This window comes from Podarcis muralis, chromosome 13, assembly GCF_964188315.1.
Source record: "Podarcis muralis chromosome 13, rPodMur119.hap1.1, whole genome shotgun sequence".
NCBI classification, from domain to species: Eukaryota; Metazoa; Chordata; class Lepidosauria; order Squamata; family Lacertidae; genus Podarcis; species Podarcis muralis.
In genome coordinates this window covers 23,890,505-24,033,525 of record NC_135667.1, presented here as the reverse complement: position 1 = coordinate 24,033,525, position 143,021 = coordinate 23,890,505, and the positions used below count along the sequence as shown (strand labels likewise).

Sequence of the window (143,021 nt, the reverse complement as noted above, 5' to 3'; positions counted from 1 at the left end):
GTATATATCAAGTTATTCAATTTATTAACTTTTTTTTTTAAATTTATTTATTTATTTATTTATTATGTATTATCTATATATCTGTTTGTAGTTTTCTATTTATTATTTATTAATTTCTTATTTGTCCTCTCTTACTATACAGTCTCTTTAATATTTCCCAGTATGGATGTGCTAAATAACCAAATCAAAAACCAGCCAATAAATTCTCAATTTATCCCAGCCTTGTGATTATTATTGCTAATAAAATAAATTTATTCTATGAATTTTGCCTGTGCTACCAGCTGGCAGTGGCTCAATGGGCTGGTAACCACCGTATTGTCACAAGGCAGTAATTCAGGTATATAACTCCCCTTTTTGTGTTAGCCAGATGAGGGCAGCAGCTAGGAGAAAAGCTGCTCCCACTAAACTCCAATTAATAAAGCCAAAACTGCTGCCAAGGTTCACTTCCAAAGACAACAAGAACAATAGAACAAAAGAACAAAAGAGCAATAGCTTAGCAATCTACTGCCTGCCAGGCACTATAGCCTTGTTATTATTATTGTTAATAGAATAAATATCTTTACTAATTTGTCTGTGCTACCAGTACCCAGTGGCACAGTGAAATGGTAAACACTGTAAAGTCACCAGGCAGTCAATCAAAATATAACCTTCTTTGTGTGTTAGCCAGGTGAGGGCAGCAGCTAGGAGATGAGCCGCTCCCAGTAAATTTAAAGTAATATAAGCCAAGGTACAATAGATGGCTCCCTGCTGCTGCTACGCTTCACCTCCTCATACAAAAGAACAATAGCCCAGCAATCCTTAGCCTGCCTCAGGTAAGATAAGCTGACAAAAGCTCCCTGACAATGTGCCTCTGGGGAACAATAGGCTTAATTATCGCTCATCAACATTTAAATTGTCCTGCTGGCCGGCCACAACAATGGCGTTACTATGGCAGCGTTTCTATAGCAAACCCTAAGCAGACCCCAGGCAGACCAGGCAAGAAGCAAACATCTTTAAACAACGAAGGAGGGAGGGGGGGGGACCCCAGGCAGACCAGGAAAGAAGCAAACACCTTTAAACAACCAAGGAGGGATGGGGGAAAAGGGCTCAGAGCGCACCGAAGGGTTGAAATTTAACGAAGTTGGAGACCCAGTAACACAGAAACTTTTCCCTTTTAAACCGAGCAAAAAGAATCACCCCAAGAGAAAAGAAGGGGAAGTAATAATACTCTCAAAGTTGGCTAGCACGTGTAAAGCACCCTCCCTTCTGCTTCAGCTGCTTTGGGCAAAATAGGAAATAACCCTCACCCACCACGTTGCTGGACTACAAGGGAGGGTAACAGGCAACAACAACCGACGGCCAGCCTAGAGGAGGGGGGGGCTGAAGCGGAGCTCCCAACATCCAGAAGAACCGATACTAGTGGGTTTGAGCAAAAGCAGCGAATAATTCTGACCCCCTTATTAGGATTCAAAGCCAAACGTAATTTAGGCAGCAAACTGAAGGGTTTTAAGAGCGGAGGCAGGCAGAACAAAACAAGACAACGTGCGCCCTGCGGCTGATGGGCGGCACACACACAACGCCGACAAACGCACACTCCCAGACCACTTGAGCTCTGTTCCAGAAACGCGCTACAGCCAAGAATGGGGCATAACCAAGAAGACACACGCACGCACACACGGCCGAGGCAGCAGGTAGCACACGGCCTTGCAAAAGGAAATCGAACGAAGGGGGAGGAAGCTGCCAGGCACACACACGCTGCTCTGAATGGCCGTATGCCCGGCGATGCTACGTTCTAGTAACCCCCACAAAGCGGCCGCGGAACACGTGGAGCTACCGCACACCGGCGGTAACCTCCACAAAGCAAAACACCCAGGGTACCCTTCAATCGATTGTGCCCGAAAGATTCTCCTCCCAAAAGCTCCACAAGCCGCTAGGAGAACCAGCGCTCAGCCGCGAGGTTTGGGAGTAAGCGAAACAAATGGAGCGCGCGCTCCAGCTGATGGGCGGCCGTGAACTGCCCGGCCAAGGGGGGGAGCGGTCACGTGGGGTTTCGCCTGAGCAGCCCGGCACTCGAGGACCCAGCACACACACCTAAACCTATCTAACACCGACCCGCGAATCAAAGATAAACTAAAGACGACCCCCAGCCCCCAATAGCAAGCAAACACGAACCGGCTGGGCAGTAGCAAGCGGAAAAATCAGGATGCGCCCGTCAGCTGTTAGGCGGCTGAGAGCGGCGGCCAAGAAGTAGAGGACACGTGGGCTGTAGCCCAAAGCAGTGCAAAAGGAATAGGGAAGTACAGGGTTGTACAAAGCGATAATTAAGGACAGGTAGGAAGTAAAGGGAGCTAAGACGACAGGACAGTAGCGCAAAACTTCCCTCAGTGAACGTCCGCTTCGGAACTGGCTCCACGTGGTCGCTCTTCACCGGGAGAGAGAACAGCCTATCCTGCTGACTCGCGAGGGGCGAAGGAAGGAAGAATGAGGCCGGGGGAAGGCTGGCGCTGCAGCAAAATGCTGCTGAACATGCCCCCACCGTGGCCCCCGGCTGGATGGCCACCGAGGGGGCGTGAGCGCCAGCCAGGTGAGTGGGCAGCAGGGGGCCACGCCCCCTGCTAGCCAGAGCTCGAGCCCCGACCACAACCCCTCCCCTCCCCTTCGGGGAGGAGAGTCTTTATAAGGCGACAATGAACCTGCTTTCCACACAACATGGGTTTATCCCCAACTTCAAGTGTGACAAAAAGAACAATTTGATAGCACTCGTTGGAGGGTGTATCTCTGAAATCTCTGCCAGTGTGGCCATCCTTTCAGCAATCTACAAGACTCCACAAGTAAGCTGTGTGAATGAGATTTCACAACCGTGGTACAGGCAAGAACCAATAAACGTGTGACCAGTCAACACACATCCAACTGATGTGCAACTGTGTGCATAGCCACACCAGAAAATGGGGTGGAATGGGTGCAGGGGCATAATGGGGAGTAGTGGGGCAGAGTGGGCTTATGGGTCAGAAACACAACCCCTGCACAAAATGGTTGCTGCCTGTACACTATCTGGGTTTCAACAAACTATTTGATTTAAGTTTCCATGTTGTTTTGATTATCAAATAGGTTACATGTAAATTAACCAATTAACAATCTGGTGGATTCTGACCACATCAAAAAACTGTACACAAAGAGTGTGCATTGATAGTTCCAACGTTGCAATTTTAGACTGCATTCACAGAACCATAGATTGTATGTTATAAAATGCAATAATACCACTTTGCTCTGCACTAGTCAGCATCATGTGGAGTACTTTGCGCAGTTCTCTGTGGTGTAGCAAAAGAAGGCTACAGACATATTTGAGGAGATTGAGAGAAGGGCAACAGCGATGATCAAAAGAACACAAAATAAATTATAGAAGAAATATTTGAAGAAGCAGTGCATGTTTAGAACAGGAGGCTAACAAGAAACATTGTTACTCCAGATGTGCAATAATGGTGGTGCTCATTTGTACAGGTGGGGCATCTAAGAGCAAGCCGAATCAGGGGCAGGCAGAGCCAATGGGTCAAAGTAAGTCAAAGTAAGCAAAGCTATTGGTAGACAGAATTGTCACCAAACTCACAATTAGATTTTATATACTGTGATTCATTAAGGGCTGTAATGCTTGTTTGTTTTTCAATTAGATAGATAGAATGAACAGAGGGCTCTATCAACATAGCTGTTATTAAATCTCTGTGTGGCTGGTGCCTAGTTGGTGCTCACCAGCCTAGTCAGCTGTCCACATGGCACACCTAACATGGATGCTACAAGCTGCATTAACTCAGGAAGTCGCACCTTGTGGCAGGTGTTTCTCCTGACAGTGCAATTGGGGCTGAGGCAGAGCAGTGGCAGGAGAGCAGACATACACTGGTGGCAGCTCAGTGTGTTATCAAAACGAACCTCTCAATCTGGCATCTGAGCCAGATTGCAATACATAATGGAATAAATTACTAAGGGGTGTGTGTTCTCAGTGAAGTTCTTCAACCAGAGGGTGGGCAGTGACTTGGGCAGATCATTGAACTCTGGATTTCCATGGGCTGTTGGAAGAGATTGCCTACAAGATTTCCTGCAACTCTAGGATTTAAAATTAACGTAAACATTTCCTCCCCCAGCTCACTTATGGATCATTTTTGCCATTACAAGGTGTTAATATGCTGTTACCATTTTTGTACCAGATGGTCCCAAATGAAGCTCACCAGCACATGGGAGTTGTGAGGTTACTTCAACATTTTGGATGGACATGGGTTGGGCTCTCAGCTGTGGACGATGACAGAGGGGACAGGTTTTTACAGACAATTGTGCCAATCCTTTCCCAGAATGGCATCTGCCATGCCTTCACCATAAGAATACCAAAATGGAATTATGTGGATGAGATGATAGACTATGTTTTCCAGAACTGGAAAAATTATATAGTTGTCTTTGAGAGAAACCCCAGTGTATTTTTTATTTATGGAGAACATCCATGCTTTCAGATATTAATAACATTGTTTTTTGTAGCACCCTTAAGTGACTTTCCACCTCTGGGTAAAGTGTGGATTGTCACATCCCACTGGGATTTTGCGGCACACGCACTACAGAAGAACTGGGATATGCAAACTTTCCATGGTTCCATATCCTTCACAGTTCACTCAAACCAGCCATTAGGATTCCAAAAGTTTGTTCAGATATTAAGACCTTCATGGGCCAAAGGAGATGGTTTCATCCAAGACTTCTGGGAACCGGCATTCAGCTGTTCATTAAACATTTCTCAAGGGAGGGAGGAGGAAGTTGAAATGAAAACCTGCACTGGAGATGAGAAGCTGGAGACCCTTCCTGGAATTCTCTTTGAAATGCACATGACTGGCCATAGTTACAATGTCTACAATGCTGTCTATGCAGTGGCACATGCTTTGCAGGCCATATACAAATCGAACTCCATAAGGAGAAGAATAGCAGAAGGGGAGAGGCTGGTATTTCAAAATGTGCAACCATGGCAGGTAATTACAACCCAGTACTTTAAAAACACAAGAATAATAAAACCCAGATAACTTTAGATTACGGGGAGAAAGGAGCTGTATACTTAAATAATTCATTACCACACAAAAATGTTTGCAGCTGTATTTTTATTTTATTTTGGATTATAGGCATTCATTCGAAAGCACCTTCGGGTGCAAGTAGATAAATAGGGACCGCTTATCAGCAGGAAGATAAACGGCGTTCCGTGTGCTGCACTGGCTCGCCAGATGCAGCTTGTCACGCTGGCCACGTGACCCAGAAGTGTCTGCGGACAGCGCTGGCTCCCGGCCTATAGAGTGAGATGAGCGCACAACCCTAGAGTCTGGCAAGACTGGCCCGTACGGGCAGGGGTACCTTTACCTTTACCTTATAGGCATTCATATAATAAAATAGTGGGTTTAAAAACAAACAAACAAACAAAAAACGGATTAGAATTGCAGGTATATAAAGTCATACGTTTATTTAAAAGTGTGAGATAAGCCTTTGTGACACTCGTTGAAATGATTTCAAGACTTTGTTGTCCCTTTGCTCATATGTTTTTCCAAACTAGATCCATCACTTTCTGAGTAACCTATTATTCAACAACAGTGCAGGGGACACTGTGCATTTTGATGGCAATGGAGAATTAGTTGCTGGTTTTGATGTTACAAACTGGGTGATGTTCTCTAATGGCTCAGTGGTAAGAGTAAAAATTGGAAGACTTGAACCCCAGGCTCCTCCTGGCAAAGAGTTAACCATTAATGAAGACGAAATTACATGGCACCCAACCTTCAATCAAGTGAGACATTTGGTTAAATGCATAGCTCGTTTCTTTCTTTGTAACTATGCAATAAAAAGATCAAAGTTCTTATTGTTTGCTACCAATGACCCTTGCAATAGAAATCTTAAAAAATAACAAGACACTCAAAGAGTAGGTTAAAATATATCAAGTGTTCAGACCTGCATATTATCCAACCTTAAGATTGTTTAAAACTGAACTCTGTTTGTTGTGATCAAGGAATAGGGCATTTGGAGAGGTTCTCTCTCTCAACTTGTTCCCCCAAATTTAGTCCCCCCAAATAATTCAGATTAAAAATCCCGTTGGCAGTTGACACTATTTTAGCTCAAAAAGTATTCTATAACTTTCCTGCTGCTTCTGCATATAAAGCTATCCTATAGGTAAAGAACATCTCTACATTATATACTTTCCCCATTCCTGATTCTGTGAGCGAGAATGGGATAGATCACCCCTGGCTGTTATGATGTGTTATGAGACGTCTTTTTCATGTCTATATAAATATTGTTTTTGATAGTTTGTAGAGTTTGTCTCATCTTTGAGGCAGGCTATGACTAGCCCCTCAAGTTCCCTTCCAAATTTATCTCACCTCCCCTTTTAAAATCACGGTTGGACTCTAATGCCATCAATTTCAATAGCTCACTATTTTCAGAACAGTAGTTTTCAAGATACTTGGATCCTTTTCGGTTTTTTAATCCCATGAATGGAATCATTTGATGGGTGTAGTGGAAATAAGTCTATTGGCTGCAATCATCCATTGTGCTCTCAATGGCTTTCTATGACATATTTTGGTGGCTTGGTGCAGCAGGGAGCCTTCTCTATTCATGTGTGCTTCTAAATCCATTGACATGGCTGATATAACTAGAAATACATTAGTGAAAACTCCTAGCTGTATACATTAAGCCCCCCAACAAGATGGAGGTGGTGGAAATGGCTTGCAAGAGTGGGGCGGAGGGAGCTGGACCTACTCACATATTTGAAGTAGGTGGAAAGTGAAGAGCACTTAAACTCTTATTGTTTATCCCATAAAGGTGCTGCCTGTTTCTGTGTGCAATGACCACTGCTATCCTGGCTACAATAGGAAAAAGAGGGAAGGAGAGAAATTTTGCTGCTATGATTGTGCTCCATGTCCAGAAGGGATGATCTCTAGCCAGAAAGGTAGGATGCATGATACCAATAAATTTCCATAGCATACATATGTATTATGTTTGTTTGGAGAATGTACTGGATATCCCCTGAGTATTTATGAGGTCAGTTCACAAAACAGAATTTTCCAGATCCTTGGGAGAAAGGGAGCCTATCAATGAAATAGTAAAGTAAGTAAGTAAATAAATAAATAGGACTAAGGGATCGTGACATCTGGAATTCAACAGCTGAAGTGGTGCCTGTCTATATAAGAAGTGGCAAGGTGACCTCCTTTGCCAGAGAGTGCCATAAACACTGAGAAGGCCCTATCTGAAGCCATAGAACCTCTTCAACATATATCCTGCATAGCTAGGTTAGGGGCTACCTTTCCTCTTTCCAACCAGACCAACCTGTCTTTCAAATGCTATCCAGACAAAGTCCTCTTCCATTTATCTGCTACCTGACGTATAGGATACAATGTAAGACAGTCAACGACCACATTTACAGTCTTTTAAACTATTGTAGCTTACACCAAAGTATTCTGGGACTGAAATTTAAGGGTGCCGAGATTTATTAGGAGACACCTATTCCCCTTCCAGAGCTACAATTCCCAGAGGGGTTTAACAATCAATCACTCGTTACGGCGTTGTCTTATTTGCAATATATCAATAGAACACCAGTGAATAAGTTTTAGTTGATGAAAAAAGAAACATAATCTACAAATAATATAAATGGCAAGTCAAAAGCACATAATACATAGTCTCATTATACATGAGAAAATAATGTGAAATAAGCTGTATTGAAACAGTGGCTGTTACATGCAAGGATTATCTGTGCGCTCTGGTTTCCTTCACGGTGTTCCGTTGCTTCAGAAGCAGTTTAGTCATGCTGGCCACATGACCCAGAAAGCTGTCTGTGGACAAACGCCGGCTCCCTTGGCCTGAAATCCGTCCAGGGGTCCTTTACCTTTTTACTTTTTATAATATGCAAGATTAAAAACAACTATAAAATTAACACACACACACACCTTTTATTTGTCTATGGTTAGAGGTCAGTAAGATGAGGTAAATCCAAACCGTGGATTCTGTGCATAGCGTCAGACCCCAGACCTCTCACCCCCACAAAACATAGCCTTGTTGACTAGACTACTATCCTATTTCCCACCCTTGCTTGAAAGATTCAGGCTCTTTGCTTGGGAAATGCCAATGTTTTGATTAAAGAAGTCAGCATTCAAAGGTGCATTGCCAGAAGCTATATGGCTAAGTGAAGCATAGAAATGCCCAGCTGACTACTTTTAAACGGGGGTGGGGGCAGGGTCCATCACTTGGGCTGGGCTGTGATATTGTGTAGTGTTTTTGTTTTGTTGTGGGGGTTGTTGCTGTTGTTACTGTTATTTTTCTTTATCTTTATTTTGGGAAATTAGTCAATTTGCTTGTGTACTTTTTTGTACTTTTCAGATATGGACGCCTGTGTCAAATGCCCAGAAGATAAGTATCCCAACAATTACCAAACTCAATGTATTCCCAAGGTTTTAAGTTACCTCTCTTACAAAGAAAATTTAGGGATCATATTAGTTGTCTTGGCCATTTTTTTCTCTTTGATCACAGTTATAGTACTTGGAACATTCATGAAGCACAATAACACTCCCATAGTCAAAGCCAACAATCAGACTCTGACCTACATCCTCCTCATCTCCCTCCTCCTTTGTTTCCTTTGCTCTTTTCTCTTCATTGGACAGCCTGGAAAGATTATTTGCCTCCTCCGACAAATGACTTTTGGCATCATCTTCTCTGTAGCTTTGTCCTCTGTCTTGGCAAAGACCATCACCGTGGTTCTGGCATTCATGGCAACCAAACCAGGATCTAGCATGAGAAAATGGGTTGGGAAAGGCCTGGCAAATTCTATTGTCTTTTCCTGCTCCTTTATCCAAGCTGCAATTTGTATTTTTTGGTTAAGTACTTCCCCACCATTCCCAGATAGGAACATGGACTCACTGAATGTGGAAATCATACTGGAATGTAAGGAGGGATCAGCTGCCATGTTTTATTGTGTCTTAGCCTATATGGGTTCCCTGGCCATTCTCAGTTTCATAGTGGCTTTTCTAGCCAGGAAGCTACCTGACAGTTTCAATGAAGCCAAGTTCATCACTTTCAGCATGTTGGTGTTTTGCAGTGTTTGGTTGTCCTTTGTTCCAACCTACTTGAGCACCAAAGGAAAATACATGGTGGCTGTGGAGATTTTCTCCATCTTGGCTTCCAGTGCTGGGTTACTGGGTTGCATCTTTCCCCCCAAATGTTATATTATTGTTTTGAGGCCTGAGCTGAACAACAGGGAGCAACTGATAATTAGAAATAGAGAAAGTAAGTAAGATCATATTGTTATTCATCTATTGTGCAAATTTATTTGCAAATGTTGATGGTAGAGATATGATAAGCAAACAACCACCCTTAGATTTCTGTGACTAGAGTTGGGCTGGATGAATCTCACCCCAATTTTGCCATTAACGCCTATTATGTTCTTTTTCCACTGACTGAACATGCAGCCATTCTAAAGGAAGTTGTGTCTTTACCTTTCAGAGATCATGGGGCTTGTTGTGCAACTCTTGCATTATCCCCTACACAAAATACACATCCAGATTTGCTATATTTCTTTATTTCATAAGATTTATACACCATTTGATTGTAAAAACAACCTCAAAGCAGTTAAAACAATAAAATTATCAATACCAAGAATTGATAACAATAATTAAAAACCTTTGGAAAGTTAAAATAACAATAAAATTCACATCAATCCTCTAAATATCTGTGTAGACTTGTGTGATGGCGCAATGGCACTCCCCCCCCCCCCCCGGTGCTGTTGGGCCTGCCTTCACTTAAATATAGTGTACCCACTTAACAGAACACCAATTCCACGAATTCCTACAAACTACCCCAGTGGGGGACTTGTGTGAGGGAAAACTTAATAATTTGGAGTCTCGGGCAGGATTTGATTAAATAAACAATAAAGATTTTATTAAACAAATGAAGTTTATGACACAAAGTGGGTAAAACATAGGATACTTCAGATTCTAATGCTATTTCACTTCAGTTCTTTCTCAGTTGTTGCACAGCTGTCGCTGCTTAATACTTTGGTTCTTCAACAAGGTGGTACTTCCTCTCAGTTACACACCCCTTTGACAACCCTGCTCCTGAGGTACTCCAAGTAACAGACCCTAGGGATCACCACACCCATCTTAGGTGGTTTGGGGAGTCTTTTCTTTTCATAGCAGGATCTCCCCCCTCCTGACTGGAATGAGACCAAAGTAGACTGTATCTTCCCAGTGTCTACTTCGGCTACCACTGCCTCAGCCTCAGTCTCCCAGTTAACTCCTGGCCTAATACTCTCACAGGACATCACACACTGTCCTTCAGAATAATCTCAGAGTCTCCTTTCTCTAGCTTTTGATATATTCCTCAGAGTGGATGTTTCTACTCAGAACCAACTCTCTCTCTCTTCTAACTCCCTATCTCCCAACCTAAAAAAACCTGCCTCTCAAAATCCTCTCCTTTTCAACCCTCCCTCCTGGAACCCTAACCAATCAGAAGCTGCCGTCAGTTAACCATTTGCTGGCAGGGAAAAAAGAAAAAGAAAACACTCGGTGAACCAACCTGCCCAGCAAAAACAAACTTTCCCGTCACAACTTGTCTAAACAAAAATATTCAGACACCAAAAGGAATACAATGAAGATGCCTGCCACAGGGAATTCCAAAGTCTTGCCACACTCAGAGACACATGCAGAATAGGTATTATGAGGTACCTATAACAGTAACAGTTTGACCAATCAAAGTGCTTGAATGGGCATATATATCTCATCGGTAAACTGGTCTCAAATTGTTAAGGCTTTATATACTAATCATAACATCTTGAACTTGGTGTGGTAGCAAATTGGCAAGTGGTGCAGATCTCTGAGCAAAGAAATTGTATGCTGAGAAGACCTAACTGCAGTCAGCAATCGTGCTACAGCATTCTGCAGTTACTTCAACCTCTTGATCAAGTGGAAAGGAAGCTCCACAGAGTTCATTGAGTAATCTAGTCTTGAAATAACCAAAGCATGAACTATTGTGGCCAGGCTTTCCAGGTCCAGGAATGACTGTAGTTGTCAAATCAATTGCAGTTGGTAAAAAGCACTTCTAGTCACTGAGGCTACCTGAGCTTAAAATTACAGAGCTGGATCCAGAACCTGACTCTCAGGTAAGTGGGGTTAGGAATTCTGCCTAAGCAGTCTGACAACTGTATGCAGATGATCCTAAAATGAGTAGAGTTGTGCCTATAAAAACATTTAAAGACACTCCCCCGGAATATTCATTAGTTGAGGGGATCAGTGCAGTCAAGGCTGCTTGTCAGCACTCATTTTTCAGCTCCTGTAAAGGTCTTTTTTCAGCAGAGGTGGAGCTAGCTGCTCCGGCTCCTGGAGCGGCATGCATGCTGTGCACCCGGAGACGGGGCTTGCCACCTGTGGGGCGGGCCTAGGCACCCATGGGGGATGGGGTGAGCATCCCAGGGGGTGCCGCCTGCGGTGAGCATCTCAGGGGAGGTGGTGGCGGCAATGTCACCTCACCTCAAGGATGACACCCAGGGCGGCTGGCACCTACTGCACCCCCTTTCTCCACCAGTGGTTTTCAGCAGACCCTATCAAGTTGCCACATGGCATTGCTATGATGTCAGGAAAGTAGCAGAAATTCAGCTACCCTTAGGAACACAGAAAAAGTTATGCTTGTTTTCGCCAACATGTTTTCCTTCTCCAGCAAGTATGTTAGACAGAATGTCACCAAGAGCCTAGTTCCTTGGGGGAGGCTAATTACAGTTTTTGCCATTCTCAATTGCATACATTCTGATTGTAATTAAGGTCTCTGAGATGTGCCATATTTTTCTCCCTTTGACCAAGCCACCTCCTGGTTTCCAGAATCTGAATCCTAACAAAGCACCAACAAAGGCCAAGCTATGTTTTTAAAAACATTGCTTGTTGTTCAGAACTGGAGCTAAGGACCCAGGATCCAGCATACTCCAGTTCCATATAGTTTTCTGGTATATGTATGTAGATAGAGGATACAGGCTCCAAATATTTCATCAGCAGAGGCTACTGCTTTTCAAGACAGACTGCTATACATACCTGTTGTTATGAAAGAAGGCAGAAAATCTGGCATCTGCACTGAGAGGGGAATGACCATAATTGGGACAGTGTTATTGGAGATGTTTCTAATGCTGTTGCAGATACCTCACAGTGAGTTCCAGGAGCATGCTGCAAGATGCATAGTTCATGACCCCATCTATACGCCTCATAAATATTATAAGTCAGGCGATCTCATAATTGGTGGGGCTGCCTCTCTGATGCTACTGTTTTTGGATTCATTTTCCTTCACTGAATACCCTACTCCTGATACTAGCTTTCCCATGTAAGGATCTTTTGTTTTTCTGTATTATGACAAAGGTTGTCAACTGCAGCCTTAGTGGAATCAGTAGCACACATGTGAATGTTTATCAATAAACACTGGAGGGGCTTATACTCATAGGGTATTCAGAAGCTGCTATTAATCGTTTTTTAAAAATCCATGCAACTATACATGATTCTTTCAATCTCACATATAGTTTGATCATTCTACAATGACTTTTAAATCATTTTAAATCCTCTAATCCCACAATGCCAGATACATTGCCTCAGAATCATGGTGTAATAATATATACATACTATCACTTTCCACATGCTGCAGCTTTGTGTGGTTCTGCAAGTTTGCTATGCTCTCAGCAGTCTATCAACTAATTTACATGCTATTGATGAAGCAGGACAGCTACTAAACAACTTTATTTTTGTTACATTTCCTGGTGACTTATTATCTAACTTTTTTCAGTGTTGTGACAAAGAATTACCAGCATGTCCTGGCCTTGATATTTGCTGTAAATGAGATTAATGGAAATCCCAAGATTTTACCGAATGCTTCCTTTGGATTCCACATCCCTGAGAGCTACTTCAGCCAGAAGTGGAGCTACCACATTGCAATGGAGTTTTTCTCCACACGGTACAGATTTGTCCCTAATTATAACTGTGATGTCAAGAACAACCTCATAGGAGTCATAGGAGGACTGGGTTCTGAAACCTCTTACTATTTGGCTGCCATCTTGGACATCTATAAGTTTCCACAGGTATAACACACTCTTGAAACACTGAGTTGTCAAAACTATTTGTCTTTCTTGAGGAGGCAGGGTCTAACTCCTCTTGGAAGGAGACATTAATCACCTTTCTGGCCCAGCCAGCTCCAGCTGTTCTCTCCTTGCTAGTTTTTATCAGTTAAGAGGTTTTTGCTTTTAAACATTCTTGCTGTGTATTTTATTCTTCCTTCTGTAAATTATTTTATATTTCTTTTGAGCAGTATAAAATACTGTAAGTGTTAATTAAATATTCATGTCTCTCTATCTGCTACTTAAGGTGCAGAGGAGAATTTTATATTGGGTGAAGTTTCTGAGTGCTCTTCACAAGCAACACACACCATTTTAAACAAAATGTTCAATATCTATAAATACACACATGCACGCACACCACCAACCCAGCCCTACAGATTTCCAAATCAATTTCTAAAACAACTTCCTGAATCCCCCCCCCCTTTAGTTCACCTACGGTGATTTTGTCCCCATGCTGAAGGATCAATCTCATTCACTGTCCTTGTATCGGATGGTTCCAAATGAAATCCACCAGTACAAGGGAATTGCCCAGCTACTTCTGCATTTCCAATGGATTTGGGTGGGTCTAATGACCATGAATGAGGAAACTGGAGAAACATTTTTGAGCAACCTACTACCAGTACTTTCTCAGAACAGAATCTGTGCTGCCTTCACTGAGAAAATTCCCACAAAAGCCTTTTTCGGCGACTTCTTAAATTTTCAAGAAAAGTGGAACAAAATATTTGCAGGTGTTACAAAAAGTAAAGCCAACACTATTGTTGTCTATGGAGAAACTTTGACCATGATAACATTGAGAGGTCTGCTGCATGAAGGAGAATCTGAGTATGGGAAATCATTTGATAAAGTGTGGATTATGGTAGCCCAGATGGACATTGTAGCCGTGTCCATGCACAAGGACTGGGATATAGAAGCCTTCCATGGTGCCTTAGCCTTCACAGCCCACTCACAGGAGGTTCCAGGATTCCAAAATTTTCTTCAAAAGCTAAACCCTCATTTGATGAAGGGAGATGGCTTCATCCGACCATTCTGGGAGCAAGCATTTGGCTGTTCATTTCCAAATTCCCATGTTAATGGAGATGATGTGGACACTTGTACTGGAGAAGAGAGGCTGCAGAATCTTCCTGGGCCTTTCTTTGAAATGAGCATGACTGGCCACAGCTACAGTATCTACAATGCTGTACAGGCTCTGGCAAATTCGGTACATGCCATGTACTCATCCATATTCAAATCTAAAGTCACGGTGGAAAGAAGGAAGCTACAACTTAAAACTATGCAGCCATGGAAGGTAGTAGTTTTCACAGCAATCTACCTTCACCATGAGAGCACAAGATCTTAATGCAGCCTTCACCCATCTGATGTCTTCCAGACGTGTATACCATGACTCCCATCACTTTGAGTCTGGAAGGCTGATGGTGAGAAATTATGGGAATTGTATTCTAAAACAATTGGAGGTCATCAGTTGGTGAAGCCTGTATGTGTCAAGATTATGTGCTCTGAAGGTCTTTCACACAACACCTCAAAGATATTGAATTTAATTGTATAATTTGACATTTGGACATGTATGACCCTTTCCTGAATATTGCAATACAACATTTTTCGGTTTTACGTTTTTTCTGTGGAAATGAAAGAGATATCTATAACATATCCATAAAATGTTTACTCTAAAATTTACAAGGTAGCTCTTGGTCACAGAAATATTGGTCCGCCCAGAACACCTGATTGCAAAAATAACTAAAAGTACCATCCTGTATTAATTGGCCTTTATAAGTATAGATATAATAATATTTATATATAATGAGTGGCAGCTGTTAGTACCTGGACCTGGTATGGCCAAGGAGGTCATGAAGATGGAGTAAATAAGGTCAAATGAGTGGGAACAAATAGGTCACATGGGCAAGGCCAAGTTGTTCTGTTTTTGTCACATCCTCCACTGCAAAGTTGTGGACATCAAAGCTTTGCTGTTATATAAGTACTTAGTGCCAACTAAACTGCAAAGTGTCTAATTTTGTTTTAGAAGGGATCCCTACTGTCACATTTTTTAGTGTGGATTGATGTCACAATAAGCATAAATTACCCAGAAGTAAGCATCACTAAATTTCATGGAGATGTCAACCCGATAGGACTGGCTCCTGAGAACTGTTTAGTGTCAAGGGTGTCATACAAAACTGTTAACAAGTTCCCTCCAAAACTTTCAGCCCTATGGGAAAAGATGATCTCCCCCCCCCCAACTTATTCACTTCTACAGCTTCTTTCCAGAATGTAGAGGGATATGAAATGGACTAGGGTATAGGAGTCTAAAACCGCCACTTATCCAAACCTCTCTGATCTTTGACTATTCACAGACACCGTATGTCTCAGGGTTGTGAAAATCAAATGTGGACGAGGAGAATCATGGATGTCATTAAAGGAAACCAGACTCAGTTGTATTACTTGACTCAACACAGGATAGCTGGCCATGGGAAGGTAGCAACATAAACAAGCCAGTTCTTTTGGGTCTGGTGGCTACCCTAGGCTGAATTTCTAATCACGCCTACTCTGAAATAGGTCCTATTAAATTCAATGCGGCTTACAGATGGATAAGTCAGTTAATTTATTAACCGCAGTAAAATAACCTCCTGAAGCAGGCATTCTCTGGCCGTCTCCCAAACCAAAATGAAACAGTTAAAACTATAATTTAAAAGCAGAACACAATTAATATGCAATTAAAAACATAATTAAAGGTTAACTTCAAGTTAATACTTTCCCCAAGAATATACACTTTAACATACCGACACTGCAAGTATATATACATATATATATATGCAAGTATATTCAAACACTTTGAATGCAGTTTAACAAGGGACAACATGGAAATAGCTTCAGCTATTATTTTTGCATAAGGGCAGGAAGTGAAGATGCTGTAGAGTGGAAAATCCAAAGAAAGGAGAAGGGTTGGGCAAGGCATGTGTGGTTCACAGCATGCTTTAACATGGGGTGCATTTGACCCTATCGACAAATATTCATCCACAAATCTAAGTGAATGGGATGGGATGCAAGTTTAGAGGAAATTTATTGGCTACTAATACAATTCTAACACTGATTTATTTTTCCATTCCACCTAGCTGCATCATATTCTGAGGAGCATCACATTTAACAACAGTGCAGGAGAAATCGTGCACTTGAATGAGAATGGAGAATTGACAATGGGGTTTGATATTACAAATCTGATTACTTTCCCCAATAAGTCATTTGTTAGAATGAAAGTTGGAAGAATGAATCCTTGGGCTCATCATGGCAAACACTTGAGCATTTATGAAGACGCCATTGTGTAGCCTAGAAGTTTTAACCAGGTGGGACAACAGTATAGCCAGTAGCTGTCATAAAGTAAAAGGAGGGAGGAAGAGGAGAAACAATTGTTTGTAGCATCCTTAATAGGCTGTTTCTATAGTCTTTATCCCAGTTTTCTTTTATTATTATTATACAGTGGTACCTCGGGTTAAGAACTTAATTCGTTCTGGAGGTCCGTTCTTAACCTGAGGTACCACTTTAGCTAATGGGGCCTTCTGCTGCCGCTGTGCTGCCGCTGTGCAATTTCTGTTTTCATCCTGAAGCAAAGTTCTTAACCCAAGGTACTATTTCTGGGTTAGCGGAGTCTGGAAGCTGAAGCGTCTGTAACCTGAAGCATCTGTAACCCGAGGTACCACTGTATGTTAATGAAACTGAGAATGCTACCAGCACAGAAGGTACAGAGACCGACTGACCATCCCAACTGACACTGCTCAACACCTCATGAGCACCTGCACTAATATGACAGAATCCAAGGATTAATCTATGAGGATAGTGATGTTATCATGCTATTTGATAAATATATATTCTCATTGTGAATTATTCACATTTCCTGAATAGGTGATGCCCCTTTCACTCTGTAATGACAACTGCCAACCTGGTTACCAGAAGAAGAAAAAGGAGGGGGAGCCATTTTGCTGCTATGATTGTATTCAATGTCCAAAAGGGAAGATTTCTCATGAAAAAGGTAGAATATGCAGCACCTAATCTAGCATTCTGCACCACTGTGTCAAGAGTATGGCAATGATGGCACAAGGGGCTTCTTAGTTAAAGCACCTTGTAGTTGGTGATAGTAGTCATTGCTGCCTCCGCTTCCTCCTGGCACCACCACTGGCCCCCCTTCCACTCCACAGCAGGAGGAAGTGGAGAAGGGGCTGGCCATTGGAGCCATGCCATGCTTGGTTCCGTATTTCACCTCCACACTTATTGGACTTTGGGGGGAGCCCAGCCTGGGGCCAAGGGCACAGTCCCCAGGAGCTGATACCCCTTCCATCTACAGTGGGGAAATCTCAAGTAAAGCACCCATGACAGACGGCCATCCAGCCTCTGCCTAAAAACTTCCAAGGAAGGAGAGTCCATCATCTTCTGAGGGAGTCTGTTCCACTATCAAACAGCTCTTACCACCAGAAAGTTCTTCCTGATGTTGAGTCAGAAAATCCTTTCTTGTAACTTGAAACTCTGTGGTTTGTGTCCCACCCTACAGAGCAGGAGAAAACAAGCTTGCCACATCTTCCATGTGACAGCCCTTTAGATATTTGAAGATGGCTGTCGTATCTGCTCTCAGTCTCCCCTTCTCCAGGCTAAACAAACCCAACTTCCTCAACCATTCCTCATAAGGCTTGGTTTGCAGCCCATTGATCACCTTTGTTGCCCTCATCTGCACACATCCCAGCTTGTCAATATGTTTCTTAAATTGTGGTGCCCAGAACTGGACACAGCACTCCACATCTGACCAAGGCAAGATAGAGAGGTACTATTACTTCCATTCAATCATGTGGCAGAGATATCTCATCCTGGAAGCTAGTGCAAATGTTTCAATCTCTCTCTGTTACCTGTTAAATTCAGCCTAGCTGGAACATTAGTAAGCAGTAAGGGAAAGCTTGCCTTAGAATACAATTGGTGCCAAGTGATATGTTAGTAGTTTTATTCACTTATATTGAAAGTTGTACATCAACATACACACACTTCTTCTTAAAGGGAAGACTACAGCATGATTTAATTTTTTTAAGGGGGGTGCTATTCCTAAACCTGATTGTTTGTAGAAATAGAAGGAATAGCTTCAACTGCAAAAAGCAACTTCTGAAAAAGTTTTTCATCTTTTTTTTCAGATGCAGATTCTTGTACAATGTGCCCAAAAGATCATTATCCAAACAAAGAAAAAAATCAGTGCATTCCAAAGCTGATAACCTTCTTGTCATATAAGGACCCTTTGGGGATGGGTTTAGCTATTTTTGCACTTTTCTTTTCCTTGATCACTGCTCTAGTGCTCGGAGCCTTTATAATGCACCACGACACTCCTATTGTCAAAGCCAACAACCGGAGCCTCACCTATGCTCTCCTAATGTCCCTCCTGCTCTGCTTCCCTTGTGCTTTGCTGTTTATTGGCCGTCCTGTGAAGGTGATGTGTCTCTTCCGTCAAGTTGCATTTGCCATGGTCTTCTCAGTGGCTGTCTCTTCTGTGTTAGCAAAAACCATTACAGTGGTTCTGGCTTTCATGGCCACCAAGCCAGGAAGTAGCATGAGGAAATGGGTAGGGAAAAAGGTGGCCAACTCCATTGTTCTTCTCTGCTCTCTTGTTCAAGGAATTATTTGTACCGTATGGCTGGCAATTAATCCTCCATTTCCAGATATTGACATGAATTCAGTGACTGAAGAAATTGTACTTGAATGTAATGAGGGGTCTGCGACTATGTTCTACTGTGTCCTGGGTTACATGGGCTTCCTGGCTATTGTGAGCTTCTCTGTAGCTTTCCAGGCTAGAAAATTACCTGACAGTTTCAACGAAGCCAAACTAATCACTTTTAGCATGCTTGTGTTTTGCAGTGTTTGGTTATCCTTTTTTCCCACCTATCTGAGCACCAAAGGGAAATACATGGTAGCTGTGGAGATCTTCTCCATCTTAGCCTCCAGTGCTGGGCTGCTGGGTTGCATCTTCTTCCCTAAATGTTACATTATTTTGCTGAGGCCAGAACTGAACAAAAGAGATCACTTAATAAAGAGAAATGTTCGCTGATGCTTGTGGACATTCTGCAACCTTTAGAGTGGACCAAAGTTGCAGAGTAGCCTTCCAACACAACTTCCACTCTCAGGCTTTTATATATTTGCAGTAGGAGATGACGAATGCACCTTCTTTACAAATTAGCTGGCATAGATTATTCTAGTTCCAAAGGGTTCCAGAACTGTTTCTGGAACAATTTGACAACCTCTGTTTTCCTCCTTCTTCTGCTCTTGAATGCAAGGCTTGCAAATATGTGCACACTGGAGAGAGCAGGCTACAGAGGATTCACAGAGACCATTGTGCTAGCACAGCCCTCCCCACCTGAGCCATTCATCAAGCAACACGGCCAGTGGGAAAGGCTGGGCTGGCGTGGCAGGCTCCGTGAACCCTCTGTACCCTGCCTGCACAGGGGAGGACGGGGATCGCTGCATGGGGGCTCCTGGTTTGCAGCCCTTCAAAATTGTGTGTCTGCACTCTGATTCCCTGTCTCCCCTCCACAATGCCCCTGCCCAGGTGTTCTTATTATATTTTTTCCTTTTTTAAACGGAGTTCCTACTTCATTCTAGCAGCTCAAATTGTAATCCTTCTTTGCAATATCGTTTGCCTTTGTAATTAAAGTGTAAACAAGCATTCAGAAAAAGATTGTTGCATCCAGCTAAGAGGACAATCCTATGACAAGATCTTCCAGGATGCACAGCTAAATCCTGACTCAGCCCACAATCAGCCCCCCCCCCCCAACATGGGCTCAGATGGTGTAACTTGATCATCCTGGCTCAGCTGAGGCTGGGAACATATTGGAGGCTTCACTGCATAAAATACTATGGGAAAAGAGCACACTGAGAACAAATCAAATCAAAATGAATCTTTAAGAACAATCTTTGCATTATTCTTTCTTAGAACATTTGAAGAAATAAATAAAATGGAATGGAATCACAACTATGAAAAATCAACAAACTCATACCAATACATAGTTCTGGAAATTAGATGTAGGAATATCCCTGTTTTAATTGGTCTGTTTGGGTTCAAATCAAGGATATTTGTTTATCACAAATGTTTAGCACAGTTAGTTAGGGATAATACTTTGTAAAAGATAAAACCCTTATTTAGTATATTTCTTTATTATCAATATTTCTATAAGTGAGGGTATCAGGGTGGCTCAACATTAAAATACACAATGGAATAGATTGTAGGCATCCTCAAATCATTTTGGGGTACATTTGCAAACTCGAGAAATGTTGTGGGCATCCCAGACAAATTGCAACCAAGCACACTCTGTATTCTATTGCCCGCAAATAAAATAGTTTTCCCCAAGCCTAATTTCAATGGGGAGCAGAGGAACAGAGAAGCAAACTCTGCATATTCCAGGGAAGGACTCTGCAGGCATATATGTGCCCATAGGCACCACACTGGCAACCCCTGGGATAGAGACAAATATCTAAGTAGTCTAAAAGGTGTTAATATCTAAAGAGCAGAAAAACCAACCTGGTTAAATTAAAGACATGTCCTTAATTGATTCTACGACAGCCAAGGGTTGTTTTGTCTTGTTTTTCATTTCCCCACCAGTATCTCCTTTTGTTTCAAATACAGTGGTACCTCAGAAGTCGAATGGAATCCATTACGGAAGTCCGTTAGACTTCCAAAACATTTGGAAACCAAGGTGCGGGTTCTGACTGGCTGCAGGAAGCTCCTGCACAGAAGCCACATTGGACGTTCAAATTCCAAAGAATGTTTGCAAACCAGAACACTCACTTCTGGTTTGCGGCATTTAGGAGCCAAAACGTTCAACTCGCAAGGTTTTTGGGGATCCAAGGTACAACTGTACTGCAATTTTCATCGGCTGTTCATCTTGCTTTGTAGTTATAGAGCCTGTAGAGGAGGGAGAAAGCTTCCCATCACCAAGTCTTTTGTAAACATGCAATTTCCTTTTACTGGAAACATCATAAAAGGACAAGAATTGATCATGCATACCTAGGAATATTCCTAATTTTGTAAGCTTTCCTTTCACTTTCAGGCGGGTCCATGGCTCTGTTTGAGCCCAGTGATTTTCCCCATCATCGCATCCTATGACCCAGTAGCCATTCTCAGGAAACAGGGTGACCCTCCCTTTTCTCAAAATGTTTGCAGAGGCAACTCCCAAGTTTTCTTCTGACCAATCTCTACCTCCCAGTAATGTTTCCCTTATGAAAATCCATGTTTTGCCAGAATGAATGTATGGAAGTCAAACCTCTTCTCCCAGTCAGCAACATTAGAAAAAAAATCCTGTGTTCTGAACACTTCCCCCATCTTTAGTTACTTTCAGTTTGGGGTAAGCTATCTTGGGAACCAAGATCACATCTGCTGCAAAGCAACAAAAAGGGCTTAATTCAAAATGCACACACTTGAGGGTAGCTTTGTGTTACTTTTTAGGACAGCATTGCCCCCTTGTGGGTCACCCACACATTTGTAGTTACATGCTAGTGTAGTGTATGATGAACCGTACAAACTTCTATCTAAAGGGATTAAACTAAGCTTGTTTCAAAAACGGCTGCAAATATTTTTGGAAACCCATTAGAGGGTTTTTAAAAATACAGTCAAGAGGTATATACTTTTTGTTAAATACCTATATTTTTAAAAGAGTAATTCATCCAATTCCTGTGCCATTGGGATTCTGCTACAATCCTCAGCAAAATTTTCTTGATACATACCTCTCATTCTCTGCATAGTAAACATACTACAAACTATCATTTCTTAGTGATTTTATTTAGGAACTTATTATTCAGCAGAAAACCAATCTTTTTGTCCTTTGCAACATAACTTCTGTTTAATACTGGAACAGGGTTTTGTTTTGTTTTTTTTGTAAGACAGAGTTTTTTGTAAGACCGAGAGCAGATAATGGAAATTATAAATTACCCTCAGTGTATCCCTGGTTTGCCTGTAATTTTGTTTTTTTTAATGTATATTGCCTCAGATGGGCTTAAAAATATATTTTTAGAGAAAACAGTTATCTAAATTACAAACACATTCTTCAGGTTGCAAAAGTGTTACATTGGTCACATCTTTTAAAACAAAACAAAAAGCATTAAAACTAGCTTTTGCATACTCATTTATTCTTTTTGTAGGGAAGTTCAAGCCAGTTAATACACAAATAGTTGAATGCTAAATTCAATTATGTTCAATTCATATTTGCTACAACACAAACGATTATGTAAAGAGGTTGACAGATGTTTACATTGGTCACAAGAAAAGTACACAACAGTATAAACAACAAGCAGGAACAATACAGAAAATCCATTCTGTTTTTGTAATTACATAATGAATTGTCTGACCAAAAAATTCTAAATTTTATGTTTAAAAAGTTGCATCCTTTAAGTTAGAATTTTTTCCCTGTAGTTGTGATAATACAAACCTTTAAACAAGAATGCTTTTAGTCTAGGTTTTTAAAAACCACTTCTACTTCTCTCCTGCTGTTTTCATTAAACGAAAGATTTACACTAATCCTGAGCCATCTCTGAGATGTTTGCTTTCTTCCCGTCTTCCTCAACAATGTCATCTTCTTTAAGCCACGGGGAAATCTTCAGTGGCTGGCTGTCTAGCTCTGCAGCTACAGAGCCTGTAGAGAAGAAGGGATACAGCTTCCCAGAACAACAAATAGAAAATGTGTATAACTTCCTATTATTGTGGACATCATAAAAACATAGGCTTCCAGCTGGCATGTTTAGGAATATCCCTATTTTCGTTGGCTTCCCACTCACTTTCAGATAGGTCCATTGTTCTGTCCGAGCCCAATAATTTTTCCTACCTTCGAGTCCTATAACCCAGTAACCATTCTGAGGAGACAGCGTGATCTCCCCTTTTCTGTGAGCAAATTCAGAGGCAACCCCTAAATCCCACTTTCTTTTCTCGCCAACTTCCACTTCCCAGTAATGTCTTCCTTTGGAAAAACATTCTTTTGCCAGAACAAATGTATGGGAGTCGAACCGCTCCTCACAGTTAGGAACCTTAGATATGTTTCCTGTGTCCCAAAAACATTTTCCATCTGAAACGTTCAGTCTTGGGTGAGCTGTCTTGGGGTCCAAGACCACATTAGCTGCAAAGAAGAAAAAAGGACTTAACACAAAGGCACAGACTTGAGCTATGTGTTACTCTTTAAGGACAGTGACACCCCCTTGTAGATCACACTCAGGCCTGAAAATAGATAACTACAAATGGCATCTATCATCTATCTATCTATCTATCTATCTATCTATCTATCTATCTATCTATAATGGGCACTCTGAATTTCTAAGTAAAAGAAGTAAATAAAGTGTGCTTCAAAGAGTATCAAACCCATGCCCACCCCCATGCAATTCTATTTCAGTCCATAGTACAGTGGAACCTCAATTGTCAATTGCAATCCATTCCAGAAAACCGTTTGACTTCCGAAATGTTCAACAACCGAGGTGCAATTCCCAGTAGGAAAAATCCATTGAAAAAACTGAGAAACATGCCTCAGTTTGACTTCCGAGGTGCGTTCAAAAATGGAAGCATTCACTTCTGGGTTGTCAGTGTTTGAAAGCCGAAACATCAGGGCAGAATCAGTATGCTCAGAATCCCGTGACATGGAAGAGAGCGTTCGGTTAGGAATGGAGGAGGCAGAAGAGGAGAGGGTAGGAGAGCCCAGCGGGGAAACGTCAACTCCTGTAGACACAGGGAACCAGGAAGAGGTGGAAAGGGAGCAGGCAGCCTCACAGGCACCACAAGGGTTAAGCTCTGAATCGGAAGGAGGAGGTAGATTTATAACAGCTCGAGCCAGACACAAGGACAAAAGACAGGGTCAAAGGAGATGCTGGAAATGGAGGAAGAGGTCACTGGTGCTTTCTGATTCCACAGAGTCAGACTAATGGTGATTAGCTCATGATGACTTCTGTAAATACTTGTAAATAAAGACCATAAAAAGGTCAATGGTGTGAAGTGGCAATTACTGTGAAGAGAGAAACATAACTCCCTGACAAACGTTCAACTTCTGAAGTGTTCGACAACTGAAGTTCCAGCATGTTCAATGGGTTGTCATTTATTGTGCATTATTTACAGCACAGGTGGACCTCTTTCTTTCAGGATGATTGGCACATTCTTTGCACTTGGGGCAGCAGGCTTTGTGTTGATTTTTAAATAAATTATGCTAATCTGTAAACAAGTAATAGTGCACCCCTCTTAAACATGAATGTGAAAAGCTGAGAAAAGGTCAGGAGGGATAGAAGGACAGACAAATATGAACACTCTAAAGGTGAAGGGTTCCTTACCTTTCATTGCTATCTAGTTTGAGGGGATTTGGCAAGGGGGATTTGACCAAGGGGGATTTGACCAAAGGCAGCTTTGTTTCATTCAAGGCAAAGTTTGGAAGAAGCATCTCTTTGGACACTTCCATTTATCCCTGACCACTGACTGTGCTAGCTGGGCCAGGGACATCCCTGAGTGATGCAAGGTCAGATGCAAATCACACATAGCATTTTTATACAGCTAAAAGCTGCATCTGGAGCTGAATCAGAAAGTAGAGGAACTGACAATCCCATATCTTGGCAAAAATAAATAAATCTAGAAGGGTCTGAAAATCCTTTTGATGAATGATAGGGATTGAACTTGAAACGTTCTATATACAAAACACACATTTTGACACTGTCAGTGCCACTTTAATTCACCCAGACCAGCACAAAACCCTTTATGACATTGGGGTTCCATTGTATCAGTTGTTTCTGGGAAACAGAGTATCAAGCACAGTCTGCTTGCTATGCAGAGCCTTTTTTTACTGTAGTGTATGTTGAAAAGTTTCAATAAAATCTAGGATGGATGAGAGAGAGAGAGAGAGAGAGAGAGAGAGAGAGAGAGAGAGAGAGATATGTGGGGTGTGGTTTGCAGGATGCTCTACATAAGCCCTATGAAACAACTGGGGTTTTAATTATATTGAAGTGGTTGCTCCACTCTCACTGCAAACCCCAGGATTGATTTATCATTTTGCTTATTATTTTGCTAATTAGTATTTCCAAGCATTTGTTATTCTCACCTCTGTAGAGATGGACATCTGCAAATTCTGTGAACAAAGGAATGGACAAAGAAGTTTCATGGGCAATAATGATACAGGCAGTACTAGTCACACAACCACCAGTAATGCTGGCACAAGAAGTCCACACAAATATTCAAGCCGTGTCAGGCAAATTTTATTAAACGGTCACAGACCAGATTAACTCGTACAGCTAGTCAGTGAAGCATAACGCCAGAAAAAACAAAGGACAATTTCAATACAGATTAGGCCATAATAGCAATTTAAAATTAGACAGCATAAATAAAATTAAGTATTTGCCTTCGCCTGCATATTGACATTGGAAAGCTCTTGTTTCCTGTGCCTAATAGTGGCTACACAGAATTTGGCAACATTGATCGTAATTTCAGGAACCTTATCTTCTACCAAGGCTCTCATACGTTGGAGTTCTGGTTCATTTTTAAGCTTTTGTAGAACTGGGGCAATAAAGGTCAGGCGTAGATCCTCGTAGTAACTACAGTGCAGCAATACATGCAGACTTGTTTCCACTTCCGATGAGCCACATGGGCAAACACGTGACTCATATGGTTTGCCCTCATATCTGCCTAGCAGCAGGGCAGAGGGCAAAACGTTAAATCTGGCCAGGGTAAAGGAGTGTCTGTACTTAGGTATTTGTAAATCAGCCAGATAATTTGCGGGTGAGAACCCTCTTCCAAAGTCTCTAATTGTGGCATGTTTATCCATTTTGCCCATATGACATTGCAGCTCTATGTCCCTAATGAGTTGGAGCACTTGACTTCTGTTCAAGCCGTGTCAGTTCTGTGCACATGGGCAATGCAGAGCAAGTTAGGAGTTCTCTAATGAGATGCTGCTTCCGCAATTGTGGAAACATGAATGGATCCATTCTCATTCTGGCACCAGTATTGTAAGGGAACAAAGAAAGGTAATATTCGATAGAAGGGGCCCTCACATTCAATCCCTGCCACCGAAGTCACATGTATCCAGAATTCTTCATGTGAAAGGATCCCTATACCCTGCTCCCAAACTGGTTCTCTCCCCTTTACCTGCAATCAGACCCAAAGGCTTGAATAACATTACATCCAATTCAGACCTGTGTTCCAGGCATGATTTTGTTTTCAACAAGGAATGTGTTGGATTTCCTGGCAGTAAGGGAAAATAGCTAATTGCCAAGATACGATCATAATTTGAATATCAACACCTAGGGGCAACTGCCAGAAGGAAAGATAGCAACAGACAGGGATCGGCTAATCTGTCTACTTTGGTTTCTTATTTTCCCAGTCTTAAGGCTCAGTTCTCCACATCCCCAAATGAAAAGTCCTCATGAAAATTCATTAGCATTGTTAGTGCATTTCTCTTGACACACACATCAATGCAATTTTTCCTGATGTACACATTTCCACACGCAATCTTATATGTTATTTCCACACAAATATGCATATTCTATGCACACTTTACTATAGTATATCACATTTTGCTCATGTTACTTGACAGCCAGCTGGGTCCTGGCTGAGTTGGGATGGAGGGGGGGAATGCCAGCATATATCCAGCTGAGCCAAGAATGGGGAGTTATGCCAGTATAGCCCAGTTGTGCCAGGAACCTATCAGGTCAGCCAGAGATCCACTGGATCCTAACCCTACTCATCCTAGTAGATCTTGATAAAGAATCATTCCTTCACCTAAGGAAGTTTGTGCTCTGCTATAACTACCTCTCTATCCTCTTCTCTTCCATATTCTGTTTGATAACCTGTCATATACTATTTTTTCAAGAACATGCATTTCCCCCCTGTTAGTGTGAAATGTTACATATGAATTACCTATTTTTGCCTTCAGTTGTTCTGAAAAAGAAAAGATATAATATAAAGATGACACTTTAAAATGAAGTATTATTCACCTCCCCTTCCAAAATCAGAAATTTGGTGGTGGAACACTGAAAAACTTCCTTGTGTAAAGAAAGTGCTTTCTGTTAGCACAAAAACCTACTGGACACAATGGACTCAGAGGATAAGAAGTGTTGCAATATAGAATCAACTGATAGTTTAAGCTGGGTGGTGTTAGAATACTGACCTATTTCTCTCTTTAATTCATCTGCAAAGGAAAAAAGATATGGATTTTACATGTAGTAAACATTTCAAAATAAAACTAGAATCAGTGTGTGGCTCAAATTCCTACTCTGACATTATTTAAAATCACCACTGCCCTCTCACTGTTTCACCCTGTTTGCTCTACTCAGACCTATGCTGTTGTTAAGAATAACCATTTTTCTGTCAGTGTTCCTCCATCCCTGCTTCCTCTACTCAAAGTTCTGCCATCCACTGTTCTTCCATTCTTGCTGTACTCAAACACCTCCCTCTCCCTTTTCTTAGCTGCCTTCTGTGAGAGACATGAAGGATGCAGAGCCCTCAAATATAATATAGTAATGCCACTCAATGTATTCAACAGGAAGTTCTAGATTCAGCGTTGTAATTTTAAGCAGGTATTTTATTAGCAAATACCTATATATGTGCAACATACATCAGCTGAACTTAGTATTCTCAACTGGGGTATCATCAACCTTTACAGACCCAGGACCCGCTTTTAACCCCAACATGCATACGGGAACAGATGCAGGTCAGCATGAAGAAGGAGGGCCAATTGTCAGTGAAGCTAACTTTTTATTCAAGGAAACGAACATACGCTCAACAACACTTCCCAGTGTAAATGTAATAATATAATAAATATAACCACAAGAAAACTAAAAGTTTGTGATATATTTTCTAACAGAAAGTTGGGATCAAGTAGCTGTTTAAGTGGTGAAGTATTTTACAACTTAGAATAAGTGAATTAATATTTTTTATTGGATGTATTGTTTTAAATCTTTCAGCTTTCTAAAAATTAGATTTTATTCAAGATTTTCTTGCGTAACAAAGAAACAAAGAAAAGTACATACAGTGCCTCTGCTTTTAATTCAGAGTCTTTTCCAACACTTACCATTTTCTGACTTTAAATCAGGAAACAATGAAAAATAGATTATACCTGCAAATGAAAAGTTTCAGATTAAAACAGTAAACAGCATGAAAATGAAGCCAAGGATGATTCCTATTGTGAATCTCACCAGGCCCCGATTACAAGTCACACAAATCACTCTGCTCACAAGTAGTCTGCTGACGGGGGTCTATTTGTGTGCAATATAGCATCAGAGAAGATCGCTGCAGCTTCTTCTGAAATACAGCTTGAGGGAAACCAGCAATCCTATTTTATGGAATAAATATGGTGTACTAACTTGCCCTGCTATTTCACTACTCACTTCAGTAGGCCCTTTAATGTGAGGCATTCCATCCCAATATCATCATTTTTTCAAAGAGAAGGCAGAGTTCCCATACGTTCAGGAAAACCCAGACATCTCCTCTTTTTTGGGGGGGGGGTCAACATGCCCGTCTGGCCAGATTTTTATATTTTAAAGGAAATGTCTGGGGTATTTGGGCTTGGGTGGCTTGGGCTGTCCTCTTATCTGTTCTTCAAGATATGGCAACACTAAGAATGGGTGGTATGCATATATTTCCGGTTTTTCTACCTAACAGATCAGGTTTGGGGAACCTTTTCGAACCCAAGAGCTGCAATCCTTGGCAACTGAATCCTTGGCCAGTGGTAGCCAGGGCCAGAGGTGATAATAGGCACAGCAAGAGATTTTAATCTTACATTTGTGCACCAAGCTACATCCCATCTACACAAAAATCAATAAAATATTTGAGGGGGTCAAATCTCCCATCCCAGTTGATGGGCACTGCCATTCAAATGGTGTGTGTGTGGCATGCCATGTGATTGATTATGTGGGTCGAGGATTACCTGTGCCCCCCATATGTTATTCAAGTTGACACCCCAAGTATGCCCAACACCCCTATCTCTTTGCCCAGGAAAGCAAGAGCCTTTACTGCACTTCAAGCAAACATTGCAGCCAGACAAAAACACTCAAGGAGAGTTAGATGAAAATGCTACACAATCATATATTTAAAGTACCCACAAGTCTTTTCACTGTCCATCTCACAGAGTCACGAATGCATGCAAAAATGCCTGAAAAACAGAAAGGGGGGGTGATGAGAAAGGCCTGAGCTAAACTTCCACAGCCCCCCCCCCCCGCCACCATTTTTATAAACAAGAAAAGGTTGAAAGCTCTCCTCTAATCTATGGTAGTGCTTCCACCATCTCAGAGCAGGAGTGACTGCAAAATTCATTTGGGGAATAAATTCATTTGGGAAAATAATGCCAGTAGTGAAGATCATTTGGGAGGATATAATGTAAGAAAACAGTAGCAAATGTTTTATCAATGATACATAAGCACTGTTTATCTTTGTTTTATGAAGAAGACAAGTTTTGACTGTTTTTAAAAGGAAGGTGATGGGACTCTAAGGCTAATTTTTTTAAAAACAAATGTCAAAAACATTACAGCAGAGCTATTAGAAGGTGCATGTGTAGTTGAAGCATTCACTTTCTGTACCAGCAGAAGAACAATGGCAAGAAAAGTTGATGAACTATGCAGAGTTAGCAAAGTTAATGGACAAACTGCATGAAAAGGACAATAGTGACTTTGAAAAAGAATGGGAACCTTTTACAACATATTTGCAGAAACAACAAAAAGAAATGGACTCGCTGGCAGGATTTAAATAAACATTTACAACTTTATTTACAGAGAAGAAGTACAGCAATTGGATAGCATAGTATTACATACAAACAGCAGAATGTATCATTTGATGTAACAAACCAGAAATGGAAGTTGAGGAAGTCAACAGGGAGGGGGGGAATTGGAAAATGAATGTTTAGTAATGATATTGGATATTTGTTATGAGAAAAGAAAGTAATAAAAATTATTTTTTTTAAAAAAAGAAAAAGTTTTCTGAGATAGTTTGACTTGGTTTTAATCTAAGTTACCTTTAGATTTTAAAGACTGCATCACACTTCCAAGGGGTAGCCATTTTCCCACTATCAGCTCCACAATATCAGCAATCCAGGAAAAAACGTATAAGAAATTCATGCCTGAAAGGCAGAAATTAAAAAGAATGAGATAAGTCTGAGCTAAATCTCCATGGGTTTTTTGTTGTTGTTGTTCTGCAACACAACTTGCTTTTAAATGGGTCTACCAACTTGTCACAAATTGTTTTCACGTTTAAAAATTTAAAAGCCCTGAAAGGTTGTTAACCAATTTGAATGTAGGTAATTCATACTTCAAGGTGTTATTTCAAGCATTTTAGCTACAAATAATTTCAAAGGGAGGACTTTAAGCATTTACTCAACACTTCCATTGTAAACAATGTAGTTAATTTTGGCTGAGGTCTGCCTTTACATGGTTCAAAAATGCACACTAAGAAAAATATTGAGTGGATTTTGTGAAGCAGAATCCTCGGCAGGCCACTCTACTACACTTTATATAAGCAGCTACTCTATGTATATCATGCTAATGGCATGCCCCAGGGTTTTATAGAAACTACAGAGAGATGTGCAATTTGACCAATAATATGAAAAAAATCACCAGTAATAGTGAATTTTACCTCAATGCATTTATTTATTTACACAATTTTTATTACATTTTAGGCAAAGCCCACAAAAGGTGTCTCACAACCAAAACCAGAAAAATCAACAAGTTAAAATAATAACAAAGGTCAAATCACCAAAATAAAAGTGAAAGGTCTACAGTTTGTATTAAAGATTGTCTACTGAACTGGCAATATGATTCAGAATTATGAAATGTTTACCCCACCTTTATGGCAGAAAAATACTCTTTATACATACCTTTTCCTGAAGCAACCACAATGGTGTTGAAAATAATCCCTGACTGAAGGGAAAAGAATGATTTCAAGTGAGATTTGCGGTTTTGCAAGAAACAACAAATCACACAAGAGTATGAACTTTGACTGGAGGCGGGTGGGGAATGCCACATACTAACCACCCAGGGAAAGTCATCTGTCGGCTTATTTGTAGTGAGAGGACAAATTCCATATCAATGATAAGAGAAAATGGACTCAAAATGAAACTTGACAGGATTTTTCAGCCAGGTATTGTGTTAAAAATAATAATCTGATTTTTAAAAACATCAACCCACAGGTGAATGGCAACCACAATAGGAAAGAATTCAAGGAATGTAAGATCACAGGTGATAGGAGAACCCTTCTAGTGGGGTGACCACCTACTTGTAAAATAACCCCCAAAACCTAGGGAACATGCAGCGTCAGAGGGTATCTAGAAATCATGCTGAGTGGCCAGAATGTCCTACCAATGAGATATGCCATTATCAAGGAATTTAAGCCATATGAGCAGATCAGCTTTTACTGCATTACCCAAGCGAACCCTGTGATGTGGAGACTGAAAGTTCTCTGTTAGCTGTACCAGGTGTGCACAGAAAGCTCTGCATGCAAAGTTCAGGTGGCCGAGGAGTGACTGAATTTGGTGTAGCGTTACCTTTTTGAGTGAGTTGCTTAATCTAGAAGATATTTTATCTCACCCTGTGGGAAGTGGTATGACCGAGGTTTGGCTTGGGCATGGGGCAATCAAAATACTTCCGGCCCACCCACCAGAAGTGACACGTAGATTAATCAAGATTGGGGTTCCTAAGACTTACATCAAATAAGGTGACCCACCAAAGGGACCGCCATCGGTCCTGGCTCCTCCTGGGCACGCAGAAATTATCACTCCCCCCAGATCCCTTTAATGGGATACCCCAGTGTTTAGAGCGGCAGGCGGAGACTACCACCTCCCCTCCACCCAAGACAAAGGATTGTTCCAATGCCCCAACTGCCAATCAAGCAAAACACTCACCGCCAAACTACTCACATCTGCATCCAAAACCTGATACCTCCTACAATGTCTGCCAACCAAATATCATTTCCTGGAAAGGTGCATGACATCAGACCTGAACAGAGTCTCTTCCAAGAATGTAATGTTGGAGTGCTGAATCACACAGCCACCCTATTGCAATATGTGGCGCCTAACTGCACAGGTAGCCTTTTTCCAAGCGCAGTTGATTCCCACTTGTGCCACTGTTGTCTCTCAAGCATATCTGACCATACAAGGCATATAGTGGGGTACATGTTGTGCAGCATCTGCAAGTCCTTAATTATAGCCCATATTAGATCTCCTGAGAGTAGAGTTTCATCGATTTCTTGCATTCACATTCGGGGGTCAAACCAGACTAGCAGTTGCTTGGGCTCGACTGCGGCTGTTATTCCTATTGTTGGCACCACCTGCATACTCATTGCCTGCAGTAGGCCCCTGTCAGCTGGTCCCTGCTGCCTGCCCATGTGCTGCTGCTGCTGTTAGTGGCTTGCGGGATATGCCCTTCCTTGTACGCAGTGGGGATACAGGCTCAGGCTGATTAGCACGTGGCATATTTGCTGAGCAGAGATAAGATACCTAGTCCTCAAAGAAAGCTCCCACACTCTACCAATGCCTTCTATAGAAGGACTTTGAAACGGTGAGGTAAGAAACAAATTCAGAATGGATTAACTATGCCTACTGAACACCCAGGTAAAGGGAATTGGCCAAGGGAGCCGGCGTACAGCTTCCGGGTCATGTGGCCAGCATGACTAAGCCGCTTCTGGAGAACCAGAACCCCGTCACAGGGATTCGAACCGCCGACCTTCTGATCAGCAAATCCTATGCTCTGTGGTTTAACACCCAGGTAGACCTAGACAATCAAGCAAAAATATCAATGTACAGAAAAATTAACTTGAATCAATGAACCACAATCACCAGGATGAAATATAACATTAGCCAAATACAATGTTTAGACCCAATGAATTGATTACACCCCTGCCACCTATCTGGACAGGGCACTTATGTCATGATTCCCGCATTGAGGCCTTAGTGGAGCCTCTGCTGTCCTGCAATGCTGCCATGCCAAAAGGGTGAGCAGACTTGCTCTACCCAGTTTCACAGTGGAAACTGCTAGAATGGGGATCGAGGCCCTGTGCCATACACCTAGCCCATGAGGTCTCTCAATGCAGTCTTGATAGGCCATGGGGGTGGCCATGCTACATGGGGGTTGTTTGTGTGCATGGGAGTGTACATGCTTTAGCTCCATCTTGGGCATTAGCTGCTGGGGTGCAGCCTCACTCATTTTATCCTGAAAAATGTTTCCTATTTATATCCTAAGAAGGAATTTTCCACTACAATTAATCTCTGAATCTTCTCTCTTTCACGTGAACTAAGCTACTAATTTTCAGAGTGGTTTCTGAATGAGGGTTAAATGGGATAACGGATGAAAAGCTGCCTTTCTGACTATCAAATATTGTCTTTAAATAAAAGTGCCTGAGGGTCAGAGATACATTGAATAGTTCATCAGAAGGAATGGTGCAATAATTATACATCCTTGACTTGTAGCTGCAGCCACATCTGAGGGTGAGCCCTGAGGGAGGGGACAGAAACATGCATGCTGCAAAAGTCCTGATCATTTCCATCTCGTCTGTGAGAGAAGTAGAAGGACCTGAGAGTCAGAAGAGTGGCAACGTCAGATTGACAAGCCAACTCCTCCACCCTGATGAATCTCTTCTGGATTCTCTGTAAGTTTGGGAAACTGGGAAGCGAATTCACGAATATGGTTATTAGAAACTACCAGGGATTGCTAGAAAACGCTTAAGCAAGTCCAAAAAAGCTGAAGTAAAAATAGTAGGTTAGGAGAATTCTTAAATCATTGCTTTGCCCTTGTTTTTTCCTGTTAAAACATAGTGTTAATATATTGCATGAATGTCATTGCAGGTGCTATGTTTGCAAATCACTGGTGTTTGGGTGATTACCAAGATTCAGAGCTTTGCACTTCAACAGGTGAGTTTGAGCCTGTGCACACCAGTAAGTATGTAAAGGACTTCAGGACTATGTGTGTGTGTACTGCCACATTCCTAAAATCAATGTATAACTAATAAACATGTTAAGATGTGATATAAAAGAGCACAAAAAGGAGTGCTAGGAAAGAAAATAATGCCGATAAATCAATCTACGCACTTTCACAGAACTGCTCGAATATTCGTCCTCCATTGCAATTAAGTTATCGCTTGCTCTTTGCATTCACTTATGCCTTTCTTTCTTTCTTTCTTTCTTTCTTTCTTTCTTTCTTTCTTTCTTTCTTAATTTTCTAGGTGAACCTCCTGTTCCTCTTTTCTTATTGAATGCTACTTTGGTTCCTGAAGTGAAAATTATCTTCGCACTATATGTTTGTCCATAAGAGGTTGTGCTGACCAAATTTTTTTTCTGTAAAGATGGGGCTCTTATATCATCCCAGAAAGCAAATCCCAAAATGCTGATACATAGTCTATGCATTGTCAAAGAATTCTGGCCAATATTAAGAGTTGCTGCATCCTGAAATACTCATCCTATTGGAAGCTTGACATAAGATTGCCTCGTAAGATATTTTTGCTCACCTATTAATCTTCTATGTATTTCATACGATCATTGCAAGGGATCGTTGCCTTAGGAGAGCAAGAAAAATTCTCAGGGATGACACACCCTGGCTATCACCTCTTTAATCTTCTACCCTCGGGCAGGAGATATAGAAGTATAATCAGCCATACCAACAGGCTAAAAAATAGCTTCTATTTGTGGGCTGTTAGGCTGTTGAACGGAAAATAACATAGCGAAATTGACTTGCGAGGTGGTGTGTTGTTTGATAAGAGATTGAGTGTTGGGGGGGGGGAGGCTCGTTTAAATTCATTGTACACAGTTTGTACAATGACAATAAAGGTATTATTATTATTTACATTTTCAAAATTAAATTAAGAGTTTACAACCTCAAATTTCTAAATAAAAATTGAGGTGGCATTAAAATGCTTTAAATAAATAAAACAGAGTAGGACACTTGCATGCCACTTTCCCCAAAAAGAAATAATTAAAGGCAATATACAACAAATAATTACTGGGGGGGGGGGACAGTGCTAAAAAGCAATACAGTAAGACAAAAATAATGGTGATAAAGCAATCTAATTCCACATAATTACTCAAATGTTCACCCTCTATTGCAACTACATTTTCACTTACTCTCTGTATTCATTTATGCTCTTTCTTTATTTCTTCCATTTGTTCATTCTCTAGGTGAACTTCCTGCTCCTGATTTATTCTTGAATTCAACTTTGGTTTCTGAAGGGGAAATTATCGCACTACTCTGTACGGCTCCATTAGAGGTTGTGGTGACCAGATTCTTTCTCTGTAAAGATGGGGCTCCTGTTTCATTCAAGAAAGCAAGATCTCAATATGCTCGATACATAGTCTATGCATCATCGAAGAACGCTGGCCAATATTCCTGTGGTTACCAGCAGAAGGATGCAAAGAACCAAGAGAAGACATCTGCCCTCAGTGTTGCTCAGAATCTGATTGTCCAGTCAGGTAAGGTTGTAGAAACGCTCAGACTAGGAAGGGACCTGCAAGAGAATGTTGCATGGTGGGATAGTCCTGTTCAGAGTTCCAACTACCCAGTCATGCTATATTCCAACACAGTCCATTTAATTCCCCACCCATTTGGTTTCTATTCCCCTACCACAACAGTTAATCATAGTCATGGAGCATGTTCAGACTTCCCTGGAGCACATTCATATATTTATCTAAACAAAAATAGGTGGTGTTTTACACCTATGCAACAAATGTTGGAGGACCTGGCCAATAGCATACAGATGGTGGCACTTCTCCAGGAACACTGGTCAATGGCCTATTAAAATAGATATTGCGTGGACAGGCAGAGTCCCCCCAATCCCATGCAACCCCCGAGTGGAATAATGACTCAAGACAACGTGCTATGGGATTAAAATTGGCCCCAACTTTATTAAGTTTCAGATGTAGGGAGACTTTGGCTCATGCACTGGGCGTTTATCCTTCTCAGTCCCCAGCCAGGGATCTGGGAGACTTCAAGGTTATCCAGAATGTGTGGGGATTGGGCTGGCTCTGGGGAACATATGTTCAAGCAGAGAGCCTGCTCCCCATTTCACTGCCGTTGAAGGGGAGAACAATGACAATGCCTCCCTCAAGACCCCTTTAACAGGGAACCCTGGTATCACCGCGACAAAGGGGGTGTGGATCACCGCTTCACACACACCCATTTAGGAAGATAGTCTAAAGGATTCCACCCAAGGCCTGAAACCACCAAAGTTGTGCCGTTTTTCTACGGGAAAGGCAAAACTCGCCAATGCAGGAAAATTCCTTTCCGGCCCTTCAACAGTAACCCTGATGTAGCAGCGCCTGTGTACCTGTGGAGAAGAGGTTAACCTGCAAAAGAAGACTTAACTGAGGGAGGGCAGGGTGGGAGCCAACTGCCGCTTTGCAGGTAAGATTCACCCTGGCAACACCTCCCTAGGCGGGATTGGCACAGAACCTCCAGGTATCCAGCCTGGGGAGGATGAAGCCAGCCTGAACTACCAGGAGTTGCATTGGGATCCGGGGAGCTGCACACAACCATGCGAAAGGCGCCCCCCATTTGATGTGGGGAGCGGTCATTGCTGTTAGGCAGCTTATCAAAGAGTGATGTTTTTGCAACCTGTTTAAAATATTCATGATTTATGTGTCTAGCCTCTAGCAATAGGGCTTAAATCATCTCAAGTCCATTTTGTTTCAATTCTTTTGGCACTTCATGTTTTTCTGAAGAATGCATGAAAGATTACATGTGTTTTTCCATCCAGCTAAATTATACTTTGAGTACGTCATAACCATGGATTATGTCATAACCATTGATTTTTACTTCAAATCAAACCCATTGTTATGATGCACATTAACATTTATAATCAGAGTGGAAAACTGTTATAATACACTTGCACATTCTTCCAAAAAGCATCAAACCATAGGGAACTTGTTAATGTCTATCTGCTGATTTATCTATCTGTCTCTGGTCATATCTGAATAGACACCCAAACCTTTCTGATCTTTTGCTAGTCGATCCAGGTCAGACAATACCTCCCTATATTTGGATTCTCCGCTCCTCATTGGTGCTTCTTCTCCTGGTCTCAGCTCCAATCATCACCTATTTCATGGAGAAGTGTAATTGCTCCTTGTTCGGACCTAGAAACTAGGAAATCCCATTGGAAGAAAGAAAAATGCCTCCAGACTGTTCTTTGTCTAACCTCCTTCTTTCATCCATCTATTCACTTACAATAATGTTTCCAGTATTCTACTAAGCCCAGGTCAAGAACTAGTTTTGACCTTTAAGGTTCCAATAAATGGCTTGGGTTCATGACATCTGCTAGGCTTCCCAGAAGTTTTTATAGCAATACAGCAAAGGTGTTTGCATAGTATTAATGGACATCTTCAATGGATAGCATTTTGTCTACTGAGATTTAAATCATGTGCTGCTTATTTTAACATGCCTATGTTTTAAAATGTTATTTGTATTTCTGCCAAATAAATTGTTGAGCTATTGTGTTGCTCTGTATTGTGCCGTATTTCTATAATATGTTAGCCACCCGGTGTGTGCTATGTTTACAAAGACTACGGTCTATGTAAATGAGTAGAGAAATAGATATACAGCTAGAAATACAATTATATGGGGACCCTCAGCTGGAAGACCATGGTGGGGAACCTTTTGGGGTCCAATCCCATTAGCCAACTTTGATAGATGGACCGGGCAACCCACCTGTCCATCACATGACATAATTCTGTTAAAATTCCTTCATACGTTTTCCAAACATGGGAATTACAAAGCAAGGGGTGGTGGTGGTAGCCCTATGTTTTGCAAGCCACTTCATGACATACCTTTCAACCTCCAAAACTAAGGACTCAAAGGAACAGCACAACATGGCTTCAAAGAGCTACACTGGGAAGGAGAAACTTCTCCCCTCTCCTTGAGCAAGGCATGCTTTGCTCCAGCAAAGGGACAACTGGGGGCCCATGTGAAGCTCCCAATTGTTCCATTGAAGGCCTGGCTTTATTTATTTAGAAAAATATTCATATGCTGATATTCATACGAAAATATCAATGGTATAAAACTATGGTACATAAAACCATATAAGAAAAACCATATTAAAAGGTTAAAATCAGAAACAAGCTGAGGATGTCGGGTGTAATAATAATAATAATAATAATAATAATAATAATAATAATTTATTATTTTTACCCCGCCCATCTGGCTGGGTTTCCCCAGCCACTCTGGGCGGCTTCCAACAAAGATAAAAAATACACTAAAATGTCACATATTAAAAACTTCCCTGAACAGGGCTGCCTTCAGATGTCTTCTGAATGTCAGGTAGTTGTTTATCGCTTTGACATCTGATGGGAGGGCGTTCCATAGGACGGGCGCCACTACTGAGAAGGATGGGTGGAGAAGGCTCCCATAATTTGGTCAGCCAAAGGAGCAGACATGATGGGCCTTGGTGTGCCTATGGACTGGAGTTTCCCAACACCAGTTTAAAAGCAATCCAACTAGCAACTTCCCTCCTGGCTCCTAAATATTTTTCATCCACAAACGAATTCCTATTACACACCTCATTGTGGGGGAATGATTAGGGAGGCAGGGGAGGATATATTATTTAATACACACTGATCAGAACATGGAGGCCATGTGCTCCTCCATGCTAGTACAACAGACCACACCCTCTTCAAGTCACATGTCTACTGTAGGAATGTTGTACTTGACTGCAGTTTTACATCCCACACTCATTCCTCCCAAGACACAAATGCAGGAATGAGCAGGTGAAGATTTTAAAACTGGTGAAACACTGAAAGCAGTTTTATGCTGCATGCAATTTTGTGACCACGGATTACAGGCAGGAGGGAGAGCAAATTGTCCAAACAAGATGTCCGAGGTGTAACTACCAAATCAGAAGCATTTTCAGTAGTAGTTGGTATTGTGCTGGTATCTATCCAGCCATTTGAGGTTGTGCTGCTCAGAGGACCAGCGCCCTTCACTGTCAGAGTCAATGTTCATTAAAGTCCCTTAAAGGGAATTGGTCCCTCTCATAGAAGGCCAAACTAGCTACAGGGGAGTTCCCATGTAATGCTCATGACTGCTGAAACAACGGCTCTGCTTTAATAGAGTCCCCAAGATGAATCCTGCAAGGAACCCTGTCCATAGTACTTTCTCTGTGATACCTTGCTTTGCACCCCCTCATCTCTGTCCTGCTGAAGTAGTCAGTCCAAATGGAGAGCAATTTCGTAGGTTCTCCTCCCCAAAGGAACACCTTACAGATCATCTCCCCAGCCTTCCCTTTCACTTGGGAGACTTGAAATCCTTCCTCCTGTCATGTACATTGCATGAGTACTGCTTATTTCCCAGGGAAAATGTGCAGGCTGGGAAGTGTCCCAGGATTGTGGATTGACCCCAGATTCTGTATCAAGCTGTGGTCATCCAGTTGCTGCTGGACTACAACTCCCATTTTCCTTTACCATAAGCCATGCTGGCTGAGGCAGATGGGAGATGGAGTCCACCAGCATCTCAAGGGCCACAGCTTTCCCACGCTCACTCTATGCGGTATGTTTGCACATGGACAGGGCCACTTCAGATGCTTGCTAAACAGGGTGATGGGCCCTCTAGTTTGCATATCAGTGACAGGGAGGTGGGACTTTGATACGATAATGTTTATTAAATGTTTTGATCACTTTCAGAATATTCTGTTGTTCTAGTGATGTTTGGTGACATGGACTCTCATAAGCAATGGTGTTGTTACAACTGTGAAAGGTGAACTTGAGTAATAAGCTAAAATATTAAAAGGGCATTAAAAGGAGAGAATGGAATAGGTAATGAAGCCCCAAAATAGCACTTAGATTTACTATAGACTTTACCACGCTGGTTCAGCTTAACATCTATTTTAATGAATACACTTCCTTCCTTTGAGGTCTTTATGAATGCTTTTTTAAAAGTTTGGCTTAATGGTTATGTTTAATTTTTGCAGTTCTGTTTTTCAAAGTATGCCATTGCTTATTAGGAAGCAACCCTTTGCACAAAAAGCTACAGTAAAGCCAACCAAAGTTAAACCGGAATGAAGTTTAACCAGATCCAAGCCTCATTTTAGAAGCAGAGCTGCTGCTCTACTTAAGCCTGCCAAATGGAAAACAACTCTTGAAAGGTGTGTTTATGCCAGATTGCCAGGTCACATGATCTAGATGAATGGGTTTAGAATCCAGCGTAAACTCTCCCTTCTTGGTCTTGCCCATGTCATGCCACAGGGATTTCTTTGGGGAAATTACATCAGCCTTGTCTCAGCTAGCTTTGGTTCAGCAGGCAGAGCCCTGGTTGAACTGGGTTGAGCAAGTTACACCTTTGACTGAGCCAGGGTTGGGGACTTAATGCTGGCTGAACCCAGATGAGTCAGGAATCAGCTGGCTTAACCAAAGAGCCATTGCATCCCAAACTCCCGATCTCAGCAGATCTTGCCATAGTGCTTTGACCAAAAGGAAGAATCCACCCACTAGCTATTCAAGTTACCTGGGGACCCTGTCATATAAAGACCCAAGTACCCCCACAAAAAGTTCTTTTCTTTTCCTTATACTGAATTTCCATAAAGAAGAGCAACTGCAATGAACAGACAAGTTTGAAAAAGAAATGAAACACAGCACTGGAATAATAATTCAATATAAGTTAGTTTTGATGAGTTTCTCTCAGATTAATTCAGAAATTGTCACAGTTCTTCGGGGCACAGAAATAATCTTCCTAGGACAGTCTAAAGGCTCACAGAAATTACCAGTTCCACATCTCCAAGGAAGCTGGAGCCCCTTTCCATGGGGATACTAATAGAATGGCTGAATCCTTCACACCAGAGATAGAATGTAATAAGATGAAACTGGTAGCCAGACAGCAGGAAGGACCAAGTCACTTGCCTTACAAAACTGTTGCTCTTTCCACTTTAATATCAGAAATTGCTAGAGCATGGGTCAAGGTCCTGTGGCATTAAGCTGGCCCACAAGGTCTCACCATGCAACCCAGGCACCCTCCCTTCTTTATAGGCCAGTGGTGTCCAAACTTTTTTCAAAGTGGGCCAGATTTGATGAAGTGATCATGTGTGAGGGCCGGCCAAAGTTGTTCAGCTCCCCCCCCCCCGAAATTGTTGGGTTTAACTTACATTTACACTTAGGTGTTGAAGAGACAGAAGAGAACAGTGACTGTGGTCAAACTTCAAAGAAAGAATCTCCCCATTAGTACTAGCATCTCCTTACCTGGGCTCCTTCAACTTCTGAGACTCTACAGCAGCCTTTGTCATGGAGACTACAACATGCAGCAGCAACAACAACAACAGAGCTGAGGCCTGATTTGATGAAGTGAACATGCGCGAGGCCCGACCATTTTGCCTGACATTCTTAGAATCATTAAAATTAAATCACTCTGCCTTTCATATCTGAAGGCCAGATGAAAAATAAATCCCGAAAGCTGAAATATATGTAAGGAACATAGTAAAGTACATTACACAGTAATAAAGGTTGTCTGTCAACTTTTAAGTTCACAACATATTAACAGGAACATAACACCAGGTATACTTGTGTCCAAACATATTTATACCTGATTTAGACCAACTGATATTAACTGAGATTTTACAGTGTATTCATCTCAATTGAAAAAAACAACAAAAACATGCCTGAACTAATGCGAAGTGTGAAACTGAGATCTTCTGGACTGCAGCTGAGGGATCCCCGCCCCCTTCTGCTTGCAAGCAAGTAGGAATGGGATTGGGGCTGCTCCAATGGAAAGGGAGGCACTGTGCTGCCCAAGCCTCACCGCTGCCGCTCTCGGCCCTCCTCCGCCTTCCATGCCTGACCCACCGCGCACCCCTTCACCACCACCACCGAAGAACCAACAACTCAGGGGCTGCCCAGGCTCATGGAGAAAGGAGACAGAAGCCTCTGAGGAAGGGGAAATGTGGTGGTTGAGGGCAGGTCATCGGCCTGGGCAGGCCGGGTCTTCCTGTTAGATACCTGCTGGGACCGACAAGGCATATGACCCTCACCTGAATCTCATTTAACTCTTGGGGGGGGGGGGAATTGGCATCAGACGTCATGTGCATGGAAGTTGCCAAATCAATTAGCCAACTAGGGTTTGTACGATTCTTTGCAAATGACGGAAAACAACTTTTCTCCTTGTATATGTTGATAATATGATTTTGGTTACTGAGAACAAACAAGAGTGTACAGAAACAAGATTGGGTGCAGGCCTGGCCAGGACATAGGCGTGGCACACCTGTGACAAAGGTGACCTGTGTGCTTGCTTACTTGATTAACAGCTGTTGGGAACTTGAAGGTCCCTTAGAAGGTCCCTGCTCTCCCTTCTAATGGTCTTTATATTGGACCAGGAGACTCCAACAGAGAGCATTCCATGTCAAGAAGGAGGGCAAGTGGGCACCCTATCAAATGACAGGGCAGGAGCTACTCGGAGCAGGGCCTTTTCACTGGTGGTGCCCATTGTATGCCTCGCTATTCCCAGACCTGCTCTCTTTTGGCCTGTATTTTGGAGCTTTATAATTTAGGAAGACTTTGGAATAACAGGTTGACAAGTCTTATCATTTGCTGACGTATGAGCAGATTTTATTTGCTGTTATTCTGGGTTCCTGGTGCACCAGGGTTTACACCAGCGTAATAGAGTTGGCCAGTATGAAAGAAGAGATACAATTTATGAGATTTCTCCATTGTCTGCACAGCAGGGGGTGTTCAGTCAACAGTGCAAAGGCTGAGCTGAAGCGTTTCCTGCTGGTTACCTGCTTTCAGCAATAGGGGTCACTGTTTGGTAGTACCCAGTTGGTTAGCTGTCAGATTCTAGAGCTCCCTATTGGTGGCTCTTGGGTAAATACAGAGTCCGTTAATAAAACACAGTGTTCATTCATAAAACAGTAACATAAATCTCCATTGCTACATATTGGGTGTGTGTTTCAGCGGTTGAACATACAGCTTTATGGCCATGCTGTAGTGTAGTGCTTATGCGCCTGTAAATAAAAGGTGGCTGGGCTCATCGTCCCGGGATTTGTGGGGGGGGGGGGAGGTGACAAAACTGATTTCCAATAAGTGCCCCCCTTTATTTCCATTACAAGTCCTTGAGTCTGTACTCTGAATAGTGACACCAGGGACCTAGAAGGTGCAGGACTTGTCAGTCCAACCCCTGCACAGTCTCATCAGTGCTGACCTTAAGGCAATTGGGGCAAGTTGGCCAAATTGGGCCCCATGTGCCGCTCCTAAGGGGGGCCCTGCATCAGGGCAATCTAGATGGATTTCATTTATATCTATAAGATTTTGCAGACTTTGGCTGTGAACTAGGGCCCTACCAAAAAAAATTCAAGTTGTGCCTCACTGCTTCAAATTGGGCCCCACTGACTAGCCCTGCGTCTCATAGTTGCTGGGCCTGAGTTGCCCTGCCCTCGCATGAAGTCTTGGGTTTGCAATTTTGGGAGAAGGGAGACTGCCTGCTGTGGAGCGGGTGGGCTGACGAGCCCCTCTAGATTTAGAGGCCCTAGGCTTCAGCCTACTTAGTCTATACATAAATCCAGCACTGGGTCAAGGCAGCAGCCGCCCCTCTGCCACCGCCATTGCTGCAGCATCAATGTCCCAAAAGTGTACTGTAGTATTTATTTATTTAGCCATGCCCGCCTCAGCCAACCAGATTGGTTGACCCGAGGAGTGATGCAACCGGGGACTCCCTAATTAAACAGGGGCTAGCAATGCCCCCCCCCCCCCCGCGCAGAGGGGAGAACACGTGACGAGCCCTCAAAAAGGAAATGGCTTTAGTGGACAGGTGCTCAGGGGCCGCAAAAGATTCCTTTTTCAAAATTGCGGGGGGGGGGTGTGTGTTTGAAATCAGTCCGGGGACCACAAGTGGCCCTCGGGCTGGACTTTGGACATGCCTATTATAGGGGTTGGTTTGTGCGCATGGGTGTGTACATGCGTTAGCTCCATTTTGGGCATGGGCTGCTGGTGTGCAGCCCCATCCACTTTATCCTAAGGGAACACTGTCCTGGGCGGAGGGGGGAGAGATTGTCTATTTCTTTCCCTAGAATGAATTTTTCACAGCATTTAATGTCTAAATCTTCTCTCTATCATGTGACATAATCTACTCATTCTCAGAGGGGTTTCTGGTGGGGAGTTAATAGGATAATGGATGAAAAGCTGCCTTTCTGACCATCAAATAATATATTTAAGTGAATGTGCCTGAGGGTCACAGATATGTTGAATAGTTCACCAGAAGGAAAGGTGTAAAATTATACATCCTTGAGTCGTAGCTGCAGCCACATGTGGGGCTGTTCCCCAGGGGAGGGGATAGAAGCATGCATGCTGCAAAAGTCTTGATGATTTCCGTCTTGTCTGTGAGAGAAGTAGAAGGAGCTGTGCGTCAGAAGTGGGGAAGAACGGACAAACATCAGATTGGCAAGCCAACTCCTGCTCTGCCCTGATGAATATCTTCTGGGTTCTCTGTAAGTTAGGGAAACTGGGATGGGAAACCCCATAATTCCCATCAGAGTTTTCCTAGGAGTGTGTGTGTGGTTGTCAAAATTAATGGACTTAGCTGAGATGACAAAATTGACATGTTTTATCAAAGAAAAGTCATTATTAACATTTACTAAAGATTGGAAACCTCCCACAGACTTTTTGTGAGGAAAAGAAAATGAAATAACGACATTTGGATTTGAGGATTGAAGAAAATGGTTTATAGAAGGTGGAATTATTAGGTGTTACACTGGAGTGGATGTAGTGAGTGATGTTTATACGTAGCGGTCAGATGAAGAATCAGAAGTTCTTTAGCTTCCCAACTTTTCTCTCTTTCTCTCTTTTAATTCATTTATCATTTCCTTTTCTTTATCTCTTTCTCGTTGTTCCTTTATTTTTCCCCTCTGGATTAATGTTTTTGTTTGTATTTTAGAAATAGATACAGTGGTACCTCAGGTTAAGTACTTAATTCATTCCGGAGGTCCGTTCTTAACCTGAAACTGTTCTTAACCTGAAGCACCACTTTAGATAATGGGACCTCCTGCTGCTGTCACGGCGCCAGAGCACGATTTCTGTTCTCATCCTGAAGCAAAGTTTTCAACCTGGAACACTATTTCTGGGTTAGTGGAGTCTGTAACCTGAAGCGTATGTAACCTGAGGTACCACTGTATTGGACAATAATCTTTGTTATTCTCTTTATAAACTCTAAGAAAATTTCTTTTTTAAAAATAGTTAATAGACAAATAGCAGGATTCTAGAAAAGGCCCATAAGTAATGAGAGTTATGTACAAATGGCCTCTTATACTTCTCCATACTACTAGTGGACAGAGAAACTAGTGAGAAAATTCCATGTAATTACTTAAAGTGGAGGAGAAATTCCCCAACATTCCAGAAGTAGCACAGCTTTTCATTTTCCATCTCCTTTTCTCTGTTTCTGTGTATTAACGGCATTGGGAAATGAGTTGGCAGGAAGGCTCCCATTCTGCATCCTCTCACATTACCTGAAATGTCTGACTAAGGCTATCTGGGGGGTGGGAACAGAAACAGCATAGAAAATTGTTGAAAATACTAGAAGCAAATGCTTCAAGATGGCCTTTTACTATAACAGTGAGAAAAGGAAAACTCATAGAAAAAATATTTTTTGAAATGTTCTCAGAAAAATACCTTGTAGGAATTTTTTGCTTGACTCTAAAAATAAAAATGGGGAGAGGCAACTCTAATAGAGACAGCAGGATGTACTCATACTTAGGGTTGCCATACGTCCTGGAAATTCCAGAGCGTGTGCCTCAACAACTTTGTCTGGGTTTTTAGTTTTGGGAATGTGGCAAGCTGTATGACGATAGGTTTTGTGAAGTTTCCATTATAGATCATAAGTACTACGCAGAAGAAGATGGCATAAAGCATACTGTGACAAGTTAAGCTGGGTTGAAGCCAGATCCAACCCATTTTCAACAGAAGGGCTGCTGCTCTAAGTGAGGCAGGGGAAAAACAAGTCTAAAAATATTGTTCTATGTGAGGTTGCCAGGACTTGAGACTGATTTGAATGAGCTCAGGTTCCAGTCTAAGTCACCTGCTCCTTGCCACATCCCTGCAACAGCCTTTTGGAGGACTTATAGTGCCCTCAGTTTAACTAGCTGAGCTATGATGAGCATATCTTTGTCTGAGCTGCATGGTGAGCCCAACTGAGGGAGAGAGCTGTTGCATCCTGAGGACTGCAGAAAACCCAAGCTGTTTTCAACAGACATTTTTAAAAATAAACCAAAATTAGGCCTTCCTCTTTAACTTGTGGAGGACATTTCATGAAAACATCTAACTTCTTTTTCTTCTTCTTCTTCTTCATCTTCTAGTACTATTTGCAAGAGAATAAAGGATTTCAGTTGAAGAATGACTGGGTTATTCAACATAATGTAAATGTAGAAATTAAAGAAGTGTTGGTAGAAGGAACAGTGTGAAACACATGGGAAAGGGCAATTTTATTGGTTTCTCCTCAGCTCTGCATTCTGACATGCTTGTTTAATCTCTTTCAACCCCATGCACCCTTTTGCACTCAGAAAAAAACCTGCAGTAGAATAGGAGGTGCTCAGACATAGAGGAAACTTGGCAATTATATGCCATTACATTGGCTCTCATTTATATGTGCATTATTTTCATAATTGGAAACTACCAGGGTTTGCTAGAATACACTAAAGCCACTCCAAAGAGGCTGCAGTCAAAATAGCAGGTCCGGAGAATTATTAAAATACTGCTCTGTCCTTGTGTTTACTTGTTAAAATATATTATAAACATATTGCATGGATGTTATTGCAGGTGTTCTGCTTGCAAATCACTGGTGTTTGGGTGATGACAAAGATTCAGAGCTTTGCACTTCTACAGGTGAGTTTGAGACTGTGCAAGACTGTGTGCGCTAGTGTGTGCCGGATTGCAGAGAATGGTGTGTGTTTCTTCCGCTACTCGAACCACATGTCTAATGCTAAATGTTCATTATCAAAGAAGGTCAGGGCTGTTTCATTTCATCATCAAGCTTATCGAAAATATGAGATGTAGAGGCTGCCACCCACACTTTCTCAGCTCACCAATCCCTTCAGCCCTCCATCCCCTCCACCTGGCTAACCTCTCCTCCATTTACACCTCACTCACCTCCTTTCCTATCCCCTCATATCTTGCCCAAACCTCCTCTTTAAGCTTGGCTGAACCCTCCTTCCCTCACATTCTGACCACTTACTAAAGCTACTGTGACCTTCTTTTACATCCTGCACTGACTGCTTGTAAATGAGGCCAGGAGGGGCTTTAGAGAGCAAAACCACTCTCTGAAGGTCCTCCCATCCTCATTTAAGCAGCTCATGTGGGCTGGAGCTAGAGAGTTGCTGTATCCTAAAATACTCATCAGTGTTTCCGTCTGCTGCTCTGGTTCGCCAGAAGTGGCTTAGTCATGCTGGCCACATGACCCAGAAGCTGTACGCCGGCTCCCTCGGCCAATAAAGCGAGATGAGCACCGCAACCGCGGAGTCAGCCACGACTGGACCTAATGGTCAGGGGTCCCTCTACCTTTACCTTTAAAATACTCAGCCTTTTGGAAATGTGACATAGGATTGCCTCATTAGATCTTTTTGCTTACCCATAGCTGTCAACCTTCCCTTTTTTTTGCGGGAAATTCCCTTATTCCAGTGCCATCTCCTGCTGCTTCCTGCTGCTATCCCAGATTGTTAGATATCCCGTAGACTATCCCCAGGACAGGTGAGGCTGCTGATCCCTTATTTTCGAGGCTGCTGATTCCTTATTTTCAAATCTGAAAGTTGACAGCTATGTGCTTACCTAACTATTAATCTTCTATACCTTTTAGAAGATTGAGAGTTTACAATCCCAAATTTCTAAATAAAAATTAAGGTGGTATTAAAATGCTTTAAATAAATAAAACAGAGTAGAACACTTGCATGCCACTTACTCCAAAAAGAAAAAAATAAAAGCAGTATACAACAAATAATTATGAAAAAGCTGTGCTAAAACGCTATGTTGTTGTTTAGTCGTTTAGTCGTGTCCAACTCTTCATGACCCCATGGACCAGAGCACGCCAGGCACTCCTGTCTTCCACTGACTCCTGCAGTTTGGTCAAACTCATGCTGGTAGCTTCGAGAACACTGTCCAACCATCTCGTCCTCTGTCGTCCCCTTCTCCTTGGGCCCTCAATCTTTCCCAACATCAGGGTCTTTTCCAGGGAGTCTTCTCTTCTCATGAGGTGGCCAAAGTATTGGAGCCTCAGCTTCAGGATCTTGTCCTTCCAGTGAGCACTCAGGGCTGATTTCCTTCAGAATGAATAGGTTTGATCTTCTTGCAGTCCATGGGACTCTCAAGAGTCTCCTCCAGCACCATAATTCAAAAGCATCAATTCTTCAGCGATCAGCCTTCTTTATGGTCCAGCTCTCACTTCCATACATCACTACTGGGAAAACCATAGCTTTTACTATACGGACCTTTGTTGGCAAGGTGATGTTTCTGCTTTTTAAGACAAAAATAATGGCGATAAAGCAATCTAATTCCACATGATTGCTGAAATGTTCACCCTTCATTGCAACTGCATTTTCACTAATTCTCTGAATTCATTTATGTTCTTTCTTTATTTCTTCCCTTCGTTTGTTCATTCTCTAGGTGAACTTCCTGCTCCTGATTTATTCTTGAACAAAACTTTGGTTCCTGAAGGGGAAACTATCACAGCACTATGTGCGGCTCCAGCAGAGGTTTTTCTGACTGGATTTTTTTTCTGTAAAGATGGGGCTCCTGTTTCATCCAAGAAAGCAGCATCTCAATATGTTCAATACATAGTCTATGCATCGCCGAAGAATGCTGGCCAATATTCCTGTGGTTACCAGCAGAAGGATGCAAAGAACCAAGTGAAGATATCTGCCCTCAGTGTTGCTCAGAATCTGATTGTCCAGCCACGTAAGATTGCATGGGATAGTCCCATTTAGAGTTCCAATGAGCCAGTCATGCCATATTTCAGCACTGTCCATTTAATTCCCCACCCATTTGGTTTCTATTCCCTTATGACAAGAGTTAATCACAGCCACAGAGCATTTTCAGACTTCCCTGGAGCACATGCATATATTTATTTAAATGAAAATAGGTCCTGTTTTGCACCTAATGCAACAGATGTTGGAGGATCTGGCCAATAGCATGGAGATGACAACACTTCTCCAGGAACACTGTTTAATAGCGTATTAAAAATAGGTATTGCTTTTAGGCAGCTTATCAAAAAAATTCATTATTTATGTGTCTAGCCTCTAGGAATGGGGCTTAGGTCAACCTAAGTCCATCCTGTTTCATTTCTTATGGCACATCATGTTTTTCTAAAGGTTACATGTGTTCTTCCATCCAGATCATTTATACTTTGAGTAGGGCCAATGAAATGAATGGTTCTTTGTCATAACCATTGATTTTTAGTTCAAATTAAGCTGATTGTAATAATGCACACACACACACACATATATATATACATTAATGTACATATTTTGTATGCATTCCTCAAAATATGCATTTTAGCATTGCTTTTCAATGCATTCCCAAATAAAATACACAGGTTATATTAAAATACATATTTCTGTAGGCGCCTTTTGTGGCAAAACCACATTACAAAATCCAGAGAAGTGTGTGATCTAATCAGGAGTTGTGTTCTGATGCACAGTTCAGTTAGGCACCACTGCCTTGATAGAGCACAATTATGAGAGCCTTGTTGTTCTTGATTGGATGATGAGCCATGCTTTTCTGATATTGTCCATGTTTTTCCCCACCCAGGTTCTTATGATTCCAATGGTAAGTAAGCAGCATTAGTGAGTACAAATATTGATTTATCTTACTGTTTTAGTGTGCCATTTTAAATCTTGACACAAGAAGAAACAATGCAATTCATACTCAAACACAATCACAAAAAGAAAACATTTTTTCCTCATTTCCCATCAGAGATCATTAATACCCTAATGCCACATTTATAGAATCTTTTTGCCACTGTGGAAAGTTTGATAGCACTCTTGATGTCAGTGTCTGAATTTCTCTCCTTTTTTGACAAATACAAATGATTGCCATCAATCAAGAGCCAGTTGGCTATACAGAGAGTCAGGGAAATGCATCACTCCTTACTGCTTTTCTTGCTATTTGTTCAAGCTTTTCACCATATCACTTTATGCCCCATTCCATGCCCAATAAGCATGAGACGCCTTTGCTCAGCGGTAATGTGGCCCATAGATTGCAGCAAATTACTGGGCAAGGTTTCGGTCAGTATCTTTTCTCTGTGTGATGGGCTGTCCCATGAAACCCTTGCTGAGGACGGGAGGCAAAAGCCTATATAAGTCTGTTTTCCCTAGAGCTCACAGCCATTTTGCTTTGAGAGCTTCCTGCCTGCCTATCCTCGGGTGAGAGTCTTCACTGAGCTATTTTGGGTTGTTGGTTGAGAGGACCGGAAAGGAATTTTTTCCTCTCAGCCTGATTGGCATTTGTTTGGGGTTGGGGGTTTTTCCGCCTTTACCTCAGTGAAATTATGACTTTCCTTTGTTAGGCGGAAGAACATTGTTTGTATGAGGGTGGAAATGGCATTGGTCAGGATCAACATAGTAAAGGGGGGACCATAAGGGGCTTGAGGGAAGGATTGACCATGGCAAACTCAAGCGTAAGTTTGGTATCTGCCTGGTTGAAAACTGCAGCCTGATGCCCCAGTGAGACCTTGCTAGCTTGGCTTGCACCATGGCAAAGTTTAACTCTGTCTGACTCCTGTTGTACAGGTCTGGAGTGATCCAAACCCAGCAGATACATTCCTTCAACATGGGGCTTATGGAATGATGATCTGATCCTGGGACCCAATGCCATGCCAACCCTTGCCCTGCTTGCTGCTGTCAACAAAGATTTGGCCTAATTTTATCCCATCACCGTTGAGCAATCTGGTTATTTTGCTGCTCACATGGGTAACATAGTGCACTTGCCTGGGCAAAAAATGATTAAAAGAAACCAGCCACAAATAGATCATTCACACCCACTGTAAAATTAACTTTCATCAATAATGAGAGTTTTAAACCTCAAATAATACATATATTATATAGAAGGTATTCAATAGTTCTATTATGACTGGAGATTATGTAAATGATGGTCTGCCTCTTCAACTTGCTGTAGACATTTCGAGCAAACACCAAATTCTTCAACATTTTCCTCTCTTGTTCTCCCCTTCTCTAAAACACCCTCGAAGGGTGGATAGGATGGAAAGAACTATACAGGAAAGAACTAGAGTTGAAAACTGAGAGGATTGTTCTTCTTTTACTATTTTATTATATGTTGCAAACTGCTACAGGAATTTCTTTTTCTTCTCTGTCGTCCATTGTAAAGGCCTTTGGCGATATACAATAAAAACTGATTGATTGATACTATTTGAGAGAATCAATAGGAGTATATAATCAGAGTAGGAAAGGTGTTATGATAAACTTGTACATTCGTCCCACAAGTATCAAACCATAGAGAACTTGTTAATGTCTATCTGCTGATTTGTCAGCTGTCTCTGGTCATATCTGAATAGAAACCCAAACTTTCTGATCTTTTTCTAGTCGATCCAGGTCAGACAATACCTACCTATATTTGGATTCTCCGCTCCTCATTGGTGCTTCTTCTCCTGGTCTCAGCTCCAATCATCACCTATTTCATGGAGAAGTGTAATTGTTCCTTGGCTGGACCTAGAAACTAGGAAATCCCATTGGAAGAAAGAAAAATGCCTCCAGACTATTCTTTTGCTATCCTCCACACCTCATCCATCTATAAACTTACAATAAATTTTCCAGTATTTTACTAAGCTGGTTTTGAGCTTTAGGGTTCCAATAAATGGCTTGGGTTCATGACATCTGCTAGGCTTCCCAGAAGTTTTTATAGCAATATAGCAAAGGTGTCTGCATAGTATTAATGGACATCTTCAATAGATAGCATTTTGTCTTCTGAGATTTAAATCATGTGCTGCTTATTTTAACATACCTATGTTTTAAAATATTATTTGTATTTCTGCCAAATAAATTGTTGAGCTAATGTGTTGCTTTGTATTGTGCTGTATTTTTATAGTATGTTAGCCACCTGGTGTGTGCTATGTTTACAAAGACCAGATTCTATGTAAATGAGTAGAAAAATAGATATACAGATAGTAAAACAATTATATGGAGACCCTCAGCAGGTAGACCATGATGGGGAACCTTTGGAGTCCAACCCCATTAGCCAACTTTGATAGATGGACAGGGCAACCCACCTGTCCATCACATGACATAAATCAGTCAAAATCCCTTCATACATTTCCCAAACATGGGAACCACAAAGAAGGGGGGGGGGGTTGTCCACCCTATGTTTTGCATGCCACTTCATGACATGCCTTTCAATCTTCAAAACTAAAGACTTAAAGGAACAGCACAACATGGCTTCAAAGAGCTACACTGGGAAGGAGGAACTTCTCCCCTCTCCTTGAGCAAGGCATGCTTTGCTCCAGCAAAGGGACAACTGGGGGCTCACATGAAGCTCCCAATTGTTCCATTGAAGGCCTGGCTTTATTTATTTAGAAAAAAAATTATATACTGATATTCATACGTATATATCAGAGTGGTTTACAACAATTGTACATAAAACCATATAATAAAAACCATATTAAAAGGTTAAAACCAGAAACAAGCTGAGGATGTCAGGTGTAGGATGGGTGGACTGGGCTTCCATAATTTGGTCAGTCAAAGGAGGAGACGTGATGGGCCTTGGTGTGCCCATGCAATGGAGGCTCCCAATAGCAGTGTAAAACCAATCCAGCCTCTGGCAACTTTCCTCCTGGCTTATAAATCGTTCTCATCCACAAAGGAATTCTTATTATGCATCTCATTCCTCCCAAGACACAAAAAAGTGGGAATAAGCAGGTGAAGATTTTAAAATGGATGAAACAATGTGAAAGCACATTTATGCTGTATACAATCTTGTGACCAGGGATTCCAGGTGGGAGAGCAAATTGTCCAAACAAACTGTCCCAAATGTACATACCAAATCAGAAACACTTGCAGAAGTAGATTGCATAGTGCTGGTATCTATCCAACCGGTTGAGGTAGTGCTGTTCTCCTATGGCGCTGAGGACTCCAGCTCAGAGGACCAGCCTCCTTCACTGTCAGAGTCAATGTCCACTAAAACCCCTTTAAGGGATCTTGTCCCTCTCATAGAAGGCCAAACTAGCTACAGGGGCGTTCCTGTTTAAGGCTCAGTTTGAGCATGACTGCTGAAAAAACAGCTCTGCTTTGATAGAGTCCCCAGGCTGACCCTTGCAAGGAACCTTGTCCATAGTACTTTCTCTGTGATGCCTTGTTTTGCATCCCTTCATCTCTGAGCTGCTGAGGTAGTCAGTCAAAAAGGAGAGCAATTTCGTACGTCTCCTCTCCAAAGGAACACCTTACAGACCATCTCCCCGGCCTCCCTTTCACCTTGAAGACTTGAAGTCGATGTACATTGCAGGAGTACTGCCTATTTCCTAGGAAAGATGTGCAGGCTGGGATTGCCTAGGATTGCAGATTGACCCCTGATTCTGTATCAAGCTGTGGTCATCCAGATCCTGATGGACTACAACTCCCATTTTCCTTTTCCATAAGCCATGCTGACTGAGGCAGATGGGAGATAGAGTCCATCAGCATCTCAAGGGCCACAGCTTTCCCTGGCTAACTCTATGCATTTTGTTGGCATATATACAGGGCACTTCAGATACTTGCTAAAAAGGCAGATGGGGGCAGCTAGTTTGCATATCAGTGACAGGTGGGACCAAAACAATGTTTATTAAATGTTTTGATCACTTTCAGAATTTTTTATTCCATTGCTCTAGTTATGTTTGCTAACATGGACTCTCTCATGAGCAAGGCTATTGGTGTTACAGTTCTGAAAGGTGAATTTGAGGAATAAGCTAAAATATGAAAAAGGCATTAAAAGGAGAGAATGGAATAGGTACTGAAGCCCCCAAAATAGCACTTACATTTTCTGAAGACTAATATACCACACTGGTTCAGCCTAGCATCTATTTTGATGAATATACTTCCTTCCTTTGAGGTTTTTATGAATGCATTTCTAATAGATTGGCGTAATGGCTAAGTTTAATTTTTGCAGTTCTGTTTTGCCATACACATCATTGCCTCTCATGAGGTTCCTGTATCTGTAGAGGTGGGTATCATAGAAAAAGTATTAGGGAGCAACCCTTTGCACAAAAAGTTATAGTAAAGCAAAGCAAAGTTAAAGCGGCATAAAGTTTTACCAGATCTGAGCCTCATTTGAGAAGCAGAGCTGCTGCTCTACTTAAGCCTGCCAGATGGATAAAAATCCTTTAAATGCGGGTTTATGCCAGATTCACATGATCTAGCTGAATGGGTTTAGGATCCAGCGTAAACTCTCCCTTCTTGGTCTTGCCCATGTCATGCCACCGGGATGCTCATTTTGGGTTAGTTACACCAGTCTTGTCTCAGGTAGCTTTGGCTCAGCAGGCTGAGCCCTGGTTGAAAGGGTTGAGCAAGTTCCACCTTTGACTGAGCCAGAGTTGGGGACTTAATGCTGGCTGAACCCAGATGAGCCAGGAATCAGCTGGCTGAGCCAAAGATCCATTGCATCCCAAACTGCTTGTCCCAACAGATCCTGCCACGGTGCTTTGACCAAAAGAAGCAATCCACCCACTAACTATTTGAGTAACCTAGGGACGCTGTTATATAAAGAGTCAAGTCCCCCGCCCCCCAAAAATGTTTTATTCTTTTCCTGTCATGAGATTCCTTATACTGAATTTCCATAAAGAAGAGCAGCTGCAGGGAACAGGTAAAGGTAAAGGCACCCCTGACCGATTCTGGGGTTGCGGCGCTCATCTCACTTTATTGGCCGAGGGAGCCAGCGTACAGCTTCCGGGTCATGTTGCCAGCATGACTGAGCAGCTTCTGGGGAACCAGAGCAGCACACGGAAACGCCGTTTACCTTCCTGCCAGAGTGGTACCTATTTATCTATTTGCACTTTGAAGTGCTTCCAAACTGCTAGGTTGGCAGGAGCAGGAACCGAGCAATGGGAGCTTACCCCATCACAGGGATTCGAACTGCCGACCTTCTGATGGGCAAGTCCTAGGCTCTGTAGTTTAACCCACAGCTGAAAAAGAAATGAACAATGGAACAATAATTTGCTATAAGTAAGCTTTGATGAGTTTATCTCAGATTAATTTGGAAATTGTTGCTTTTCTTTGGGGAAGAGAAATAATCTTCCTAAGCCAGTCTAAAGGCTCACAGAAATTACCACTTCCACATCTCAAAGGAAGCTGGAGCCTCTTTCCATGGGGATACTAATAGAATGGCTGAATCCTTCACACCAGAGATAGAATGTAATAAAATGAAACTGATAGGCAGACAGCAGGAAGGACCAGGATCACTTGCCTTACAAAATGGTTGCTCTTTCCACTATAACATCAGAAACTGCTGGACTAGGGATCAAAGCCCTGTGACATAAACTTGGCCCACGAGGTCTCACAATGCAGCCCAGGCACTCTCCCCTCTTTATAGACCATGTTATCTAGGGGGTGGTTTGTGTGCATGGGTGTGTACATGCTTTAGCTCCATTTTGGGCATGGGCTGTTTCTATGCAGTCCCATCTACTTTGTCGTAAGGGAATACTGTCTGGTGTGGGGGGGATTTCCTATTTATTTCCCTAGAATGAATTTTTCACAGCAAATGTCTGAATCTTCTCTCTATCATGTGAACTAATTTACTCATTTTCTGAGGGGTTTCTGGTGAGGAGTAAATAGGATAACGGATGAAAACCTACCTTTATGACCATCAAATATTATCTCTAAGTGAATGTGCCTGAGGATCATAGATACGTTGAGTAGTCCACCTGAAGGAAAGGTATAAAATTAAACATTCTTGAGTGGTAGCTGCAGCCACATGTGGGGGTGTTGTCCAGGGGAGGGGATAGAAGCATGCATGCTGCAAAAGTCGTGATGATTTCCGTCTCGTCTGTGAGAGAAGTAGAAGGAGCTGAGAGTCAGAGGTTGGGAAGAATAGACAAACATCGGATTGGGAAGCCAACTCCTGATCTACCCTGATGAATCTCTTCTGGGTTCTCTGTAAGTTTGGGAAACTGGGAAGGGAATTCATGGATATGGTCAACTTCTTGAAAGATCTGGGGAAAGTAAACTCCATAATTCCCATCAGAGCTTTCCTAGGATAGTGTGTGTGTGTAAGATGGAAAGACTGATCATTACCAAGAATGGAGGAGTGGTTTTTAAAATTAATCGACTTAGCTGAGATCGTGAAATTGACATGTTTTATATGGAAAATTCTGGAGCATTTGAGGGAGCACATGCCTGTGTGAGAGGGGGATCAGTGCAATTAGCGGTGGTGGATGGCACGGTGGGGAGTGGGTGATCGTAAAACTTTGACACACACCACCACCACCACCCCCAAAAAAAAACTCAACAGATCTGTAGTTTTGGGAATTTGGCAAGCTGTATGACGATAGGTTCTGTGAAGTTTCCATTATAGATCATAAGTCCTACGCAGAAGAAGATGGCATAAAGCATACTGGGACAAGTTAAGCTGGGTTGAAGCCAGTTCCAACCCATTTTCAACAGAAGGGCTGCTGCTCTAAGTGAGGCAGGGGAAAAACAAGTCTAAAAAATATTGTTCTACGTGAGGTTGCCAGGACTCGAGACTGATTTGAATGAGCTTTGGTTCCAGTTCAAGTCACCTGCTCCTTGCCACATCCCTGCAACAGCCTTCTGGAGGACTTACAGTGCCCTCAGTTTAAATAGCTAAGCTATGAAGAGCATATCTTTGTCTGAGCTGCATGGTGAGCCCAGCTGAGGGAGAGATCTGTTGCATCCTAAGATGCACATGTCTTTAGATCTTGTGATAGGATTGCACCTGAGGACTGCAGAAAAGCCAAGCTGTTTCCAACAGACATTTTAAAAAATAAACCAAAATTAGGTATTCCTCTTTAACTTGTGGAGGACGTTTCATGAAAACATCTAACTTCTTCTTCTTCTTCTTCTTCTTCTTCTTCTTCTTCTTCTTCTTCTTCTTCTTCTTCATTGTCTTCTAGTACTAACTGCAAGAGAATAAAGGATTTCAGTTTAAGAATGGCTGGGTTATACAACATAATGTAAATGTAAATGTACACATTAAAGAAGTGTTGGGTGAAGGAACAGTGTGAAACACATGGGGAAAAGGGCAATTTTATTGGTTTCTCCTAAGCTCTGCGAATGCACATGCTTGTTTAATCTCTTTCACACACCATGCACTCCTTTTGCACCCAGAAAGAAAAATGCACCAGAATAGGGGGTGCTCTGGTATATAGGAATCTTGGCAATTATTTGCCTTTACATTAACTCTCATCTATATACGTATTGCTTGCATAATTGGAAACTACCAGCAGGGGCGTTCCAAGGGGGGGGGCTCACTCCGGGTGCCATTCCAAAGGGGGTGTGTGACAAAAAGCAGACCCCCAATTGGCGGCAACCCCCAGGGCACATGCCGTTTGCCGTGCCCCTCCCACGGGCGGTGCATCGTGCCCTGTGGGTGGTGCACCACACCCCCGGGATGCACGCCACACCCCCTGAGACGAGCACCGCTCTGGGTACCAGAGCGGGTTGCTTCACATCTGACTACCAGGGATTGCTAGAAAACACTTAAGACAATCCAAAAGGCTGCAGCAAAAATAACAGATTGAGAGAATTATTAAATCATTGCTCTGCCCTTGTGTTTACTTGTTAAAACGTATTATAAACATAATGCATGGATGTTATTGCAGGTGCTCTGCTTGCAAATCACTGGTGTTTGGGTGATGTCAAAGATTCAGAGCTTTGCACTTCTACAGGTGAGTTTGAGACTGTGCAAGTCTGTGTGTTTGTGTGTGAGCACAATTGAAGAGAATGGGGGGTGGTGTTCCTCTATTCATTCCAAATGTTTAATGCTGAATGTTCATTATAAAAGAAGGTCAGGGATGTTTTGTTTCATCATCAAGCTTATAGAAAATATGAGGTGTACTAGAAGCTGCCACCCACACTTTCTCAGCTCATCAATCCCACCAGCCCTCCATCCCCTACACCTGGCTAACCCCTCCTTCATTTACCCCTCACTCACCCGCTTGCCTATCCCTTCATATCTTGCCCAAACCTCCCCTTTAAGCTTGGCTGAACCCTCCTTCCTTCTTCTATACATTTTTAAGAATTAAATTGAGAATTTGCAACCCCAAATTTCTAAATAAAAATTGAGGTGGTATTAAAATGTTTTAAATAAATAAAACAGAGTAGAACACTGGCATGCCACTTTCCCCAAAAAGAAATAATTAAAAACAGTATACAATAAACAATTATGGTGGGAAACAGTGCTAAAAAGCAATACAGTAAGACAAAAACAAAGGTGATAAAACAATCTAATTCCACATGATTCCTCAAATGCTCACCCTCCATTGCAACTACATTTTCACTTACTCTCCGCATTCACTTATGCTCTTTATTTATTTCTTCCGTTTGTTCTCTAGGTGAACTTCCTGCTCCTGATTTATTCTTGAATTCAACTTTGGTTCCTGAAGGGGAAATTATCACAATACTCTGTATGGCTCCATCAGAGGTTGTGGTGACCAGATTCTTTCTCTGTAAAGATGGGGCTCCTATTTCATTCAAGAAAGCAACATCTCAAACTGCTCAATACATAGTCTATGCATCACTGAAGAATACTGGCCAATATTCCTGTGGTTATCAGCAAAATAATGCAAAGAACCAAGTGAAGACATCTGCCCTCAGTGTTGCTCGGAATCTGGTTTTCCACTCAGGTAAGGTTGTAGAAATGATCAGTCTAGGAAGAGACCTGCAAGAGAATGTTGCATGGTGGGATAGTCCTGTTTAGAGTTCCAGCTAGCCAGCCATGGCATATTCCAGCACAGTTTTAAGCGGGGAGCGGTCATTATCTAAATGAAAATAAGTGCTGTTTTGCACCTATGCAACCAATGTTGGAGAATCTGGCCAATAGCATGGAGATGACAACACTTCTCCAGGAACACTGTTTAATGGCATTTTAAAATAGATATTGCTGTTAGGCAGCTTATCAAAGAGTGATGCTGTCAGGGGCTCAGGAGCAGAGGCACAGGAAAGGGAGGAGATAGAGACCGAGGGGGAGGAATCCGAGGGAGAGGTTAGCGATGACAGCCGTCCGAGGTCTCTGAGTCTCTCCAGCGAATTGGAGGATTCACAGGAAGGGGCTCCCGTGGTCAGAGCAAGGGGGTTGCCAAGGGGAACACCCCAGGAAGGAGGGGCCAGAGGGGACTCAGAGAGCAGCAGTTGGAAATCGGGACCAGCTTCCCCACCAAAGAGCAGTAGGGGGGAGGAGTCCCAGGTATCGGCATCAGGCAGCTCTCCGTCAGCAGAAGGACATGAGTCAGGATTGGCCACGCCTGCATCAGAGAGCGAAGAAACGGTCAAGAGGAAGGTCAAAGACAGGGCGCGCGCGCCAAGTTCAAACCTACAAGAGAGTGGCGCAGTGAGCAGCCCGAATAGGGAGCCAGGTCCTAAAGCCCGCCGAAGGGAGGGGGAAGAGTCAGAGGGGTCCGCGTCCGAAGCGTCCAGGAAGGAAGGGATCCCGGGGGGTAGTAGGACCCAGAGGCGGAAGGAGAGACGGAAGAGGTGGAGTAAGGCTAGAGTCTTAAGCTGGTGTACAGGGGGCGGAGATTCAGACGGAGCTTCGCCGGTCTACTGTCTAGACGTAGAGACGCACGCTAGGGTTTGAAAATGGATAATGTACTTAAATAAAGACTTTTGTATATTACCGCTGGCTAGCGTTGGTCCTCTGTGAGCTGGGACCTGGAGGCAGTCTCTGACAGATGCTTTTGCAACCTGTTAAAAATATTCATGATTTATGTGTCTAGCACCTAGGAATGGGACTTAGATCAGCCTAAGTCCACCCTGTTTCATTTCTTTTGGCACATCATGTTTTTCTAAAGAGTGCATGAAAGGTTACATATGTTCTTCCATCCAGCTCAGTTATACATTGAGTAGGTGTCATGAAATGAATGATTCTTAGTCATAACAATGGATTTTTAGTTCAAATCAAACCCATTGTTATGATGCACCTTAATATATACATTAATGTGTACATTTTGTATGCATTCCTCAAAATATGCATCTTATCAGTGCTTTTCAATGAATTTCCAAATAAAATACACATGTTATATTAAAATACATATAAAGTGGGTCCCTTTTGTGGTAAAACCACATTAAAAAATCCAGAGAAGTTTGTGATCCAATCAGGAGCTGTGTTCTGATCCACAGTTCGGTTTGGCACCACTGACTTGATAAGGGCACATTTATGAGAGCTTTGTGTTTCTTGATGTGTTGATGACCCATGCTTTTCTGATATTGTCCATGTTTTTTCCTGCCCAGGTAATTGTCCTTCCAATGGTAAGTAAGCAGCATCAATGAGTAATAATATTTATTTATCTTATTGATTGTTTTAGTATGCCATTTTAAATCTTAACAGAAAGACAAAATAATGCAATCTATACTCAAACACAATCACGAAAAGAATTTCCCCCCCCCTCATTTCCCAAAGAGATCATTAATACCCTAATGCCACATTTATAGAATCTTTTTGCCACTGTGGAAAGTTTGATAGCACTCTTGATGTCAATGTCTGAATTTCTCTCCTTTTTTGACAAATACAAATGATTGCCATCAATCAAGAGCCAGTTGGCTATACAGAGAGTCAGGGAAATGCATCACTCTTTACTGGTTTTCCTGCTATTTGTGCAAGCTTTTCACCATACCTCTATATGCCCCATTCCGTGCCCAATAAGCATGGGACGCCTTTGCCCAGCGGGACTGTGGACCATAGATTGCAGCAAAATACTGGGCAAGGTTTTGGTCAGTATCTTTTCTCTGTGTGATGGGCTCATGGGAAAAAGCTGCCCCATGAACCCTTGCTGAAGAGGGGGGGGGGAGGAAGCTTACATAAGTCTCCTTCCCCTGGAGCTCACAGTCATTTTTCTTTGAGAGTATAGAGGTGGGCCCCATAAGAGGACAGGACTGACCATGGCAACCGCAAGTGTCGGTTCAGTATCTGCCTGGTTGGAATCTGCACCCTGGTCCCCCAGTGAGACCTTGCATGCTTGGCTTGCACCACTGCAAGATTCAACACTGGCCGACTCCTGTTGTATAGGTCAGGAGAGATCCAAACCCAGCGGATCCATTCCATCTACATGGGGATTGTGGAATGGTGAACTGATCCTGCGACCCAATGCCATGCAAACCCTTGCCCTGCCTGCTGCTGTCAATAAAGATTTGGCCTGATTTTATCCCATCATCAATGTGCAGTCTGATTATTTTGCTGCTCTCATGGGTCACATAATGTGCCTGCCTGCGCAAAGAATGATTAAAAGAAACAAGATAGATCATAGAAATTGATTGATTGATATTATTTGAGAGAATCAATAGGAGTATATAATCGCTAGAATAGGGATCGAGAACCTGTGGCCTACACCTGGCCCATGAGGTCTCTCAATGCAGTCTTTATAGGCCTTGGGGGTGGTCAGGCTACATGGGGGGTGGTTTGTGTGCATGGGAGTGTACATGCTTTAGCTCCCTCTTAGGCATTAGCTGCTTGTTTGCAGCCCCACTCATTTTATGCTGGAAAAATGTTTCCTACTTATATCAGAAGGCATTTCCAACCATGATTAATGTCTGAATCTTCTCTCTATCATGTGAACTAAGCTACTAATTTTCAGAGGGGTTTCTGATGGGTGTTAAATGGGATAACGGATGAAAAGCTGCCTTTCTGACAATCAAATATTCTCTAAGTGAATGTGCCTGAGAGTCAGAGATACATTGAATACATCAGAAGAAATGATGTAAAAATTATACATTCTTGAGTCGTAGCTGCAGCCAAATTTGAGGGTGTGCCCTAGAGGAAGGGGATAGAAACATGCATTCTGCAAAAGTCCTTGATGTAGGATTGCCTCGTAGGATTTTTTGCTCACCTAACTATTAATCTTCTATAACTTTTTAAGAATTAAATTGAGAGTCTGTAAGCCCAAATTTCTAAATAAAAATTGAGATGGCATTAAAATGCTTTAAATGAATAAAATAGAGTAGAACACTTGCTTAACACTTTCCCCAAAAAGAAATAATTAAAGGTAGTATACAACAAACAATTATGGGGAAAACCAGTGCTAATGTTCACCCTCCATTGCAACTGCATTTTCACCTAGTCCCTGCATTCATTTATGCTTTTTCTTTGTTTCTTCTGTTTGTTCATTCTCTAGGTGAACTTCCTGCTCCTGATTTACTCTTCAATGCAACTTTGGTTCCTGAAGGGGAAACTATCACAGCACTATGTTTCGCTCCATCAGAGGTTGTGGTGACTGGATTTTTCTTCTGTAAAGATGGGGCTCTTGTTTCAGTCGAGAAAGCAATATGTCAAATTACTCAATACATAGTCTATGCATCTCCGAAGAATGCTGGGCATTATTCTTGTGGTTACCAGCAGAAGGATTCAAAGAACCAAGTGAAGACATCTGCCCTCAGTCTTGCTCAGAATCTGATTGTCCAGTCTGGTAAGATTGTCAGGGACCTGCAAGAGAATGTTGCATGGTGGGATAGTCCTGTTTAGGGTTCCAGCTAGCCAGCCATGCCATATTCTAGCATAGTCCATTTCATTCTCCATCCATTTGGTTTCTATCCCCCCACCACAATAATTTATCAGTATTTCATAGCCACAGAACATTTTCAGACCTCCCTGGTCTGCTTTTGAGATTACAGTGCTCAAACCTTACAGTGTTATTAGAAATGTTTTTCATCTGTTTACATACAACTAGCACATGCCTTGAGTGTGTAAGGTGCCATTTTGGTTGCATAAGGTTTGACACTCAACTCTGAACAAATAGATCGTGGAAAATGTATGGATGATTGTTTCTGTAGATCAAGGGGAGTGAGTGCCTACTGAGTGCCTTGATGGCATCTGATGGCACAGAATTTATAAATGATCAGCATAGATGTAACCAGTTTTCCCTATTCCAGGGAGGTAGGTAAATGATAGGTACATCGTTATTCCATGAGCTGGGGTACTTTATTCACTCCTCTCAATTTTCGACTGTAGGCATGAAAATATTTTGAGCTGTGTGAATAGTTGCATTAATCCTTATGCCCTTTTAGTACTGCATAGCAAAACAGCTATGCCAACATTTTCCTTACCATGTCATCTCAACCCAGGTTTTTGCTAACAATAGGACCATCCTTGACTACAAATTAAGATTAAGTGGAAGAGGTTGAACCACAAAGCTAGGTTCAGGTGAATCTCTAAACCAAACTTTTGTTTAGCTGCTATGTCAGTCATTCTATGCTGCCAACATGTTCCTATTTGAGAGAATCAATAGGAGTATATAATCAGAGTAGGAAAAGTGTTATGATACACTTGTACATTCTTCCAACAAGCATCCAACCATAGGGAACTTGTTAACGTCTATCTGCTGATTTATCTATCTGTATCTGGTCATATCTGAATAGACACAAAAACCATTTTTTCCCCCTATTCAATCCAGGTCAGACAATATCTCCCTATATTTGGATTCTCCGCTCCTCATTGGTGCTTCTTCTCCTGGTCTCAGCACCAATCATGACCTATTTCATGGAAAAGCGTAATTGCTCCTTGGTCGGACATAGAAACTAGGTAATCCCACTGGAAGAAAGAAAAATGCCTCCAGACTGTTCTTTGTCTATCCTCCTAACCTCATCCATCTATTCACTTACAATAATGTTTTCAGTATTTTGCTAAGCTGAGTTACAGATAGGTAGCCGTGTTGGTCTGCCATAGTCAAAACAAAAAAATTCCTTCCAGTAGCACCTTAAAGACCAACTAAGTTAGTTCTTGGTATGAGCTTTCGTGTGCATGCACACTTCTTCAGATACACTGAAACAGAAGTTGCCAGATCCTTCTATACAGTGAGAAGGTGGGGAGGGGTATTACTCAGAAGGGTGGTGGGAATGGGTGATTGGCAGATGGCTGTGATGAGCCTGTTGATGACTCTTAACGACTGCAATAGGTCTTACAGGAAAAAGCAAGGGGTGAGAAGGTGAAAAATGGCTTTGTCATGTATAATGAGATAAGAATCCAATGTCTTTGTTCAGACCAGGTTTCTCCGTTGTTTTAAGTTTGGTAATAAGTTTGAGATTGGGTGGCTGTCTGTAGGCAATGAAAGGATGTGGATCTACAGCAAACCTTTTTAGAACTAAAATACCCAGCAGATGAAGTTAGACAACAGATCAACAGAGCCAGACTTATACCCAGAGAGAACTTGCTGCAAGACAGACCCAAAAAAGAAAATAACAGAACACCTCTAGTCATCACATACAGCTCTCAAGTTAAAACAGTACAACGCATCATCAGAGATCTACAACCTCTCCTGGACAATGACAGTTCTCTTTCTCAAGCTCTGGGAGGAAGACCTTTCATTGCCTACAGACAGCCACCCAATCTCAAACAACTCCTAACCCACAATAATACTACAACCAGACTCAACACGGACACTGGCACCAGAGCCTGCAATAAACCCAGATGCCAACTTTGCTGCCACATACACCCGGACAACACCATTACTGGCCCCAACAACATCACACATACCATCTCAGGACTATTTAATTGCTCATCGTCTAACATTGTATTTGCCATCAAATGCCAACAGTGTCCTTCAGCTCTCTATATTGGACAAACAGGCCAAACCTTACGCCAAAGAATAAACGGACATAAATCCGACATCAAGAACCACAAGACAGAGAAACCAGTAGGAGAACACTTCAATCTCCCAGGACATTCTATACAAGATCTCAAAGTAGCTGTTTTACTACAAAGGAATTTCAGAAATAGACTGGAAAGAGAAGCTGCTGAATTGCAACTTATTACCAAACTTAAAACCACGGAGAAACCTGGTCTGAACAAAGACATTGGATTCTTATCTCATTATACATGACAAAGCCATTTTTCACCTTCTCACCCCTTGCTTTTTCCTGTAAGACCTATTGCAGTCATTAAGAGTCATCAACAGGCTCATCACAGCCATCTGCCAATCACCCATTCCCACCACCCTTCTGAGTAATACCCCTCCCCACCTTCTCACTATATAGAAGGATCTGGCAACTTCTGTTTCAGTGTATCTGAAGAAGTGTGCATGCACACGAAAGCTCATACCAAGAACTAACTTAGTTGGTCTTTAAGGTGCTACTGGAAGGAATTTTTTTGTTTTGCTAAGCTGAGTTAAAGTACTGGTTTTGACCTTTAAGGTTCCAATAAATGGCTTCGGTTCCAGAAGTTTTTATAGCAGGTACTGAAAATAATACAGCAAAGGTGTCTACATAGTATTAATTAATGGACATCAATGTATAGCCTTTTATCTGCTGGGATTTATATTATCTGCTGCTTATTTTAACATGCCTATGTTTTAAAATATTATTTGTATTTCTGCCAAATAAATTGTTTCGCTATTGTGTTGCTTTGAATTGTGCCGTATTTCTATAATATGTTAGCCAACCAGTGTGTGCTATGTTTAGAAAGAAGAAGAAGGAGTCTCAAAGCGACTAACATTCTCCTTTCCCTTCCTCCCCCACAACAAACACTCTGTGAGGTGAGTGGGGCTGAGAGACTTCAAAGAAGTGTGACTAGCCCAAGGTCACCTAGCAGCTGCATGTGGAGGAGCGGAGACGCGAACCCGGTTCCCCAGATTACGAGTCCACCACTCTTAACCACTGCACCACACTGGCTCGCGTAAAGGAGTAGAGAAAAAGATACACAGATAGAAAAAAAATTATATAGGGATCCTCAGCTGGAAGACCATGGTGGGGAACCTTTTGGGGTCCAACCCCATTAGCCAACTTTGACAGATGGACCGGGTAACCCACCTGTCCATCACATGACATAATTCAGTTAAAATCCCTTCAGACGTTATCGAAACATGGGAACCACAAAGCAAACCCTGTGTTTTGCAAGCCACTTCAGGACACTCTTTTTTATTTCCAAAACTAAAGACTCAAAGGAACAGCACAACACGGCTTCAAAGAGCTACACTGGGAAGGAGAAGCTTCTCCCCTCTCCTTGAGCAAGGCATGCTTTGCTCCAGGAAAGGGACAACTGGGGGCCCACACGAAGCTCCCAATTGTTCCATTGAGGGCCTGGCTTTATTTATTTAGAAAAATATTTATATATTGATATTCATACGAAAATATCAGAGTGGTTTACAACAATTGTACATAAAAATACATAATAAAAACCATATTAAAAGGTTAAAATCAGAAACAAGCTGGGGATGTTTATTGTAGGATGGGTGGACAGGGCTTCCATAATTTGGTCAGCCAAAGGAGGAGATGTAGTGGGCTTGTTGTGCCCATGGACTGAAGACTGTCCACACCAGTGTAAAACCAATCCAGCCTCTGGCAACTTCCCTCCCAGGTCCTCAATAGTTCTCATCCACAAAGGCATTCTTATTACACACCTCAGTCCTCCCAAGCCACAAATAAGTGGGAATGAGCAGCCAAAGATTTTAAAATGGGTGAAACACTGTGAAAGCACTGTTATGCTGTATACTATCTTATGACCAGGGATTCCAGGTGGGAGAGCAAATTGTCCAAACAAGCTGTCCCAGATGTACATACCAAATCAGAAGCACTTGCGGAAGTAGATTGCATTGTGCTGGTATCTATCCAACCAGTTGAGGTTGTGCTGCTCTTCTAGGATGCTGAGGGGATCAGCCTCCTTCACTGTCAGAGTCAATGTTCATTAAAGTCCATTTAAGGGAACTGGTCCGTCTCACAGAAGGCCAAAATAGCCACAGGGAAGTTTCCATTTAAGGCTCAGTCTTAACATGACTGCTGAAACAACAGCTCTGCTTTAATAGAGTCCCCAAGCTGAATCCTGCAAGGAACCCTGTCCATAGTACTTTCTCTGTCATGCCTTGCTTTGCACCCCCTCATCTCTGTGCTGCTGAGGTAGTCAGTCCAAACGAAGAGCAATTTCATAGGTCTCCTCCCCAAAGGAACACCTTACAGACCATCTCCCCGCCCTCTGTTTACTTGGAAGACTTGAAGTCATTACTCCTGTCATGTACGTTGCATGAGCAGTGCCTATTTCTGAGGAAAGAAGTGCAAGCTGGGAAGTGTCCCAGGATTGTGGATTGATCTCAGATTCTGTATCAAGCTGTGGTCATCCAGATGCTGTTGGACTACAATTCCCATTTTCCTTTGCCATAAGACATGCTGGCTGAGGCAGATGGGAGTCCACCAGCATCTCAAAGGCCACAGCTTTCCCATGCTCACTCTATGCAGTATGTTGGCACATGGGCAGGGCCACTTCAGATGCTTGCTAAACAGGGTGATGGGCCCTCTAGTTTGCATATCAGTGACAGGGAGGTGGGACTATGATACGATAATGTTTATTAAATGTTTTGATCACTTTCAGAATATTCTGTTGTTCTAGTGATGTTTGCTGAGATGAAATCTCTCATGAGCAAGGGTGTTGTTACAGCTGTGAAAGGTGAACTTGAGTAATTAGCTAAAATATGGAAAGAGCATTAAAAGGAGGAAAAGGAAAAGCAGTGAAGCCCCAAAATAGCACTTAGATTTATTGTAGACTCTTTTACCACACTGGTTCAGCTTAACATCTATTTTGATGAATACACTTCCTTCCTTTGAGGTTTTTATGAATGCATTTCTAATAGTTTGGCTTAATGGCTATGTTTAATTTTTGCAGTTCTGTTTTTCCAAGTACATCATTGCCTCTCATGAGGTTCCTGTATCTGCAGAGGTGGGTAGCATAGAAAAAGTATAAGGAAGCAACACTTTGCACAAAAAGTTATAGTAAAGCAAACCAAAGTTAAAGTGGCATGATGTTTTACCAGATTCGAGGCTCATTTTAGAAGCAGAGCTGCTGCTCTACTTAAGCCTGCCAGACAAAAACAACCCATTAAAAGTGTGCTTATGCCAGATTGCCAGGTCACATCATCTAGCTGAATGGGTTTAGGGTCCAGCCTAAACTCTTCCTTCTTGGTCTTGCTCATGTCATGCTGCCAGAATGCTCATTTTTGGAAGTTACACCGGCCTTGTCTCAGCTAGCTTTGGTTCAGCAGGCAGAGCCCTGGTTGAACTGGGTTGAGCAAGTTACACCTTTGACTGAGCCAGGGTTTGGTACTTAATGCTGGCTGAACCCAGATGAGTTGGGAATCAGCTGGCTTAACAAAAGAACCATTGCATCCCAAACTCCCGATCTAACAGATCTTGCCATAGTGCTTTGACCAAAAGAAACAATCCACCCACTAGATATTTGAGTTACCTGGAGACCCTGTCATATAAAGAGCCAAGTCCTCCGCCTCCCTAAAAGTGTTTTATTCTTTTCCTGTCATGAGATTCCTTATACTGAATTTCCATAAAGAAAAGTTTTTTGGGGGGGAGGAAACACAACAATGGAACAATAATTTGATATGAGTAAATTTTGATGAGCTTCTCTCAGATTAATTTGGAAATTGTCACAGTTCTTCGAGGCAGAAAAATAATCTTCCTAAGCCAGTCTAAAGGCTCACAGAAATTACCAGTTCCACATCTCAAAGGAAGCTAGAGCCTCTTTCCATGGGGATACGAAGAGAATGGCTGAATCCTTCACACCAGAGATAGAATGTAATAAGACGAAACTTGTAGCCAGACAGCAGGAAGGACCAGGATCACTTGTTGCTCTTTCCACTCTAACATCAGAAACTGCTGGACTAGGGATCAAGGCCCTGTGGCATAATCTTGGCCCACCAGGTCTCACAATGCAGCCCAGGCACTCTCCCTTCCTTATAGGCATGTCCAAAGTCCGTTTCGAGGCCTAATCCGGCTCACCGGTCGGTTTAATCCATCATTAAAAAACCTCAGCAACTTCAATCCTAAAAAAAGCCCGATAACTTCAATCCTAAAAAAGGTCAACAACTATGGTTGGCCCTTTGGTTGGTCCTCACGGCCCTTCACTTCATCAAATCTGGCCCTTTTTGAAAAAAGTTTGGACACCGCTGATTTAGATCTATCTTGGGCATGGGTTGCTGGTATGCAACCCCATTCACTTTATCTTGAGGGAATACTGTTCTCAGGGAGGGGGGGATTTCCTATTTATTTCCCAATAACAAAATTTTCACCACAATTAATGTCTGAATCTTCTCTCTATCATGTGAATTAATCTACATATTTTCACAGCACCTTCTGTTGGGGGGAAATAGGATAACGAATGAAAAGCTGCCTTTCTGAGCATCAAATATTATCTTGAATGTGCCTGAGGGTCACAGATATGTTGAATAGTTCACCAGAAGGAATGGTGTAAAATTATACATCCTTGAATCGTATCTGCAGCCACATGTGGGGGTGTTCCCCAGGGGAGGGGATAGAAGCATACATGCTGCAAAAGTCGTGATGATTTCCGTCTCATCTGTGAAAGAAGTAGAAGGAGCTGAGAGTCAGAGGTGGGGACAAACATCAGATTGGGAAGCCAACTCCTGCCCTGCCCTGATGAATCTCTTCTGGGTTCTCTGTAAGTTTGGGAAACTGGGAGGGCAATTTGATCTGGGGAAAGTAAAGCCCATAATTCCCATCAGAGCTTTCCTAGGAATGTGTGTGTTTGTGTCAAAGATGGAATTACTCATCATTACCAAGAATGGAAGAGTGGTTGTTAAAATTAATGGACTTAGATGAGATGGTGAAACTGGCATGTTTTATCAGGGAAATTCTGGCGCATGTGAGGGAACATGTCCCTGTGTGAGAGGGGGATCAGCGTGATTGGTGGTGGTGGACAGCAGGGCAGGGGTGGGTGATCGTAAAGCTTTGACCCCCCCCCCCCTTGAGGACTGCAGAAAAGCCAAGCTGTTTTCAACAGACATTTTAAAAAATGAAATGAAATAAGGCCTTCTTCTTCAGCTTGTGGAGGACATTTCATGAAAACATCTAACTTCTCCCCCCCCCCTTCATCCTCTTCATCATCTTCTAGTACTATCTGCAAGAGAAAAAAGGATTTCAGTTTAAGAATGACTGGGTTGCACAACATAATCTAAATGTACAAATTAAAGAAGTGCTAGTAGAGGGAACGGGACGCGGATGGCGCTGTGGGTTAAACCACAGAGCCTAGGACTTGCCGATCAGAAGGTCGGCGGTTCAAATCCCCGTGACGGGGTGAGCTCCCATTGCTCAGTCCCTGCTCCTGTCAACCTAGCAGTTTGAAAGCACATCAAAGTGCAAATAGATAAATAGGTACCACTCCGGCGGGAAGGTAAACAGCGTTTCCATGCGCTGCACTGTTTGCCAGAAGCGGCTTAGTCATGCTGGCCACATGACCCAGAAGCTGTACGCCGGCTCCCTCGGCCAATAAAGCGAGATGAACACCGCAGTCCCAGAGTCGGTCACAACTTGACCTAATGGTCAGGGGTCCCTTTACCTTTACCTAGTAGAAGGAACAGTGTGAAACACATGGGAAAGGGCGAATTTTATTGGTTTCTCCTCAGCTCTGCATTCTGACATGCTTGTTTAATCTCTTTCAACCCCACGCACCCTTTTGCACCCAGAAAAAAACCTGCAGCAGAATAGCAGGTGCTCTGACATAGAGGAAACCTGGCAATTATATGCCATTACATTGACTCTCATTTATATGTGTATTATTTTCATAATTGGAAACTACCAGGGTTTGCTAGAATACACTAAAGCCACTCCAAAGAGGCTGCAGCCAAAATAGCAGGTCTGGAGAATTATTGAAATACTGCTCTGCCCTTGCTTTTACTTGTTAAAATATATTATAAACATATTGCATGGATGTTATTCCAGGTGCTCTGCTTGCAAATCACTGGTGTTTGGGTGATGACAAAGATTCAGAGCTTTGCACTTCTACAGGTGAGTTTGAGACTGTGCAAGACTGTGTGCGCTAGTGTGTGCCGGATTGCAGAGAATGGTGTGTGTTTCTTCCTCTACTCGAACCACATGTCTAATGCTAAATGTTCATTATCAAAGAAGGTCAGGGCTGTTTTGTTTCATCATCAAGCTTTTAGAAAATATGGGATGCTGCCACCAACACTTTCTCAGCTCACCAATCCCACCAGCCCTCTAGCAGCAACACCTGGCTAACCCCTCCTCCATTTACCCCTCACTCACCCCCTTGCCTATCCCCTCACATCTTGCCCAAACCTCCCCTTTAAACTTGGCTGAACCTTCCTTCCCTCACATTCTGACCACTTACTAAAGCTATTCTGACTTTCTCTCACATCTTACACTGTCTGCTTTTAAATGAGGCCAGGAGGGGCTTTAGAGAGCAAAATCACTCTCTAAAGTGTCTCCCATCCTCATTTAAGCAGCTCATGTGGGCTGGAGCTAGAGAGTTGTTTTATCCTTAAAAATATCATCCTATTGGAAACTTGACATAGGATTGCCTCATAAGATATATTTTGCTCACCTAACTCTTCATCTTTCATATCTTTTTAACAATTAATTTGAGAGTCTACAACCCCAGATTTCTAAATAAAAATTGAGGTGCTTTAAATAAAATAAATAAATACATTTAAATAAATAAAATAGAGTAGAACACTTGCATGCCAGTTTCCCCAAAAAAGAAATAATTTAAAGCAATATACAATAAATAATTATGAAAATTGTGCTAAAAAGCAATACAGTAATACAAAAATAATGGTGATAAAACAATCTAATTCTACATGATTATTCAAATGTTCACCCTCCATAGCAAGTACATTTTCACTTACTCTCTGGATTCATTTATGCTCTTGAATGAATGAATGAATGAATGAATGAATGAACTTTATTACGGTCACAGACCAGCATAAGAAAAACATATAATAAAATAGCGGTTAGGAATTAAACAGATAAGCAAATAAGGACAAAGAAACAAGAACAGGATAAAACATGTGAATAAAATATTAGATTAAACACTGATAATGGATGAATAAAGACTGATAATTAAACCAGATAAAAGCTAAGAAAAAAAGAAATAAAAAACATGCAGTTTAAACAACTGTAAGAAGCAAAACTTAAGGGAAGACAGGTCTTGCAATGTGGGCCATCAGTTTAGGACTGGTTTGTGACACAAACCATCCTTCGGTGAATATCCATCATGGCAAAAAATCTAGCAACTGAGTATGTGACATCTGGGTTTTCGTCCTGGAGTAGTAGGGAGATGTTAAGTTGTTCTGTATGTCCTAAGGATTTTTGCAGGATAGGCAGGATAAACCTGGCCCGTATGTCTATGTAATACAGTGGTACCTCTGGTTAAGAACGTAATTCGTTCTGGAGGTCCGTTCTTAACCTGAAACTGTACTTAACCTGAGGTACCACTTTAGCTAATGGGGCCTCCTGTTGCTGCCGCGCTGCCGCCACTCAATTCCTGTTGTTACTGGGGCCTACTTTGGGAGGTTCGCTATGCTTTCGGGAATTTGGCCTTACCCATCAGCTCTATCCCTGTAGAGTTCCTGAAAACGTGTCTCCCAAATCCTTGACGGGATATAGGATTCTGCCACTAATGGTTTGTTAGGTTGGGAGAGCCTTATGATGTTCCAGTAGAGAGCTGCATTAGGGTTCTGTAGGATGAGGTCTGCAACGTATCCTTCCAGCTCACTCCATTGGGCTCTGATATCAGATTTCTGGCACATTGGGGGCATGTAGGCATTTATAAATAGTAGAGCCTTCTCATTGAGGTGGAGCATAGTAGCCATGGCAAGTGTCTTAAGGGAGGGGAGGGGTCTTGGTGTAGAGCCAATGTTGGTAGAGATAAGGGTCCCCAACCCCCCTTTTGCTCTGCCAAGCCTCTTCCCTGGTTCAGCTCCGGTTGTAAAGGAATTATATCCATTTAATGATATGTCATCCCTGGCCCAGGTTTCCTGAATCAAGATGATGTGATGTTGTGATAGAAAATCAGTGAAGCAAGTACCCCTGATAGATGCAGCCCATCTGGCTACATTCCAGGTTTGGAGGGTGACCTTATGCTGGCCTGTTGGCTGTCAGTCCCTCTTTCCCTCATGGGATGGTTGGGGGGCTATTAGTTCCTTCTGTGCCTTTGGAAGTATTAGGGAGGCATGTGCTGCAAAGTGGGGATCATTGACTAGCAAAGAGCCAACTTCCTGAGCAGGGACCTCATTTGTCCTGTTCTGCCAGAGAGGTAGTGGAGAAAGCTTGCCCTCCTGTTTAAGGGTGAGTATCTGGGCACCAGTTGGATCATGAGTTTTGGAGGCATTAGGCAAAAGTCTGTGTGTAGCCTGGGTACTATTGTGTGGTTCCAACTGTCTGTCGGTGACATGGGGTTCCTTGAAGGTTATTAGCATGGGAGTGTCAGGGTTGTCAGAGTCCCCCTCTTCATCTCTGTCACTTGGGAAGAGATCAGTCAGATGCACACATGGCCTTCTTCATGATAGGGAGCTATTGGTCATATTTAAATGTTGTGTTTACAGTTCCAGTGTCCTTACGTCTAGAGTTGAAATTTCAGACTTTATGCTTCCTAATCTCCTCTTCAGCTCCTGTAGTTCTAAACTCAGGGTTTTATTCTCCCCCTTCGTGCAACTGGCATTTCTGTTATTTAATTTAGTTTCACTTTTCAACATTGGCTGTGATTCTCTTCCAGAGATAAGCTGTCTCACTGTTTCATCCTTGAAGACCCTTATCAGGGGAAGGGAGTGTTTTATGTTTTATGAAAAACATAAGATGTTTTTCATCTGCATAAGTCGAGATGGGAGGGCTGGTTTGCTAAAAGTGATAAGTAAACGTATAGTATTTCATATGCTGGGCAGAAAGTAGATTTTTTCCAGATCTACTTTTTGATAGTGGCAGTTCAGAAGCTGGGATAGGGATGTCATGATTGACCTGTGTTTCGCCCATCTGTGCACATTGAGGTGAATCTCGAGCATTATCTTTTGAAGGACTTGGCAAGATCTTGTTACATCCGGGACTCGGGTTGTTGGATCGATGATGCAGCTGTGCCTTGTCATCCTTTTAACCATTTGTGAGTTTGTGGAGGGGGAGCACATGTCCAAATTTTCCTCTATATTAACTAATTTAGTCAGAATTTCATTCAGTCTTTGAAGAACTAAGACCATGGTTTCTGCAGACATTATGCAAATTTCTTGGTAGGGGTGTATGTTAGAAATCTGTTTAATACAAGCTCCTCCACTGTCTTGTTCTCCACTGGCCAGCATTTGGGATAGGGGGAACCCCTCTTGTTCCTAACCTCTGTGTCGGATTGTCTCATTGCCTCCCTAAAAGAGAGGGGGTTCCCATGACATCGTTACTTATTATTTGTTCGGTTTCCAATCTGGGGATGAAGGTGTCGATTTTCAGCTGCTTCTCTGCTTTAGAGGATTTGTGAGTCCCAATTATGCTGTTTGGGCTATTCCTGCCTCATTTTTCCCTTCTGGCAGCCATTCCAGTAAAGTTAGCAGAGTTCCACCAAGCTGGAGTCGAGTCTTTGCAGCAATGTGTTAGTCCAAAATTTTAGCCAGTAGACAAAACTGCAGGTCAGTCACAGAGGCAGACTTCATTGGGCGTCCATTGTTGGGGTAAGTCAGGTTGAGAAGTAAAACAATACAACAATAAACTAAAAACAAGGAGAGGCAATAAGGCAGCCATTAAGATGTTAAAAATGTGAGATTAGAATCAGGAAATGGCTAAAAACTACTTAAAAGCTTAACTGAAGGCAGGAGCTCTGACTAGGCTGCTGTCTCAGTTGCCATCTTGGATCTTTTTGCTCACCTAATTATTGATCTTCTATACCTTTTAAATAATTAAATTAAGAGTTTACAACCCCAAATTTCTAAATGAAAATTGAGGCGGCATTAAATGCTTTAAATTTAAAAAAAAAAACAGAATAGAGCACTGACATGCCACTTTCCCCAAAAAGAAATAATTAAAGGCAGTATACAAGACACAATTATGAAAAAAGTGCTAAAAAGCAATACAGCAAGACAAAATAATGGTGATAAAGCAATCTGATTTGGTCCATTGCAACTACATTTTCACTTACTCTCTGCATTCACTTATGCTCTTTATTTATTTCTTCCGTTTGTTCTCTAGGTGAACTTCCTGCTCCTGATTTATTCTTGAACGCAACTTCGGTTCCTGAAGGGGAAATTATCGCAGTACTCTGTACGGCTCCATCAGAGGTCGTGGTGACCAGATTTTTTTTCTGTAAAGATGGGGCTCCTGTTTCATTCAAGAAAGCAACATTTCAAAATGCTCGATACATCGTAAATGCATTGCCGAAGAATGCTGGCCAATATTCCTGTGGTTACCAGCAGAAGGATGCAAAGAACCAAGAGAAGACTTCTGCCCTCAGTGTTGCTCAGGATCTGATTCTCCAGTCAGGTAAGATTGTAGAAATGATCAGACTAGGAACCTGCAAGGGACCTGCAAGAGAATGTTGCATGGTGGGACAGTCCTGTTTAGAGTTCCAGCTAGCCAGCCATGCCATATTTCAGCACAGTCCATTTCTATGCCCCCATCACAACAGTTAATCATAGCCACAGAGCATGTTCAGACTTCCCGGGAGCATATTCATATATTTATCTAAATGAAAATAGGTGCTGTTTTGCACCTATGCAACCAATGTTGGAGAATCTGGCCAATAGCATAGAGATGATAGCACTTCTCCAGGGACACTGTTTAATGGCCTATTAAAAAATAGGTATTGCTATTAGGGAGCTTATCAAAAACATTCATGATTTATGTGTCTAGCCTCTAGGGATGGGGCTTAGATCAGCCTAAATCCATCCTGTTTCATTCCTTTTGGCACATCATGTTTTTCTAAAGAGTGCATGAAAGGTTACATATGTTCTTCCATCCAGCTAAGTCATACTTTGAGTAGGCCCAATGAAACGAATGGCTCTTAGTCATAACCAGTGATTTTTAGTTCAAATGAAACAATTTAGTTCAAATTGTAATGATGCACATTAATATATACATTATATTCCAATGGTACGTAAGCAGCATTACTGAGTAAAAATATTTACTTATTTATTTGTTTATTTGTTTGTTTTAGTATGCCATTTTAAATCTTAACACAGAAACAAAATAATGCAATTTACTCAAGCACAATCATGAAAAGAAAATATTTTTTATCATTTCCTGTCAGAGATCGTTAATACCCTGAGACCACAATAATAGAATATTTTTGTCACTGTAGAAACTTTGATAGCACTCTTGATGTCAATGTCTGAATTTTTCTCCATTTTTGATAAAGACCAATGATTGCCATCAATCAAGCCGGTTGGCTATACAGTGGTACCTCAGGTTAAGTACTTAATTCATTCCGGAGGTCCGTTCTTAACCTGAAACTGTTCTTAACCTGAAGCATCACTTTAGCTAATGGGCCTCCTGCTGCCGCCATGCTGCTGGAGCACGATTTCTGTTCTCATCCTGAACAAAGTTCTTAACCCGAGGTACTATTTCTGGGTTAGCGGAGTCTGTAACCTGAAGCGTATGTAACCCGAGGTGCCACTGTACAGAGGAAAATGGATAAATAGTTTATTTATTCAAAAACATGAGGGAGAAGTAATACCTGATTTAGGCTTGCCATATTTCAAAAAGCAAAATTCCTGACACCCTAGCCTTCCTCCAAAACACACGGGGGGGGGGGGAGATGAGGTCAGGATAACCAAGTCATATTTATTTTCCACCATCCTCCTACTCCTCAGTTGGTACTACTGCATGTGGGGAGTCAGGGGGCACAAGCACCCTTTGGGTCTCCCACGTAATGGGGGACATTTCTTCTGCTGCTCGGGGGGCAGACCCCCCCCCAAAAAAACCTGGTTGCCACACGTACAGGAAAATCCAGACATTGCTTAAAATTCAAAAATTCCCCCAGGATGCCTTTTTAGGCATCTGATTTCCTTGCATATCTGGAATTTTCAGGACATATGGCAATCCCAGCCTGATTTAGGTGGGGCCAATTTTGGCTTTGTGAGGGAAACCAAATGAAGACTCTTTTTTGCGTGACCAGGCCACAACAGCCCCAGCCCCCAAGGATCATAGGAAAGGAACAAAGACTCTCACAATGTGTTATGGAATTAAAATTAGGCCACAACTTTATTAAACTTCCGAATGTAAGAAGACCTTGGCTTAGGCATTGGGCGTGTATACCTCCCAGCCCCGCCCCGCCCCCAGCCAGGGGAACTGGGGCACATCAGGGTAAATGTGATATGGGGGTGCACTGCAAGATGTATGTGTACACAAGCAGCCCAGCCCATATCCCCGCATGTAGTTCACTGACGACCTTTCAGTGTATAGCCAGTGACACCCATTATATAACCCCTTTAAGAGGGAACCCTGGGATCACACACACACACACACACCCATAGGGAAAATAAGACTAAAGGATTCCACCCAAGGCCATAACCACCAAAGTTGTGACGAATTGCTACAGGGAAGACAAAACTTGCCAATGCAGGAAAATTTATTCCCAATCCTTCAACAGCAACCAATCAAAGACCATAGCAGCAGCCACTAAACAGTAAGAAAAAGTTAACCTGCAAACAAGAAAGCATTAAACAAAGGGAGGGGAGGGGGGGAGAATCTCCTGAGCCAACTGCCTGGCTACTTTCGGCTTCACCCCCTATATATAAATGGGACTGGCCTCAACTCCCAGCAAGGAACTTGATTACTGAGGCTGGACATTAACCTCCAATTAATAATGCTGAGAGGCAGGCCAGCCCCTGTTTGCCAGTATGTTCCCTGGGAACTGTAGCACCGTGCGCGATCCCGCAAAGGGCACCCACAATGTAAAGTGTGAGTGCTCATTCTTCTTCGATCTAATTCAGGTTGCTCTTCTTTTTTGACAGGGTCAAATCAGAAAATTATATATGGAGTTGTGGGTGTTACCATTCTGGTGTTGGTATTTTTTATCTACCTTTTGGTCAAGAAAGGTGAGTGCTGGTAACCTGAAGCAATGATAATCTACCTTTTGGTCAAGAAAGGTGAGTGCTGGTAACCTGAAGCAATGATAATCTACCACGAAAAGGGTTGATTTTTCAAGTAGGAACAACATTTGAACTGAAACTCAGCTTTCCTTCAAAACACACACCTGCAGTGCAAGTCTCCAACCATGTGTGTGTGCACGCACATGCACAGGTATGGGAGAAATTGTGCACAAACATGTATATGTTAGCAAAAAGAAAGTACAAAACTGAATTCTGTTAGGGGAAATTGTATCCATTTAGAGGAGTGTGCATTTAGAGGAGTGGCTTCAACTGCCACTCCTCCTTCATGAAACTGCCCCCTCCTTCCAATTTTGTGATAGGGTTGCCATATTACAAAAAGTAGAAACCAAAAACCACCCCTGAAGTTGTCAAGCTTTTCTTTTCTTTTCTTTACAAAAACGCCCCCCCCACCAAACACCGCCTTTTGGAAATTACATCCAGATGACAATTCCGCCTTTGAAATACCTAATTTATGACAGCTTCTTTGCCTCTCTTCTTTTTTTTGTTTTAGTGCTGTGTCGTCATCTATCTTCAAGGCAGGACAGAGTCAACACTGAGCACATTCCTTTTGATTATGTGTAAGATTTTCATTTCTTCATTTGCTTTATTTATATGCTGCTTTTCCACAAAAAAATTATGCTCAAAGCAGCATAGAAAGAAAGAAGGCAGGAATTTATTTCAAGCACTCCAAAAACAAGGTCATTGTTAACATAGCAAAACAATATTTTTTCATGCACGATGTTCAGAATTGTTGTTGAGAATGTGTGGGGATTTTTGTTTCTTGTTTTTTACACTTTCTCCTAAGCTGTTTTCCGGCAAGGTCCCTGCATCTCCCCACTGCCACTGTTGGACAAATAGCAGACATTTAGATCAGAGACATGGTACAGGGAAAGAAAATACATGAATGAACTAAGAAGAGTCTTCTGCTGTTGCCTAAACATTTATACTGAAGCTTCTGCTCTTATCAGATTTAAAGCTTCATGTGACTAAACCAAGTTTTAAAGTTCAGATCTCCTGCATTTTGTATCATTCATGGTTGTGTGAAGGAATGCAGATCTCATCCTTCTCAGAAAAGGCTTTCTCCCTACAGAACCAGTAAATATGCCGCATCACAAATGCATTTGTCTCTTGTTTTTCTTAGGGAAGGAACTGAAGTCAAGGAAAACAGCAGAAACCTGGCCTCTGAAGAAGTTCAGTGTAAGATAATTCTTTTCTCCCTTTGGACTGAGGGTCATGAAAACCACAAAGTCTAGCACACAATCAGAGGATCTACAGAATGTTTAGCTGCTTTATATTTTTTGGTCTGAATAGTTAAGTTTGCAGACTTTGTGACTGTGGGAAAATGCTCTAAAAACAAGTATATACATGTTTCTGCTGAAAAACTAGGAAGACAGTTATGCTCTTCAGCTAATCACGTGAGTGTAAAATGTGTTTGAAATATCTAAAATGAAGGATTAAGAACTTTGAATTCAGGTGTTACTTTTTAGTATTGCTATACAATCCCTTGGAGGTTTCTGTGTGAAAGGCAGAATTTAGTTTTAGGATACAAATATTATGTTCTGGAACATGAAAACCACAAATTTAATTAAGTTTTAAAAAATCATTTCACTCTCCAAACCTAATGGAAAGTACAGTGGTTTTATTTTGTTATGCAGCTGCATTCCAATGACCTCAAATGCAAACCCTTGTGTCTCCAGGAGAAACTAAATTTTTCTGCAGTTATTTCTAACTCAGTGAAGCTTCTGGTTCATGCTTACCTACAAAAATTGTAATACATTATTTGGTAGAATAGGCTTATAAATAGAAGTTGTGGGCTGTGGGAGAGAATGCTCTCACTGTGGTTCCTAACCCACATGACGCATTCAACAAACAGTGACGCCCACATAGCCATTTCGGAAGGCTTTTCTCAATGTAGCCTTACCAGAACCGCTGAATTTGAATGTGTTACTCATTTCCAGAGAGCTATTTTTGAAGGCCTATAGTATACAACTGTTTCTGTTGCCCTCCCTGACCTCTTAGTCAGATGCATTCTCAGGATAGCACAACCACCCAGACACTGATGGATTATAACTCTCATCAGACCCAGCCAACATGCCTTTCCACTCCTGACCCTTGCTGTTGAATGAAGAACTCAAACTTTCTGTTTCTGCCAAACCCATTAACGCATAGACCTGGGTGATACCCAGGCAAACAAGAGTAAAGGTACAGCAGATGAATTGTATGGCTTAGTGTGGGCTGAGACATTGATCCAAGAAGCTACACATACCCTGCCTCCTCCTTTTGAAGAGTAGGACAGAAACAAGTCTTGACATAGCAAATGAGAGGTATTTCTGCTCTGGAAAAGCAAACTGAGAAAGCAAATTGGCACTTTGGTGAGTGAATGGGGCCTGTGAGGTATGTTTAAGTCAGTGCTGACTGATTCTCAGACACCTTTTCCTGGAGAAGCTCAATACTAGCAGGACTGACAGGAGGTGTCAGTGATGGCAATGGTCCTTGAGGAGCTGCGTGGGCATTGTTGTATTTGAAGCAAATGATAGCTTCAAGAAAGAGTCTGGTGATCAGGGATGAACCACTCCTAAAAGGCTGATACATGTTACAATTGTACACAATACACATAAGTACACATACTTATACACATCCTTGAAGTTGTACTGTGTGACTAGACTAACTGTGAATTTGTCTTCAGATGCCACACTTACGGGACTCCATCAAACAGTGGTGAGTAAAATGTCTCAGCCAAATCTGGGGTGATCTGTCTTGGTACAGTAGACCATATTCAATTCTGACTTTGACTAGTTTATAAAGTGTACCAGACAGCCTCCTACCCCTGAACCCAGGGCTGTTCAGGGGTAGGAGGCTGTCCGGTACACTTGCCCCAGGACTTGGAGGGCTAAGCTGGCTGGGGGGGGTGCCAGGGGCCTGCGGGACTTACACTGTTGTGCCAATAACTTTATTCTAACAAAATTTCCTCCGTGAGCCTCAGACAAGCTCTGCATTGGCCTGGTATTACCCAAGGAAGTGGACTATTGTAGCCTGCCCCACTCATACCCCCTCTGGGTCCACTTATGTACCAAGAACCCTGGAATACTGTGTAAAACTACAAATATATTCCAGATAGGTGAACAGTTTTTTCTTGCCATAACAACAATTGACCCCAAATTACTTCTGCCAAAAAGCCAATATCAGTAGGTAACTATTTTTTTTCCAATTTCCAAGCGATCACCACCCCGAAATACAGAAACAACAACCTATGCATCTGTTACTCCATTGTACATGCAACCTGCCCGACAGACCTCCAACATTTCACATGCCGATGCTGCATCCTCACAATGCATGACAATTTATGGGAATTGATAATATGGAAGAAGTTTGAAAGTGCTAGAACTGGAGGAATTTGGAAGCTTTACAGCCCCCGGAAGATCTGAGAAGACTTTCATCCGATTTTCTGTTTATTATTTTATTTACTCTTTTCCTGCCTCTAACCATGCAAGGAACCTTTTTTTGGTTTCCCACTGTTATGCACACTTAACCTTCAAATTCTACCATATCCTCATGGTTGTGTCTGATTGCAATTTCATTGGTAATGTCAAATGATGTAACCACAGGTCAATGGAATGACAAAAGTGATGTTCATTCTGTTGTGTTAATTATGGTACACTTGTTTGTTCAACACAATAGAAATACCTGGGAATTCTGCTTGCTGACATCCTAGGCCTATAAATATGGGTATCATAGAAAGCATAGAAATCATGGCAAATGTAATTTGCCTATTGGTTTGTTAGATACGAAGATGAAGTAATCAATCTCAATTCACACATGAGAATGTTGGAGATTATCCTATATTCTAAATTAGCAGTGCGGTCAAAGCCCAGGATCTGTCCAGATAAGAGACTTTAGAGAGCCCTCAGGAGTTGCGCCTGCCCTGTGCAACACCCTCCCATCAGATGTCAAGGAAATAAACAACTATCTGACTTTTAGAAGACATTTGAAGGTAGCCCTGTATAGGGAAATTTTAAATGTTTGATGTTGTGTTGTGTTTTAATTTGTTGGAAGCCACCCAGAGTGACTGGGGTAACTCAGTCAGATGGGTGGCATATAAATTTATTATTATTATTATTATTATTATTATTATTATTATTATTATTATTAGATTTTTCCCAGGGCTGAGCCAGGGCAATGCTGATTAAGTTCCCTGTGCTGGCTGAGCTGGAGATATGAGCATGAATTCCCACTGGTGAAACATAAGCCAGTGTAAGTCTAAAAAGGGGGTGGTAGGGACATGATGGGGCAAGGAGGGGCATACACTTATTCCAAATGCAATCTAGCATGATCATGTGACTCAGGGCCTAATTCACAAAACTTGGGCCCACAAACAACTGCCAGTTCAGGAATAGGGGTAACTTATGCTTGCCAGTTTGGGCATGACTCAGTCTCATTGAACATAGTGGAATTTCCTTCAGCATGAATATGAATGAAACTGGGCTTCCTACCTATACTTCATGTGCACATAGTACTGTAGAGACCTGAACACCACACAACAATAGGAATTGACTCATAACACAGTATGAGTTCAGAGTTGAGGAACAAGCAGTTTTTCTGGGGGAACTCCAGAGTATGCAGTACCAGCACCTTCCCCCCCTTCAATGTTAAAAGTGTGACACTTACTGTAACAACTTCATAGTGAGCCCTTGCTTAACCCGAACCCCCCTCAAAGTGACTCATCCCAAAGGACAGAGTGCCTTTGGTGCCAACCCCTTTGGGGCACCACCACTGGGGGAGGGCACCACTGCCTCTGTCAGCCAATGCCTTGATAATTCATCACGCCCCTGGTAGACTGAGTCCAGGTGGGCTCTCAATCAGTCAGAAGGGGGTGGGGTGGGACGGGACATGTTGTTTCTCTCTGCCAGCCAAAGATAGGAAAAGGCTGGGTCCCTCCAGTGTTGGTTAATTTGAGTTTGGTGAAAGGAAGATAGGTATAAAAAGGAAAATTTTATAGATGCCTAGATCCAGGTTTGGGGTAAATCCTTGTTGGCAAGAGAACTGCAACAGAGATTTAAAATCACAAAATATGCAGCAAAGTATGGAAATATAGGCTGTTAAACCTTTAAAATACCCCCTTCTAAGTTGCCTCCAAAGTTCCCCGCTTCCCTTAACATAGAAAGAGACCACATGTTCAGTAAGTCAAAAATGACTTACTTACGAACTTTATAAAGGTCAGAGTCATGTGTCATGGTCATTTATTTATTTTATTTTTAAAGCCTCTCGTGGAGGTTCTCCGCCTTCTCCTGTCCAGTGCAGATTCCCCTTTCTATGATGGATTCTATGAATCCATCCATGATGGATTTGATAATGTATAATTGAAATCCTGCTGCCAATTTTTTTTTAATTTGACAAACAACATTAAAATTAAATAACATCACACCCTAATATACTACTGAACACAACTATACACAACTATATATTATCTGCATCACCAGTCACTAATTTTATCAATAACTAATTTACAGAACAGAAAGAAGAAAAGAAGAAAAAAGAAAAAAAATAGAAAAATTAAGAGAAAATAAAATTGACTTCCGATTAAACCCATTGTACTGTCACTTATTTTGGTTATTTTACACACAGCATCATACTATTATTTTGTCTTCCTAATTCTTATCCAAAGCATTTGATTATTTGTCACCTTCGTCTTACAAGAATCAATCAAGGTCTGCCAGGAGATTTTTATTGTTACAACAATTTTTCAAGTAATCTTTAAATATTTTCCATTCATTGTGTATCTTCCATGTCAGATATCCTCTGACTCTCCCTGTCATCATGGCCAACTGTAAATATTCTATCATTTGGACCCACCATTCAGTTACTGTAGGAATCTTTTCACTTTTCCATTTCATTGCCACCAGAATCCTGGCTGCGGTTGTTGTGTACATGAAGAGTGGTCTACCATTATTTTTTATTTCTGATGACATTATCCCTAAAAGGAAGGCCTCTGGTTTTTTTGAGAATGAGAACCTGAGTAGTTTTTTTAATTCATTATAAATGGAATCCCAGAATTCTCTAATTACCGTGCATTCCCACCACATATGCATATAAGAACCTGTACCCTTTTTACACCTCCAGTAAACTTCTGATCTCTTTTTATACATTTAAGCAAATTTGGCAGGGGTAAGGTGCCAACTATATTGCATTTTCATGATGTTTTCTCTGAGATTATAGCACACCATAAACTTAATATCTTTCTTCCATAGTTTCTCCCACTAGTCCATGTAAATATTGTAGCCAAGGTCCTGGGCCCACCTTACCATTACCCCTTTCACTTCTTCCTCTTTTACCTCCCACTCAAGAAGAATATTGTACATCCTTGAGATATATTTCCCTTTTGATGATATTATATTTTTTTTCAAATTTAGATGTTGCATTCTCGAATCCTTTCTTTCTATTCATACTTAATCTCTCATTTAATTGAAAATATTGTAACCAGTCCATCAGATATATCCTTATTTCTTTTTTAAAAATGAATTTATTATTGTTTTCTTCTAACAGCATTCTATATGTGGCCCATTCTGCTTTCATGTTTTTCTTTTTTACAGTCAGGGCTTCTGTCGGTGAGGTCCGCAAGGGGATTTTGGGTTCTAATAGATCTTTATATTTGAACCATATTTTATAAAGTGATTTTCTTACTATATGGTTCAAAAACCCCTTGTGAGCCTTCACCTTCACCTTCTCATACACCAAATACGCGTGCCAGCCAAACTGGTTATTGAAACCCTTCATTATAAATACAGCACATCTGTATTTTTTAGAGTAATCCAGTCCTGAATCCAAACTAACCCAGCAGCCGCATGATATAATTCAAAATCAGGAAGGGTGAACCCTCCTCTCTCCCTCTGCTGCCAAAATTTCTTGAAAAAACCATCTTTTTGTGTGAAGATCCTGAAATCCTGATAGTTCCTGAGAGTGACGTGTGAAGGCGTTGACACCTTGAAACTTTGTGTAACCCAAGTTATTTGTAAGCATTACAATATTCATCAGGGCTAACATTATCCACACTTTAACTTTTAGTTGTTGTTTGTGGCACAAGTTTCTCTCTTTGCTCTTCAGTGTTCCAAAAGGTGCCAGTTGCATTTCCTGGCTTGGAACTGACTGTTGAAGCTGCAAGAGGTAGTCCTTTGTTGATTGCTTTTGGATAACAAAACCATTCTGAGCTCAGAAAAAAATGCACCTCTGTTACTCCCCTTTTCCTTTCAGGTGTGTGTTTGTGTTTCAGAGAGCAAAGGTCAGGAACTGAAAACCACAAAACAAATTGAAAGTGCCAGCAGTGTCAAAGCCACCCTTTCTTGGAAAAGGAGCGGTTGTGGGAAATCAGGTTTGTTTCTGTCCTGGTGGATTAAAAGTGAAAGCCTCTTTTCTTATAAGGCACACAATTCCAGGAATTGTGGAGACAGGCTGAATAAATTCCTCTCTTGATATGTGAGCAACAGTTTTCTATCTAAGCCAAGAGTTTGTGGGCATAAAGGGACAGAATAAGACCACCTGTCCTTTTTCATTGATGCTATCTAAATTTCTGTTTTAGCACTTTGACCTCAAATTGAGGAAACTGCTGTGCAATTGACTTATTAGTGGTTTGTGTGTGTGTGAGAGAGAGAGAGAGAGAGAGAGAGAGAGAGAGAGAGAGAGAGTAGGTGCACATAGAGTGAGAGATGGTGGGAACAAATTGTTAATTCGCTTTTATTGTATTGTTACTGCTGGGGAGGCAGATTATCTGCCTCAGGTGCCAGATGTATAAGCAATGAAACAATGAACGCCAAGTGAAGGACTCTTAATGGGCAATTCAACTTCATTTTCATATGGATACCTATTTGGGCATCTAGAAGGCCTTTATTAACTAAAAAGCATTCTTGGGGGCTTCCCTTGCAGAACAGCTAATTGGACTTACCATTTCTTTGGACTTATCCCACTGCTGCATCAAACCTCGAGACAGAAATATCATGCTGTGGGAGCCTAAGGTAACAAAACAGCTAGAATGCAAATACAAATAGTTTTAATGTGTTTTAAGTGAGGTCTAGTACATGTCATGTTTCCCCTGCCTTTGCACTCTATTCCACAAAACTGGCAGGTGGGAGGAAGTTTCCTTTTTTGTGATCAATTGGAGAGAATTTTGCCTCCTAGGTTTTCCTTAAACTGCAAATGGGCTTGAACAGGGATGGGGAAGATGTGGCTCTCTGAATGTTGTTGTACTACAACTCCCATCTTCCCCAACCATTCACCATGCTGGCTCAAGCTGATGGAAGCCATCAATATCTGGAAGGCCACAGATTCCCCTTCCCTGGGCAAGCTGCTTAATATCTTGAATGTGAAAGTTTGGCTGGTAGGGGTGGGCTTTCTTTGGTAGCCACCTTCCTTTTGAAGGTGGTTTGGGCACAGCCTGTCCTTATTCTCCATCCAAGGACCACCTACACCTAAATGTAAGAACTCCTTATGAAGAGTTTGTATGAATTCTTAGACTTTAAGAAGATCAAGGCTGGATCTAGACACATCAAAAAACATTTCAGGAAAACACGTTGTAAAGCTCACAATGCAAAATCACATTGCCGAAGGATCGAACTCTATAGCACCATCCGGTGTCACAGTGTTATAACACATTTAGAACGCTGTATTTTGACTAATGTAGCTGAGTCCCAAGTCAGGTCTACTTAGAATCTCCTCTCCTGTTACAGATCTGAAATCAGAAACGAGGAACTTCTGGCCATCCAGACATTATCAGATACCAACTGCAACCAGACCTTGCAGGCATGGCCATGGTCAGCACTGATTGTAATTGTAGTCAGCAAAAACTGGAGGCCCACAGCTTAGCTAACCCTGTCTTAAAATTGTTCTGGAGTCACAACAGCACTGTAGCCTAGCTTTTTGTTTAAGTGGTCTGATCATCCCAGTCTCATTGCTGAATGCTTAGCGAGGGAGTTTTTCACCTACATATCAGCTCACAACTCATGCAATTCCCCTTCCCTTTCGCTGCTTCCCTTTCAGTGTATGATTAATCATTAACTGGAAAAATCTACAGCAAGAACAACAGCATATCACTTTTCATGCACTGCAAGCCAAATCATGATTATTCCACTTTTAGGCGGTAAGATTTTTTATATCTCTACAAAAAAAACCATAGCAAAATTACCCACAGAAAACCACAAATATTGTGGGGATAAGGGGTGAAGGAAAATTGGAGAACTATAATCAAAAAGAGACTTTTAACTCACCTGGGAATAAGTCTCATTCAATTCAATATGGCTTTCTTCTGAATGGAAATGTACAGGATCACAGCCTTAATAACTTGGTGACAGAATAGAACTCCTCTTGAATTCCACTCTCATTCCCTTTCCAGGTGGGTTTTGCCTATACATTTTTTAATTATCCAAACTGATGTTCAAATGCTTCTTTGCTTTCATAGCTGTTCTCGCCAACTCCAGGAACAGTGCCATTCACTTGCTGCCATTCCTGATTATGAGTTATTCAGCAACTGGTAAGTATTCTGAGTGGTGTTTTTTTTAAAAAAAGTAATTGCCTTGGCCAGTTCCCTGCTCTGTTTTTACTAGAAATGTCAGCTTTAATCAATTTAATTGACAGTCACTAACTAAAGATTTAATTGGAGGGACTTTTATTTTTATTGGTAAAGAATACCGTATATTAAAGATGACCCTTCGATTTAACAATGAACTTAAAAGTGATACAAAGCTCCTTCAGTGTCTCAAGAAGACAGCTAATTTGAGTTTCTGGTCATACGGTTAATCCAGTGAATAGTCAAATAATGGGTTGGAATTATAGAACTGTAAAGGACCTTGATGATCATCTAGTGCAAACCGCTGATGATCAGTAAACCTATTTTGCGTTCAGTCTTGTTCACCTTTTCCTGTCTATGCAGTTTTGAGCATGCATAGAAGTGATTGCCCTTTCCAGTAACTGCTGTTTCAATATCCTTCAGATTGAGCTTATAATTCTGCCCCCAAGAAAGCCTACCTTTTAAAGCCACAGTTACCAGAAAACATGATCATTTCTGAGCACACTCAAATCAATTCTTCTTATAAGTGGGAATGACTAGAGAATGTTTTCTACATTCTTTGAAATAGAGTTAGTTTGAAATTGACAAGCGTTACCTCAGAGCCCAATGTTTTTTCCTGCTATTCAGCTCACATAGTGGATAACATCATGTTCTTCATATTAGAACTTTTTGATCTTTTCAAACCCAGTGACCACTATTAATTCTACCCTAAAACATAGGACTCACTTGTGATTTTCTACAATATGTTTGCTTCTCCAATTTATTTTATAAAAACTAAGTGGTGGTAGGATTGGGTTGGCATGCAAGTTTCAAGACCGCTAGTTGAATATCATTGCTTTATGTAGCCCAGATTACAGAAATAAATACAAATTTTGCCCAAATATTTATTGGTGTTTATGCTTCACACTGAACTATCTTCCTATCTCTTTAGGTAACAGTACAAGCCCTTTGATTGTTCTTGACCAATATGAGGGTAGTGGGATCAGACTTGTCTGCAAATCTGAGAATGTGAGATCTCCTGAGCTTCTGCAGCTGTCATGGATGGATGGCAAAGGACAGGAACTTTCTGCTACTCCAACCACTCTGGGCAAAAGCAGCATTGAAAATTCTGTTCTTCTAGAATGGGGTTCTGGGAGTGCTGTCTCCTGCAGAATCACCAGTAAATCTTCAAATACACCAATAGGATCAACATCCCTTGTAATTGCAGGTGAATGAGAAACGGTGCTGTATAGAAACTGGTGATGAATGTGTAGAATGAACACAGTGTTAACAATGAATATTCACAATGCTCCCTAACAATAGTATAAACTTTTGGGGGAACATTATTAAGTGAAATAAGTTGCCTATGCATATTGAGGATTAGGAGCAAAGAAAGAATAAATCCAGTCTTCTGAGTACGATTTACTTTAATGTTGCTTTCCTACATGGTCCATAGGACTAGGAAAATTAATCCTGTGAAGATTTGAGATATAACAAAAAACATAAATTGTTGTTCAAGTTGCTTTATGGCTCCACATTGGTCTGAACTAAAGAATTCTGTCAATGGATGCAGAATTTGCCAGGTGTCTTTTCTGCTATCTGTAGATATTCATATTTATTTATCATTATTATTTTGAAACTTGGTTTAAACTGTGCTTATTGTTTCCTATGGACGAATTAAAAAGAAAAAAAGAAAAAGCAGAGAAGATCTTCTAACTGTTGACTTTGTTCTATTCACAGATATCTTTTTCCCTTCCACCTCCCTCTGTATGGTTGGCTTCTTCGTCATTGCAGTACTTATCATCAATGTCATAATTTTCACCTATTTGAAACTAAACCGTAAGTTTTCCCATTGTTCCAGAACATGAACACGAAGACACACACAGAGAGAGACACATTAAATGGGTGTGGGATATCTTTATCATCATGTTTCTGGATTTGGAGAGAGAGAGAGATGGATTGGATGTGCATTAGGGTATATAAATAACCACAAGCAGAACAAGAAAATTCAGAATATGAAGTTAATCTATAACTAGGTTTACACCACTTCCATACTTTCTATAGGGGCTGGTGTACACATGTCAGGTGTACAACGGAAATTTCACTATTATTGTTGTAGTAGTTATTATTACAATTGTATCCCATCTCTATTCCAAGAAACTTATAGTGGCATACATGAATGAATCTTTATTTGTGTCAACCATTGGCCATAACAATAAAACAACAAAGAATAAAAATAAAAAAGTCAATTATATAAAATACATTTTAGGGTTTTGAATCAATAGTCAAATAGTGGATTTTATTCTAATTGCCCCAGCTAAAAACCTTACAACCTTTGCTGTCACCTGCTCATCTTGATCAGGTGCCAAGAGAAAGGACACTGTGGCAGTGGCTGGGCGACCCGGAATGCACAATAAAAGACGGGTAATAACCTCATTCCTGAAGTCTTTATAAAAGAGTGCAGGCCAGAAGGGCATGTGTCAGTGATTATGGATGTGCCATCACATAAATAAATTAAGCAGAACAGTGACTGGTTCAAGGTGAGCTTCATGGCAGAGTCAGGATTTGAACTCTTGTCTCTGGGGGCCTAATCTGACACCACCATTCCTAGGGCCACTGTGCCCATGAGGCAATGTAAGATGGCCACCTCAAGCAGCAGGTGCCACAGCAGTGGTGGAGCTGGCCTCCAATGAAGGCATCGCCCACTGCTGCAGCCGCATTGCTAGCAGCCTGGTGGTGGTGCTGGAGGAAAAGCGAGCAAAGACTTTGAGTGAAAAGGCAAACAGGAAGGAAGCGTTTGGACTTTGCAGCTGTGCAGCACCAGCCTGGAGACTTTGGAGAGGGCAGCCCTCCAGCCCCCTCTCCCCATAACCCACTTCATCACAGCACTTCAGACCTAAACTCAAGCAGGCCACCGTAATGCTGGTGTACTTGCAGGTAGTGGCAGTGAGCGGCCACAACACTGAGATGTGGTATGGTACATTTTGCCTCAGGCAAATCCTCTTGGCCCAGACCATTCCATACTGGCTCTATCATAGAAGTGTGCACCTAAAACCTCAAGAATGGCATGTAAGGTGTGGTTGTTTTTTTTTTTTAAAAAAAAAAAAGGTAAAGGACCCCTGGACAGTTAAGTCCAGTCAAAGGCAGTTATGGGGTTGAGGCTCTTATCTCGCTTTTCAGGCTGAGGGAGCCGGCCTTTGTCCACAGATAGATTTCCGGGTCATGTGGCCAGGATGACTAAACCGCTTCTGGTGCAACGGAACACCGAGATGGAAACCAGAGCACACAGAAACACCGTTTACCTTCCCGCTACAGTGGTACCTATTTATCTACTTGCATTGGCATGCTTTTGAACTGCTAGGTTGGCAGGAGCTGGGACAGAGCAACGGCAGTTCACCCTGTAGTGGGCATTCGAATAGCCAACCTTCTGATCAGCAAGCCCAAGAGGCTCAGTGGTTTAGACCATCACATCATAGAGCCAGGGTTGTCTATGGTCTCCTGTTAAGCATGCACCTGCTCAGAACCGAACATTTATTGTTACATAATGCTGAGAGTGGTTTCCCCCATAAACAAAGAACATGCATATAAAAATAGAAAATATATTAAAAATCTTGTTCTTTATTTTATTTCAGACGATCGTTGGAAGATTGCTTTTTCAGGTAATCACTGTATCACTTTATGGAATGATTTATGGGATTGCGTTAACAGGGGGAATAAGGGGCTGAGCAAAGTCGGCTGGGTGGGGCAGAGTGAAGCCATTCAAGTCCTAACTAGGGCTGAAAGTTTATACATTGTTTGTTTTAAGGTTTGAAGTAATAATAGTTTTATTATTTATTAACCCCATCCCCCCCAAAAAGCTGGCTGGGTTTCCATACATTACATAACAGAGCATGGATATTAGTGTTTTTATTGCACACCCACCCGATAATTAGATATTCTGCGATATGGATTTTAAATGTTTCATAAGTTGATCATCATTTTAAGATTTTGTATTCAAACGTTTTGTAAAGTGCACTGAACAAATGTTAATAATACTAATATATCCCTCCCCATTTGCAGAAAATGAAACGTTAGCATTAGAGGAAGGTAAGCATGGATTTTCTACTTGTCCTTATTAGAATTGCATATGAATTACCCTAAATATGTTTACTTCCATGACTGCCACCATTGGGCATCCCCTGGCACTGGAATCCCATGGCATTGCTCCTGCTCTTTCTCATTTGCCTGTCCCCTCTGGTCTGGGACAAGAGTGCTGGCCTGGAGCTACACCCTCCGCTTGACTTGCCCTCTGCATCTGGGGCCAGCACTGTTTATGGCATAGTCCGTTGGCTAGTTTCCAACAGTGAGCTTTAGTATATTGTGCAGGGGAAGAATATATGAGTACAGCCAGTAGATAATATCTATGAACTGAAAGAGAAATGTTTACCTCCCATTCATAATGAAGCGTGCACACTTCCTGTGTATGTGTCTTGGATATCTATCTAGTATCAGTTGCTGGTTTTCTGGAATATAAAACCCAAACCAGAACTGGAAGGTGAGATACTGCCAGTGGGTCAGATCTTTAATTCCCCATTTCCCGAAGGCCAGCTTTTGTAGTTGGATGTTACCACTGATGCCCAACAGAATCCCCTTCTCCTCCTTCTTCTTCTTCTTCTTCTTCTTCTTCTTCTTCTTCTTCTTCTTCTTCTTCTTCTTCTTCTTCTTCTTCGATATATGGCATAATCTGGTAAATGCTAGTGGCTTTAAAGGTCTTGCTGATTTGAATGTGAATGTTACATCTGAAATGTGGCTTTAAAATCTGATTAAGGATATGCTTTTAGTTTATAGCTTTGAAAAGCCCACTAAAAACATAATGAAATTCAGAGTACAGCTCTCTTCCAAATCACAGTGCATTCATGTGCGTTCCCCCTCATTATCCACAGATGACAATAATATTTCTCTTCTCTCTCTCTCTTTAAGAAAAAGCAAAGCTTCAATGGGAACTAGGTAAGAGTCCCATTCAGTTTCTGCCTGTCATAATGGTACAATACATTGGGGTCATTCATTGTAGATTTCACACAGATATCATTCTGTGTTTGTTCCCAGACACAGTTAGAAATGAAGTTTGCACAACTGCTATGGAGATCCATGTGCCACACATAAAATTTCACTGTCAATACATTATCATCACCATCACCATTATTATATTTGTTTATACAGTGGTGCCTCGCAAGACGAAATTAATTCGTTCCGCAAGTTTTGTCGTCTTGCGACCAAGGGCTTTTCTTCCCACCCCCAGCATTTTAAAAAACCCCGGGACAGCGGGGGACTTCTCCGCTGTCCGGGGCGATCTTAAAATGCTGGCGGGCAGGAGCGAAGCCTCCGCTGCCGCCCGCCAGCATTTTAAAAAGCCCCGGGACAGCGGGGGACTTCTCCGCTGTCCCGGGGCGATTTAAAAGCCCCCGGGAAGGCAGGCAGGGGGGACAAAGACTTTCGCCCCCCGCCGGCCTTCAGAAGAGGTCCAGGACCTCTTCTGAAGGCCGGCGGGGGGGCGAAAGTCTTTGCTCCCCCCCGCCTGCCTTCAAAAGCCGTCCGGGACAGTGGAGAAACACGCTGCGTTTCTCCGCTCTCCCGGGAAGGCAGGCAGGGGGGAGCAAAGACTTCCCCCCCCGCCGGCCTTCAGAAGAGGTCCTGGACCTCTTCTGAAGGCCGGCGGGGGGCAAAGGTCTTTGCTCCCCCCTGCCTGCCTTCAAAAGCCGTCCGGGATAGCGGAGAAACGAAGGCTGGCGGCGGGAGGAGGTCCCTCCGCCCGCCGCCAGCCTTCGGAGGAGGTCCGAGGACAGTGGGGAAGACGCGCTGCGCTTCCCCGCTGTCCCGGAGATTTCCCTATGGGCTTTCGTCTTGCGAAGGAAGCCCATAGGGAAATTCGTTTTGCGAAGCACCTCCAAAACGGAAAACCCTTTCGTCTAGCGGGTTTTCCGTCTTGCGAGGCGTTCGTCTTGCGGGGCACCACTGTATCCTGCCTCTTTCCCTGACAGGGACTCGTGGCAGCTTACAGATAAAACAGAAACATCAACTTGTACATTTCACTTGTTACATATTTTTAACAATTTAATAATACTTTGCTCACCATGTGACTAACTCTATCACTCTTTTATTATTCAGAGAAAGTAAAAGAAGAAACAAGAAAAGGTAATTCCATAGCACTAGCAGGGATGTCAACTAGTCGAATTCTTAATAATAATACCTGTAATAATAATAATTTATCTGTACCTCACCCATCTCACAGGGTTGCTGCAGCCACTCTTCCTTTTACAGCCTTATTTTCTCTCCAGCTGCAGCTGCCATAACTTGAACCTGGCAGCTAGGCAGATGAAGCCCACTGACATTTAATCATAAAATAGAGATTGTATTGAATGGTCTAGTAGATACTAAATATGAAGAGGAAATTCATTGCTGCACCTTCTAGCCAAGGAAATACAGTGGTACCTCTGGATGTGAACGGGATCCGTTCCGGAGCCCTGTTCGCATCCTGAGCAGAACGCAACCCACGTCTGTGTATGCGCAGGTCGCGATTCACCACTTCTGCACATGATGTCATTTTGAACATCTACGCATGCGCAAGCAGCAAAACCCGGAAGTAACCCGTTCTGTTACTTCCGGGTCGCCGCGGAACACAGCCTGAAAATGCTCAGCCTGAAGCTAATTTAACCCGAGGTATGACTGTACTACTTTAGAAGTTGGTGTATTTATAATTATTTTTAAACTGCTTAATATTTAAAAAATCTCTAAGGTCCTAGTCCTCAGAATGTAGTGCAAAATGTTTTGATATCCGCAAATCAAATCTGATCTAATAACAGTATATATAATTAGATAATGATACCTGCCTTAAATTTTAGGATGGATGGATAGATAGTTCTGATTGTTTCTGGGTACTGTATAGAAAAACTAAACTAAAAAAACTAAGCTAATCTTAAACATTCTAAAAGGCAAATTGAAAAGCCCTACCTTGCTTGTATTCATAAAATATTGATCCTTTTCATTTTGTTCATTTGCAGAATTCAGGAAAGTGCAAGAAGAATTTGGTAAGGATGATTTTCAGTAATATTCAGTAACGTGACTGAGTGGATGGACGGTGCAACACTCACATATGTTTTTTGTTCACCCAGAGGCTGTTTTCACACATGAGGTTTAAATCGTCTTTGTTTCCTATTCCCCCCCTCCCCACTGCACTTACAAGCCATGGAATGCACCTGCCAGGGCAAACAACTAGTAGTGTCACTGACAAGAAAAGTGGCTATCTTGTTGAGGTACTTTTTGCCCTCAGATAGGCCCTGGAAGAAACATTATTTTCTCTGCCATGTGAATCTTTCAAGGGAGGATACAACTTGCTGCTTGACTAAGAGGTTATAAGGCATTCCAGAGTCAGGATGCAAAAGCCACCCTCAAAGTGTGCCCCCCTTTAATTTGCATTTTAGGTCTTTTTATTTATTGAAGTTATGCATTGATCTGAGGTCTACAGCTATACTTTAACTTATAAACTACACTTAAGACCTAAACTCAGGCTACATTCAGCTTCAACTGAAGAAGAATTGAGCAAAAACCTTGCACTTCTTTATTTCTCCATACTTAGTTTTAAAGCCATTCCATCTGATTGGTTGAAACACTCACATTATCTATGTTTTGTCAGAAGACATTTGTGAAACAGTTGCTGATTGATTAATATCTTCATTTACAGCAAAGGCTGAGCATGAACTAGGTGAGTTGGATCAAAACATGTTCTGATTCTTACATTCTTTAAATGTAAACTGTTGCACCATTGCAAATCTCACGCTTACCTATTGTTTTACATTGCAGAGTTCAGGAGGGCATTGTCCTGTGCAGGTATGATCATTTGTGAATATAGAACACCTTTAGCAGTTGTCAGTCTATATCTTCAAGGCCAAATGAGATAGTATAGTATATTAAAGGCTTCCTTGCATTTAGTGTGCCCATTTTTAAAAATGCAAATAGTGGTGTTGGGAAGTGATAATTATCAGTATCTCAGAAGACTAATAAATTATTGCAGGAGGGTGGGGAGTTTAACTCTCTTCCTTTGACCGACTACATTCCTGACAAAAATCACACCCCCAAAGCTGCTATCTGCATATTCGTTGCTGTGAATGTTGGCACCAACGAGACCCATCTTCCCAATGCAAGCAGCATCAATGGAGGAGCAATTTTCATCTGGACCACAGCAAAATCCAAAAGGGTTAAACTTCCCTTATTCATCTGCTGTGATTCTGATAACTATAAACTCCCCACAACAATTGCAACCTGCACTTTAGAAATATGCATATTGCCTATGGATGTATAGTGAAAGTCATAACTATTTTGGTCTTCACTTCAATCTAGAACTACATAAGAATTCCTCTATACAGTGCTTTTTTTCTTTAAAAATGTTTAGGGGTACTCTCATTTTGACACAAGAAAATCACAATTTAATAGTTCAAATTGGGAAAAATAAATATAGTGAATGGACAAAAGTACAAAGATTCACAAAATGTTTAGGGGTATGCATACCCCTGTGTCCCCCCCAGAAAAAGCACTTTCTTTATATATATAATTTTTATTAAATTTTCTGTTTTACAATTTAGAATACTCATTTATACATCCGTAAAATATCAATGACTTCCCTACTTCTCTTTCCATGGTTCATTTCACATATCATAAATCCCTGCATATTTTACATAAACTAACCATTCAGTATTCCATTATTACATCCATCAAAACTTATTTACACTGTTGAATTTATCTTACTGTTGCCAACATTTTCAAGTGTACACTAGAACTACATGAGAATTCCATTTACATCAGTTGAGGGGGCAATTGATGTGCCAAGTTAGAAAGTCCTTGTATTTAGGGACACTCCAGATGTCCTTTTCCCATATAGCAAATAGCTAGATTAGAGCATTGATTTCAAAAGCTGATGCTGGGTTCAACATTATCAGTTTAAAAGTATGTTTCTGTCTATATTACACTGAAGTCAACAACCATAATCCTTGGTTGAAATTTTAAAAAAAAAATGTTCAGCGCAGAACAGTTCAAAGTAAAAGCATTTTTGATGTTAGAAATATTTTTTCCTCACATTCTTCATTCCAGTCTAGAAGTCATAAACACAGTGCTTTTTTTCTATTAAAAATATGTTTAGGGGTACTCTCATTTTCCTACTCATATTGAAATACTGCCCCTCAATGAGGCCAAACTTAGATTCACAAAATGTTTAGGGGTATGCGTACGCCTGTGTACCCCCAGAAAAAGCACTGCATAAACACAAGATGGAGAGTGCATTAAATTAGACTCCATATGGTGGTAATACTCAACGATGTGGTGGAATGTAATTGGACAGTGGTTTATGAGGTGGGTCAGATATAGTTCACCATACCACTGCAAGGGGTCCACAAGCAATAACCTCACACACAAAAAGATCCCTGTGTTTAATATTGATAGTAACAGTCTTCTTTTTGTAAATGGCATTATTGTTTCTTCCTGCTCTCTAGTCGATGTCACTCTGGATCCGAAATGCACACATGCCAAACTCATCATCAAAGAGAAGAATAAAGTCAAATATAACCGTTTCCCCTTAGAACAACCGAAAGATCCCAAAGGACCTCTGATTGCAGTGGCAAATGAGGGGTATAGTGAGGGGGAGAAGTACTGGGAGGTGGAGGTTGGACACAAATGTGAGTGGGAGCTGGGAGTAATTACTATAACTGCAAGAAAAAGGCTAGAAGAGGAGAAGCTGGAAACGCCACTGGAGGAGGGATATATTGGTATACGATGGTTCCAGGGTAAGTTTCATTGCACTGGAGGAAATAGCCTAACTGATGGCCAGAATGAAGAATGTGAAGTTATAGGTGTTTTTCTGGACATGAATGAGCAAGTGCTTTCATTTTATAATGTCCAGAAGATGTGCCCTATTCGGTCAATCCCTCATGAATTCTCTGAGAAAATGTATCCATTCTTCAATCCTGGGAGTGATGATAGGTTCTTGGAAGTCCGATCAGTTAGCATCCCTAAATGTTTAATAACCCTGTGAAAGAAAGTACTTCCCATGTTTTCTACATGTCACAGAGCCTTGTGTAAGGACTGGTTTACACCTGCTCCTTTGATTATTATTTTTTTTTACACCTAATTACTCATAGTTAATGTAAATTCTCCATTAGGAAGCCTAACTTTTGAAGTGAGGTGTTCTGCCTGTGTTGCAAGTCATCATTGTTAGATGTTGCTTCCGTCAGATGATAATCATATATTATTGAACCAGCCTAATGTGATTGATGGTGGGAGTGTTATCCTGGAAACAGAAACCAAAAGGCAGGTATCGGTTGCAGATGTTACTAGATCTGGTTCAGAAGAAGACAGGTTCATTCTAGACGCAGAAAAAATGAGACATCCTTCCTGCTCTTTTCAGCTACTGAAGGAATCACAGACATTTGGATTAGCTTTTTTTGTATTGATTTTGACCCTGGAGAGCACATGCCACAAGTTACTAATGTGTCTTATCTCTTCAGATATGCAACAGGTTTGGGTTGTTGGTGTTCCAGATTGTTGGATTTTGTTTTGTTTTGCAGAATATGCAGAACATCCAATAGCCTCAAAAGCACAAGATACTATAAACATTTCTGAAATGCCAAATTTCATGGATAAAACTGTGATCCTTTTCAGAAAAAAAATATAATATGCACTACCAAGCACTGAACCAAGCCTTGGTGCTATATTAAGAAAATGATAGATTGGTCAGCAATTCTGTACATATCAATAACTGGAGAAGACCAGGAAACCTAGTATGAAATCTACTGTGAATAGTGATCATTAAAATAAAATATTTTGTATATTGTTATTTTTTAAAAAATATATATAATATGGATATTTGATTTTTCTTGGTATATTAATAATAGAAAAATAAATAAATTTGAAAGAAGAGTTATGAAATATGAAATTACTCTGATATCACAGACTGCAATCATCAGTCTCATGGTCTTCAACTGTAAGCAGCAGAGAAGGACTACTTGTTATGTCACTACTTTTTTCAACACAATATATGTACTAACATATTGATTATATCTTTGTACCTTTTTCATCAAGTGCTGGAATTTTTATACGGTCAGTTACATAAGCAAAAATGAGACAATTGTCAGTGGGTTTAGAATCTGGAACTTATAAACTGCAGACATATGGTGTAACTTCTGGGATGGGCAATAATATTCCTCCTTGAAGAAGCTATTTGACAGTTTATTCTGATCACAACATTTTTATTTAGATCAGTAATCCTATTACTGGAAATTAAAGAACAATGACTAGGGACAGAACTACTCATTACTAAAAAGAATTGAGACTTTCACCAAACATGACAGCCCTGTGTCAACTCATTCTCACGCTCTGGAATGTATAGCACAACTTATCCTATATCCTGTTGCCATTAGCTCTCTCCATGAGTCACAGGGTGAGGAATTGGATCTACCCAGTGTACTGGATCCTTACCTTTCCAACACCACCAGCCAAGTTTGACAAAGATTGTGGGGCCACCTACTTGTCTATCATCTGACATCTTGTGACAGTTTTTCCTTTGCATACATGAATTGGAATAAATTTGCAAGCAGAGATGGTTACATATGACTTCAGAGGTAGGGCAGATAGATGTGGCTTGGCCACGTGGACTTGCAGGCTGAATGGGAAGTCCTAAGCTCGTTGTTCACCACTGTTGCCTTACTTTTATGTAGAGGACAAGTGTAGTGAAAGCTGCAAGGTCATACATTTAGCTCAACCCTAGGAAAAATAACAGAGGTTATAAATCATGCAGGGAGCCTACACACATTGAGAAACTTCTAAGTGCAAAAGATATGTGCAATGTGGTGATGCACAACCTTCGAAGCCAAATATTAAGGCAGTCAAGGTAAAAGGGAAGGAACATTTGTTGTTGTTGTTGTTGACAACATGCCTTTTTCCCTAATAGAATTAAAGGTAGCTTGCAGATAAAACAAGAATCACTAAAAGCATAGAAAAACAATAATTAAAAACAATTAAACACTGATAGAATTAAAATGATACATGTCTATAAAATCTGTTTAAAACATACAAATAATGTCAATAAAAACATCACGACATCAGCCGTTTCATTAAAAGCAGACAGTTTCCCAAAGGCTGTTGGAACAAGGTCTTCAGCTGCTGGCAGAAGGACAAAGAGACAGCCAGTCTAGCTCCTCTAGGGAGTTCTTGAGTCTGGGAGCAGCCACCAAGAAGGCCCTCTCCAGCATGCCAGTGAGAGTGGCAGGACCAAGGGTGCCCACTTTTATGATATATTGAAGGGAGAGATAAGTCCCGCCCAGCATAATCGATCACAAGACACAGCATGCATACACCATTTGGATGGCAATGCCCATCAATGGGGGGGGGGAGGCCCCCTCAAACATTTTAGAGGAGATGAAGTAATCTTGACCTCTAGGAGTTGGCTCCTATGGACAGGACCATAGGAGCTGCACCCCGTCTCAATCAGGAGCTGCCCCCTGTCTCTTGGCTCTCAGCTTCCTCCCTTGGGGATCACCATTTCCCCCTACCCCGCACAGTGGCATGTCCACTGTGGCCATCACACCTGCCACTGCTTTGAAACCTACAACAACTCGACTTTCCAGCCAACATACTTCCAGATGCCAGCGCTGCACTTCCAGAAGCCAGTACCTCATTCTGAAGGAGAAAGACAAGTGGTTCTGTCTTTTGGTCCCACGGTCTGGTGTGAGCCAACTGACTCATGCCACGGTGTAGGAGCAAAACATGTGTGTCTTTTTGTCTTTTGTTCTGGTGTGGCCAGAGCACGGGAGCCAAAATGAGACACCCAGGATTGGGATTCAGAAGCCAAGTTGGCTCCTGTAAATGTCACACTTAAGACAGAACAGTTGCATGGTATGCACTCTGCTTAAGGATAGTGTGTTTAGAGTAAGGTTACCAGATGTTTTTCAATGAATCCAGAGACACTTTTCAACTTCAGTGGATTTTGTATGGGGACTGATTTGTAAATCCGGGGACGGTCCCCGGGAAACGGGGATGTCTGGTAACTTTAGTTTAGAGCCCTGTTGGTGAAAACAGGATCTGAGACTCTTGGCTAAGATGCCAATGAGGGATACAGGCCAAGAAGGTAGGAGAAGAATTTATTTATTGATCTGAACTATAAAGCAACCATAAAAGTTATAAAACTACCAGGGAAGAAAGGGTGTGTAACAGTTAATTATTGAAAGGGAGCAAAGGTTGGATAAGCAGGCAGTTGAGAATTATATTTCCTTGTTTGCTCTCCTCCTCTGAATTCTGTGGTGACACACCCATCTGAGGCACAGTCGTAACCATTTTATTCGGATTCAGTGAAGGAACGATTAGTTAGAAATCTAGTCTCTGTCGTATTTGTCACTGACAACTCATCAGTTTCAGATATATTACTGTACCTTTTACCTTTTCGCTTCATGTAGTACAAAGAAGATCTTGACAAAGACATGGAAGGTGACTTGTTGCTGATTGGCTCTTGTGGTAGAAAGAGGGCCAATCCTTTCTACTCCAGCCACCTATACATCTACAGTAGAGCTAAGCCCGCCATTATTCAAATTTGATGCTACTGGATACCACCTGATCAGTATTACAGGTTGTTGCTGTTTTAATCCAATGAATGAAAAAGTCTAAAGGTATGGTTTGGAAGAAGCCATATGGATATGGATCAGAGGAATGGATTGTTGGCTCATATTTCAATTCATTTGCAAAATACATTGTCCAGTTCTGAGAATTAACTGTAAGTAGGAGAGGTCTTCAGGTATGGCAAACTGGTTTTTTATGTTATTTTTTATTATGAAAGATGATCCTGGTCTGTCTCTACTTTTAGAGTTGTTCACTAATTACACTTGGCAAGGTGATTTTTAATGTTTTAATAAAGCTAGGGGCAAAGGTGTGTTTGTGGGAGGGAGGGAGGGAGGGAGGGAGGGAGGGAGGGAGGGAGGGAGGGAGAAGGAGACCCACAGCACGATTTGAAAAGCTTTACGAAGAAGAATTAAACCTTTACAAAGATGAATTAAACTACTGTCTCCTATATTGGCTATACAAATCTACTGATACGCTTGTCAAAAACTACTCTGCTCTTTTTAAAAGTAATTCGATACTGCTATTTAGAAAGCACTCAAAACATCCTGAAAATATTTCTGAATATGACTGTAATATCCAGTGAATATCCGTTCGAGTCATATTTTTAGTCATTTGGAATTGCACACCCTGTCAGATATGTTAAATCTCTCAGAGTGCTTTTATCATGGAAAATTCCCAAATGATAAGAAATTTATTATTATTATTATTATTATTATTATTATTATTATTATTATTAGCCATCTGCTCCCACTGCATGGCTGCTGCTGGGTAGCTGTTGTTGCTGCTGCTGCATTGAAAGAAGCAGCCAGCTGAATAGACCCACCTCACTCACCCGCCATCTGACGAAAGATCAACTGTCTGTTGGCACTGGGCGAACATGGGGTCCAGTTTCCAGCTCTTTTCTTCTCTGCCCCCCCCCCCCCCCCCCCGCTACCTGGGGTTAGTTCTTATCTTCCTGGCTTGGGACCTCTGTGGTCTCCATCGCTCCCTTTTCTTTCCTGTTGGAGTCTGCTTATCTGACCCTGGCAGCCAGGCTTCTCCTCGAGGAGAAACACGAAAAAGGGCCTTAGATCATGATTGCGGGGTCCAGGTTGATTTCTATAGGGAGAGGCAGCCTTATGCATAGGATTGTGCAGTTGGCTGATGATGGAGATGCAGTTGATGCTGACGATAAACAGAGACTTAACCTCCACCTGCAAGGGCAACTTGTGGGCCCCCAGGGTGGGAAAAGAGGGAGCAAACACTCAAAACAAGATCGAGGTTAAGGATGAGGAAGAGGCAACACAGCTTTTAATTGGGAAGGAGTGTAAAAAAAATAAAATGCTAGTGAACCTGGAAATACCACATTTGTCACCCATTCTGTTGGGAAGTTTATCAGTTAACTGAAATCCAATTCTTAAAATTATTCTGTTCACAGACGATAATAGGCTTGTGTTGAGTAGTCAGGACACATTGCAAAGTCATGCATTGTTTAACCAACTCCCCCCCCCCCTCCTTTTATACTGCCAGAGATCTGGATGGCTGCCAGGGATTTGTCACCACAATGGAGAGACTAGTGAAGTCGATCTCTGTGGTTGGTGTTGTTATTATCAGTTATTTTGGATTATGGAGGAACGGTAAGAAGCAATTTGCTCTCCCCAGAAACACTGCTTGGTTTGTCATTATAGTTCTTATATACAGCATTCCCCAAAATTGTTTTCCCATAATAATGCAATTCTTACCTACCAGGACTTCGGGTGGATGGGGGACAGGGATGACACCATTTTATTATGCTGGTATTGAGATCACATAGACCTCAAACTAATTCCATCAGTCAAAGTTGCTGTTTTTATTTCCTTACAGCTGTTTATATTAAAGGAACTGTCAGCCCTGAAATTGTCCAAGTTGGCCAAGATGTGATATTGTGCTGCCAAGTAGAAGGCTGCACATCCTCCAGGCTACAAGTCCACTTATATAAGTGGGAAGGCTCCAAAAATCAAACCTTGTATATCCACAATAGCACAGAGCAGCAGTACAGCGTTCAAGAAAGCAACATAGCAGAGAACTACACTCACAAAGGATATTATGAGAATGGATTCCTTGAAGTGACTCTCCTCCAGGTGCAGCTAGCAAATGGTGGACAGTATGTGTGCTCCATGATGTGTGATGATGTCTATAAAGAAGATATTGTGGAGGTGACAGTAGAAGGTAACTATGAAGGCTTAGATGCTATCTCCCTAATCCTTGACTTGTGGAGACCTGGTTTATATTACTGAGATTAGGTAGACGTCTCAGAAGATTTAGGCTTCCAGCACCATTTTCCCCTTCTGCAGAGGCAGGGGACCTGTTACGAAGGTCCACCCTCAAAGACTGCTGGATCCAAATGGGTTGCAGATGGTTCTGAGGGATTTTCCAGCTGATATGACTGGCACCCCCTGGGTGATTTGCGAAATATGGGTGCCATTAATACAATCACTTCTGACCACCCTCTTCTGCTTCACATTATTATTATTTTATGGCCCTTCACTCTAAGATCCCAGGGTGGGTTACACCATGTTAAAAATAGTTTAAAATAACTTACTATCAGAGAAATATGATGGGTTCTAAAAATATACATTTCAAGTGTCAAAAGAGGTACATCTTCAGCATTCCCCAGAAGCTGTGTAATGAAGATGCTAGATACATCTCTGTGTAGAGGAAACTGCACAACTTAGGGGCTCCCACAAATTATGCCACCTCCTGAAGGTCTGGTGGTGGTTGAACAACCAATACCACTTTATACACCATTCTTAGCACCAGAGAGTGTCTGCAGGAGAGGAGGTGGCCTTTGAGACCTAATTTAGGTAAGGTTTGAAACGCTAAGGTGAATACCTTGAATTGGACCCAGAAACAAACTGCAAATTTTCCAAGTTAAATTTTAAAATTTTACCAAATGTTGTGTTTATGGGAAATGATAGCTTCAGCTTTATACACCTCTATTTTCCACTCATTTCCTAGTATAGCTGTGCTATCACAAGTATGAACTACTGTGCGAGTGTATGTAAAGTATGAGTTATTAACATAAATGAATGTTTTCCAGGTTTAATTAATGTTGCTGTTGGGGATGTTGCCATTCTTCCATGCCAGATGATTGAGACCTATTATCCCTCTCATCTGGAACTGCAGTGGAGAAGAAGAAGCCCTGGGAAAAGCAGGACCATCTATTCTTACCAGCTTTATTGGGATACCTGCCCATCAGTTTGTTATGTAGACAAATTTATTGCTAGGTGCCCTTATTCAAATGGACCCAAGAGCCAAGTATGGCTTAGGAAGAATTACAAACTAAAGGCAGAGGTGTTGAAACACAATAATCTTGGGGATGGAAATATTTCCCTGAAACTAAATAACATTCAGAAGGAAGATGCAGGGAGATACGAATGTTCAGTGAACTCTAACTTGCGGCGCAAAGTGGTGATCTACAAGCTTGATGTGAGAGGTAAATAATACCAATGTCAGAAAGAAAGAAAGAATCAAGGGAAAGGGTTTGGTAATAACACCTTTTTCCTGCTTTGCTTGCAGGAGAAGTAACTGGGATTACATGAAAAATAACTGGGGTCTTTGCAGGCAATTTCAAAGCCTTGTTTTGGTAATAGTCAAGATTAAATGGCACACTAGCACTATTTTAAGAGTATTTGCTATGAGTTGTATGTTATAACTGATAATTCTAAAATCATGAGTGCTTGTGAAAATGATCACAAAAGTGTGACTATGAACATCCTCCAGTTTTGCATCAATAGTCTACTGGTCAATATTTGCATCTGCCATAAATGGTCCTGTTTTTGAATAGTGTAATCCTGTATCAGTCTACTCAAAAGCAACCCATTGACTTCAATGAGACTTACTTCCAAGTAGATGTGGATAGGATTACATCTTGACCTTAAAGGTAAAGGGACCCCTGACCATTAGGTCCAGTCGTGACCAACTCTGGGGTTGCGGCGCTCATCTCGCTTTATTGGCCGAGGGAGCCGGCGTACAGCCAGCAGGACTAAGACAGCTTGACCTTACAATCCTATTAATGATTAATCTGATGTGTGTCCATTGATTTTAACTGAACTTGTTCTAGACTCAAGTGGCAATTTTACACACACCTGAGAATCAGTTCCATTTAAATCAAGAGACTTTGCTGGAAGTATGCATTTATTCAGTCATTTATTTGCTAAGAGGTGAGGGGTAAATGAAGTCCAATAATATTTCTTATTACCTTTTCAGCCTTTGTAGGTGTTTCAGTTGTCAGCAATGTTAATCCTAATATTGGCAGAATTGGACAAGATGTAATATTACATTGCCAAGTAAGAGGATGCAAATCTTCCAGGGTGCAAGTGCAATTATATAAGTGGGAAGGCTCAAAAAATCACACATTGTACATCCACAACAGCACAAACCAGCACAGGGTTGAAGAAAAAAGCACAAGAGAGAGTGATGAGAATGGCATTCGCAAAGGATACTATAAGAATGGGCTCCTTGAAGTGACTCTTCTTAATGTGCAACTAGCAGACAGTGGCCAGTATGTTTGTGCCACAACATGTGATGATGTCTACAAAGAAAATATTGTGGAGGTGACAATAGAAGGTAATTATGAAGGCTTAGATGTTAAGAACTTCCATAATTCTTCTCTTTTGCTCAGCACAAACTGTAACCCACTGATTTCCTAAAATGTGCATTTGATAAAGTTTCCCTCCTAAATGCATTTGGGGTTGCAGTAAACACTTCTTCCTTTTTAGGACTGGGAGGTTTTTTTTTAATTGTTTATTTATTTAAAAATTACATCCTGCTTTTCACTATCTCAGGTTTCAAAGCAGTTCACAGCAATAAAATGCACACTATAGAAAATTCAAAACCTAAATGAAACCTCCAAAATTAAAAACCTCAAGTATCTAAAATCTTAACAACTTAAGTTTCCTTTCTCCTCTTTCTTTGCCTGTTAGTGGTGCTATTCCAGTTTTGTTGGTGGTTTTCTACCGCAATCATGTCCTGGTGTGGCCATGAATCTGTAGAGGACCTCATTTTTCTGTGAGGGCTTCAGGAGATGTTTCCAAAGGGGTAATGACAGAAAAAGAGGTTCTGGACTCACCATGAACGCTTTCCTTGTTCTCTTATGATGGCAATGGAGCCCACCTGAGAAGTGTCAGAAACTTTCAATACATGACTTGATTTTTAAAAGTGGAAAACTGAAGAAGAAAAAAAATATAACTTCTTCTCAGACCACCTTGTATGACTTCTGTGGCACCCAATGGAACATCTGCCCTGCTCCTGAATATGGATAGTGTTTTTGAATGTGGCCAAAGGGAAATGGAGGGGCCAAAGCTTCATGTAAGTTCTAGAAGGAAGAGACCTAAGACACATTCCAAGATGAACTCTGAGCTTGTATGAGCCTCTGAAAACTCTGCTTCTGGTGAGGCAATGGAAGGAAATTTAATTAAGCCTGCTTTTTGTCTTTTAGAAGTGCCTGTCCAAAGTGCTGAAGTCTGGAAGTTCTGTATCTTTGCTTTCCTAGGTAAGTTTCCTTACATGAATGGAGTAGGTATGAAATTCATTAAAATGCAGTGTTATGAACTGTGACATATTTATTTATTAAAATATGTTTTGAGCTAGATAATTAAAAATAAGAGGTGGTGCTTTCCTTTCATTGTGTCAGCCGGTCTTCAAATCTATTTATTGCTTTAAGTAAGAAATAGGTTTACCCCATTTCTATTTGACAGAACAAGCCCACAGGGCTATGACCATCTCCAATCTTTGACCCTTTCTGTTACTGCTGTGAGGGATCAAAAGATAAGTGTAAGGATGGAGGAGGAATCCATTTTTAATGGATTTAAGCACAGAATTTGGGGCTTCTGACCTCTTCAGGCTTTGCCCTTATTGGAAGGTCTCTTTCATCATGTGCTTGTTTATGCTGCTGGTGCATTGTCCTTTTTTCAAAGCTAGATTAGTTACCAAGGCTGTATGCGTGTGTGTACACACACACACACACACACACACACACCCCAATCCAGGGCCTCTGGAAGTAGGTGAAATGCTGCTTCAGGGTAGGGCTTTGGGAAGAAGAAGTAGTGGCCAGGCAGGATTGATAAGTAGGGAGTGAAAGCCTGCACCCCAAATCAAATGGCATCCACCATCACCTCCCCACCTTCTGCCTGGAAAATGGGAAGTTGCTGCTAGTCAGGTAGGTTCCCCCTACTCACTTTTCATTGCCTCCCTTTCCCACCCAATGCCTGTCTTTCCTTTCTGCCTGTTGGGTTACCCCCTGACATCCCTGGATCCCTCAGGGCCACCCAACCCCCAGACTTGAGCAACACTTGGATTCTACTGAAACTGACCCAATTCAGTTCCAAACATGGCTGATTGCAGTGCACAACCCTATTAATGCACAGTTTAAAATACATATCAAAGAGTCTAGCCCAGGGGTCAGCAAACATTTTCAGCAGAAGGCCATTCCATTGTCCCACAGACCTTGTGGGGGGCCAGACTATATTTTGTGGAAAAAATGAACGAATTCCTATGCCCCACAAATAAGCCAGAGATGCATTTTATATAAAAGCACGCATTCTACTCATGTAAAAACACCAGTCAGGCCCCACAAATAACCCAGAGATGGATTTTAAATAAAAGGGCACATTCTACTCATGTAAAAACACCAGTCAGGCCCCACAAATAACCCAGAGATGGATTTTAAATAAAAGGGCACATTCTACTCATGTAAAAACACGCTGATTCCCGGAGTGTCCGCGGGTTGGATTTAGAAGGCGATTGGGCCGGATCCGGCCCCTGGGCCTTAGTTTGCCTACCCATGGTTTAGTCGCACACATGCTTTTATAATTATTAGTGCATAAATGTTTATATACAGTTATATGAATTGTTGTATGTACCTGTTTCTGTGCTGGTCATTTTAGGAAACCTTAAGTGCATATGCATATGATAATGCCTATTGTCTGCTAGATTTTTTTTGTATTTTTATTAGTACTGTTAATGAAAACCCAAGAAACAGGGCAAAGATCCATGTGAATAAGCTCAAAGTAATTCCATCCCTATTTAAATGTTCTTTGTCTTGTAAATAGCACTTTTTAAAATAAAAAGAATAATCTTTTCATTTATTCTCAGCTTTCCTCTTCATAGTAAGTTGGCGTATTTTTAGAAAGCTAGGTGAGTTAATGTTCTCATTTGTTTAAGTGTCTGTGGGGTTTTTTTAAACTTCTTAAATATACTTGCAGTGTTTTTGCCCTACCTTCAATTATGAACTAATATCAGAGACAAGGCCTAATCCTTTCTTAATAGTAGCCACTACAATTCTAGGACACAGAAAGCTATGGAGTGATTTTCTTCCAAGCGGCAGGAGATGCATTTTGTAACAGTGAACAGTGCTTGAAACTGATATGGGAAGTTGCTTTCCTTCAGATATTTGAAACCCAAGTTGTTTAGGGCTTTAAGAATCAGTCTTTCAACTGAGCTCAGAAATGAATAGTCAGCCAACAGAGTTATTTCAAGATTAAAGGAATGTGACTCCATATAGCTGAACCAATGTGAGGATAAGTTTATACTGGCAACAAATTGGCATTAGCCACCTTGGTGTTGGTATCATACTTGGTTTTTCGGTCAAAGGTGTATCAACTAGGTACAGGCCGATTTGGATTCAGCTGGTCAAACATAGAAAATATTCAAGGAAAACAACAGTAGCCCATTCAAATAGCACCTATACTTGAAGTAATCACCCCATAACCAGAAGGGGAGGGTATTAGAAAGCTTGTATACTTGTAAAGGCTCTTACAAGAAGGGATGTTTATTACGACACCTCTGGAAGTCGAGGCACATGGTACTATTCAGGATGGGAGCAGGGCAATGTGGTGAAGAAGAAGAGGGAAGCACTGGGTTATAGTGGGTGGCCAATGATACAATTCAGTAGTTAACACTGAGACAGGCCCTCCTTGCAGACTTCAATTGCAATAGATGTGTAGAAAGGAAAGACAAACATAATCCATGATTTAATGCAGCCATTTTATTTTTGAAAACAATCTGTTTATTCCAATAAAATCACTGTGTTTGTGTGCATGTGGTTTGCAGAAACAATTGCTCCCAGTCAAAGCAAAGTGTAACATTTGTTTCTATGTTTCTCTCAGTGAAATAAATACATAGCAAACTCCAATGGCTGGATCTGCATGTCACAGTAAGCCACAGTTAATGGTTTACTCATTGGCAAATAGATCACTCCTACTTTGCTCCTCCCACCACCATTAATGAGGGGGAACCATGGTTCTCTCTTGTCTTGGTGTTTTGCCCAAACTAGGCATCATGGTTTGATTCACTCAAACAAACCACAATCAGGAAGCTAAGAATAAACCTTGACTTCCATCAGGAAATGGTATGGAGGAAAAGCGATTAAATATTCCCTTCCCTGCTGTGATTACTCACAGTTGCTGTGAAGTTTTGTAAGAAGTGAGATAACTGAATCATGGCTTCCCTCTGTTACTTCTTCTTGGGCTCTGATTGTGTTAGGATGTGTGGTTTATTATTTCAAAATATCTACCTCACATGAAACCTTTGATTTCTTTGCAGAAGAATTAAAGAAAGGCAATGGTAAGTCTTGTAATAGATTCCACCTTTTAAACCATCAGTTGGTACTGAAAGAAACATATCACAAATCTCATGCTGTTCTTGCTGATAAATTTTTCATTTTAAAATTCATATGAAAAGCAAATATATCTTACCTTGCAGAACAGTTAAAGACAGAAAATGGTAAGTAGCAAAAACTTTTCAAACAAAATATTGCTGCACCTCACCCCAATCTTGGAGCTGTGAGAGATTCCAGGGGTTCCAGTCACTTACCCAGTGTTTGGTTTCCTTGGAATGAGTGACTGCAGAGACTGTGGTGTCTTAATGATATATGGTATACATCCTGAGCCTACGATGGAGAGGCTCATAGCATTAACATCCCAGAATGTTTTGCTTCTCCCATGCTTCTCCCACAGCTTTGGATTCAAACAGAAATCAGCCATGGCTCTGATTCTCTGGCTTCTTCCTGCTTCTAGCCCAACTCTCTCACACAACTCAACTCCTGCTCTTGTCTGCTATTGTCCTTCTCACTACCAACCAAGTGTGGGAGAGGACCCACCCATTTCCCCTCTGGCATAGAGCAACTTCCTTTCTTATGCTATCAATCTACACTTATAGGCAATTATGGTCCTTGTCTGGCTAATTCAACAAATGGGATCCTTCATTAGATTTTAACATTTGCTGGAACCAGGAATTAGAAGGCGCTCGAGCATCATACAGCCTAACCTCACCACCAACCTCACAACAATATTACTTAGGTATCCTAGAAGGATCTCTCTCTCTCTCTCTGTCTCTCTCTCTCTCTCTCTCTCTCTCTCTCTCTGTGTGTGTGTGTGTGTGTGTGTGTGTAAGGAAATATGTATTGCAAATTAGATTTACAGATGCCATAACATGATTTTTAAATTTGTTGTTAAGATAAAACCATATATGTTCTCCTTTCTAGAAAAACTAAGGGGAGAAATGAAGGCAAAAACAGGTAAGCGAATCTCTCCTTTCTTAGTTTGGAACTTACTCTTCAAGTAAAACTAAGTTTTATTCAGAGTAATTGCCTAGCATAGTCGTGATCATTCTTTTCAAAGTGTCTGCTCCGAGGAAAACTTAAATACCACCCATTATTTTTCCACTTCTAAAGAAGGTAACTTCTAAATCACACATTGCCAAAATAGCCTTGTCAGTAAGTATGTGCCAAATTAATGCTTCTCATGCTATAGCCCTTTAAGAAATTACCCACCCCCAATCGGGGGGGGGGGGGGCTATTCAGAAAGGAAGCTTCTTCCTTGAACTTTAATGAAAGCTTTCGTCCAGCAGCTTCAGTGTGGGGAGGATTATTGTCATCAGGGTGCAATATGGAGAGAAATGCGTTAAAGCTCTGCTTCATGCATCACAGTTCCGATTCCTTCCATCACAACTACTATTTAAAGAACAGATCAGGCATATTCAATACTTACACACATTTCACATAGCATTTAAGACATATTCAGAAGTTCTCCTCGCACCTTAACTGGATTAATGATTTTACTAGCTCTACCACTGTGCCAGTTTACACATGTGTGTAAACTCACCTGTTCCGTGTATATTTACAGAGATGCTTTTTGGGAGATCTTAAATCTGGAGATCATTGCATACCATGGTAGTTATTTCAGTGTGCCAAAACACTTTTAATCACTTGGGGGAATTAGGAAAAAACATTGTAAATTCAAATACCTTTTAATTCTAACAACCCAAAGGACTGACAATCCATTAAATGGCTTTGAGAGTGGAGGTGCTATGCAATGCTACCAAAATTGCCAGTTAATGCAAGATAATACACAGGCAACGCAAACCCTTATTGCCTAAACAAATAGCTTACCTATCTAGCTGTTTTGTATAATAGAGATCAAGTCAGAGCCCCAAAAGTCTAATGGTTCCTGTACAATATGTGGGAAGGTAGTTCAACACATCAAGCAGGGCTGCACTAGAGACCTAGATGCACAAGGGGAAATTTGGAGGCAAATGACGGTTTAGACAGCACAAGAATAGAAAGACTGTGAGATTCAGAAAATTTTGCTTCCCTGGCTCCATGTGACAAGGCAGTGTGCAGTCCATGGGTACCATATCAAAGTACTCTTGTGACACTTGGTATGAAAAGTTGGACCGCCTTGCACTAGACAGCCCACCATTTTGGTGGCATTATTTGAGCATAATTTTTTTTTCCCATTTCAAGATAACAGAATGAGAAATCTCATTGTCTTTCAGCTTTCAACCAGTGAATCAATCAACTTATTATTTCACTTATTCTATGTTTCTCATTATGTCAAACAAACACATTTCAAGCTCCTGATTTATTGGGAAGCATGTTTTTAGTTTTAAACTTGTACTTCATCTGAGAAATAACTTTTTTCCTTTGCAGAACAATATGAAGAAGGAAAGGAACAATTGGAGATGGTTAAAGGTGAGTCTTATGTAATGTTTTGCACATTTGTGGACAAAATACATTCTTTAGGAGGCACGGGGAATGAAAAGGTTATCCTTTTTATTTTTAAAAGTGCAATTTACAAGAACCATAGAAACTTAAATGTCTCACCCTCTTCCTCTTAATTGTTTCCTTTGCCATACTGCAATGCAGTGTGTGTGTAACCTCACCATGCCAACAATTATTATGTGGACATTTGCATCTTCACTGCTAGATCTTCTAAAAATTCAGCTATGGTTGTCATCCTTCCTCACGTAATGTTTTTGTTTGTTTCTTTACATACAGAAATATTAGCTGCCCACTTACACAAAGGTGAGAATAACAAATACTTTTTAAAATTCACATGGTTTGATAAATGAAAAATAGGGTTGTTGTTTTTAAGCAACACAAAATAACAAGCAAGCAAGGCATACACTGGTAGTAATCTGGAATTCTAATTTGTTTCATAGAGGTTTTCCAGATGATTCTTTAAAGGGAAGAGGGATAAGCAGTGATGAAAGAGGAGTAAAGTTTGGCATCGCAATGAAGGGGGAGTGAAGCTCAGCATGGGGAAAATATATTCACTCTCCTCCTTGTGTCTGATGCTGATCTTCATTCGCCATTTCTTTATCATGCTGATCTTCACTCCCGTCCAATTTTGATATTCCCCAAAGAGTCTATGTTGTCCTTCAGTTCTTCTGGAGGGTTGGGGACAGAGGTACACAATTCCTGGGCCTGCAAGTATGCTGAGGATTGCAGCAGAATTACATACATGGGTTGAATTGCTTTTTGAAACAAGCTTTGTTTAATTCTCTTGGATTGAAATTTGTATTTTCCATAATATGTCACAATGCCATGTAGCAGCAGATGTGTGTGTAACCCAGAAAGGGATGCTGGTGTCCTCAAAGAGTAACATAAAGCAACCCTCCAGTCTGTGCATTTTTTGTTCAGCCCTTTCCTTTCCTTTCCTTTGCAGCTGATGTGATCTTGGACCCCAGGACAGCTCACCCAAAGCTAAAAGTGTCCGAAGATGGCAAAAGCGTTTGGAACACAGGAACTGTTTCTCAGGTTTCTGACTGGGAGGAGCGGTTTGACTCCCGCACATTCATTCTGGCAAAACATGGATTTTCAGAAGGCAAACATTACTGGGTGGTGGAGATTGGTCAGAAGAAAACCTGGGACTTGGGTGTTGCCTCTGCAGCCGCTTCTAGAAAGGGGGAGATCACCCTGTCTCCTGAGAATGGCTACTGGGTCATAGGATGTGATGATGGGAAAGATTACTGGGCTCGGACAGAGCAATGGACGCGCCTGAAAGTGAATGGAAAGCTTACAAAATTAGGAATATTCTTAGATAAATCAGCTGGAAGCTTATCTTTTTATGATGTCTGCAGACATAGGAAATTGCACACTTATAAAACACTTGGTGTTGGGGAGCTTTATCCCTTCTTCTATATAGGCTCTGTAACTAATCAGCCATTGAAAATTGTGTAATATTTGAAAGAAAATGAGATTGTGGAGAAAAAAATGAAAACAAATTCCACAGATAGCTGAGAATTAATTAGCACAGGTCTTTAGTTTAACCATGATTTTTTCTTTCTTTCTCATATTGGTGTCAGAGAATAAAAGACTCGGAATAGAAGTAATGTTACAAGTGACTGCGCTGTGTACAGTCTCCTTCCCCAACCAATTTTGTGGCTCTAATCCAGAGCCCCTAGGTAAAGCAACCTTTCCTTAGCCAGCCCAGAAACCCATCCCAAATTAGTTTGGGAAGGGGCTAATTTTTAATCAGGGTAAAAAAAAAAATCCTAAATAAATACAGAGCTGGGAGGATGACAGGTGAAGGAGACATTACATCTGAGAACTGGGGATCAATTCTGCACCTTTATTAAGTGTCTTCTCTGATTGCAAAGCAGCATTGCTGCCTTTGCTCAAAAGTTGTCAAGCAAGGGGAGCAATCCTGCAGGGCAAGTCTTCAGGAAAGAAGGACAGTTAGGTTACATAGGGCAAGAAAGAGATTCAGGTGGCATCTTCCTTTTTCTGGTATGGTGCAGACAGTGGGCAGATAGATCTTTGCCTTTTGTGGGTTTTCCTAAATGATGCCTGCTCATCTTCCAGCTTGATGCCTTGCCCCCTGACAGCCCTGGATCACTCTGGGCCATCCAACCTGACCCACAGTGATTGGCAGCTGAGTTAACCCATGCTGTTCTTGCTGATAAAATTTTCTTTTTAAAATTAATATGAAAAGCAAATATATATTTTATGTCTTTGACACCTGAATTTTTCTAAACAGGCCTGATTTGTCTCAGGACTTTATACACAGCCCCAACAAATGTCTTTGTCTTTACCAAAGTGTTCAAGTCTCATCTATTTTCTCAGGCTTTTAACTCTTGATCTGGTTTTTGTTGTTGATTAATTATTTCTAGGTCACTCTGATAACCCGATTAAGGAGTTGGTTATATATTTTCAAAATGAATAAATATATTGAATGTTTTCATTACTTTCTTTAGAATTTTGTATAACTAATTTTGACATATATCCGTATTAAAAACTGTAGTATAAAAAAAATCCTCATATGAACCCAATCAGAGCAATCCAAATAGGGATATTTCTAAATATGTTGTTCAGAAGTCTGTCTTTGCATGATGTCCACAGAGGTGGACTGGATGATGGCCAATAAACTGGGCTTGAATCCTGGGAAGGCAGAGGTTCTTTGTTTGGAACACTCCCATATTTAGGAACTTGGCAAGTTGCATGTTCTGGATGGGTTGCACTCTCTCTGTACTCCTGGATACACCTTTGTCACTAGAAGTCTAAGTGTTCTCTGTGACTAGGAGTGTCTTTTACCAGCTCTGTGTGGTTTACCAACTACAGCTGTTCTAGGGATAGCCTGATCACTAGAGTCCATGTGTTGGTAACTTCAAGGCTGGATTACTGTAATGCCTTCTGTGTTGGGATGCCCTTGAGTCTGATTTGGAAGCTCAAGCTAGTGCAGAAAGCTGACTGGCTGATGACACATGACAACATTGTTAAAACAGCTGCACTAGATTTCTGCTTACTACCAAGCCAAGTTCAAGGTTCTTGTATTAATGTACAAAGCCTTGAACAATTTATGTCCAGGGTACCTGAGAGATGACCTGAACCCTTATATTCCAACTTGTTCACTGAGATTGTCTGCAGGAGTGCTATTTGTCATTCCCAAGTTGATGGGGGTTCGTTTACAACAAGAAGAAAACAAGACATTTTGTCATTGGCCCAAACATTAGTCTTTCCACAGGAGGTTTGCCAAATTGAACTTGAAATACAGATATAATAACAAAGTAAGAGCTCGCCTCCCCCTATGACTATTAATCTCTGCAACTCAGTCTGTCTCATAATGGCGGATCCCAATTAAATAGTGCATCACAGGAGAGTCTTTTATCTTCTTCCAAATATTTCAAAGAACAAAGGCTTTAGTTAATATTATTATTTCCACACAGTTTATATTTTCCTAACTCACTTGCTATAGATAATGTAGACGGTTCTTCTGGGGGGGGGGGTTGTTAGGTAGTATCGTAGTAGGAAAAGAAAAAGTTTTATCCCCCCTCCTTTCCATTCCGTTTCAACATACGAGCTTAGATGTTATTCTTTGATGTTATCTTTCTTCCAGTCCGTCACTCTTGGCATCTCAGTGGCTGTCTTAATTAGCAGATTAAATACCCTTTCTTCGCTTGAAGCATGTCCATAATTCTTAAATCCAATCTCTTATCTAAACAAATGGAACTTGGAGCGCTCACAGAGACAGCGTCCAGGAGATCTGAGCTCCCTTGAGGGCTTTCCATCCAGTGCCCCCACCCCCTCCTTCTTTACGAACTCAGGGGTGGTTTGTAGGCAGCCACAGATGAGACTGCATCTTCCCTTCCACCGGGAAGAATTTGGGAGGCTGGTTACTCCCATTACAGCCTCTAAATTACCTCGTGTGAGTTGGAGAGATGGTATTGTCGGCCATCTTCTGTGGCACCCCTAGCGGAGCCCCCTCCCAGTGGCATAGCGTGGGTTGTCAGCACCCGGGGCTAGGCAAGTAATTTGCGCCCCCTATCCCGTGGATTTTAGCACTCAAGTGCGAGCGAGCGCCCCCCCCCAAGATGTTGCGCCTGGCCCCCCTGCACCCCCACGCTACGCCACTGCTTCAGGCCCCCCAATAAAACATTTGAGGGGGCCAGTCCCCCAGTTGATGGGCATTGCCAATGTGATCAACTATGCAGGGTGGGGTTTACTTGCCTCCCCCCCAATATCATACTGTATTCATGTTGGCACCCCTGATGAACTCAGCGGGGCTTACTTCTGCCCCGCAAGCCTTTGCACCTCCGCGTCTCCTTTCCTCTCTATATGTAAGAGGGTGAAGGTCAGGCTGGCAGCGCAAATAAGGGCCCCGCTGCTGAAGGCCTCGCCCGCCATGACCTCCTGGTCCACGGACAGGGCAAGAAAGTGCCTTTTCCTTGGGGGGGGGGAGTCTTAAATTTCAAACCATTATTATTATTATTATTATTATTATTATTATTATTATTATTAATATCTAATGTGCGTGGTTTCTCTACCTCCACCGACGACTCGCCACGTGCAAGGAGGAAGGCAGGCTCCCTTCACCTCCCCGTCCCCTCAAGGGAAAGGGAAAATGACGTGAGGAAAAGCGACGCGGGACAGCGAGCGAGGTTCTCCTCAGAGCCTTTTCCCGCCGCCCCCTCGCAAGACAGCCCTGAAGCCGAGCGCGGAGTGAGGGGCGGGGCCCGGCGGAGTCTTGCTGCCCCCCAACGCCTCTCGAGGCGGCATGAGGGGCACCGCGTCAAGGGCGCCCGTGGGTGCAGCGGAGGCTCCTGTCAGGGCACGAGGCGGGCCCGGCGCTCTCCCCCACCCACCCCGTATGCCCACCCATATCCCGCTCAGGAGGGGCCGGTGGGCTGGCAAGCGCCTCACAGCAGCAGCACCAGAGAGGGAGAGAAGTCCGCCTCCCCCCGCTGCCGCCTCTTCATCACCAGCAGCAACTTCCCTGCCCGGCTCCCCGCCGCCACCGCTCCTCCTCTCCTCCCGGGGACGATGCTCTGGCTCCTCAGCGGCAGCTCCCGAGCCGTGTCCCCGCGGCGCCTCCGCTCCCCCGGGCTCCCCTTCGCCGCCTGACTCCTGCTGCACTACCTGGGGGCAGCGCCCATGGCCAGGGCTTCCTCCTTCCCGAGACATGGGGCTCTGCTATAGCCTGTGCCCGAGGCTGTTCTGCGACTCCAGAGGCGGCGAGCGCGCCCCCCCAGATGTTGCGCCCGGTGCAGCAAGCCCCCCCTGCACCCCCCACGCTACACCACTGCCCCCTCCTTATTCTCTTCCTGTTGGCCCAGATAAGTGTGAGTGGCAGTGGAATGACAAATGCAAGAGAAGACCATTGGAAATTTGATAGTTTGCTCGGGAGTCAGATCAACAGTTATTACAGGGTTAGCATTTTAGACACCGAGGAACTCTGCACCAGCCATCTCCAATAACTCCATCTCACCCAAATCTTGGTAAAGGGAAACACAGCTGATTTGCAGATCCTACAGTGGTTGTTGGAGAACCTAAGACACTTACCAAAAGTGCCCAGCTTAAAAGTATTGGTCTGAACTGTCACTATCCCTAACTCTGGTGCAAACCGTATATTGTATTTCCTCTCCTCTGTATTGCTGCTGACATCTATTAGATTATAATCAGATATCTAGAATTAGAATTAAATACAAAAAGTTATAATCGGTGGCAACTGATAACGTTTTGAGTTGCCAGGCCTGCAATTTTTAACCTTCTTGTTTTCACCACAGTAGAGCTTCTACAATGCTTATTTAGTGTGCATATTTCCATTGAAATAAATAAATAAATAATTGTGTGCACATATTTGGACAAGGGAAGACCGTCCATGTAAGCGGGCCCAAGTATGATTTTCAGACAAGAGTGATTCCATATATAAAGCTTATCACAAGACTTTTTTTTTTAATTTGTGTATCCCTTGTCAACAAGCTAAGCACACCAATGTTTTAAAATGTGTGTGGAACACTTGCTTCCAGTTGCATGCAGTTCTCCTCTCTACCAAAATCAATTTAACTTTTCAATATCCAAAACACTTTCTCCCTTCTAGATTAAAAGAACAAAAGTATTTCAACCAATTAATGAAAAGCAATGGATTTCAAAAGGCACAGATCTCAAATCCCTCACATTGTGTTCTGCTTGCTTCTGGATCAGGAATACCCCTCCCTTTTCATTTAGTGGGAGTCTGCAGCACACATCTACACCCAGTGTCTAGTTAGGGACTCTCTTTGCTCTTTAGGATTAAGGTGTCTGTACTTGCTGTACGAAGCAGCATCAATCTGCATTGCCTCTTTTCATTTCCATGTAATAACCAATATTTCCCTATGCGGCGATCACACAGGGCCCCCGGACGTTTGACAGTCTATTGACGCTGTGCCACCACTGTGATTGCTTTCTTTGCTGCTACCACCCCGTTTCTCTCGGGGACACATGGAGACCAGACAGTTGTTAACATTAACAAATGATCAAGTTTATTTTTAAATGCAGAACAAGCTTATGGTTTTAGTTAATTTTTCTTGTCAGTTTCTTAAACTTAGTTCCTTTGCTGTCCTATACGTGTCTAACAACTTCAAACTGATTATTCCAACTATCTATCTGACTCCACCTAACAATTCCTCTCACTCCCTCACAATACAACTCTACCAACCCACAGACCTATCCTCCCTCTTCCCTCTTCAACTCCCCAACCTCAACTGACTTTCAAAAACTCCCACTCTAACTTTTACTCCTCCCCTTGCATTCTCACTGGCCAATCACATCACAGTCATTTAACCCTTTCCTTATGACCCATTCTAGGAGGCAAACACCACACCCTACTTCCTACTGTAACAAGCTCTTTTTGTTTTTGTTAAAATGAAAATGCTACTCACATATTGACTCCATACAAAAGGTATTACAGTGGTACCTCAAGTTGCAGCCGTAATCCATTTTGGGGTACCATTCACACCCTGAAAAGTCAGCAACTAGAGTGCCTCTTCTGTGCATGTGTGTGGTGTGATCAAGCTCTTCCGTGCATGCATGAAGTGCGCAAATCGCTTCTGTGCATGCGACGAACCTGGAAGTAAACACTTCCGTGGGGGCAGCGTTCATAAGCTGAAAGTCCGTAACAAGAGCAGAATGCAACACGAGGTATGACTGTAATCCTCATGGACCTGTGCATTGAGTTGCTGTGTGTGGTGTACAAGCATGTTTGTTCAGTCATATACCTCATAACACTCTTTTTACCTTCTGCTCAGTTATGAAGACATCATCCCCTTCTTTTCTTCAGACAGTTGCATGCCCCTGCTTTAACCTTTAACCCAATTTCCATGTCTCCCATTCCCTCCTTTTTGCAACCCCTTCTGTTTCCCCATTTTCACATTCGCTCATTTTTCCCTTTCACCTTCTTTCTTACTTATCTCAACTGTTCCTTAAACACAGTTTGCCCCATTTTAATCTCGACTCTGCTGCCTGATTTGCACATGAACTCTACTACGTAAAGGCTTTCACTTGTGTCTGGGGGGGGGTGAGGACCCCACTACTAGCATTCAACTCCCAACAAACACTGTTTTTAGTATTTTTTATTTACAAATATGACAAAGGCTCATACACAAAAATGAAGGAAAATGTACAGTATGGTGGTTGAGTTGGTGCCATAAATGTATATCCATAGCAGTGGTTTTTAAAAACAAATAAAAGAAAAGGAAATGGCAAAAGCAAAGCAAAATATCCGTCAGTTCAATCGTGCTAGTACTGTTTCCATTATTCTACCCTGCTTGTGAAGCCTGGGCATTTCATGCCAACAGTTCTTCCCTGAGAACTCTTCTTTTCTATAAGTGTTTCTTTACAAAGTTTGAAATGCTTTTCTTTAATGACTTTGGACCACTGTTTTCTGAAGCACTGCCATAATCTAAAAATGGGTACAATTTGTCCCTGGATTTAATGGGGATAGAATCTATAAGGAAATAGGCACCTCTGGACTTATAAAATGAGATTTCCCATTTTTCTTGATCCAGTAACAAACCAATCACTGAATAAGACAGGTGTGGCTTCTTTTCAATCTCTTTCTCACATGGAACAGAAAAGAATTTTCCTTGGCTGCTTCTTAGAGCCCACCAGCCTTCCTCAAAGGACTTAACAACTCTTTTCTCTCGGAATTTATCCCTTTCAGCCTGAGTCAGCACTCCCAGCTCCCAGTCCAACCTCTCTCCCACCTCCACCTCCCAGTAGTGTTTCCCAGCAGCATAACATTCTTTCCCCACAAAAATCCGATTTCCCATAGCAGTTTCTTCTTTCTCTGGGGGGAGAGTTTGAAGGCTGGCTCTTTTTTTATCCTTACTGATGCTGATTTCTGGATGTTTATAATATGAATCCAAAGTGACAGCAACTATAAGGGAAGCAAACACAGGGAGAAAGGAAACAATTTTTAGTTCAGGAGCATAGATGTTTCAATCTGCTGTAGAAAACACATTTTATTTCATAGCTGACCAATTATAGTTACTGCACAACTTGGATACAGAAACTTCATTTGTTTGTCTATATAGAAATGCCAACACACTTGTGTAGGAACTCAGTACAATAGAAAGACATGGCTGTAGAGGTGTCGTCATCACACCTTCCCCTGTTTCAGAATGTTTTTGTTTTGTTCTTAATTTTACATTGTGTATCTGTTTTCTTCCCAGGGCTCTTTTGATATTAATTAATAATAATGCACATGAGAAAGAGCTCCAGTGCTGACTTCTCTATACAGACAGCCACATGCAAAGTACAGCCCTAAAGAAATCTGTTAGCTCAGTTCCTCTCTGGTCTGTGTGCATGTCAGCTCTGCACTTTCATACAACGAGAGCAAGGATAGGACAGTTTTAGCCGTCCTGATGTTGAATTCTGATTGCCTCAGACTGAATTAAAACTATGAAAGCACAAATTGAATTAATCCATTGCTACTGTGATGTTTTCATATGAAAAAGGATCACAAGTCACTGAGTGATGACATTTGAGTCATGTACGCACATCCATGCATTAAGCCTAATCATGACAGTTTCCTTACCTGCGTATTGCTGAGCTCTTCTAACCTCTACAAGCAGAAGAGAAAATTGATCAGTCATAGAGTACAGAGAAACATCTATGAAACAAGTGAACAACCCAGAATTTTTCAGAATTGAATAAAGTGATTTAGACCCAATTAACATACTAGAAAACAATACTTCAGTACAGAACAATCATTGCCTCATCAAAAGCCATCTGCCTTACCCAACTCAATGCAGATTTGACCTGAAGTGAAAGAATATTCCAATTAGTGATATCATTGTCAAAATATATGGGGTTGCGCATCATGACAAACTTAGTCTACATCCTCAACTTATATTTATAGCATTATTATTCCATGACTACCCCTAAAGCATCCTAGGAACCGCAGTTTGTTAAGGATGCTGAGAGCTGTTAGGAGACGCCTTATAGAGCTACAATTCCCACAGTGGTTTAACCATCAATCCTCTGGAAAGCACAGCTCTATGAGGGGAATAACAACAACAACAATTTTATTATTTATACCCCGCCTATCTGGCTGAGTTTCACCAGGCACTCTGGGAGGCTCCCAGTTGAATGTTAAAAACAATACAACATTAAACATTTAAAACTTCCCTAAACAGGGCTGCCTTCAGATGTCTTTTAAAAATAGGATAGCTGCTTATTTCCTTGACATCAGGTGGGAGGGTGTTCTACAGGGTGGGCCCCAGTACCGAAAAGGCCCCCTGTCTGGTTCCCTGTAACTTCACTTCTCACAATGAGGGAACCACCAGAAGGCCCTTGGCGCTGGATCTCAGTGTCCGGGCTGAATGATGGGGGTGGAGACGCTCCTTCAGGTATACAGGACTGAGACCATTTAGGGCTTTAAAGGAATAGTGGTTGTGTGTGTTTCCTCACAACTCCCAGCACCCTTAACAAATAAGGGTTCCAAGATGCTTTGGGGAAAGCCATTACTGATAAAGTGGTATAATATTGTTTTAAATGTATGGTGCAGATGTGATCTTGGTCACGCTTAGGTCCTATTGAAATTAAAGTAAGAAATTAGTCATGGTGACGTATTTGTCCCATTGATTTAAAGGTGGACCAAGTGCAACTAACTTAGTTGGATCCAACCTATGGAAAATATATTGCAGGGTAAACTCATAATACTATTATATATTTGGAATTCTATATAGTACTAACTATACATGAAATAAATGTTAGCAAAAAATAATTCCGATCCAAACTGCAAAATACAGTACTTTCTCCTACCAAAATGCATGTCACCATCCTACTCCTTCCCTGTTAATTCAATCCCTAATCCCTGCCTCTAAATCCATACATCACATTTTGTCTCACCAAAACGGTATCCCAATTCCTGAACACCTATAAAAGAATGACTTGAATTAGAACAATGAAGACTTAAGAAAATAAACGTGAAGAGGCGAATGACTAAGATGTGAGGTCAAGCTACACAACTGAAGATCTATATAGGACCTATGTTGCTTTCAGTGCATACTAGATGCAAAACCCAGTGCTGCTCCCCGTGACCCCCCGTGACCCCTTGTTCCTTGCCACTGCCAGGCACCCACCACCTAATGCTCTGCACTGCTGGCTGTTCATCTCCTCCTTCCCCATTGCAGTCATGTCCCTCCTTATGTAGATATTGAAAACTATTATTATCACATATAAATTCTTATGATAATAAGTTATTTCACTGTCCCAAGAACAATAAATGATTCTTCAGACCACATCCAGCGAAGTTATTGAAACAGGAGTTCATCAGAATGTATTGTGCTATTATTTGTTTAGCAGTCAATAGGTGGGCCTGTTCCCCATGCTCTTTATTCTACTAGGAACATGGATTTGTTTATTTCATTTTCTATTTTTTAAAATATTTTTTATTAAAGATTTTCTTGGATAAAAGTAGGTGCATTGTCTGTATTTTCAGGTTGCAGAGTCATTTTGATTTGTATATCCAACCCTTCCTCTAAAATGCCTGTCTGGAGATCTGGAAGTTAAAAAACCCCAAGGGCTTTCTCAGCGCCAACCCAAGTCTGCTGGCCTTTGTTGTGTATCAAGGAGTTGGTAAGAATGGCTCACATAAGTGCAGGAAAGAAGCTTGCAGTTTATCAAAGACTACAGGCACTTTGTGGCTAGTTGTTCATTAAAAGAATACTCACTTGCTTGTCCTGTGCGTTTCTCAGTTTCTACAACAATAAATGAAAAAGAGTAAATCTTAGCACACATATACCCAGCTTTTCATTCAGTTACTGGGATACGTGGTGCAATTTGAGCAGAACACTAGCCTGAAGCAGCCCATCCTCCATTCATCGTAATTTTATAGCCTCTGTCCTCCTGCAATTGTGCAGATTACCTTCCTATGGATACCTGTATGATGTGTGCTATTCTCATAATAAAATCTGCTCTCAAAACCACAGACAGGGGAGCAAATTCCTTTTAATTTGGTTTGTGCCCAGCACAAAACAACCCTGTACCTATTTGTCCATAATTTGGAAGATTTCTTTCCCAGAAGTACTTGTCTCATATATGCTGTTTTCATATATGACTTTAAAAGGCAATTTATGTGGCTTATTGTTAGCTACCTCAAACGGAAAGTCTACAGAAACTTTGCAGCAGGTATTCTTTTTAATTTTGGAAGGATTCATCCCCACTGAATGGGGGGGGGAACCCATGCCTGACAATTTCACCCAATTCTTCCAAAAATAAAGGTTGCGTGGCAAGTTCCCGCCTCCCCCCCGAAGAAATAAAGACACAGGACACAAGAATTCAGGTTAATGGGTCGAATTAGGCCACAACTGTATTGATTACAGGAATTGAGTGGTATTGGCCTTAGGCATTGGTCCTAACTATTAACCGGCTCTGAGCCGAAAGGGTTAATCACCAGTGGGAGGAGTCCTGCTGAGGCACGTCAACTAGGACCTCCCACAGTGTTACTGCGTGGGGGCGTGCCGTGGGCCCACACCTCCTTAGGCTTAGGACTAGGCCACGCCCCCTGGAATCCTTTACCGGGCTACCCTTATTTGGGGAAGGTGAAACTTTGCAGCAGGTGTTCTTTTTAATTTTGGAAGGATTTATCCCCACTGAATGGGGAAAAAACCCATGCCTGACAATTTCACCCAATTCTTCCAAAAATAAAGGTTAAAGACCAAAAGGGGAACTAAGCAAAGTAGAAGTTTTACACTGATCATAGAGGACAAAAGACAAAATCAAAACAAAATCTTGGGCCTCTTTTGTTCAGTTTCTGTTAATTGGTTCTCATGGGAAACTTGCAGATTCTAGCTTCGCACAATTAACTCAAGGCAGTGTCAATTTACTCTTGGCAGAAAGCCCAGGTCAGCTTGACCTAGAAACTACTCACTCTGATTGGTTAACGACCAGCACTCAACTCTGTTATCTAGGGAGTGCTAGCACAGTGTGATGTAAGGTGTGTTAGGAGTAGGAGTGCTGTGTATGGTTAAGAGAGAGAGAGAGAGAAAGAGAGGATTTATTTTGCTTTTATTTGTATGCAGAAACTCTGCTGGTTTTATTTTCTCCTTTTTAATAAATCCTGTAAATAGTTATTCTGAGTCTAGCTGACTAGTCATTACTGCCGCAACTAGCTTCTTCGCTGTGCAGGAAAACTCTGCTACGTTTGGGCTAAAGCCAATAGGGCTATGCCTGACACTCCAAAGTTCCATGATCTTTGCCCATAATTTGGCAAGTGTTATTCACTTTGGAAGCACTGGCTGTGCTCCATTGGCTGTGCTCCAAAACACATGTTGTGGATCTGCCCAGAGGCTCACATGGGAGAAAGAGGAAAGTGATGACCACTTCAGCTCACCAGCCAAGCTCAGGACAGCTGTAGCCATGGGCAGAGGGAAGAGGCAGTGGGGAGAGAGTTCGGGCTGCAATCCTGCTAGGGTGGAAACGGCTCTTCCTGACTTAGCTTCTGCATGAGAGAGTTCTATCTAACAGTGGATCTGAAAAAAGCAGGAGGCAGAAGATGGCTTTTGGCAGATCTGCTGTGAAAATTACTGGAGCCAGTCAATGCTTCAGTTGTGACCATACATAGGCAGTGGCAGGGCTTGCCCACGGTGTTTTACTGCTTGAATTCCTGGTACATTATAAGTCACACGTTAAAACCAGAAGAATACATATATTATTCTTCCTATTTTTATCCCCCCCCCCCCAACATATAAACATGATTACATATCTCCTTCTCCTTGGCTTTCTCTTCTCTAGCTAATGGATCTAGTTCATCCTTTCCTTTCTTGATATATCTGGAAGACCCTTAACAGCCCAACTCCAAGTTGTCAGCATTATGGAATGCTTCCAGTTTGAAATGCCTCTTGCACTTGTCAATTTGAACATGGTTCCAGGAATAAAACTGTTGAATGGTTTCTTTAAATGTAAAGGTTCATCATTGTTCCACTCGATGTGTATGTCTTTAAGGGGCCAGAGCAAGGGCCAGAGCAAGATAACGAGACCCAGCTTTACAGCTGTGAAACATAGTAGGTGCTGCTGAGTTGTATTTGATTAAGGTGTGTCAGCATCTGGGTGCAGTATATAAGGAGCAGCACCTAGCTCTCCCATTACCCTGGGGGATGGGTTGGTGGTTGGGTCATGTTTGTTTGTTAATGTATTTAGTGTAAAAGGAGTTTTTGTTTTTGTAATTAAAACCTTGTTTAAGTTATTTTTGAGTCCCTTTTTAATGCATGGTCTCCCCAGCAAGCTCTCTGCTGCGCTACCATACTGCAAACAGCCAACGAAAACTTCATAGCAATATGAAATGCCTAGACAGGAGATGAATTGATGAACCTATACTGCAGAAAATTGGGCTTTTGAAATCTTGGAAGGATAGAAGAAATCCTGCCTATATATAAAAGGGAGCTTGAGAAAAGGGAAACAATCTGATCTTACCTATTGCTTCGGTTACATGATTTAGGTCTGAAAAGAATGATAGCAAAATGTTAGTCATACACACTCTATACATACATGTAAGTATGATTAATCAAGAATTTACTTCCACCAATGTAGCTAAAGGGGTATCTTATGTGGGGAGAGTCCCTTCTACTACTCTGGCTGTTAGTTACTATTGCCAACACAACTACTATTAATAATACAAGATATGGTATATAAAGCATTACCTTGGCAAGGTATCTTGAGGATGTGACAGGATTATTCCTTCCTTGCTCAACCCAACCTCTGCTTTGAATAGCTTCAGTCACCAGGGCTACTGTATGACCATCCAGTCATATAGCTATTCCAGCTCATTAAGTTTTGCCAGGCAATAAGATCTTTTTTTTAAAAAAATATTCTGTTGTTTACTCATTTATTGTGGTTAAAATTTTGCTATTTTTCTCCTGCTACTCTTTACTGGGCTTTTTAAAAAGTGTTACTGTTAGTCACCCTGAAGACAATACTGCTAGTATATGCTAAAAATATAAACAATTATGGAACAGTGCTATAGACGAAGTGAATCTCTCTTAGAGGCATTTACCAGCTTGTGCTTCAGTCTTCTGTTTTTCTGCAGAAAACAAGATGCATTGCAACATTAGTCATTTATTTACTGAACATTATATGCTGCACTGTATCTGTTTAGAAAGATTCGTACACCACAATCATAAAGCTTTTAAAGTGATGCGCAGACTGAAACTATTGGTAAAACACAGCTAAACTCAGTTAAAACCCACAAGACTGATTAAAAAGTATACAAAAGATAAATATCACTGAAATAGAGCATAGATAACTACGTAAATATATATCTAGGGAGACTTGCTGAAATAAAGAAGTTTGTGGCGCCTGTAAAAGTGCAAGTTCTGAGGACTGAAACATTCAACTTGGCATGTAAAGTGGTTTCAAATCGTTAATGGCTTTACATACTAATAGCAATACCTTTAACTTAGCTTAGTATCAAAGTTGCAGCCAGTGCAGCCAGTATTGCAGCATTCTGCACTGACTGCAGTTTCCAGATCAACCACAAGAGAAGTCCTGTATAGAATGAATTACTAGGGTCTTGGCATTTCCAATGACTGATCTCTTGTGGTCAAGCTATCACAGTTCAGGAATGATTCTAGCTGTGGCACCTGCCCAAGTTGACAAAAGGCACTCCTAGCCACAAGTCACCAGGGATTCAAGTGGCAATATTTAAGGTAGGCGTCATCTCCAGAAATGGTAAGCATGCATTTAATGCTTCTCTCCAAAACAACCAGAAATAAATTGTAGCCATTGTGGATTCCCCCACTTCTTGGTTACATCTAACAAATCATAATAAAAGTAGACTCACTATAATCAGCGATCTTATTTCAATTGATCCTACAGATCTCAGCAGGAAGATGATGTCTGAGCATGACTTCATCTACCAGACCCTCCAAGTGTCCCTGTTTTCCAGGGATGCCCCTGATTTAGAGAAGTCATCCCAGTTTCTGATTTGATCTCAGAGTGTCCCACTTTTCCTTAGGTTGTCCCTATTTTCATTGGAGAAATGTTAGAGGGTTTGGAGTTATTTGACTCCCAAGCTGTCTGAAAGCAATCCTGTATAGTTTTTTGTTTGTTTTTCAAAAAAGTTTAATTTTTTATTGTGTTTTTATGTATGTTGGAAGCTGCTCAGAGTGGCTGGGGCAACCCAGCCAGATATGTGGGGTATAAATAGTAAAATTATCATTATGGAATGGGACATCCCTATTTTCATCAGAGAAATGTTGGAGGGTATGATTTTAATTGTCCATCACTTAGAGACATCTTTGATACTCAAAATGTATCTTGATTGCCCTTCATCAGAAGATCAGATAGCAAAAGTGTGAATATAACTAATTTACAGAAAATATGAATAGAATTTTAAATTAACAAATAATCATTTTAAAAGGCAAATTAAACCCCAGAAAAGCTAAATAACAGAATATTCCATGGTTAGCCATAGTTGAATAATAGGGCTTGATGCTCTGCAGTGGTGGAATTAGTTTTCATCCAAGGAAAGGAAAATAGACGTGCCAGGGAATTTGATTATGATTCTTTATACCTCTCCCAATAACATTGTAGTGAACTCCCCATCCCTTACATAAATGATATGTATACAATATGTCATTATCAATTACTCACCACATTGAGATAACTTCTGATAACTCTCTGAAATAAATATAGCAAATGATAGAAATCAGACAATTTATTTATCTGACAGTCCTTATTTCTCCTAATACACGCATTTTTGAAGGCTATTTCTTTTAATATGATGCATTATTTTCACTAATACAGTGGTACCTCAGTTACAAACGCTTCAGGTTACAAGCACTTCAGGTTACAAACTCCACTAACCTGGAAGTAGTACCTTGGGTTGAGAACTTTGCCCCAGAATGAGAACGGAAATCGTGCGGTGGCAGCAGGAGGCCCCATTAGCGAACGTGCACCTCAGGTTAAGAACGGTTTTGGGTTAAGAATGGACCTCTGGAACGAATTAAGTTCATAACCCAAGGTACCACTGTATATGCATTTTTTGTATACATTTTCCCCTAATATATTTCAGGTTGAAAAAATGAATTACAAAATTCAATAAATTTGCATTTTGGTTCGCATCCTGGTTTGCTGAGTCCAAAGTAGGTAGAGCCACATTAAAATGTAAACTGCACTAAATTTGCCAACTATCTGTTGGGGAAGTGATTCTGATTGCCTGAAGCAGCTTTTAAACTATGCTCATTTTAGCAGTTTAAGGAGCAATTACTGGCTGTAGTAAATATGCATTGATGTAACTGGTATGTATTTTTTTCTCTATACCCAAGAACACACCACTCATTTTTATAAACATAGGTACAAACAGAAATTTTCTGTAAAGTTCACATCTACAGTTTAATGAGATTATGAAAATGAGATTAAATACTTACGTCTGACTTTGTACCCAGCACCAACAAGAAGGCAGATGTAAATCAACAGAATGATTAGGAAGGGTGCTAGCCAAGGGGAAGTGGCAGGATAAAGGGCATCTGAAACACACATTAAAATATCAGTTACAGCAAAACTAACCTAACCAGAGTCTGATTTTAGCACTCTCCTGCACTGCCCCAAACTCTCCTGAACTTCCCATTTTGGGAGGAATTGGCAGAACTCAGCTGAAGTTGTGCCAATGGGGGGAGGGTGGCTTCAGCTGTGACCTGCCTGCCTCTCTGGTGAATAGTGGATATGGGAACCAGAAGACACTTTAGCCATTACCCCAGATGATAACTGATGAAATGCTGCTGAGCAGAACTACAGTTGTAGATAATCTGGATAATCCATTCAAAGAGCCTGGTGTACTTCAGAGGCATCAAAATGGAATAAATTTCCCAAACCTCTCTCTTCTTATAGTACTTGTACTGAAAACACATTGAAAGCATTTAACCTCTTGGCACTTTTGCTTCACTCCTACTCACCAGAGATAAGGATTCTCGATTCACTCTCCATCCCTAGCAATTCGTTGATGATTTTGCAAGAGACTTCATGGTCAACTCCTGATTCTGTTGTAATGGAACTGGAAACACTGAAGTCCCCTGCCTTGGTCTCTGTGATTGTAGTGTCTGACTGTTTACTTCGGACTTTCCCTTCACTGTCCAGCCAGAAAGCCTTGGGCTTTGGGTACCAACCGTTGGAGCTGCAGGCGAGGCCAATCCCCCAGCCTTTATAATCCACCAAGGCAATGGTGGGCTCTGTTCCTTGTGCTGCACAAAAAGAACACCACATATTAATTTGCCATTGCTCCAAGTATCATAGAACCTATCTAGAGTTTCTGCACTCTGACCAAATACGAGGAATGATGCATTATTACAGTCAGTTCTTACAGTACACATTTTGTGACAAGCTACTGTTCAAAATTCCTTTTTTGTGTCTACTGTATTGTCAAGCTACAGGATGATTGGTCCTGTCAGTGGTGCTCATGGCTGCAAAGAGATGGAGAAGTCTGAATGAGTGAGTCACTGACCTGGGTTCTACAGTTTTAAGTTTGACAACTTGTATTTCTGAAAATGTATGCTTAATATGGCCCACAGCACATGGCAATGTCCCTGTGTCCTCAGACGTGCTCAAGAAGAACATCCAGGAGTTAGGTGTAGGTGGTGGAGGCAGCAAGGCTTGGCCACTGCTGTTATTCTTCATGTGCTCTTATCTCTTCTGCAGCCATGCATCTTGTGCCAAGTGTCCATGCATACTCTTAATCCCATCCTCCTCTAGAACCCAGCACACTTCCTTTTCTTCCTCTGCTCTCCCTCCCACCACAGAGCCCTGGAAAAGGAGGTTAAGTGGCGTGCGCACGCGCACACACACACACCTCATATGCAAAAAAAAAAGCAATTGGCTTCTGCCGGCTTGAAGCCTGCAAGCTTGATGCAGAGTCTTCTAAAAACATGGTATTCCCCCAAAGGTGCTCTTGCCTACCTGGAGATTCAAGTCTTCTTTCTGCACCCTGGAGTGGAGCAGGCAAACCTAGAGACTCCAGGTCAGCCCCAGAAGTTTGGCAACCCTAATAATAATACTAATAAGAATGGCCCAGGGTGATCTTCTATCATTAGAATGGCTGCCAGAGACTCCAAAATTTAAGCGCTTGTTGCTCAAGTTCAACTCTCCCAGGCTTCCTGCACTTTTGAGCAAACTTCAAAATCGCCTCAACTGGTATGGAATCTTCCCACAAAGATGCTTCTTTAACAATTGTAGGGGCATTATTGGGAAAATCCCAAACTCAGCAAATTTGGTTAGCCGGCCTACAAGGAGGATTGAGGATTATGACCGGAATTTGCAGCAATGGACCCTTCCTATGAACCCCTCCCTACGATTTACTAGCCGACCATCCCACCAGCTAGAAGGGACTGCCTTAAGCGGTAGAGCTTTGACGGGTCCAGCCTTGGCCATTATAGATGCTCCTAAAGATTGGCAGACACAAGCCCATGTGAACCCCCCTGCAGCGATAACGATCTCCAATCCTCAAAATGGCTGCACTCCTTGTGCTGATACCATGATGATGCAAGAGACACTGGGAGATCCAGTAGCCCTTTGGACAAACACTGAGGCAGTGGTAAGGCTAAACAAGCTACTGGAAGCTAACCGAAAAGGATGTCTTTCTTCTGTCTTACATAGTGCTTTCCCATCAACAAGCCTCGATCCTCAAGGCACGACCCCTGTAACTACAGAGCATACGGCAAACGACGAGTCTATGGACTTGCCGGCTAGTAACACCCCTTCGTATCAAAATTCTCTCTTACAGTGATCTATAAATTTGCCCCAGCCACTGGCTGCTCCTGTGACATGTGACAACTTGAACCTGAAATGCAAACAATCAAAAATCACTGCCTTTTTTCACCCTACTGCCCCTTCACGCAGCGTGCACCCCCACTTGGATTCTCCAGGATTAACCACACAAGAGAAATCATGACTTGAGGGAAACACAAAGCGGCCTCTTACACTACTATCATGGAATGTGGCTGGTATTAAATCCAAACTGACAGATCCATCATTTGTTGCCTATATAAATGGCAGCCACATCCTTCTATTCCAAGAGTCATGGGCTTGTGAGGACTTCTATCTAACAGGATACAGGGCTTCTACCTGAATGCCACGCAGAACTCGTTATCACATGGTAGACCGCAAGGAGGCTTGGCTACTTTTGTTTCCTTAGCCATAAATCTTCAGGCCGAAAAAATCGACACCCAGTCATCACTCATGCTGATTATAAAGTTGCAAACAGCAGAGGAAACAATAGTAGTGATCAATATATACTTATGTCCAATTTATAAGAGAAATTTGGTTGACCTGAGATGGCAGGAAATCCAAGTGACAATGGAAACGCTTTTTGATAAATACCCCGAAGCCACTTTTCTGTTGGCGGGAGATTTTAATGGACGCCTGTCACATACTGACCAAATCTTATTCTCTAAATTTAACAAGTACCTTTCTTCACCTCTTATGACTACAGATCTTTTACCAAGGAAATTCAAAGATAACATAGCCACTTACGCAGGTTTCAAATGCAGGCAAACCTTGCTGGCCCTTAATTTCCTTCTGCTAAATGGGGCAGTCAGCTCGGACTACCCTGCTGAATTCACCTATTGGTCAGGCTCACGTGCGTCCACTATTGATTTTGTATGGATATCTCCCAACCTTACCCCAAAAATATCCAGCTTTAAGGTGGCTACAAGATTGGAGAGTGATCACTTCCCTCTAGAAATTTCCTTGACTCTGGCTGACGAACTTGATAGGCACTCCTTTGTGCACCTATCAAATGATCATCTGGAGATAAGACCTACAGCCCTTAAATGGACCTCCAACTCGGCCCAGCAGTTGAACGAACTTCTCTGGTCTGATCAGCTCCAAATAAAAAGGGCTTCCCTTATGCAGGCATATGAGCCTCTACCAATATATGACAAACTAGTAGAACTTCTAAAACCAACACTAGCTCAGTCCCCCTCAAAGCATGGTAAACAGTTTTTCCACAAAAAATGGTTCGATGAGGAATGCTAAAACTTCAAGAATCATCTGTATAATGAATGGTTGGCATACAGAGCATCAAATGACCCCATGCCAAATAACTGCCTTATCACCCTCAGGAGAAGTTACAAAGCCCTACTAAAGGAAAAGAAGCTCGAGGCAGAAAGAAACAATTGGAACAACCTTTTGATAGCTGCAGAGAATAGAAATCCAGCCTCTTTTTGGCAGTTAATTTCCAGATACCTGGGTAGGCCGCTTGCAAGAATAGAACCCCACATCTCAGCGGACACTTGGGAAAGATACTTCGCCAATCTGTATGCAGCCCATGATGCCTGCGGAGATACGGTGGAGCCGGAAGCACTGCCCGATTGGGACCCAGTTACATGCCCTGAAGTTGAAACCCTCATAGATCGATTTAAAGCAGGCAAGGCCCCCGGTGATGACCTCATATCCATTGATGCCATCAAAGCAAATAAAGATTGGTGGATCCCACTTTTAGCAGCACTTTACACACATATAAACGAAACAGCAAAATTTCCCTCAAGCTGGAGCTCTGCGTTGATTATATTAATACATAAGAAAGGCCCACGTACAGAGCTGAGCAACTTTAGGCCAATCAGCTTGCTAAATGTCATTGGGAAGATTTACTCGGGGTACCTGCTAAACAAACTATCGAAATGGATGGAGGACGACAATATCATTGCCGATGAACAGGCGGGTTTTCGCCCTGGAAGATCTACCACAGACCAAATATTAACCTTGAATCACCTGGCGGAAAAGTATGCCGGCAAAGCCCCAAAGGTTCTTCATGTGGCTTTTATTGACCTTAAGCAGGCATTTGATCAAATCTCTAGAAAGCAGCTATGGACAAAACTGGCTGCTACAAAGATCGATCGTCGTCTCCTTCATCTGATTATCAGCCTCCATACAATGACCGCTCCCCGCTTAAAATGGGGGGCGCCCTTTGCGTGGACGCGTGCAGCCCCTAGATCTGGAGCGGCTCCAACAGCATAGGCTTGGCCTTGCCTTCCCTCAGGTGGGATACCTGGAGGTCTCCGCCTACCTCAGTCATTTGCCCAATCCCACCTGGGGGAAGCGTTGCCTAGGAGACCAGGCCAGGTAGGGGAGGGATTACCTGCCCACACAATAGAGGGTCTCCTTCATCTGATTATCAGCCTCCATACAAACACCTTTCTGAGAATCAGGCTAGACAATAAAGGCCTAGTCTCCAACCCTGTTACCACCACTAGAGGAGTAAGACAGGGTTGTCTATTGGCCCCAGCATTGTTTAGCTTTTACATTAACTCACTGGTGACTCACATGGCCAATGATGCTTTCCACCCCCCACCCCCCAAATTAGCAGGCCGATCTCTGAATGTTCTTCTGTATGCGGATGACGCCGCACTTCTTGCCAGATCCCCTATTGGACTGAGGAGAATGTTGCAAGCTCTATATGAATACTGTGATCAGCATGAGCTCCAACCCAATTATGCTAAGACCAAGATCATGGTCTTCTCTGCCCGACGGAGACTCCATCGATGGTCGATGAACGGGATCCCCCTAGAGCAGGTTAACTGCTTTAAATATCTGGGACAAGTAATATGGTCAAATAGGTCTTTTCTGGCCCATAGAGACTATATAACAACTAATGCATCTAAAGCAGCCACCCAGATTAGATCTCTATATGCTAAGAATCAGGCTCAATCAGTGAAGATAGCTTTGAGACTCTTTCAAATGAAAGTCCTCCCCCTTCTTTTGTTGGGCATCTCTTTAGGCTCCCATAGGGATTTTTTGAAACTGGATTCTATCCAAACGCGATTCCTTAGAGCCATCCTTAGGATTCCCCCCTCGGTAGCGGGTGTGGTTATGAGATTAGAGGTCGGCTGGCAAGCTCTACGGTATGTGGCCTTGAAGACGAAGCTCTGGCTATGGCTCAAGCTTTGTTTTAAACCAGTGGGTATTGCCCCCTTGATATTGAGGGACGATTTCCAATCATCGTGGGAAAGGGAGGTCATTAACGAGGTTCAATCCTGCGGATTGTCTCACCTTTACTTTGAGTCTATGACGTACAATCAAGCTAGAGCTGTGATCTCCCGGAGACTGAGTGACATTGCCAGACAAGAGGACATAGCCCAGGTAAAACCAGGGATGTTTCTAGGGGACCAGATTTATCGGACCATACCAGCTCCCTACCTTGCAGAAATCCACTATGTGGAATACCGCAGACTTCTTACAGCGGCTAGATTAAATGTCCTTGACTCTGCGATATTGTGGGGAAGGTATAGGGGAGTACCATACGCCCAGAGAACCTGTCATTGTGCCATGGGTGTGGTTGAGTCCACCGAACACATTCTCTTGACTTGCCCTTCTTATGCAGAGCTTAGACAAAATTTTATAGACCCACTCCTATATCAATTTAGCTTCCTACCCGGAGAAAACCAGGTTTTACACTTGCTGAATAATGTCACTAGAGGTATACCTTCCTTGGTGGTCAAATTTCTTTTTTTAGCTTTTAAGCGTCGCAAGACTATAATTGACTGTATTGATATGGGGCTATCTGTTTAGCCCATTTTAGTGTTGGCTAAGTTCTAAAATCTTCCTGGATGTTTTAACTGTGTATTGACAAATGAACTTTTTCTGACTGACGATCGAATAAAAAGGTTGATTGATTGACTAATAAGAATAAACTCACCTGCCAAAAGCAACTCAACCACCACCTCCTCATACCAGTCTCCAAGGAAGACTATACAGCTGTAGTTTCCTTGGTCAGACAGCTGGGTTTTCTTCAGAATCAGAGACATGTTTCCTTTACTAAGGTCAATACGGGAAAGCTCAGCTCGACCTCGGTATCTGTTATCCTGTGTTTCTGGCCTGTTTCGACCATAGTAGGATTTCACGTCAATTTTTTCTGAGGATTTATCCAAGATCCACTGGACCTGGATGCTGGTGCTTTCTGGTATGCTTGAAGTTGTTAATTGACATGGCAGGATAACTTCTTTTCCAAGTAAACCAACTATAGGGTTTTCGGGTGGAATGATCGCAAATCGACCTTTGGGGAATAAAAATAATAATCATAAGTTCACCTTAAATTGACCACTACTGGCAGTGATTCCTCCGTGGAATTCTGTTTTGGGGGTGGGAAGATATGGCACCCATGTAAGAAGTGTAAGATTCTGCACTCAGGCAGGAAAAACCAGCTTGCCAATAGTACATTTGAAAAGGATCTAGGGGTTTTAGTGGACCACAATCTGAACATGAGTCAACATTGTCATGCAGTAGCAAAAAAGCTATTGCTATTCTAGGTTGCATCAACTGAAATACAGTCATATCTCGGGTTACAGATGCTTCAGGTTGTGTGTTTTCAGGTTGCACACTGCAACCCGGAAATACCGGAAAGGGTTATTTCCGGGTTTTGGCACTTGTGCATATGTAGAAGTGCCAAACCATGACCCATGCATGTGCAAACGCAGTGTTGTGGGTTGCGAACGCTGCAGGTTGCAAACTTGCCTCCCACACGGATCACGTTCGCAACCCGAGCTGCCACTGTATAATGTTCTGAGGAAGAGAAGCAATAGCCCCACTCTATTCTGCAGAATACTGATGAACTTCAGGACAGTAAGAGTTGTTCAACAGTGGAACAGATTCCCTTGGAAAGTGGTGGACTCTCCTTTATTGGAGGTTTTGAAGCAGAGGTAGGGACGCGGGTGGCGCTGTGGGTAAAAGCCTCAGCGCCTAGGGCTTGCCGATCGAAAGGTCGGCGGTTCGAATCCCCGCGGCGGGGTGCGCTCCCGTTGCTCGGTCCCAGCGCTTGCCAACCTAGCAATTCGAAAGCACCCCCGGGTGCAAGTAGATAAATAGGGACCGCTTTCTAGCGGGAAGGTAAATGGCGTTTCCGTGTGCGGCTCTGGCTCGCCAGAGCAGCGATGTCACACTGGCCACGTGACCCGGAAGTGTCTCCGGACAGCGCTGGCCCCCGGCCTATAGAGTGAGATGGGCGCACCAACCCCAGAGTCTGTCAAGACTGGCCCGTACGGGCAGGGGTACCTTTACCTTTACCTTAAGCAGAGGTTGGGTGGTCATGTGTTACTGATGTTTTAGGAGAGGTTCCTACATTGCAAGAGGTTGTACTAGATGACCTTTGGAGTCCCTTCCAACTCTTGGATTCTATGATTCTAAGAAGCATGTTTTGCTCAGCTGTAATTTGCACCAGTTATCTTCAACATTTTTCGACCCAGAACCTACTTTTAACCCAAACATGCATTTGGAGATTCATTTCTTAGTCTTTTATCACAGATTTGCATGGTGGGAGTACCTATTAGTGGGTTCTGAGCCAGCAGTTGAAGACCAATGCTTTACACGCAAGTATTACCTCTGAGCTGAACTGCTCACTGCAGTAAACCTTACAAAAGTAGCTTGCTTACCTACAGTTACCACATGGGAGATTTGCAGAAAGATCAAGATGCAAACAGTCGTTGATGAGGAAAACATGGGTCAAAGATCTGAAGAATAGGACTATACCTGCACAATTGTTGGAGGGAAGAAATAAAATATAAAATTGCAAGATCCACTGGTCACCATTTATTAATTACTGTCAAGAGTTATGTCTACTTTATTTAAATAAATATAGACATTTTTGTATATTAATCTTCATGTAATGTACTTTGGCTTTGTAAAACTTAGTTTATGCTATATATACCAGGAATATACCAGGAGGATAAAGATTTGCATAATACAGTGGTACCTCGGGTTAAGTACTTAATTTGTTCCGGTGGTCTGTTCTTAACCTGAAACTGTTCTTAACCTGAAGCACCAATTTAGCTAATGGGGCCTCCTGCTGCCGCCGCACCGCCAGAACACGATTTCTGTTCTCATCCTGAAGCAAAGTTCTTAACCCGAGGTACTATTTCTGGGTTAGCAGAGTCTGTAACCTGAAGCGTATGTAACCTGAGGTACTAGTGTATATACCATTCCTGGTATATATTATGCAAATCTGTATCCTCTTTTGCAAGTGGGTCAGAGGGCCATATTCAGTACATGTTTTGTTATGTTCTTCCTGGTAGCCAAGCTATTTTTGAAGTATATTTTTCTATTTTTTTATACTGATTATCTTGTTTTGAAATAAATATATATATATATATATATATATATATATATATATATATATAGCATTTATTACACACCACTTTTCAGTCAATGTACTTGAGGTCATTTACAATTTTAAAATACTGTAGTAGAACACAAATGTAGTGACAGAGACCTCTCAGGCTGACAGACAACTGATGGCATTTGCTCCTGGCCTTGGCTTCCTTGCTATCTCTCAGTGCAGATGGGATTTTAATAGCCACAGAGAAGGTGAATGAGCAGCTGCCCCAGTAGTTTTCTCAGGCCACTGTTAATTCCCATCAGGAGCTGATGCGCCAGTGACCCCTAGACTGGGCATCCCAGTTTCTTATTTTCCTCAGAAACTAGGACACCAGAAGAGGGGATGCTTCAATGATTCTGTCAGGTCAATTGGGTAGTTTTGTCAGAAATCTGTGATATGGACTCTCTGGCCTGGGCTCACTTGCTTTTATGTGTTAATATGGATAGTGATTTTTTGATCCTGCATTTGATGTGTATTGCTTTGAGAACAAAGTATATGGGGAAATGGTACACAAATAAAGTGACAACAGTACTGGTAAGTCTTTCTTCACTTTCCTCTAGAGTTGGAAGCAACTTGAAAAGAAGATTGCTACATATATATATATAGATGCGGGTGGCGCTGTGGTCTAAACCACAGAGCCTAGGGCTTGCTGATCAGAAGGTCGGCGGTTCAAATCCCCGCAATGGAGTGAGCTCCTGTTGTTCAGTCCTTACTCCTGCCAACCTAGCAGTTCAAAAGCATGTCAAGTGCAAGTAGATAAATAGGTACCGCTCCGGCGAAAGGTAAACGGTGTTTCCATGCGCTGCTCTGATTCGCCAGTAGCGGCTCAGTCATGCTGGCCACATGACCCGGAAGTTGTCTGTGCAGAAATGCCAGTTCCCTCAGCCTATAGAGCGAGATGAGAGCCGCAACCCCAGAGTTGTCCATGACTGGACCTAATGGTCAGGGGTACCTTTAGGTAAAGGTAAAGGGACCCCTGACCATTAGGTCCAGTCGTGACCAACTCTGGGGTTGTGGCGCTCATCTCGCTTTATTGGCCGAGGGAGCCGGCGTGCAGCTTCCGGGTCATGTGGCCAGCATGACTAAGCCACTTCTGGTGAACCAGAGCAGCGCACAGAAATGCCGTTTACCTTCCTGCTAGAGCAGTACCTATTTATCTACTTGCACTTTGACGTGCTTTCAAACTGCTAGGTGGGCAGGAGCTGGGACCGAGCAACGGGAGCTCACCCCGTCGTGGGGATTCTTTACCTTTACTTATATAGTATACATTCACTCCCGTGTCCCCTTTTTTCCTACTCCTCCACAAATATGTACAGTATATTTGTAATTTATTATTTTAAGTAAAACAAAGGGAATTATATCTGTGTAAATGAGGCATGTATAGGATTTTACTTTTATTTTTATATAATACACTTATGTTCTTACCCTGTTTCAGTTTAGATCTGATAAAAGAAATGTATTACATATTTAGTAAAAATAAATAAATTCAAAAGCCATCTACTCTGTCTCTGTTGTAAGTGGATGGATCATGTTTTTTTCCACATCTTGTCAGCATTTCAGGAAATCGAATGCCCTGCTCCAATATTGTTAAACCACAATACTAAATTTTCAAAGTCGCAGGTAAATTGTGTTGTGCGGCACCATGTATGCATGTCACAAAGTTACTGCTCTGTTGGTCACACACCACTCAGTGGTTCACTTTCCTCATGTAAATGTTGATACAGAGCTTTTCACAACACAACATATTGAGCAATAAGTAATATTCCCATAATGGGAAACTGCATCCTCTAAAGTGAAAATCAGGTTTTGTGGAAAGAGTCTAGAATTGGCTGGTTATACATATGTACTGAAATGAATGACTATATGGGAGATCCATATTTAATAATAGAGCTTGAAAATCAGGAAAACCTGAAAAGCAGGAAAAGTGAAATATCACTTGCCAGTGTAAAATGGGAGTGGCAAAGAAGCAGCCATTTTATGTCCATTACAAATGAAGGAATCAATGACCAGTATTCAGGCTTGTGTGGCTAGGAAGGATCTCTGCAGAAAGGAGCATGTTGCTTTCATTCTTTTTCTTTCAAACACACACACACATTTATATTTGTAAGCTTACATTTTGCATGGAAGCCCCTGAAATTTACTATTACAAGTATACTTGCAAATGTGTCTTGAAAGTTTCTAAATGAGGGTTAACCAGTCCTATATATATCCTGCATGGAAGCAAAGGAAAAGTCTCTCTCCTTTCACCTGACCACCAATTCATCTTTAAACAAAGACATTCCAATAACTGAAAGAATGAAATGTAATTCTTTAAATATATTTTCTTACCTTATTAGCAATCAGTGAGATCCGTTCAGTCAGTTACTGTACCTTGCTCCCACTTCTGTTGGACCTTTGTTACAGGAGTTATTTTTGTACTTTCATTTTCCTGCTCTGCATTGAGATAAGTAACTGCCAGCAATTTGTTCTACAGTTAATGGCTATGACATTCAGCACCTGCCTTCAAAGGATAAAGGAGTGTCCTATGCAAACACTATGCTTGTCCCATGTAAACCCTATGCTCCACAGATACAGTGGTACCTTGGGTTACATACGCTTCAGGTTACCGCTAACCCAGAAATAGTACCTCGGGTTAAGAACTTTGCTTCAGTATGAGAACAGAAATCGTGCTCCAGCGGCGCAGCAGCAGCAGCAGCAGGAGGCCCCATTAACTAAAGTGGTGCTTCAGGTTAAGAACAGTTTCAGGTTAAGAACGGACCTCCGGAATGAATTAAACTTTTCTGTTCTCATCCTGAAGCAAAGTTCTTAACCCGAGGTACTATTTCTGGGTTAGTGGAGTCTGTAACCTGAAGCATATTTAACCTGAGGTTCCACTGTACTTGTAGAGCTAATGCAGTGGTGAAAGGGCTGCATTTGAAACGACAGTTCTATATGAATGGCTCTCTACCCCAAGACTGGTTTAAAGATAACTTTAAGAAGGGAGAACAGAGACCTTGAAGTACTGCAGCAACAATTAGCATCAGGACAACACGCCGAGCAGCCTGGTCACAGACTTCCGTTCTGTGATGAGCTGTGTTGAGTTTCTATTTAAAATATAGCAATTGTTTCTAAATTTACGTCTATATGCAATGTATAAATCAGAACATGCAAATTGATGCCCTCTTTTCCTGATTTGTTTATGCTACTAACGTTAAAGGAGATTCAGCAGCATAGGTGTTATATACTGAGTTGAATAGGATCCAAACTGCAGCAGTCTGATTGGTCCTAGAACAATAGGATTCAGAATGCAGCAGCCTGATTGGTCCTAGAACAATGCAACAGTATGATTGGTCGGCAGGAGCCACCCAATCCAGCTCCAGATAGAAGTGAATCCACAACCTGATTGGCCTACAGGAGAATTCCGGAATTAGCCAATCACGTGCAGCCCATTGTGTAAATAATGTATATAAAGCAGATACTTTGAGGGGACTTTCATTCCCTCCTCACCACTATGAGCTGAATAAAGAGCATGAAATCCACTCTCGACTCTGAGTATATTTCAATATGCATGCACACAACTCATTCATTCTAAATCATGATAGACCAGGCAATCTGAATTAATGCAGTGAATGTACAGTTTAGCCCTGTTTATTGCCTTGCTTGCTACAAATCTACTTCTATCCTACTTCTGCTTCCTGCGGTTGTGCTGCTGTAGAGGCTCCATGGTGTTTATTCTCTCTGTGCTCCTCCCAGTGGCTATTCCTCCTCTGGTCACTGCTGTGGATGCACAACCTGTCTGTCTCCAGGCACTGCAGTCATCTGCAAGGGATTCCCATGTGGCAGGGTTAATGTTGGCAGCCTTCATCTACAGACATTTGATGTACACATCTACATTTACTTTTACATCCTGAGATTGAGAAATGGCATCTGTCAAGAGCACACAATGTCAAGTTCTCATGGGCTTTCCTTCTGGAGATATGTCTCATTGTGCCACCACCAAAGGGTTCTTTAGAGCAGCTATAATGGAAATGTGAGCACAGCCCAAGCTGTACTAGCTACTTATGAGGTAGAACAACACCTGAGCCCTTGAACTGGTAAGCAGTGACTTTGCAGAGAAGCTCCACTGCCCCCAATGAGATCTGCTGGTGGGGAAGACCAACAGCTCTCTCCACTGGCTGGAATTCAGGGTCCAAATTCTTCTGAACGCTATCAGGTTTGAGAAGACCGGCAGAAATAATCTCTTAAGCCCCTAACACAAAGTATCTTCTAGGGAGAATTATGGTGGGATGACTACCCACATAAGCAGTGTTCCCACATAAACAGCAGTGGGGAGGGGCTGTTGCCCCTGAACTAAGCATTCTGAAGGATGAGAAATACAAAGGTATCCTTTTCCTTCTCACAAGCCCTAAATAGCACTATAAGCCTAAAATTAGGGGTGAGGTTTACCATAGATACCTTGCTGTGGCTTCCCACTTGTTACAATCATTCCTTCTAATAAGGTGCTAGGAGAGCCATGACTCAATTTGATAGGAGAGTGCATAATTACCTGCATGTATCCTGAAATCTTCATTGGGTTCTGTTTTCCAAGTCCCCCTTTCTAAAAAAACAGAAATGAGGAGGATGAATCAACAGCAACCAAACTAGTTGAAGCCTGAGGGAAATCAATTTAAAGCACTTTGGGTAGCATTAATGTATCACAACAGGAAATTTCCATTCCTTCAAGCCATCAACAACCTCTGCCAGCCAGATGTCATTCCCAGCATCAGGGAGATGTACACCATCAGCTCAAAACAGAGCAACCTCATGACAGGAAATGCCTGGGTGGTGGATCACCCCACCACCCAGCACCAACACCTTTCTTGCCACTGCCTGGTCAACAAACTTCCTGGCCCTATTTGTGGCAACCAGGGAGCAACTATCTCGCCAACAACATTGCATGAGGAGTTGCGACCAAATAATAGTCAGTTGAAGAAAATTAGCCGACAGCCCGTCCAAGTCTTTCCGGAACTGCCAATCGCATCTGAGCCAGACTGTGAGGCTGCAGGTTGGGGCCATAGCTGTCAACTGTTCCCTTTTTAAAAGGGAAATTCCGAATAGGACTCCTTGCAAGAAAAGGGGAACGTTGACAGCTATGGTTGGGACTTCTCCTATGAATGAAAATGCTGAAAGAGATAATCAAATTAAGAAATGAACTTAGACATGGCCTGAGGGTTGCTGGACAAACCTGCCAACACAGGTTGGCCAGGGTTCTCAGGTGGCCAGGGTT

The 143,021-nt window shown here is 41.9% G+C and overlaps 8 protein-coding genes, 1 long non-coding RNA gene and 1 pseudogene across 10 annotated transcripts; 7 read left to right on the top strand and 3 right to left on the bottom strand.

Moving 5' to 3' along the window:
- The first annotated feature begins 8,354 nt into the window (after window positions 1-8,354).
- LOC114583093 (vomeronasal type-2 receptor 26-like) lies at window positions 8,355-9,263 on the top strand. Its single transcript, XM_028704443.2, has one exon. The coding sequence runs from the start codon at window positions 8,355-8,357 to the stop codon at window positions 9,261-9,263; it is 909 nt and encodes a 302-aa protein (XP_028560276.2).
- Window positions 9,264-11,662: 2,399 nt separating this feature from the next.
- On the top strand, window positions 11,663-19,166 carry LOC114583094 (vomeronasal type-2 receptor 26-like). Its single transcript, XM_077918213.1, has 5 exons — window positions 11,663-11,682; window positions 12,781-13,072; window positions 13,536-14,393; window positions 16,210-16,381; window positions 18,262-19,166. Exons 1-5 carry the CDS (start codon window positions 11,663-11,665, stop codon window positions 19,164-19,166), a joined length of 2,247 nt encoding a protein of 748 aa, XP_077774339.1.
- An 832-nt stretch (window positions 19,167-19,998) lies between these two features.
- LOC144325326 (butyrophilin subfamily 3 member A1-like) lies at window positions 19,999-21,546 on the bottom strand (annotated as a pseudogene).
- Window positions 21,547-22,499: 953 nt separating this feature from the next.
- Window positions 22,500-31,061, bottom strand: LOC114581820 (butyrophilin subfamily 1 member A1-like). Its single transcript, XM_028702459.2, has 8 exons — window positions 30,925-31,061; window positions 30,067-30,171; window positions 29,158-29,211; window positions 28,132-28,176; window positions 27,229-27,249; window positions 26,979-26,999; window positions 25,168-25,194; window positions 22,500-23,217 (listed from the first exon to the last, which is right to left on the bottom strand). Exons 2-8 carry the CDS (start codon window positions 30,167-30,169, stop codon window positions 22,622-22,624), a joined length of 867 nt encoding a protein of 288 aa, XP_028558292.2. The 5' UTR covers window positions 30,170-30,171; window positions 30,925-31,061; the 3' UTR covers window positions 22,500-22,621.
- Window positions 31,062-33,605: 2,544 nt separating this feature from the next.
- On the top strand, window positions 33,606-52,038 carry LOC144324880 (uncharacterized). Its single transcript, XM_077917214.1, has 7 exons — window positions 33,606-33,689; window positions 33,886-33,951; window positions 35,212-35,502; window positions 46,801-46,866; window positions 48,637-48,927; window positions 49,780-49,797; window positions 51,570-52,038. Exons 1-7 carry the CDS (start codon window positions 33,668-33,670, stop codon window positions 51,704-51,706), a joined length of 891 nt encoding a protein of 296 aa, XP_077773340.1. The 5' UTR covers window positions 33,606-33,667; the 3' UTR covers window positions 51,707-52,038.
- A 17,405-nt stretch (window positions 52,039-69,443) lies between these two features.
- On the top strand, window positions 69,444-78,562 carry LOC114581819 (uncharacterized). Its single transcript, XM_077918211.1, has 5 exons — window positions 69,444-69,561; window positions 70,842-70,907; window positions 75,081-75,371; window positions 77,843-77,926; window positions 78,492-78,562. The coding sequence occupies exons 1-5, from the start codon at window positions 69,444-69,446 to the stop codon at window positions 78,560-78,562; spliced, it is 630 nt and encodes a 209-aa protein (XP_077774337.1).
- A 318-nt stretch (window positions 78,563-78,880) lies between these two features.
- Window positions 78,881-82,074, top strand: LOC144325108 (uncharacterized). Its single transcript, XR_013390398.1, has 3 exons — window positions 78,881-79,177; window positions 80,667-80,698; window positions 81,197-82,074. It is a non-coding gene; the product is annotated as an uncharacterized LOC144325108 (long non-coding RNA).
- A 3,336-nt stretch (window positions 82,075-85,410) lies between these two features.
- LOC114583095 (butyrophilin subfamily 3 member A3-like) lies at window positions 85,411-98,450 on the top strand. Of its 2 annotated transcripts, none has more exons than XM_077917198.1 (13): window positions 85,411-85,447; window positions 87,005-87,104; window positions 87,423-87,494; window positions 88,462-88,737; window positions 89,250-89,348; window positions 91,142-91,168; window positions 91,569-91,595; window positions 92,469-92,495; window positions 93,654-93,680; window positions 94,547-94,573; window positions 95,227-95,247; window positions 95,346-95,372; window positions 97,028-98,450. In XM_077917198.1, the coding sequence occupies exons 2-13, from the start codon at window positions 87,083-87,085 to the stop codon at window positions 97,564-97,566; spliced, it is 1,191 nt and encodes a 396-aa protein (XP_077773324.1). In that variant the 5' UTR covers window positions 85,411-85,447; window positions 87,005-87,082; the 3' UTR covers window positions 97,567-98,450. The 2 variants fall into 2 exon arrangements, with proteins under 2 accessions (XP_077773324.1, XP_077773325.1); XM_077917199.1 differs by lacking the exon at window positions 85,411-85,447 and adding an exon at window positions 85,723-85,983.
- A 2,376-nt stretch (window positions 98,451-100,826) lies between these two features.
- Window positions 100,827-114,621, top strand: LOC114581811 (butyrophilin-like protein 8). Its single transcript, XM_077917211.1, is given in 12 exon segments — window positions 100,827-101,295; window positions 102,651-102,757; window positions 102,984-103,328; window positions 104,200-104,595; window positions 105,369-105,728; window positions 106,600-106,653; window positions 108,231-108,296; window positions 109,704-109,724; window positions 110,644-110,676; window positions 112,090-112,131; window positions 112,438-112,464; window positions 113,108-114,621. Coding segments are annotated over 11 exon segments (1,932 nt in total). The 5' UTR covers window positions 100,827-101,295; window positions 102,651-102,684; the 3' UTR covers window positions 113,623-114,621.
- Window positions 114,622-119,753: 5,132 nt separating this feature from the next.
- On the bottom strand, window positions 119,754-137,192 carry LOC144324904 (butyrophilin-like protein 9). The gene is made up of 10 exons (XM_077917193.1): window positions 137,055-137,192; window positions 135,326-135,682; window positions 129,594-129,878; window positions 129,069-129,167; window positions 128,293-128,319; window positions 126,695-126,721; window positions 126,115-126,141; window positions 123,375-123,401; window positions 121,235-121,261; window positions 119,754-120,574 (listed from the first exon to the last, which is right to left on the bottom strand). Exons 1-10 carry the CDS (start codon window positions 137,119-137,121, stop codon window positions 120,018-120,020), a joined length of 1,500 nt encoding a protein of 499 aa, XP_077773319.1. The 5' UTR covers window positions 137,122-137,192; the 3' UTR covers window positions 119,754-120,017.
- Window positions 137,193-143,021: the final 5,829 nt, after the last annotated feature.

Bases quoted from the DNA above. Each gene is read 5' to 3' on its own strand.
- LOC114583095 (XM_077917198.1), top strand. From the start codon at position 87,083: ATGATTATTCCACTTTTAGGCG. The intron at 89,349-91,141 runs GTAAGTTTTCCC...ATTTTATTTCAG, and splicing joins CACCTATTTGAAACTAAACC to ACGATCGTTGGAAGATTGCT. The intron at 93,681-94,546 runs GTAATTCCATAG...GTTCATTTGCAG, and splicing joins AAAAGAAGAAACAAGAAAAG to AATTCAGGAAAGTGCAAGAA.
- LOC114583094 (XM_077918213.1), top strand. From the start codon at position 11,663: ATGTTTTCCTTCTCCAGCAA. The intron at 11,683-12,780 runs GTATGTTAGACA...AACTTTTTTCAG, and splicing joins ATGTTTTCCTTCTCCAGCAA to TGTTGTGACAAAGAATTACC. The intron at 16,382-18,261 runs GCAAACACTTGA...CTTTTTTTTCAG, and splicing joins GAATCCTTGGGCTCATCATG to ATGCAGATTCTTGTACAATG.
- LOC114581820 (XM_028702459.2), bottom strand. From the start codon at position 30,169: ATGAATTTCTTATACGTTTTTTCCTGGATTGCTGATATTGTGGAGCTG. The intron at 29,212-30,066 runs GTAACTTAGATT...TCTGTTTTTCAG, and splicing joins GCAGTCTTTAAAATCTAAAG to GCATTTTTGCATGCATTCGT. The intron at 27,000-27,228 runs GTCAGTATTCTA...TTTCTTTTTCAG, and splicing joins TGAATTAAAGAGAGAAATAG to AACAACTGAAGGCAAAAATA.
- LOC114581819 (XM_077918211.1), top strand. From the start codon at position 69,444: ATGATTTCCGTCTCATCTGTGAAAGAAGTAGAAGGAGCTGAGAGTCAG. The intron at 69,562-70,841 runs GTAAGTTTGGGA...ATGTTATTCCAG, and splicing joins GAATCTCTTCTGGGTTCTCT to GTGCTCTGCTTGCAAATCAC. The intron at 75,372-77,842 runs GTAAGATTGTAG...CTTTTTTGACAG, and splicing joins GGATCTGATTCTCCAGTCAG to GGTCAAATCAGAAAATTATA.
- LOC144324880 (XM_077917214.1), top strand. From the start codon at position 33,668: ATGAATCTCTTCTGGATTCTCT. The intron at 33,952-35,211 runs GTGAGTTTGAGC...TTCATTCTCTAG, and splicing joins AGAGCTTTGCACTTCAACAG to GTGAACTTCCTGCTCCTGAT. The intron at 46,867-48,636 runs GTGAGTTTGAGA...TTCATTCTCTAG, and splicing joins AGAGCTTTGCACTTCTACAG to GTGAACTTCCTGCTCCTGAT.
- LOC144324904 (XM_077917193.1), bottom strand. From the start codon at position 137,121: ATGTTTTCCTCATCAACGACTGTTTGCATCTTGATCTTTCTGCAAATC. The intron at 126,142-126,694 runs GTAAATGCCTCT...CATTCTTTTCAG, and splicing joins GAAGACTGAAGCACAAGCTG to ACCTAAATCATGTAACCGAA. The intron at 121,262-123,374 runs GTGAGTATTCTT...TTCTGCTTGTAG, and splicing joins GAAACGCACAGGACAAGCAA to AGGTTAGAAGAGCTCAGCAA.
- LOC114583093 (XM_028704443.2), top strand. From the start codon at position 8,355: ATGGACGCCTGTGTCAAATGCCCAGAAGATAAGTATCCCAACAATTAC.